This window comes from Myiozetetes cayanensis, unplaced genomic scaffold (genome assembly GCF_022539395.1).
Source record: "Myiozetetes cayanensis isolate MyiCay16 unplaced genomic scaffold, myiCay2020 scf13, whole genome shotgun sequence".
NCBI classification, from domain to species: domain Eukaryota; kingdom Metazoa; phylum Chordata; class Aves; order Passeriformes; family Tyrannidae; genus Myiozetetes; species Myiozetetes cayanensis.
This window is the reverse complement of record NW_026086937.1, coordinates 15,624,943-15,769,121: the sequence shown is the minus strand read 5'-3', so window position 1 is coordinate 15,769,121 and position 144,179 is coordinate 15,624,943. Positions and strand designations below refer to the sequence as shown.

Below are 144,179 nucleotides of genomic sequence, written 5' to 3'. Positions count from 1 at the left end.
AAGAGTTGAAGATGAAATCTATGAAGTAAGTCCTTTAAGATCAGTTAGGCCACAGCTACTGTCCTCCCTGAGAATCTGTGTGACTGTGGATGAGCACTTACTTCACTAGAACAGCAAAAAATCTTAGTACTTTCTGTATTTCTACAGTTGTATTAAAAATATGCAGGACAACAGTCAAATAGAAATGGTGGTGAAAACATTGCTGTAAAATGAGTGGTCTATGAAGTCAGTGACTATTTTCCCTTCACCTTGAACATCAGAGTAATCAGCACTTGGAAATTACATTATTTTACTTCGAGTCATTTTAGGTAAAATAATACAGCTTTTGTGGATACACAGTCTGATACCAATGTAATGTCAGCTACATGATTTCTGCTGGTCTGTCAGGATGATGAGGATGTACAGCACTAAATCTGACAGAATTAATGTCGACCCAAGTGTTGTTCCCAAAACCTGCTTTTAAAAAAATTTGACACAGCAAAAGGATTTGCTTTAAATGATCATGGGATTTCTCATCTGCTTATAAAATAAACTTTGCTCTCTCTATAAATATACATTATACAAGTCAGTATGAAATTGATAGTGTGTTGAGTGTGTGCTTGTGGTAGCAGTTTCAGGAGATTGCTGTACTCCTACTGGTCAAAATGAAGTGACAGAAATTGGTGGAGTATGTTCACCAGTTCAGATGTGTGTTCTGTAGATTTGGTGGAAGGAAGAACTTATCTATATAGGCAGCTATGGATACAGAGGGACATCTGTGCACTGGTGCTTGTAAACATCCCATCTGACAACTTGCACAGTATTAAATCAGTGTTCAACAGGTGTAACTCAGTGATAGCCTCAACCATCACATCAGCACATAACTTAGAACCAGTAGTAGACACAAATGCAGAAATAGATTGTCACATGTCAGCTTCTGATTCATCAAGACATACAGATAAACTAAATGGATGTGAGTACAGTGATGGTTCTACTGACCTCAGAGAGCTTCACTTCTCCAGAGCAGCAGGACTGTTATATGGAATTTTATTATATGCTTAGAGCCTTTTTGACTTAAGACCTAAGAAAGATTGGGGGGGTTTGTATTTGAACAAGAGCTGGGATGTTGAAGATGCTACCAAAGATGAGAATTTTATCTGTAAATAATTTCACTTATTATTCTAATGAATTAGTTTTAATTCAGGGAAAAAAATTCTTAACTATTTCTCAAGAACAGAAAGGAAAAGTATGAATAATTATTTAAAAATGAGGCAGAAGTTTAAGAAATGCAAAGAGTAGCTAAATTAATTATCTCAGTGCTTCTCTTTCCTTTAAAAATAGAAATCTTGCAATCAAAACCAGTGTTTTCACAGTTTTTGATTCTGGCTGAAACTTGAAAGTTTAGTTGCAGTCATTAGTATTATTTGCTACAGTAAAAAATCCTTGGGGTATCAGATACGGTATTAAAAACATCTAATAAGAAAATGTTTTCATTACAATACTGGATCAGTACAGAAATTTGTCAAGGTGACCCTACAAAGGCAATAAAAATATGCCTTTTCAGATTGGGCATCACAAATGTATTTGAGATGTGGCAATGGTGGGCCATAGCCAGAGCTCCTGGTGCAAGATGTGGACATGGTTGCACCAAGAGTGAGAATATCTCACCCATGAGAGATACCTGGTTATTAAGGTACCTCTGATGCACTGTAGGATTGTTGAGATTAGATGTGGTAGATGAAACAAGTGTTTTTCTCTGATTTGCATAAATTTGCCTATTAACGAACAGTGTATCAATAAGAACAGTAAATAAGTGCAGAAGTTTTGACTTTCCCTATCACTCCCCAGTTGCTATCACCAAGGATTCACTTGGATAAAGCATTTATTCTACTGTGGGAAACAGCCCAGCCCATCAAAGCTTTGCCTGCTGTGTGGGGACTGCCTACTGAATCAATAGAGAGTCACTAAATGGTTGAACACTTAATCTATCTGCAAATGGAATTAACAGGACAAACCCAGAAGGATTCAGTCTAAATAATTCTCCTGAACGAAGTGTGAATCCTAAGGTGATAGATATTAGAAAAATACATAGTACAATTTTTTTAAGTGCAAGGAAGAAAAGCTCTTTTCTATGCGTACTCACAAATGTCATGAGAGTCAAGTGCATTAATAAAACTGTACAGGACTAATTTGGAGGAACCTTTGGGCTGTCTTTGCAAACATACACAATTCAACCTTGCACCATTTGCAGCCTACCAAGAAAGACAGAGAAGTAACAGTGTTTTCATCCTCTGTTCAAATCTGACTGGCACCAAGTTACAAGTCCATGGCTAAGTGAGGATGGATAGGGCAGCAGTAGAATGGCTCTTCCCCATCAACTCACTGGGACTGAGGACTTACAACCTGTAATAAAAGGAAATAGTGGGAAAATCTGCCAAGGGAAAACAGATCTGTATGGAAGTTTTAAAGTTCTGTATTTGAGGAAAACCATTAGGGAATCCAGAGCAGGTCCAGAAAGAGACTATAATAGAGAAGTTTGATTTTGTCTACCCTTTTTGGGTTGCCATCTGCTTTATCACTTACAGAATGTTAACATTCTTTAAAAATGGGCAGATGGACCTCATTCAAGTTCTGACAGTAACTCTTTGTTATTGGTACAAATAGCTGCAGAGGTATTTAATTACCATTAGTAGTCATCAGTTTGCTGCGAGCTGGTGACATTCAGAATAGTGAGCAGGCTGCATTCTTTGTGTCCAGTGAGTTCATAGAAAGTTAAACCTACTTTTGACAACAGCCTTAAGCTTAGCTACCATTAACCCCTCTTCAGTTACTGGATGATGTGTTTGAACAGTATGAATGATTAATGAAGGTTAAATAGTCCAGTTTCTATCTTAAAACCTTTTGTTATTGGCAAAGGGCAGGGCAACTGGCAAGGTGAGCAGAAATTCAAGTGTTTGATTTGCACCAAATAGTTCTTGGCAAATTTAAATTATCATGAGATGGTATATTCAGACAGATATTAAGGGTTGGGCCAAAGAAAGTAATTCTTGCAAGTTTGACAAAATTAAATCAATCTTCCTTATGAAATTAAACTTCTCTGCTTATATTTTTTCTCAGCAAAAACTGCACAGTATTGCAGTGTGTAAAAATACCTAGTCTGGCAAAAGAACAAATCTTGGTTTTATTCTTTGTTCCTTTCTTAGTTGATACAAAGAGAAGGAAAAAAAAATTCTTGGTAGTTGTTTATTACCTACTCTATCCTAATTCCTGCTCAAACTTTGGCCATCTGCAGTTTTGCAGAGGTGAAATTCACTTTTGACACCATAATACTTGCTTGTGAATGCATGGTATAAGATTTGCCTGTTCTGCATGAGGAGATGATCTTGGAAGACTCAGAAGTTACAGGGTAGAGGTAGGTTTAGACATTAGGGTTTCTTTTGACCTCAGACTGTCCAGGGTTGCCTTTATACCTGTGAATAAGAAGTCAAAGGCAAAGACCAGGTGAAGGCGAATCCATTCAGCAAGTGCTCTCAGATGCAAACTGTGGTCAGCTGATTTTTTTCTTCCTTCTTCCACATTACCAAAGCAAAGAAAGCTGGCACAGGCCACTGACTTCTTTAGCAAATGCCATTTGCTGACATCTTTGGAGCTTTATTGGCTACTGGAGCTTTTCAGAACAGAAAATGAATGGTGAACAATTCCAGGAGTTAGTAGGAAAGAAGTGTTCATGCACCTTGTTTGGAGTAAGAGGAGCTACAGAGAAAGCCCATTTGCCATGAAATTTAACTTCCTGTATTTTCCCATTTCAGGGAAAATTGTGCATTGACAGATTCAGACTCTGCTTGTTTGTTTTTTTTTTTTAAATCTGCTTTAGACACCATGTGACCATTGACAGTGACCATAACAAAAATATGACTGATCTCAAAGCAAAAGGATCAGTCCTCCTTTATTAGAAGTAACTATTCAGCCTTCAATAAAATGTCAACTGCCTTAAGAGCTTCCACTAATATATATAATGTACAAAACCTAAAGTAGGGTATCTAAAAACCATTAAAAGTATATCTGATATCACTGACTACAGCCCCACTCCAGTCCCACTCCAGTGACATCTGTTATCTGTAGGAAGGACAGAACATATCCATAGGTTATTCACCATTGATTCTTGTCTCATTTTCTGTCCAGTATTAGAGCTCCAAACAACTGACTAAATAAATCACCACTGACACTAAATAAAATCACCACTGACAAGACTGTGCTGGCACTGAAGGAAGATGTTGGTCACTACCCTTGCAGAAACATCACTGAGATGGGTCACAAATGACTGCTGGGTCACACTTATTAAGAACAGGGGAGACACAGACTCTGTCCCTTCATTCCTGTAAACAGGGGAGTATTAAAATCATTTAGATTTTTTTTTTTCGGTAGCTCTGGTGTGTTTGGGAGACAATGTAGTGAAAACCTCTGTGTTGTGCATGTACGTCCTCCAGATACTGTGGGTAATATCTGGACTTGCTTGAGTGATGCTTCTTGCATTGTTTCCTGTTTTCCAAAGTAATCATGTGCCTGTCCCAGGTAGAGCATTAATTATTAGTTAGGAGAGGATTAGACACAGCTGTGCCTGATGTGCCTCCCATACTCTGGCTGTAGCAGTGCCCGCAGGCCCAAGGCAGCCTTTCTGCCTGACACAGGGTCCAACCCTGGGGTATTTGCCTCTGTCAAACAGGGCCTGAATTTGCTTTTGCTGAAGTGAGGGCTGACATACAGTCACTTCACTTGACTTCTGGAGGCCTCTGTGGGCTGCTCTGCTCCATCTTGTAACTCTTGTGTTTCTCTTTTCCTAAGATACACCCTGCATGGGAGCAGACACCATGAGTCAGACCAGCCCTGGGTTAGGCAGGTACCATGCCTAACTAACAGTTTAAGTCAAAGTGTTTAGATGCAAATAGACATCCAAGTTTTCTGATTTGTTTCCTGATTAGTTAAACTATACTCCTGAGCTGTTGTGGTAGAGGGTGTGTCACGGAGTATGTGGAGCTGACCTGCTGGTCACTCCAGAGGAGGAGGTCTGGAGCTGGAATGAGTGAGGTATTTCCTAGCAGGTTCCTTTCTCTGTGGTGCTTCTTTAGGAGGGCATTTCTGAGATGTAGCTTGGCATGATGAAGCTTATAACACTTGCATTTACCTTAGTCATGTCAAGCATGAGAAGATTAAGTGAAAGAATTTGTAAATTAGTATTTTGTAATTTGTTCAGTCAGGTATTGTGCACATTCTATGCACTTTTCTAAGTCACTATTAAGCATCTTGGTATGTTGTCATGAAGAGTGTAAGAAATGTTCTCGTTGCTATGTTTTGGAATACTTTTATTCGTAAGCATAGTTTCCAAGGCAAAACCCTTGCAGCTTGATGGCAGGCTTTATGTACAACTTACCCAAAGGTGGAAGCAGTTATTTGGAAGCACAAGTCTGTCTCTTTCTCTACCTGAACAGCAAACAAGGCTAAGTAGTTCTGGATAATTAATGTGTAAAAATGCTGTGACTGCTTTTCTATAAAATTCTCTTAGCTTTCTTAGATCTCTTAGAGAAGTTACTTGTGTTGTGCAGAGACCCCTTTAATTGTGTCAGGGATACCTAATAAACCACTTAAGTGAATGTTGGAAAATGTATACAGAAATTACTTATGAAATGGAAAAAAAAAAGTATTGTCATCCAAGACTGAAAAATGGGTTTCTAGGGCATTACAGCATTTACCATCCTGCTCTGATTTACCCCTTCAATATCTGTGTAGGAGGTACAGATAGGGAATGGAAGAATAGCTCACTAAGGATGTTTTTGGCAGAGTGCACCATGTAAGGAGATATCTTCACCCCTGGATTTTCACACCTGCCTGGGTAATTTTTCAGAGCTACATGATATGACCTGTATGTCTAGGTTTGACAGCCGTCAAGACTTTCAAAGAGATAATGATGGAAAAAGTCTACCCAATAAATTGTTGACTTACAATCACAAGCCAAATTAATTCAGACGTTGCCATCTATAAGATGGAGAAATGGTTAGAAAATATTCAGAAATAGATATTTAAAGTGCTGTTAACTGTCTATCCTGCCAAATTATGTCTGGCTTTTAGAAATAGAGTAAAACATCCATAGGCTTGGAAAGACTGAAATTTCTCCCACTGTATGAAGTAGGTAATGAACCACCTCAAGATTTATTTACACATACAGTGTATAATATTCTAACAAATGATTAGGAAAGCTGAATCACACTTTAGCAGCCATTTTTTGGTAGAGTAGTAGAATTTTAATTAGCTTCATATTCATTACTCACCCAATACACAGTCTCTAATTGTACCTTCAGTGTATTTTGCTGTCACTGAAGCTCACTTTTATTAACTATAATCATTGAAGGTTTTATGAAGCCTATCTATAGTATGTGAATACCACAGTGCAAATGAATCACTCAGCCTTACTAAGCTGTCATGAGCATTTGCCAGAAGATAAGTAGATTTTGTACTTGCACTGGCATGATATTTATGAGAGGTTGAATCAAAAAGTGATTTATTTGATCACCAAGGAAAAGCCTGGTAATCGAATAGGTAGATTTTGTAAACTTATAGTAATTTACTCAATTTTTAAAGAAGTATTTCTTTAGAAAAACAGCTGTGCAACTTTCTTTAAAAAAATAAAATAAACCCTTTTCTAGTTGTTGATAATTAAAAATCCCCATTTAGTCAGCATAGAATAATAATATCTATGACAATTGTACTTCTCTGACCATGCAGTTACAAAGAAACTGTACATGCAAAAGTAAAATACATGATTTTATTTTGGTTTTCATTAAAATCTTACAAGAATATGTTCATCGCTGGTGTATTTAGAGTAGGAACTTCACCAGAAGTATTGAAGCCAACAGACTCCTAATCCCTTTGGGGTGTAAATTCACCACCATGAGAACTGATTCCTGCTACTGATGGGTTTCTGGTTTGTCTGTAAGTTTGTGTGACCTCCTCTTCCCCTGTACTCTGAACTTCTCTGTTTGGATTGTAAACTGAAAATCATAAAGCCATGTAATTGAAACTACTTACATTTGCTGCAGCATAAAAGAAGTTGTGTTTTTAACATGTGGGCCTGAGGACTTTGGGGTCATACCTGGGCAAATATCAGAGCAGTCCCCACTCCGGTGAGTGCAGCTCCCTGGCGAGCTGCAAACCCTCCCATTTCTGAGAGTATTTCATCCACACTGAGGTACCTGTTCATTGAGGCACCTCTAAATGCACTGTAGGGTGGTTGAAGTTGTAGATGAGGCAGATGAAACAAATGTCTGTGTTTTGCATAAATTTGTCCATCAACATAAGAGTGTGTCAATAAGAACAGTAAATACAATTACCTCTGACAAACAACAACATCATAATCATAGGGCAAGTGTTTGTTCTTCATAAACATTTCTCATCTTTTAATAATGTAGGTAGTTCACACACAAACCAAAAATGATAAGTGAAAAATGAGTTATCTGGGGACTATGTTGAAAGTGCTGACCTTGCCTTTATTCAATCAAATTCCCAGTAATAAGGATGTAAGATTTGCCTAGAGCAGGCCTGAACTGGGATTAAGGATGGCAGCTGTCAGTGATTTTTGCCTGTAAAGTAATGCTGCTAGATGCTCCTGTCATACAGAAATGATAATAAGAAAGTAATTAGTCTTTGCAGTATTAATCTTATTGGGGCAGGAATTCTTTCAGAGATCATGATTTTTCTCTAATTTCTCAATTGGCCATTAAAAAATTGTGAACTGGTACTGTATGTCATTCTCCCAGTCAGAAAACATCAATCAAACAGAAAGATTAAAATAAGTAAGTTCTGCTTAAATGCCTACAAAAGAGAGAAGCAGATGGAAGAGTGATTTGGTGTGAATTTTTTTCTCTGCTGGTATGCCACCTGCAAAAATGAAGTAGAAAGTAATATCAGACAACAAGCTGTTCTCCAGTGCTTCTAAGCAAGTTGCTTTTAAATTAGTAAAAAAAAAAATTAAAAAAAATAATAATAAAAAAATAAAAAATTCAAAGGGAATTGGTTTGGAGCTGAAATTACCAAATTGAGTTTCAGGAGTTTTTCATAGTTACAGACCTGACTAAGAAAAGTATGTGACTGTTTTACTGTTGGCCAAAAACTCCTTCAAATTTTTAAGACTTTGTCGACTTTCAGTTGAGATTTTCACTTACTCAGATGAAATGACATGAATGAAGGAAGAAGTGGTTGCAATTCCAAAACATGTTGAGGCAAATTTTAGCTTAAACCCAAATCTGTCTCTGTATGCTGAGGTCACATCCCAGAAGACACAACTCTAACCAGTGCCAAAGAGCATCAATCCACCAATGAGAACAGAGAATCCACCAGTTCCCTCCTCTTTGACTTCTCTTGGAAGACCCTGACATTCATGATCTTTTCTCTTTTATCACTGCTGTATCCCAACCAATCCCCGCTGAAATTAGCAGCACAAATGTCAATGAACAAGGTTGAGATGGTGCAAGGATGTGGGGACATTTGAATCACAAGCTTGCTATGATGGGATCACAAATGTTACTAATAGTGTTTGGTTGACTCAGATTCGGATGCTTCCACCAGGACTTCCACTTGGTCAGGGTTGCTTTGCTGATCACTGTTGCTCTCACCTCTCTGTGAAGGTGGCTGCTTGATCTTTTGCATAAATGCAACATCAAGATGTATTTCCGGAAAAAAATATACCTCACCTCATAGTAAATGATAGTCAATCATTCTTGCAGTGTTCCCAGATAATTAGCCACTGGGCCTGTCTAATTACTTCCATGAAACATGAGTTGTCTTTCTTAAATTTCTGAAATATGGTATGGGAAGTCTCAAGTAACACAGTGGTTAGCCACTGGCTGGTCAACAGTGATGATTAATAAAGTTTATTAGTGGTAGTTGAATGAGGGATGGTAAAATATGGATATGCTCCTTACTTTCAAATTATTTATTAATTATTTTATATTACCTTTTTTCCACAGTAGTGATTAGCTTGTTTTAATAATATATCAATGTAATCATGTATACATGAAAAAAATACACTGGTTCACCTTGCATGGGAGTAGCAATTCAAACCAGACAAGTGTGTATCAAAAGACACTAAATAGGGCTCAGAGAATTTTACAACTGCACATTCTTGTATTTTATTTCATGACTGAAGCAACTTTTCTTGGTACAATGAGCTTTCCTTTAAGAAAGGGGCCTAAGGTATATATTTTGGTGAGTTTTCTCAATTTATATTATCCAATCCTCAGCTGTACCTGCTTTCTCTTCCTTTTACGCATCTGCCCTTTGCTAGTGCCCTATGGACTCTAGAGAAATTCAGAATTTCTATTCTCTAGGCCATTTCCAATTGCATCAAAAAGTTCACATTTTAAAACCATTTCTGTTCTGATCTGAGAAAGCTGCATTGGGATGATAATCTTTACAAAAGGCAGAAAAGAGTGTGTTATGAGGTCTGTGGAAGAGAAACAGCCCACGCAGCCTACTCCTGGAGACCTCTGTGTGTAAGACCAGATGGAGTGAGCTGTCAGGACCCAAAGCCAGGGTGCCCTGCAGTGCTTGGCTCGCTTGGTTGTCTCCAGCACTCAAGGTGTGGCACAGCTAATCCTCTTTGCCTTTTAATGAAATTGTTCTTCTGATTCCTTTGTTGAGGAAGATTTTCCTGGTGCTTGCCCCTGGGACCTGAGAGTGGAAGGTGACTTCTTTCCTTGACTTTTGCTCTCCCATATCAGCTGTTCAGTCAGTATAGTCTGAGCTTGGGCTTCGTTTTTGCTTTTGGAGACTTCTGTGTCTGAACAGAGCCTCATGGCCCTGTGCTCTACAGGAGCCTGCTCCGCCTTTGACAACGTCTACAGAGGTACAGACCAATGATCATTTTGCTGAAATTATGACATATGGCCAGTTTTGCCATGTTCCTCTGTTGGCTGTTACATTTAAGGGCTGATCTGGAAATGATAAATGTTTCAGCCACAAGTAGGACTGCAGGGCCAAAAATGGTATTGCAAGAGAAGTGAAGAGAAAATGCAGCTCTGTCATCCACTGATAGAGAGCTTGCAAAAGGTTGTGTCCTTTCACAACCTCTCAGTAAACTGCTTTTTACTGCATAGCTCTATGGAAAATTATGGAAAATCAGTGGAAAATTACAAGCAGTTATCCATTACTCTACAAATACGCTTTACATACTTGAACTGCATTAAATATCTGGTTCCAATTCTCTTGCTGTTGCTTAGAGTAATTCTGGTAATTCATTGTCAGCTTCTACTGCAGGATAAATCTTTGCTCGAGGATATTCTCAATTCTTCTGGAAAATCAGGGAGGAATCCTGGCATCAGTGGGATTTTGCAATTTATTTCAGTGGAACAAACATTTTCCTTTTTCTATTATAGCTGGAGAGGTTTGCATGAAAAGAACAAAGAACTCAAGAAGTGGCAGGTTTCTGTGAATGCTCTGCAAACTTTATTTTCTTGTGCCCCTGGAGAATCACTCTCTGGGTAAAGGCAAACACTTGCAAGAAGTGTTCTCTTTTTTTGTGAACAAACTGGCTCACCATCCCTGAAATCAAGGAAATGCATTAGTCACAAGAGTTCGTGTTTGCATGCAATGAATATGTTTAAATCCACTATGGCATTCAGATCCAACTGTGTACTGGGAACAGCCAAAAATACACCTTTCCCAAGGTGGCTCCTGGAGACAAAGAATGAATCAGGGCTGGATTTCTGCACAGGTTATGTAGGTCACTGGCTGCATTGGAGGGAAATTGAAGACAACAGTAAAGACATTTCATATGAAGTAATTATTATTCACAGACAGTAATTACTTCTATTAAAACTGGTAAGAGTTACAAGTCAGATTTTCTTGATATCCTGTGGGGTTAGGAGTTTCACAGGGAAATGCATAATTCTGTGTTTCTTAAAGAAAATAAGACAGCTTTTTGCATTTGGGTACAACACAAGGCTTTAGTATGGACCTGTTCTTTCCAAATCTAAGAGGTTTGAACCTATAGATCTGATCACTCCTGTTTTAAAATCTGTTACAGTCTTAAAAGGTAGAAAATGCAATTTGTGTCTGCATTTGTGTCTGTGTATGCCCAAGGTATGCAAAGGTCTGGCTCCGTGACTGGCATTGCTTAGTTTGAACTTCAAATGCAATGATGTGGTAATGAAATACCAAAAGAACAACTTGCACCAATCTTTGGAGAAGGGAGCATCACCATTTTAGCCATGCAGTTCTGTTCAACTGTATATTAATTTTGGATATATTGGAAGGGACTGGAGAATGATGTCCCCCCAGCAGTTTCTTTACCCCATCATCCCTCACTCAAATCTGAGCTCAGTGATGTAGGTAAGCAGAAATGTGGCATTTGGGTTAATCCCTTGGCACAGGCAGGTCAGGCACTCCCACTAAGTTAAGTACTAATGCACTTAGAGTAAGTGCTTAGTGTCAGGAAATCCCCCGATTCCCAGAGACTTGGATAGGATGTTTAAATGTGCAAACGTATTTATACGTGACTAGAAAATAGGCATTTTTAAAGGAAGCATTTCAGCTTGCTCTTCATGTACTTTTTTTCATTTTTAGAATGTTAAGCACAGCTCTTTGATTTTGCTCTGTGGGGCTGGGTAACCCTGGGATGAGAGAACACAAAATCATCTCTCATTGGGGAAAGGATAGGAGAAAGCCTCATAAATATAACTGTGATGCTCATCTGATAAAACAGAAAGGGTGAACTGGTATTTTTACCTAGGAAATTCAAATACTAGTTATTTGGTGGTGTGAAATCCCTTTATGTAAACTGGGTAGCACTCATTCAGGGTGCAGACTGCAGAAGACACTGTTTGGACTTGAAAGGTGGGAACACCTCTGGATGCTCAGGGGAGAGCTGACACAGAAGTGGGAAAGTGCTAGACAGGCTACTATTGCTGCCACTTCTGGTCTTCAAACTACTGTGTTTCAAGATTTCTCCTTCTGCAATAGCTGTGCTGCTCCCTCCAATCAGCCAACCTCTCCCCTGGGGGGTTCAGGCTTTCCCAACCCTCTGGGCAGATGAACTGCTCACTATTCTCTCTTCTATGCTTGTGCTTCTCTAGACAGCTCCTCTGGCCATTCCCACCTCTCCCCATTCAGGAGTCAGAGGGTTTTATAGGCTCATTACCCTGATTTAGATATGGAAGAAAGACCTTAGGGTTATCCTGAGCATTTTGGAAGGTAAAAATAACAATGCATCTTATGGATTGCTATTGTTGGGGCTTGGTGGCAAGGATGGTGGTTCAGGAATCAGGATCAGTAATGATCTCCTCTCTGCTACAGCATCTTCCATTACTGAGGTCCATTCATTTGTCCACTGTTTTCACTTGCCAGCAGAGGTAATCCTAGAGACCTGCTTTTGTATTAAAATCTCTGATATGTGTGGATGCAATTTATGGAAAAAAAAAAACCAACCAACCAAACAAAAACCAGTGTTTTTTTGTCAATGCAATCAGGAGCTTTACGCTTCTGAAGCACCTCATATCCAGAGAGCCACGTGCTGAAAAAGAAAATGAAAAATGTTTTTGTCTATTATTGAAATGGCATAGATATTACTAACACCCTCAAAATTAAAAAGAATAATTTGAAATGCTTCCTAGCACTGGGCAGGAATTGGGCAAACGCACAGATGCCTCTGGAAATCAAATCCAGGCAGAAGGGAAAATACTCCCTTGTTGTACAGAAAGGAACTGATGTTCATATGTTTGGGAATTTACACAGATCCTCATTCAGTAAGGCACAGTGGCAGTAGCCACCTGCGGATACGGCTGGGGGCACACAAGAGAACGGGTATATCCTCTACATACCAGCTGTCCCTTGCAAGAACCAGTCTCCTCTTCACCCTCCTCTGAATGCTACAAGCTAGCTTTTTAGTTTAATGATCTTAAAAAAAAAAAAAAAAAAGGTTTATTTAAAGGAGAAAAACTTCCTGCAAATAATTAACTGCCAAAAATGACCACTTGGGAGTTTTATATTGATTTATTCCTCTCTCCACCAAACGCTTCTGTTCTGTATCTTCTTCCACTTACTACATTATCACTTGTCTATTTTGCATATTGGGGCTATGAATTTGCCTTTTCAGCTGTCTTAGGCTATTTGCATATCTTGATTGTTGATAAAAATATAACAAATTGTTCTTGGCAATGGGAGGGGAAGGGTTTTAATGATAAATGGGTTTTGAACTGCAAGCATATATTCCACATTTCCTGTGAATGCCACCTACTGAAAAGCTCACTGCAGCCTGACAAAACATTTTTCTGGATTTAGCCTTAAATAAAAATTTAATAGCCATATTAAATAGCAGAGGTTACTTTTCCCTTTTTCTCTTTTCTCTCTCTTTTGGCAGTTTTCCTCACTACTTTCCTTTCTTTAAGAGCTTTCTTTGACAACAGGACAGTGCCCCAGATTTCCCAAATCTTAGAAAGCCTGGAAAAGGTTAATTGGAAAAGTCAGGGTTGCAGTTGGATAGTTAGTGCAGCTGTATTCTCTCTGCTGCTTGTTAACATTTTCTCAGTGCCTCAAGGCCCCACAACTCCGTGTCACTGCTGTCGCCAGTGCCCTGGCTGTGAGTCCACTCCCCAGCCTCGCTGGCTCCTCATTTCTATACGCTTCACTTTGCTGAGCCACTCCGAGCTGGCGTCATCCATCCAGTCACAGCTCTCTAAGTTTGCCATGTGCACTGACCCCGTGCTGACCCTGAACCATGATACAAACTATGGGATTGTAATTAATCTCTAATTACCCACAATACCTCGCTGGGTATTCAGCCTGCTGTTCAGTTGTATTCCTTACCAGTTCAGTCATCAGTGGAGCATTCAAATTCGGTGCAGCTCAGTGTTTAGAAACCAAGGGCTTCACTAATGTTGAATGGCTGGGCTACTTAGAGGGCTGTGTCCACCTTTCTTTGCTCTGTCAGGGCTCTCCATCCAGGCAGGGCAGAGCCAGGCTCCAGCTCCAGCTCAGCCAACTGAGGGTGCAATGCTTGTGTTCATGTGTCACCATCCAAAAGACAACTGAGCAGGTTGTGTGTGACACCTCTTTCACTTCTCTCTTTTGCAGCTGGTGTTATTTCTCCTAGCAGGGGACAGACAGAGGCTGTCATTGGGTCAGCATATCTTGGTAGAAGGCATCACTCTTCTTTTAATTTAGGTTGTATTCCTGCTTCTGCCCAGGTGATGAGATCTAGAAAAGGTAATTCACAGGAAAGATGCTCTGAGGATGCTGATCCTGAGAAGCTGTCCTGCTCTTGAGCTCCCAGCTAAATCCAGCCCTTAAGAGGAGAGATTTGATTTGGCCTTGGCTATAGGAGCTGCTATGGACTGTAAATTCAGGTTCACTCCGGTAATCCCACTGAGAGAGGATCTTCCACTCCTTTTGCGTACAGCAAATGCAAAGCCATCGTGCTGCAGTCCTCAAATGCCAGACAGAGCACTCAAGAATCAAAGCACTGTGTAAGAGAAGAGAAAAAACCTTCCCTCCTTGATTCCCATTACCTCTGCTCGTAAACTGTTTCCCCAGGTGTATCTCTCCTACTATCTTCTCATGTCTCAGCTGGTTTTTCTTTCTCTCCCTTTCCACAGTTGCATTTTTCTAGCTTTCCCCTGTCCTGAAATGCTTCACTGCCTAGTTCCTCACATCTCACCCACCCTCCCATTTTCCCTCCGCCCCAAAATTGCTTCAGAGTTTGAGAGCGCCTTTTTTGGAGATGGGAGGGAATATTTTGATAGGATGTGGTTTGAGTAGAACATTCATATTTGTTTAAAAATTGAGAAGTCCTAGTTTCAATGACATACTCACCAAACCAGACCAAGATCCAGTGCCAGTTGGTGTGGCTCCCAGCAGTCAGCCACCGGCTCTGACATCCTGGGGTGGAGCTGGGACTTTCAGGACTGCTCTCGCTCCCTGTTGTGCAACTGGTGTTTCTCAGTTTATGGACTCCTGACTGAGTGACAGACCTCTCCCTCAGCTTACTGGGCTGTCCTGAGCACCACCAAAGACAGCAGCCAGCTGCTGCATTTCACTGTGAAAATTAGAAAGAAAAAATTGACACAGAAAAAATATTTAAATCAGTTTTTAGTGGAAAATTCCTAATTTCCAATGGAAAACTACTAAATGTTTTGAACTTCTGCTTTGGACTTCTTAGGTTTATTCCTCCCAGTATTTGCACTGGGAAGCTATTTCAAAATCATAGTGCCTTGAGAAGCCTGTTGATTTCTAGCCTAAAGTTGTTACTACTTTACCTCCTTTGTACCTGGTAAATGCAATATATGTTCATTCAAGCACGGAATTTTAATTTCTCACTGTGGGAGAGCATAGCTGGCTTAAAAATCTTGTCATTTTTACTTATTTATGACCTGATACCAGCTCAGCCTGATACCTGATCATTAGTAGCTGTGTTTCTCTATGTGACAGCTCTTCCATGCCCAATATGCAACAGCCACCTCAACTTGATGTAACAATTGCTGTGGTGACTGTTTTGATCTTAAGTTGTCATGATATATGAAATGATCATGTTAATACCTGCCTAACTTGTTTGAATATTGTATATGGTAAACCTGTTCTTTACCAGCAATAACTTGTACCCCTTGCCTTTGCACATGGCAGAAATGTGAGTACCAGAGAAATCTTTGTACCAGACATGCTCCACCTGTCATTTGACTTGGTTTTAACTTGGGGGGCTTATTTCTAAAGTGTTTATTAGAGAATTTGGGCAAAGAAAGGGCTTGTCAGCAGTCCCACAAAGCCTTCAGGCTTGGCTATGTGACACACAGCCCTGGCGTGAGGTGCTGCCATCCAGTCAACTGACCCTTAGGCATGCAATTATGGCAACCAGTCTAATTAATACTCATTTTCCCCAGCAAACTAATATTTCCAATGTCATAAACAAAGTGGGTAATTAAGACATTGCCTCCACCTACCTGGAGCATCCATCAGCTGTTTGTTGTCCTACTCCCAGCAGCCAGCTCTAAGGAACACCCTGGTGCAGCTGCCAGCACGGTTTGCCCTCATAATGTCTTCTCCTCTACTTAGAGACCTCTGTTTCCCACACCAGGTGCTGGCAGCATTCCCACCTCCAAGACATAGCGAATACTAACAAGAATGGCTTGAATTTTTTCACTGAACATCTTTTAGACTTCCTCTTTTTATTCACAACTCTATAAAATCTTATTATTTTTCTTTAGAGGCTGTGTCAGTAAAGTTGTTGGATGAATGAAAAAAAAATATTTCTGCTTGCATTTACTTTGGTAATTCACGAAATTGAAAGACTACACCTGTAGCTGAGTTCTAAGGAACAGTCAAATCCAAGAATTGTCCTTTTTTTAGTGACCTTCAAATACCTTATTTCAATTTTGGAAAATAGATGAAATTTACCCATGACCAACATGGATGTATGTTATATGTAAACCCTGGCTGCATTTAGGGAATGTGTCTCTATTTCCAAGCCAAACCTTAAAAGAATGTGGGTAGCACTATTAAATAATCCATCTATTTATAATGTACAAGTAAGTGTTTCTTTATTTTATAATTTAAAATGACTACTGACTCAGTTTATGATACTGATGCGCTAGAGATTCCAAAAGAAAGAATTAAGAAAAGAAACCAACACCCAGTGTTTTTCAGCACCTGGTAATGCGGGCATCTGATAATATATAGGGACCTGTGATTCATATTTGGCCTGCTTTTGACCCCTGAACTTTGTAGAGTGATGAAATTTGAACAGCAGTATTTGTGTATTTAAACTGTTGGTATAGAAAAGACACACTTAACACTGCCTGTTTTTTTTTTTTTTAATCAGCTTTTTCATTTCTGCCTCTTGCTCATACATTTCTTTTTTTGTTTGGGCAAATTTCTATTATCACACATTAAGGGGTTATTGAGCAGCACCAAGAGTCGTATTCAATTCTTGAATCCTTTAGTAGATGTATGACCCTGGGCTGTAAGTGCAAAGTTATTTCATCTCTGTTAGAAATGGGCACAGAAGTGAGGTAAGTCCCAGCATGGAGGTTGGGTGATGAGGTAATTGCCCGTAGGTGCAAGAGGGCATTTGTGAGTCTGTGGCCCTATTCCAGTGTTATTGAGCAGACAGGAATTATTCCATTGATACAGAATAGACCTTATTGTAAATCTGCTTATTTTATAAAAAAAGTTCCTCATTAATAGATACGGTGGTAGGTGCTGATTATTGCTGAGAAGCAATATATCATGAATTCTTTTGCTCTGTTTAAAAACAAAGCCTTTCTTCTGTTAAAGCTTCTCAGACACTTTTGCCTTTTTTTTGTTTCCATTAAATAACAAGCAAAGGTAGTTCTGTGTCTTACTTTTTTGAGGAGCTTGTGTTCTCAACCCTGAAAAGTAGAGTTGAATTCTGTTCCCTGGGTTTTAAGAAGGGATGTTCTTGTTTTGGCAGCCATTCTCAAATGCTCAGGTATGTGCTTAGCTTTTCTAAAATTAGTTGTCCTGTTGAGCTTGGGCTCCTCGGTCTTCCATGGGGTTTTGGCAGGCAGGGGGAAGTGGAACATTATATTTGTAACTGTGCACTGTACTGCAGTAATATTTGATTTTTCAGTGGAGGGCTTGAAAAAAGAACACTTTTAGAAATGTTTTCCTTTCCTGAAATTGCAAGCAGGGATGAGAAGTGGGAACACGTGGACATACTGGTCTGTTTATTTTGATTACTGTGGTAGTAACTGCTGTGGTGAACCTAAGACCTTCTCATCCATTTTCCTCATAAACCTTGAGTTTGCAAAAGGACCTTGATCACCCAGCAGAATATAAATGGCAAATTCCTACTGATTAAGAAAAAACTAATCTCCATGTTGTAATGAAAGATATATCACATTTCATGCAGCTGGTGGGGAAAAGGTTAAGACAAATCTGGAGGGAAAAGGGAAATACTCCAGCTGGCTGCAGACAGCAGGTATACAAAGCCTTGTCTCTCAGAAGAGAGGTGCTCTATTTAGGGGCTACAGATTTATAGCAAGAGCCTGAACAGCAGGGTTCAGTGCAGCTCCAACCAAAGGAACCTACAAAGGTTATTAGAGGGTGACTCTTAGATGCTCAGGGAGCAGGACTTGTCTATTAAAGATAAAACTGAATGTAGGAAAGGGTGGTTGGAGTAAACCTTTCTGCTGACCTTTATTGCTTGCAAGGCTGCAAGGACCCAGATATTATCCTTTGGACTTTTTCACTGGAGTTTCCAGCTAAATATTGTCTATTCCAACAGATAAACTGAGTTAAAACTCAAGATGCTAAAGGAAGAACAAGCAGAAGTTTACTTTGGGGGCCTAAAGTGTCAGTGAAAAGCCCACTATGACCTAATAAGTCATCCCTAGTGATGCAATAGAGAGACTCACTGACAAATATAGTTCAAAACAAATGGAAAAGGAATGTTTGTTTTGTTTGTTTTTACAATATATTTCTGTTGCAAGCATGAAAATTTTGGGTTGCTCCCTACGATCATTTGAGTGACATCTTATACAGCCATTGAAAGGCTCTTCTGTCATATTTTCCTTTTTTTTTCTTTATTGATTTTTTTCTCTCTAAGACTTTAATTCACTCTTCTTCCGTTGCTACAGTTAAGAGAGAAATTCTGTAGATCACATAGAGATAACATTCCAGCCTAGACTGGGTCACTCACATTCACACAAGAATACAAGCTTCCTGCAGACAGCTAGTCCTTTCCTGCTTTTCAGGCCTTTTTGCTCCATCTTTTCTTTTTTTTTCCTCCCTTAGTATTTGGGTCTTAATCTTTCTTTAGACTTATCCTTCACGCTGTGCTCATCTGAAATGTACCAATAATTGCTGCTACTATATGTGGTTTGATCATTCTGTGCATTCCTTGTTGAAACTATCAGTGAAACAAGACATCTAAAATATGATTCTGTAGTGTTAAGGTAATATTTTGGGTGTCTGAAATCTCTTATAAATTGTTCTGTAGAGAGTCAGTTTTTTCAAGGAAAAAATGACAGCAACAAGCCAACGTTAATGACATATTTCAGTGTAATGCTGTAATTTTAGCCCCTGCCATGAACTATTGCTGTTGTACAGTAAAGTATTTTGCTAGTAAATGGTGAAGTGATTTCCAGTAAGACCCTTTCTCTTTATTCCATCCTTCCATCAGGAAAATACCTATCTTGCTGATTCCAAGGTATTAAAAAGAAAATACTCATCTGAAGCACATTAGACACCATGTGAGTGCTCTACAAAAAGTAAATAGTAAAGATGAGATGTTGTAGTTTCACCTTGGTTTTTTTCAGATGTTTTTGAGAAGGCAGAAGACGAAGGTGCTTCTTGCCTTGAAGTGGATGAAGTGTCCCAAGTGCATGATCTGTTTTTTGGTGTCAGTGTTTTTCCTTGTTCCTGCATGTGTGCACAGTAATGTGCAAATATATTGAACAGCCTCTGCACTAATAAGCCTTTTTCTCTTCCTTTTTCTCTGGTGCCCTGTTTCTTGCCTGCTGGAAGTCTCCTCCTTCAGTGTCCTTTCAGTTCTTTGTTGGTCACTGCAATTAATTTTCTAGCAATTTTCTTCTTAACTGATGGGTGCATTTCTGTGGCTTTTTGTGGCTGATCAAGATCTATTGCAATCAGTCAGCTGCCATTTAAGAACTTGTTACAGGATGAGTAAACTGGGAAAAGATGGTCAGTGGCTATACTGATGGTGGGGTCAGTGCTTGGAAAGCAGAACTGGAGGTCTGGAGCACCAGGACACAGAACCTTCATGGCTGGAAACTTGGATGAATGCAGCCCTAAATATTTTTTTGTTTGACACTTGGACCTAAGAGAAAATGATGCATCCATTAGCAGCTCCTCCTGCTGCCAAAAGCAACAGACTTTCTTTCTGTGCTATCAAGCCACTGTATGGTCACATTTTGCAAAGCCTACAGTCACCTATCACTTAAAAATGTTTTTTTAGAGGCACTGTGGTCTTTCTCTTAAGTGTGTGTGTGTCTGCTTGAAAGTGTCTCATTAAAATATACTGACCTCACCAAGCACCTCAAAGAAAATCCATAGTGGAAATTGTCTTATTTTCTGTTTGCTTTGAATTATTTCAAAGTTTGTCACTAGTTTCACGTGACAATGGGACTTTTGGAGTGGATTTTTTTTCTGTGATGACAAGTCAGAGAGACTAAATGGCTCTTACTACTACTATGTGAAAAATGTGTCAGTGGAGAGTGGACCCAGGTGGTTCTGATCTCATAAATGGGCAAGAACATTTCTGAATCAGGTCCCACTTTCCCAGGGAAAAATCCCTGCAGTCCTAAGTATCCTGCTGAAAGCAGTGAGACTCCTGAATATGTAACGGATCCAGGACCAGATGAGTAATGTCTCTAGAAACAAAAAAGTCCTAAACTAAAGATTTTTTTTTCTTCGTGAGATACTTTATCCAGCATAGTAAAATAGCATGTATATTTATAGCCTAGATTATGCTTTGTTTTGTGGGATGAAAAAACACATTTTAGAGTTGGCCCCTTTCCTGAACAGATGTTACTGGCCTGGGTGAATAACTTATTCAAGCATACGATTGAAGAGAATTGAATGAGAATTTTTGCCAAACTCAATTCTGACTAAAACTGAAATCTTTCACCGCTCTTCTTCCCTCTGTCATACTGGCTCTGCTGTTCAGTTCATCCCAATCTCTGTCTTCCGGCTGTGACTGTTCATGTGTTACATCAAACCCTTTGGTTTTGGACTTGACTTTTTCCCATCTATAAACAATTTTTTAAAAATACATAATTCTTCCTTGGAGAAAGGAATGTCAGGATAACTTCAGGGGCTTCAATGCTTGTCTCTCACTGATTTCTTGCATCCAGTTTTGCTGGTGCAGAGATATTTCTAATTGCCACCACTTCTAGCTCCAGCTGGCATCTTTCCTTGTTGCACATTATCACCAGTATTTAATGTTTTACGGGTCAAATTAGATTCACAGTAACAACTATGTCACCTATTGCTTTCAGAGACTCCCCAGGCTTAATGCAGTAATATTAACAGTCTATGCAAGAGGGGACAGACTGGATCTCCTTCTCCTTTGGTTTTGATGGGTTGTGGTCTAACAGGTCTAAAAAGCAAATAAATTAATTTGTTGTCCAAGGCTGCACTGAATTGGGAGTAAGAAAGATATTTTTTAATTGAAAATATAACAGTTTTTATGGAGGTATCACTAAGTTTGAAATTGTACTGAAGCAGCTTCGTGACAAACATGACCCTGAGTGTGATGCTTTTTCACTCACCTGAGGTATTATAACTACCCTTCAACTACCTCCCTCAGTGCATAAAATGCATAAAATGCATTGAGCTCTACATAGAAAACACAGCTGTGTGATGGCATAGCAATGTCAGCGTCAATGGTGCCTTTCCAACAACTGAGATCATCCACCTGAACTATCAAAACACTCCAAGAAATTGGTATGGGGGCGTTTGACTGATTTCAGTAAATAACAGTTTTGAGAACTGCTGACTCACTGCCCGGTGGTTATGCTTGCCTTCAATAGATTTTTTTTTTTAAATACTATCATTGCTTTTAAAAATGGATGAGAAAGACTTCAGCAGTTCTTGGATTTGCTTATCTGTGCTGTAGCCACAGGTTTCAATGAGTATTTTGCATGGTCGAGTCCTCTTTGTCCAGCTTCTGTATGTCTGCATGCAGTGCAATCGCATCTGCTTCTTGGGGTTAGTGAGGCAGCAAGCGTGGCAGCTCTGTTCATAAAAACACATTAGTAGAAGCATTTGAAAGTACCAGCACTGATCTTTTTATTTTTTTCCTTTCTTTCTTGTTCTGTTGATATATTGGGAAACATACTCTGTAAATCTCATGTTTTAATTCCTCTTTGGAGAACAGTTTAATGCTTAAAGAAGCATTTGCCTGCCTACATTGTTATTAATGCATCCCATTCTTAAAAGACAACATAGGAAGTAAAACCTTCTTGAAATTTAAGGAATTTGAAGGAGTTATATTCTTAAGATATTAAGTCCTTGTGTTAAAGGTATGCAGGCAGATTCTCAGACGCATTCACACAGTCAGTTTGACAAAAGGATCATCTGTATGAGTAGTTCTTTGTTTTCCTTTCTGTGATTTATACAGGTTGTTACAGCACTTCGACTGATACTGGCAACAATAATTGAAAATTCTTCACAAATGCTTTAAATCTCAGGGGCTGGATTCTACTTTACTGACTGTACTCTTATGCCAGAATAGCTGCATGTGGTACAGCACAGTAATCCAGGTTTAAACTGGGAGAGAGTAGGGGAACGGCGGAGTGGAGTTGTGTTTCCATATGTTCTGTTCTGATATTTTAAAAAATTACATCAGCTTTCAGATTCTATGTCAAAAGTCTTGTCTCCTTTGACCATCTGTGGCCCTGATCAGAAGTTCTTGGGAGAGTTCTAGTTCAGTCACTGGGACTATGTATTGTGCAGGTCACCACTGCCTGGTGCACCCTGTTTCAGGCTGTCATTAAATGTGCCTGTGCGCTGCCTTTTTTATTGTGAGCACCACGTGTGTCTAGAGAGGTGCAAGTTTGCAAGGACTCTTTTGTAAGGATGTCCTGAATGAAAGATCAGAGTTTACTCAGTCCACTCTCCCCAGCTCCCCTTAGTCAAATACCTATTGACACATTCTTTTCCTTGGGAGAGGAAAACAGATTTACCCTTTGGAAAACAGCTGTACAAAGCAACGTAGTTCTCCACCAACAGAGGTCATTCATTTGCTTGTTGCTTGCCATGTTCTGGGTGCTCTGCTGGGGACTGGGGTCTGCTCCCATTGACCCTGCAGGGCCTTGACTCCTTTTGCATCAGGTTTTGAGTGGGATTCTTCCCACTGATCCCCAGCACCTGAAAGCTGGCTGTGGAGTCTAAACTACTCAGCGAGGTTGTTTTTTATTGATGAAGAGAAACAGATACCTCTCCAGGGAACTGCATCCCATCCTAAGATACGTGTCTAAATAGCTGTGATGAACTGCCCTTTCTGAGGTTTTCCCTGTACAGCCACAGATTATAAAGGGAGCAGAGTAGCTTAGACCAAAGGGCTGATAAGAGGAAAGATGACTCCCTGCGTAGGCAGTCACAGTGGCAGCAAAGAGCCTCTCAGGATGGCAGATTTTATAGCAGTAGTGAACAGCTTCCAATAGCTAAGTAGGCAATGACAAAACTCTGGCTGTCTTTGGAAGCTGCTATAAGTCCTGGGAATTGTTGCACCTGAGGGGAGGGAGAAAAGAAAAATTTGCCCACACCTTAAAATCAGCTGTAATTCAGTAGATTATCAGGAAGCCTCTATTTCACTTCTGAGTAACTTCTGAACAGAACAGATGATAATGCACTTTAAGTGAACATGAAACACACAAAAATGCGGTTTGAAAATGTTGCATAAGTTCTGACCCCTTGAATTATGGTGTTTTCTGTACAATTAAAGGATTTTGGTAGAAGCCACTGCATAACAGCACTTAAAGTGATGGTAAAGATTATTAAAACACTGTTTCCTGTGGTATTAAAGTCTTTATCCCAATGTATTGTGGAGTAAGTTCAATGGGATTTAATTACTGAGGTGGGTTCCATCACTGTGCTAAGAGAGAAGCTGTTTGGAAGAGGCTGCCTTAGAGCTGGCACAATGTCCCTGTTCTGATGGCTTTGCATTTCCACTGCAATGGCTTCACGTTTCCATCTGAAGCCTCCAAGTCTTTCATGAGGTGTGAGGGTTTATATCCTGAAATGGAAGTTAAGGAACAGAAAGGCCAAGCAGAAGTCACAGAAGAGCAAAGCCCCAGTTTGGTCCAACCTCAACCAATTTCATATCTGTGCTCACTTCATTAGAACCCACTGGGGAATTTAAGGCAAAGCCTTTAGTTTTCCCCCTGGGTCAGTAAGAAAATACTTTCCCAGTAGCATAACTGCTCAAAGGAAATATTTTCAGGCACAAAGTCTCCAGTCATCCAGCAACAGTAAGTCAGATGTGTGTCTTGAGGGAGTCTGACCTTAGCTCCTTCTGGTATCTGTAATACTGGAGTGGCAGAAATCTTACATGGCTTTCACTCATTTTTTTCTGATTTTTTTCTCTACATCATGTACTCACTGGGTTAATAAAGCCAGGTGTTTGTTGTTGTTGTTGTCAACCTTTCTGTGTCACACACAGCTGCAAAAAGTGAGATGCAAGATCATTAGAAAGTGCTTCTCTTTTTTTTAGGAGATAAAATAGCTCTGAGAATTATTTCCTAGGGCTTTGCACTTCAGCAGGTGCCCAGACTTTTGGTCAAAATAATGTTAAATATTTCCCATTAGCATTTTAGCTTAATAATAGCAGACCTGGGCTATGTTTAGGAAGTCGTTTCCTTAGAAGTGCCACTCCTCGAACAAAACAAGTTTGCATTCACAGAATATTTTGGAAGATATTTCTTCATACGCTGTGGCAAAGTATCAACTTCTCCTGTCTGTTGATTCAAAAATTAGAGGTGTGCAGTAGTTGCTCTGGCAACGGAGTCTCGTTTTACCCCTCTGCTCATTTCCAACCTGTTACTAAATTACTAAGCACTGGAAGGATGCATCAAAGAGCACCTAGAGACACTGTTAATGTAATGAAACCGAGCCTTCATCTACTTAAAACATGTTGTGTCAGCTTGGAAATAAGACAGGTGATTTCTTTACCCCCAGAAGTTGGCACCGTGTCAACTACTTAAAGTTTTAAAGTTATGAAAACAAGGCCTGCACACACACACAAAAACCCTTATATGGAATTTACTGATATGTTGTACCTGGAAAAACTAAATTTGTTTGTTAGCAAATTATAAAATATCCTTTTTACTGTATTGGTCACGACATTTGTCAGGTGTTTTTACCAGTTTTAAGTACTTCAGTTTGTATTTTCTGTGTATATATCATATAATAAATGTGTAGGTTTATAGCTACTATTGCAAACATTTAGCAGTGTGAGTAGTCACTTCAGATAGGAAGAAACTGAGGATAGGAATCTGTGTTATTGAAGGCAGTACTGTGCACCTTTAAAATCTTCTCACAGTTTTTTGGGGGAACTTTCTCAAAAAACCAAAATGAGGTTTTTATTGTTCAGGTAGAGAATTTTTCTTTGTGTTTTATAAGAAAATTGGTTTAAGTAATATATAGCAATGTTTATAGCACTACAGGAAAAATCTAAAGTCCTCCGGGGTTCAGTATAAGGGGAGCAAGGAATTTTGGGTTTATCAGACTTGTTAAGTGCTGCATCACTGCACAAAGTGCAGCTGGGGCTGGTGGCAAACCCCAGTGCCCAGAGCCCCTAAGAGTGCTGCGATTTCCAGGAATGACAGGAATTATTGAAAGAAGAATAATCCCAGGAAGTATCTCCTTTGAAGCCTCACACCCTATCCTACAGATGCTCATTGTACAGTTTTGTTTTAGCTAGTATTTCAGTGTCAGGAACTTTAACTCTGCTTTGAAGAAGAGATAAAATTAAGGAAGAAACATATTCTTCTAGAAAAGGATATTTTTTCCAGCATCACACCATGAGATCAGTTTGGCTCCCTTTCTTTCAGGCACGAGAGCATGGGCTGAACCCTTGTGCCCTCATCTCCTAGGATAAAGTGGGGAAGGATAGAAATCATAAGGTTCAGTGCTACTTTTGGTCCCGAATGCTACTGATGAGATGCCGAGCCTCATCTCTGGTGTGACATTTACCCCAGGCACTATGGGCATCAACAAGGCATCATCAGTGCACCTACTCTTACAGCACTGTGAGACCCTTTACTGCTTTTACTTGGTGCAAAGAGGGAAGGTGACAGGAAAGTCTCATCTGGATACCTGTCTGTAATCTAACCCTGGTTTATAAATACTTCTGCTATGTGTTACGTAAGGTCCTGAATTCCTTGTGTGAAGTCGTGTTTGGCTATGATTTGAGAGTTCTATATATAAGAATTACCTTTTGATAGTGTTTTTCCACAGCACCTGTAGACTATTATCAAGTGGTAGGGGACCAACTACCAAGAGATTGTATAATGTCAGCAAAACTTCAGCTCCTTAGTACAGCAGTCTTATACTGTTTTCAGTCTTGAAAACCCAGGACTAAGCCTTTAAAAAGACACCGTAAGATACCTTTGTATAAAAGTAAGGTGCCAGATAGTGCCTATAAATGTAGATGTTTGGTTTTAGCCTTACATTGCAACCTTTTCATATGTAATTCCAGTATATTTGCACCAGCTTCTTTTGACTGTCATTTTTAATGTATAATGTTTTTACCAGGTGGGCTATAGAGCTGTGTTATCACCACAATGAAAAAGTCCACATGGACCATGTTACAAAGTGCAGAACATACCAGATATAATTTCCATACTGGGTTTAGAGATCACTTTAGCATAACTTTGCTCCAGATGCAAGATGTGGGCAACAGAGACATGTTTTGTTATAGGTTTTACTAATGCAGGTTTAAAATAACATGACTGAAGTTCTAAATTGATATGACAGTTGCACCTTTTCTGGATAAAATAACTGGCTGCAATGTTATGCCTGGTTTTAAAACCAATACACATGATCTGAACCAGATTTTTCATCATGGTTTTGAAAATTTCTTTTCCGACAGAGGGAGTGTTTTGGACCATTTCAAAGAAATGTAAACATGAACTTAGAGCAAATAACTTGTGTCCAAGACAAATTTCAGCTGGAGTATTTATTATTTTCTGCCTCTTTTCAAGATTTCAGTGGCTTTTTACTTGTATTCTCCTTAAATTTCCACATTGGTGCAGTGTAGCTGCATGTAGTTATACTGCTAAAGAAGTGTCTCAGCCCAGGGGAAGACAAGGTTGGTGAAAGGCTTTCCCAGTACTTACAGGTCTGCTTTTCCATCTGGGAACAATGCTGCCAGCAGGATAATGCTGCAGGAGCCAGCAGGACTCCTTCCTCTGCTTTTTGACACTGGGTGAAAAAAAAGCCCAATGAGACTGTGTGGAAAATGGCACCAAGGAACTGGTCAAGAGGGCAAGGGCATTACATGGTTTTATTGGAGAGACCAATCTATTCTCTCTGATACCTGAAAATGTTTCTTCTGAACACAGCACTGAAAAAGGAATAGAAACTGGAGTTGTCCTTGGTAATTTGCAGTCAACATGCTAGAAAAGGATCCAAGGAATATCAAAATCTGTCAGAGAGGCATCATTGCTGTTAAGGAAAGCTCATAGTTGTTATATGTGCATAAATATCACATACTACAGGATGCTCTTTAGCTCCTATGATGCACTGTGTAAATTTTCCTGTATGCTTTTTGGCAGAATTTTGTTCCTGTGCAAACATTCTACAAACTGTGTCATGATGCAGCTTGTTTTTCCTACAGCTTCAAAGTCTTGATGTCTTACAGCTTGCAGTGACTCACGCCTTTCTTTGCAGTTTGGTTGCCTCCCCATCAGACAGAATAGTGTGGCCTATAGCTGGTTAAGAAGTTTGCTGAGTGTATTGATGTCCTTATGGTTGAAAGGATCATATGAGCAAACAGTAGGATGAGAAACCACGGATGTGGATAAAAAGGCAATGTTTAGGATAATACTAATTGCTCGTAAGTGGAGGAGATCAACAGAGTAAAGAAAAAGAAAAAAAAAAAAACTGTGACAAATTTTGTTGCCTTGCCCTTAGTTTAACCCTTCTTGTAAAAACAGTATTTGCAAAAGAAGTGAGAACAAATGAATCCAGTATTGCTTTCATTACTTTTAGATGGGCCTTGATATGCTGTGATTCTTTTCTTCCATTGTAACTTCGAGGTAGAGGTCAGCACTTTGACTTTTTTTTTTTTCAATATAAAGATCATCATCTTAATTTGGGAATTTTCCAATGAACAACTTACCTTAGAGAGCATAAAACCAAATAACAACAATGCAGTTGACCTCAGCAGTTGATGAACATTTTATCAAAACCTATCTGTTTCTAAGAATGTTGTCACAGAGTGTATGCAAGAACACTGGGACCTCAGAGCGCTCTGCTTTGCCTGAAACTACTAAGAAAAGAAAATAACATACCTTCTCTGACACACACACACTTCCCTTCAGACCAGCAAAAAGCATCTTATTGGAAATGCAAAACATTTATAAGCACCATATGTATCACAATATTCAGTCACAACTTGATAGATAAATTTAAACTCAAAGGATGCAGTTCTGAGATACTCCAAGTGTTGTTTTATATCCTCATATAGCAGTGTAGCTGTATAAAATAACTAAAGTTATGAGGCCGCTTCATACATATTTCAGGAATTTTATGAGTATCAGTGACTTTGCACATACAAAAATCATGGACTAAAACTTTTCAGAGATGGAAACATTCTTATGTATCATTTCTTCTAAAATCAGAAGTTCTTAATGCTTTAGCTAAAGAGCTCTTCATCAGTTATCAGGATAAGCCATGTGCCTCTTTGTTAAAAATTGCTGAGTCTGCCTATGAGGGACCTGCCCTACAGGGACTTGAGCCATGTAATGCACCAAGAGTAAATGGACCAAACACCTCGGTGTTCACGGCTCTGCACGTCCCAGGAACTGAGAGACAGCAAATGTCAGGGCAGCCACAGCAGAGCCCCTGAACAACACTCATTTAGGCAGCTGAGGGAAACTACTAATTTTGGGCTAAGTACTAAATCAGGACTCTGTCCCCAGTTTGAAAGTCTAGAAGGAGACTCCAAGGAGTGGTGGATTTTTTTCCTAGTGGAATTTGAATCCTTGCCATTGCTGCACCATTTCTTTTGAGATATCTCCAAAGTCTCCTCACAAAAGGTCCCATGGAAAATGCTGTAAGTGGGAGGAGGTAGAGAAGCCAGGGAATGGCCAATTTGTGACTGCAGTCCAAATATGAAGAGCATGAAGGAAAAAGCAGTTTTAGGGACAGTTCAGTTTGTTCTGTTCTTCAACACTGTAATTCTGGTTAGGTAATTACTAGATCTTAGTGCAGTGCTGAGGTTTTCATTGAGAGTGGGTCTCTTGAGCCATTCAATAAATTCAATTGCTCGAATGAAGGAAAGGAAAGAAGTAGAATGGTGACCTTGACTCAACCTAAAATCTGGATGTTTTTCAATTTCAGTAGAAGCTGAATCCTCATCCTTAGATCTAACTGTGTTATGGATTCTTGGTGTGAGCCCAACTCTTTACTGTTATGTGAACAACAAAATATTGAACCACTGTGATGGAAATCCTGTGACAACAGCAGTGCTCGAGCATTTTCAGAATTTAGGGAAACAACTTCACATAAAAAACTTAACCCTGAACCTAAATTTGAGTGTAGGCCTTCTGTGTCTCATAGAGTCTCTTATTAAGCCTAATTCCAATCTAAACAAAATATTCTTTACTCATCCTGTCTTCAGTGAAATCCTTTGCTGATTGCCTCTCCAGCTCCAACAGAAGATGAATCAAGCAATCCTCACCCTGCGGGCACCCAGCAACCCCACCCTCTGACATCAGTGCCTCTACAGCAAGAGAGGAGACTGAAATCCAAGGATTTGAAATAATATTGTTTGTGGTTTTCTTGTTCTTCCTCTTCTACTAATGAAAATACAGAGGAACGTTTATTCTTAGTAAATGAAAAGCAAACAGTGTTATTTAGACATTTCTGTAAAGTGTACAGAGTATGCTAAAGTATATCAAACACTTAAAAAGCACATTGCCTTGTAAAGTGCTGCATATGTAAAGGTCAGAACTCGTCTTCTATCTTTTTTTTCCACATATGAATCATAGGCAACAAACGAGACTTAACATTTGCATTACTATTTTAATCTGCACCATTATTTATGAGGGTTCTCAAAATACTTGTAACCCTCAGAAAATATTCTAGCATGGGCTGGTATTATTACCCACTCATGTTACAAATGAGGCACAAAGGCAGCACGGCTGAAATTTTCCAAAGTAGCTACTGGCTGGGGCAGAGAAAGGGCATCTCACTTTCTGAGTATCCAGCCTGAGTGATAGAGGGCTTTATTATCAGATACGTTCTCACGCACCAGTGAGAGGTACAAATGTTCTGCATCTCTGGAAAATAAACACGCTATTCAGACAGCTCAGTTTCTGTACAGCAAGTAGGCAAAAGCTGCAGAAAAGAGAAATTCTGAGTACACTGAGGGACAGCTGATGTGATAAAGTCAGTGGGAGAGCTTTAATTTTCACACTCAGGATTTCACCAACAGATGAGTGGCCAGTTAGTTAATCAGGCTGCTGGAGCAATTCTGTGCAACTTCTTGCCTTGAAATAACTTTGGCAAAGTCAGACTCATATATATGCTGTGCTCTCTGCCTCTGACTCACTCAGGAACCTTCTTCAAAAGGCATTTTTGTGTCTTTATAATTGAATTGATTCTTAAGTTGTGCCACGGGTGTACACCTTATCAAAGAAGAGCTGGCACTCCATTTGTACATAATGCCCTCTCGGTGGAGGTTTAACATGCAATGTTTGTTGTTTCTAGCAGGTCTTTCTGCAGAGAGAGAGGTCGCTACTCAGGGAGGCACTTTCCTCCTTGGAAACAAGAAAAGAAATCACCGGGAAGGAGGGGAAAATGCATCTGGGTAACAGGAGGGGATCTTGTCAATCTTCAAGGCACTAGAAAATGATCATGAAAGTCTTTTGTTAGAGAAGCCTATAATGGTACTATTGCTTGTCTATTGTGGCCACTAACAGCAAATAGCCTGCAAGGACAGGGGAGACGTGGGATTAGACAAATTGTGAAGAGGGGCTCTGGATGCTTGAAAAGTACATTCCTGCTCATCAAGGTCAGAGAGGTCGAAACAGTGTCATAATTAATCCTCAATAAAAGTATTTCCTTGAACAAATTGACCTTTAACAACATCCATGGCATATATGGAATAATGCTAATGATGTGGATTTCTTCCACATTTGGAAACAGAAATGCAATTGTGACAGAAACAGAAAAGCAAAATGAATTGTGAGCAACTTATGCTGAGTGAGAGACTCTGTTGTACAGTAATTTTTCTACTGCTAGAAACTGCAACTAGAATGAAAAAAAATTTTTTAGAAAGCTTATTTAGTGTCATAATTTTTTACAATTTAAGAATAAGCCCAGTGAGTAAATGCTTTTCAGAGGGCTCATCCTTATCTGCACATATATATTCCTGGAGGTAGCACGGGGCTGAAGCTGTTTGCATCCATTGCAGGGTGGCAAAAAGGGTGAACTGGATCTTTCCTGATGGAAGAAGGACTGAGTACCAGCTTTCCCTGTCTAGCCTAACAATTTCACTTGTCCTTCTCAATTGTGCTTCTGAGTCAGGGTCATTGCACAGTCTGTCCTCTGGCTTCAGTACTTACTGGGCCGATTGCTTAAGTAACTTAATCAGTTTGCTCGTTAATAAGGAAATTGCTCTTTCATAATACAGTTGAAGTGCATGAAAAGCACTTCGAGAAGACAATGATAGACACAGATGTTACTCTGAATGGCAGCTGCTAAATATACGTGCGCTGATAAATGTCTGTGAAGCAACTTCATATGGCAAGACAAGTTAAACGTTTATTTCAAGCTTTAATTAAAAGTTACCTCACTAAATTTTTCAAAAGCATCAAAGTTACCAACTATTTTGAATTATTCTTCCTCTTTGTGCAGTCAGGGGCCTGTTTTCTCTACCATCTTGAAGCATGCACATTATTAGTTCTCAAACTCACAGTACATAAGAAGTGACCACAGATGAGAAAACTGCCCTTGACAGTTGCTGTCTACTCTGCAAAGTAATATTGTTTCCAAACGCCTGAATAAAAGCACATGAACAGCAGGAGTCAACAGAGGTAGGTTTATGATTTTTATTTTTAAAGAGAGACTTTAAAAGTGTCCCTGATACGTTTTTAGAATCTTTTTCAACTGGATTTTTCTTGAACAATACTTACAACATCTTGATCTTTGCGGTCGAATCATTCTCTCAGTTGCATGCTGTGCGGTTCTGAAAATTTGGAACGAGTTTAAAAGTTTGAAGGACTTACTTTAACTGCCAAGCTTAAACATGGAGAGATTCAGGCATTCCCTGGGTCCTCCAAAGCCTATCTCTTTCTGTAGTTTTCCATAATTTTTTGGAGATACATTGTGGTCTCTACAGAATGGAGGGAAAAATCATGAAAAACAAACCTATCAGTTTAATAACTAGCAAAATAATTTACTGAGCATACCCAGCAACTGATAATAGAATAAAAAGACCCTATAATTTCAAACTACTTAAGATCTTAATCTGATTATGGCACTGGGCTTAATTGTATATATATACACATATATACATATATAACCTCTGGTGTTAGTCTTCTGGTTTAACACCTGGGGTATATAAGTTCAGGAAAGTCACTTGAAAGTTCTGTGATCCTACTATAAGATGGATACAGTAATACCTCTTCCCTCTCGCTCCTTCTGTGTGCTTAGAGTGAAGATCTTTGAGGCCAAGATTTTTCTTTTATTTGGGAATGGACAAGAGGTCTCCAGTACGGATAAGTACTTTGAAACAAAATAAGAATGGTCCAAATCTAACAATTTTTAATCCTTTCATAGACAAATAAGCAAAAATAATGGAAAATGCAGCCCAAATGGAGTATTACATGAACTTGGGCTCTTACAGGAAGATTTCTAGGTGATAATTCAATGAGTTAGCTACTGATTGCTTTTCCCGGGCTATCTAAAATAAAGTGAAACAAAAAGCTTTATTTTAGTCTTTTAGGGTAAAATCCAAGTATTCTGAAAAACACTTTGGTCTTGATTTTTTTGTTTTTGGTTTTTGGTTTTTTGTTTTGGTTTTTTGTTAGAGCAGAATATCTAATATCCACATCAACAAATCCTAAACCTTATCCTAAAAAGGCAGCATAATATATTTTGGTCAACATAGGTTATGTTTCAGCTGTAAGCACTCTAATGGATGTTATGGGATGAGAGTCATGAGAAATTCGCAGAGAGGTTGCTGATATTTGGTGTGTGTAAAGATCAGATTTAGCTTTGGGGAATAATCTACAGATACCAAAATATGACTCCTGGAATTAGCAAAGCACTTGGAGCTGGGTAGTCAGGCAGTGGTCCTTCTTCTGGAGGTTTTCAAAAGTCATTGCATATTTGCTCTCTCTACAGTAGTCAATGGTTTAAATAGAGAAACTCTTGAAAGACCACATCTTTTAAAAGTAATTTAAGAATGAAGCTAACAGTGATGGACAGCAATTCACACAGAACTAATGCAGATCATGTGAAATTTAAGTATTTCCAGTGACTGTTATAAGATTTTCAGAGTTCAAAGCAGTATTTAGCTGGCAGGGGACCACCTTTGAAGGTGCCTGCAAGAGATGGATGAAGAAAGAATTGAAGAAGAGAGGGAACATTAAACTGAAGAGGTGGTTTCAGGAGCTTCATATAAGGAAATTAAACATATACTGGTGTCACTTCTAGTCAAAGCTACCAAAAAACTAGGAAACTTAAATAAATGGACTGCTCTTTTCAATTGGGCCTACATACATAAGGGATTAACATCTCAATACAAGTACATGCGTGTAATTCACTGACTTTATTTAAATGTCAGCTGCTGGAATTTCTCATCTCTGAATGTGGGCCTCATCTTAAAAGAGGCTAAGTTTTAATTGATTAAACAGGACATCCAGGAATAAAATTCTGAAAGTAAGCTCTCCCTTTGGAGCAGGTATCCAAATTCATCAGCCTTTTAGAGAAATTAGTAGCCAGGTTCTCATCATTCTTAAAGTTTGTAGCATCACTGGCACAGTGGGAAAACTTGCTTGCCTGAACCCACTCATCCCACAGTTCCTGTTGCAAATGGAGGGCTGTGGGATGGGAGCCCAGCTCCAGGGCTCCAAGCCCAGCTCTGCCCCCAGCCTGCTTTGTCATGTTGGTCACAAGGTGAAAGATGCTCTTTGTAGTGAGGTGCTGTCAGGGCACAAGCCAAGAACTCCATTTGCTGCCTGTGCTCCTCCACCACAGTGCTGCAGACCAGGTGAAACACTGCAAACCTACCCCAATGCCAGCTCTAAAGGTGTCCTAAACCTGACCCTGCAGCTCAAGAGACTCATCCACCTAACCTCACCTATTGGTTCAGATGAAACAGTTTCCTTTCAATCCTTTGGTGTTATTAATTGTTAGTATTCCTTTAGATTTCATGCAACAATAAAAGGGAGGCTTCAGTTCCTGGCTGCAGCAACCCCTCCCAGAAATCAAAGGAATATGACTTGCATTTTGAAAAGGCTGAATAAATATGTCCTGAATACAGAGGGGCATGGATTCCAAACACCCCCAAGTCCTGGAAGAAACAATTGTTCTTTCTTTCATCTGATTCATCCCCGAAGGTTCACCATATGCATCTCACAGAGCCGGTGTGGCTTTTGAAGCCAGGGCTTTGTTTCAGGTGAAGGTGTTGAGAGATGCCACAGAAACAATGAGGCAGAAAGTGTAACCAGAAGATTGGGATTTCCACTTTCAGGAAGAGCTGGTGATTTGGGAGATCTAATTCTGAGTTATTTTTGTATGATCTGATTTTCAGTGTGTTGGATCCACTGCATTTTCGGAAAGTCAGACCCTGTGATGGGGTCTTGGGTCGGTTGCCAGAAATCACTAAACTGCTGCCAGTCATGTGGATAGAAGTCTCATCTAGGGAGGAGACTCTCCCTGGCAGGGTGACACATGGCCTGAGTGGCCAAACTCTTGTCCACTGTGCTGGCACACAGACTATTTTAATTTCCCTCCAGAAAGAGGGAAAACAACTCTTCTTGTTTTCCTAAGCCCTCCTACTGAAGAAGACCTCGCACATGGATGCCTGCACATTTCAGCTCTCTCTGAACAGCCAGGCTTCCAGTTCCCCAGCCAGGCAGAGAACTTCACTGAAGGGGATGGGGCAGTGCTTTTGCTGTCTCTGAAGACAGCTAAGTTGGGAAGTCTGACCTGGTGCTGTAGCCAAGTTTGAATTCTCACAGCATCACATTTAAGGCAGGGAGCTCCCTACCCAGGCATGCCACCTGAACAGCCCCTTTTGTCTCTTGCCTTTGTCAGCCAATCCCCCAGGTACCTGATGCACTTCGGGGTTTCAGACCTGAGAAGCACAGCTCGTCACTCTGCTGTCAGCTTGCAGGTGCAGTACTTCCAGTAAGGCAGGCAGAAGTTCCCGACAATTGCTTTGCCTTTTGTGGTTTATTTTGGTTAAATTAAATAAGTGCAAATTGAGAAACTGGGGAGGAGGGTAGTGTGCCTGCATGGGACAGAGGGATTTTGATCATCTAGAAAGAATTAACGGTCAGCTCTCTGTCATACTTTGTCATGTTGGGAATTTGCAAAAAAATAAGTGTTCCCTTCCTTGCTACAGTCCTGGAGATGAGAGAGGATTTTATTAACCTCATAATTGCCTTTGAGCTATGTGTCGATTGGATTGAGTATTTCTGCCAAAACTTGAAAGAATAATCAAGTTTACTCATTTGGTGGAGATCTTGTTTTTGCTTTGCAGTGCAGGTGTTTCTGTCTTGGTAGGTAACTTAGAGTTAATGAGAACTCTTTGGTAGCTAAAGTTGCCAAAGTTCTCTGGTACAACTATGAAGTTGTATCTGTGAAAGCATTTTTTTACGTGAGCCAATCTTAGAGCAGTAGCACAAAAGCCAACTGCTCTTCTCCAGCTTTTGGACTTCTACTTTTGAAGTACAAATCCCTCAGAGCCTGGAAAGGAACAGGTTAATATTTTGTCCCTGAGCTACCACAGGTGTGTGCCCTCATTCAGGGCTTGCAGGGAGCCCACGTATGCAGGGCTCAATTGGAGCAAATTGCTCCATCAGAAGGGCCTATAAAGGGAAGGAGAATTCAAGTGGTGGATCAGACACCCTGGGCCATGGGGGCTGCTTACTATGACGAGCTTATTTATCTGTGTAATCCCCTTTTTAGCCCAGCTATGGGAAATCTTTTTAATTTTCTCTCTTTCTGCACTCACCCCACCTAACCTGAAAGGACTTTTTCAGCATCCTTCAGTGACTCCCTGACCCTTCACACTTCTCAGACTCATTTTATCTCATCATTTCCGTTCTGTTTTACATGATTTAGTAGGTCCCATTATTTCCATATTGGAAGCTTTTAAGCTAACAGGCCTAGCAGACTTGTAAAGCCTATTAGACACAATTTATTTTTTCCTCTGTGGCCCTTTGCATGTCAAATGCAAGCCTGCCCCATTTCAAGGAAAAACAGTTAAAAACTGACCTACATTACTGTTGGACTATGTCTCATGTAACACAGTACTCAACTTTATGGAAAGATAGAGTTTTGCAGGATGTCATAAATTACTTTGAGAAGGAATAGTGCAAAGAATGTGCAGCCAAAAATATGACAGGCACTTGCTCACCACTCTATGTAGAATGCCTTGTTCCTTAGTTTTGGTGAGATTACAATTAGGGGTAATTAACAGTTTAAGAGACCTATTGTTCTTTTAGGTCTTTTCATTTTTTTACAGCGTAATTATGACTATTATACATTGTTTCATTTTGATTTATAGAAAAGGCAAATTACATCAGTAAGAACTTTATGTTCATAATATTAAGATACATTTCAGCTTAGGAAATTAACTATTTTACAGTAATATCATAAATTATAAGATTTGATGTTTAAAGAATGGGTCTAACTACCAGAAATCTCAATGTAGATAATGACTCTGGATGTTTCTACAGTCTGTTCCACAGACTGCTCTACAGTCACTGCTGTGTTGTCCCCACTAACAGGCAGGAATTCAGGCATATATCACCAAATTTATCCCATTTCCTCTTGGTGTAATGAATCAAATAACTACTGTGACATTTTGGGCCAAAGAAATTCACTGCTCTGCCTGAGGTGAAAGTGGAAGTCTGTGGTAGATCTGAACCTGTTTCCTTACCTGTCTCCATTGGATGTGTATTGTCTGTCCTATCTGCTGAGCAATGGGTCTTAGATGGCTCTTGGTAAAGGGTTTGCAAGGCTTAGTCAGTGTTTGCAAACTATTTCAGTCTCAAATAGAAAGAAAGTACAGTTTCTAAACATTGAGCAACATTGCTATGGACAAATGACTCAGGCATTGTGTTGTCTTTGTACTTCTGGAATAACTCAATGAAAGATCCAGAAGTTAAAGTTCGGGGTTTTTGGCTTTTGAAAGACAGGGGATAACCCCTGAATGGCAGCATAGGTACATATCTTTCCCTTTTCTTTTTGTCTGCCTTAGGATTGTGTACAAGATACAGTCCTGTGCAAATTTCGTGGGCATTTATGTGGTTTAAGGACTTTAGTTCACTGTTGTCTGGGAATTTTTTTTCTTCAGATTTCTTTATGCTACTTCCTTTACTAACTCATTCATAGTAGATGATGTAGCATTTTGTTCTGGCTCTGATTTGATTACAAAAGATGTTACTAACAGAATAGCAGCCAGCATGCACTAAATCCCTCTTTAAGTACTGTATTAAAGCTTTTTCTCCTGTCTGGGCATCTTTACACTCACTTTTCCAGGAAGATTTCTTTTTCCATACCATTATATTTAAATAGCAATATTAAAGGCCTGACATCCTTGATGTCCAAGTTCAAAATTTGCCTTGAACCTAATAGGACTAGAACTACCTCTTTCATCTTTGGGAGTTCCCAGGTAGTTTAATCAGCCCAAGGAGACTTCATTGCTTGCTGGAACCTCTTGAGGGATTTTGCAGTGGAAACAACTAGTAAGCAGCCCAGCAGTGGATTCCCATGAACTCATATGCACAGTCTGGCAAAGCTAAAGCTATTGATCCTGTGGAATGGAAGGGTTTTTTTGCTCAGTAGCAGGAGGTAATGCGTGCAGAATATTCAGCTCAGCAGTTCAGTATCCTTTACTGCAGATGAGGCTCAGGACAGAGACAACAAGGCTGTGCTTATTGTAGCTGTTAATCAGCCCATTTGACTCTGCTGGCACTCAGAGCTGCTGTCAGAACCCCCAGATCCATCTTTTGCAGCTCAGCAGTTTGGTCCGACCTCCTGTATTGAGTCATCATTTCTGGAGGCTTTGCTTTTAGAGCAATTACAAGAGTAATTTTCTAGAGGAAAAGACTGATCAGTTGAGTCACAGAGAGCTCTGCTAGATCCATCATTGCTTCTCAATATGAAAATAGTGGGTAAAAGGAAAAAAAGCAGGAAACAGAAGATATTAAAGTGTGGGATGGAAATTTAAATGTAGGGGAGGAGACTGTAGAAGATGTAAATTCTAACTAGGTTTATAGAAATATAAGTCATCACTCATTTAGATTTTTGAAATGTTTGATTAAACAAGCAAATACATGTACAGGAGTTCAGTAAAAAAAAATCCCTCTTTTTATAGGTTATGAAAATGTGAATTATCTGGTCCAACTACTGAATTCCTGCTGCCTCATATACGTTCTTCATCATATCCACCTCCTCCTCACTTGGCCTGCTATATATCACTGCCTGGCTTAAGAGGTGACTATAGGTATTAAACAGTGTAGAGATTTTTTACTGTTAGTTAACTTTTTAATCTTATAAGACAAACATACTAAGATATGTGGGTTCAAAATGAAAACCAAAGAAATTCATAATAGAACCAAGTATATTTTAAAAAGGATAATTAACCTGTGATACCTGGAGACGTTGGATTCTCTGCCATGGCAACTTCTTAAATCGAGTCTTGGTATCTCTTTCTAGTGATTACAATGTGTGATTATTGGCAATCAGGCTGCCATGGAGAGTACTCTGCCCCACTTCTAGCTGAAACTTTTCTGTTTCCAGTTACAAAATTATATAGTTTATCTCCATCAGTCCCAGGGCTCAGTTCTCTGTGTAAACCTTTGATTCCACGTGCTCTGATCCATTTCTAGAGCAAATACTTGACAGAAACAGCGTGCAAAGGGGTTATAAAAATATTTAATCAGAAGGAAGGAGAGGAGTGTTGCTACTTGACTTTCAAGCAGCAAGACTGGGGGAGGAATCAAACCCTGATCACAAGAACCTGGACTTCTCTAGGTAATGCACCTATCTGCATAGGGAGCATGTTGGCTGTGGAGGAACACATTGCACAGCATAAAAACCTTAGGGCTCAGTCCAAGATGACTGTCAATCAAATTCTAACAAGTGGACAGTTCGATAAAGATGTTTTGATGCAATACATTCACTTTGTGTCATAGATTGGCATTGCCTTACCTCAGGTTCCTTAAAATATGTTGCAGAAAGTCGAATAACACCAGTGGGAAGTGATAATTTATTGATAAAATGTTTGTTTTAAGGATTGTTTGCTGTCAAGTCTTGACTGTGGTTGTCATTGTCCCCACTTCAGTATGTTTTGGGCAGGGAGATCCTGCCACAAGGCTGTCAACTTAAAGCTCATGAGTTTGATGGACAAGGAAACTTTCCATCTCTTTTGCCTCATTAACATGCAGGTTCCAGAACACTGAAACAGTTAATCATCAGGATGTTTTCACCAAAACAGACTGCATGGCTTGAAACTTTTTATCTTGTTCTACTCGTCCTTGTCCTTATCCCCAGTCTTTTCCATCACTCTTCTTATAGCCTGAAAAAGAAATAAATCAACATGTAGATTAAAATTCCAAGTAAAAACCAGTATTTCTTAAGGAAAGATAATAGGTGCAAGACAGAAGTACACCACTCATATTCTGACAAAGAAGCAAGATCCACGCTGCATGTTCACTTGTTTCTCCTCAGTGCTGTTTATAGTGAGTTATTTCCTTTCTATTTTCAATGTGTTCCAGTTGGAAATTCCTCACTCTGAGCGTTTGCTATGATGAGAGTCATATAAATCTGGAAAAAGTAAAAGAAAAAAGATGATGTGCCAGAATGGGTAACTTAATCCCACTGAATGACAGAATAAGGTGCTTGTTTCTGTATCTGAGAGTTTTATGAATGTGTGAATCATTTGTCAATGCTGCCTTTTGTTGCTGTTGTTGTTGTTAAAGTTGAGGTTTTGGAAGTGGGAAGATTTAAGGCTAGTACAACCCTAGCTTTCTGAAAAAATATTGATCCCATGAAGAAATGTACAAATGTGTTAAAATGTAATTTAGTTGTGAATGGGATTTGAAAATGTTGCTCAGTAAGAAATGAAGTTCTTTCTCTAACCCCAGTTTGATTCAAAGGCCAGTCCATGGCAGTGAGGTCTTGGACAGAGTGGCTGAGACTTCTGAGAGTGGGTTAGGATGAGGGAGGAGGCACCAGTTTTCTTTTGTGGCTGTCAAGAAGAATTCTGTTTTTGAGGGTTGTTTTTGGGCACACATCCAATCAGGGTCTGGAGTGGGATGGCTGATGCACTCCTTCCATACAGATTTCTGACACCTGTCAAAAAGTAATGGTTTCCTGTTACTGCTGACACAGGCCAGATTCAAACCAAAGACTGAGAGGTGAAAGGCTCTGTATCCCATTAGCAATCTTCCTCTGAACATTTCTTCTATTGTTAATTTTTAGTGTCCTTGAAAACTTACACTGCAAAACCTCACTGGCACCAGTCAATCATAAAAGAAGACAAGAAGTTTAAGTGCATCTAGTTTTGAGGGCTAGGCAGATTCTTTCAGGCTGATATTTCATCTCCATTCTCAGATATGCTGCCTTTTTTTTTTTTAAACTTGTTTACAGAAATGAATGGTATATCATAGCCTGCAAGTTTTATTTTTTTCTCAAAGTTTTTTAGACATACTAAAGGACACAATCTAAGAAACTAGAATGTAATTACAGATTTTGCATCTCCTGTATGACCTGTCAGAAGTCTGCTATCTCTTATAAAGCCATTTCAGCATATACTTACTGTCAGTTTGAAAGAAGAAACACTTTCATAGGTTCTCTTTGATTGACACATTTAAAATGACATCAGTTCCTAGTTTTAAAACCTATTGTTATTAAGTCTCTGTTGCTATTTATGTTAGAAATATGTGCATGTGTGTCAAAACAATACATCAACTTTGCTGATTGGCTGCACCTCTATTGTGTTGCCAAGGTAACGGAACAATTGCTTTTAATCTTTTCTAAATTGTCTTATTTGTTTGTTTCACATTTCAAGTTTCATATTCAATTTTCCAAAAGCATAATTCGATGCATTCTGGTGCATTCTGAATATGTTATGAAATGTGCATGGACATACACTTTCTATCAAGAGCAAAAAGAGTAAATAATTAAATAGCTTACTTGAGATAAATATCTATTACTGTGTTACTGGGTACAAAATAAGCTCCTCAGTGAGGTATATGTGGTATTTGTTGTTACCTCTGAAGCAGTACATAGTGGTTTCATCTCCCTCACAATTTATCTTTTCAGATGGCAAGATCTTCATGTAAGACCTATGTCTTTTCTTGAGTCAACCAGATAGTGTCAACTGCATTGTTGGCACTATCAAAATATGAGTAATAACCCTTGTTGGGGTACTTTCTAGTATTTTTCCTTTGAAAGGTAACTCTCCACCCATCTAAAAGAATATTCATTATTTGCATTAAAGATTCTAAACCCCCCATGTAGACTGGTCAATATTTTTGCCAGAAGCACTTCCTGGTCATATCTGGAGGTGAATTTTGATTCTCCAGTATGTAACTCAGGAATTACTGAAATTTGTAATTTTTTTCCTCCCGTTTGGTTATGTAGCAAACCCTCAGTCAAACTTAGCATGCCTAGTGGGGTCAGGCTAAATCTGTGAGATCCTCAATAAAGCTTCATCTGTCCAAATGCATCCCAGCTGATGCCATCCCAAATGGTGATGAGTGCATTAAACTCTTGAGTTTTACCTGAGGTTATGAGAGTTAGACACAATCTTGATTCTCTGACAAGTCAGTAAGAATCACCTCTGGGTTTTTTTGAGGGGCATTGTATTTCAGTTATATCTCATTTTTGGGTAAGATCATGTCTGCACTTACATACATTTACAGCAGAATTTTGAACAAACCATATCCAAAAGATAATGATGGTTTTTCATCACCCTCCAAAAGAAGACCTGCAAAGGCACATCCCAGACAATCAGTTCAGGCTTAAGTGGGCCTGGACTAGAGGTGATTTCCCCACACACACTTTTCCAAAAATTATCATGCTATGAAATTTTTAAGTGAAACAGAAATCAACTTTGGAACAAGCTTTTCAGTTTTTTTTTTTCTCCTAAAAACAGGGAGCTCAAATTCAATTCTTCCCCTAAAAACTTGCCTAATATGTTATTAAAAGTTATATATAAGAAGATTGGTGTCCCGAGCTTTGCTGGTGTTTCATCAAAGAAATTACAGTATCCATTACAGAGTAGGAGCAGTCATGTATCCAGGCATTATTCCAGCAAAAGGCTCGATTAGGTCTGTTAACTGATTACATTAAAGAGGTTAGAAGAGCAGTGTATGTCTTATGGTTAAGGATGTACCATTCTGCTTATTAGGGCATATTCCAATAATGTTCATGTTCTTTTTAGTAGGTGGCAAAAAAGATCAGAGAGCTCTTACACCTGTAGGTTGTTTTTAAGTGATGGCAAAAGAAGATCAGAGAGATCTTACACCTGTGCAAGGCTCCACTGTCCTTTGCATGTTACACTGAAATGCCCTGTAACTGTAAGCTCAGTAACTTGATAAATGCTGCAGGCAGAGCCTAAAAGAGCATATGTTACAAGAAATTTTATTACTAAAGTAATTGTTGACATGACTACAATGGAGAGATTTATGTTGGGAAAGATCAACAAGTGCAAATACAGACTCGTCAGGTTCTACCTGAAGAATGAGAACAAACATTATAGTTCAGCAAATAGGAAGAAATGCACTTGGAACTCTCTTGGCTAATTCTTCAGGAATCAGTTTTCACAAGGATCACGGTTTGTGTTCCCAAACCACTCTTTGATGTTATCTTACCATTGTATCAACTGGTTTTCTGTTATATCATTTTGAAATGGTTTCCAAGGGCCTGTATAAATGTAAATAGTTTGGTGTTTTCTGAGTTCAAATTACATCTAAAATACATAAAACATTAGTTTTTATTTTAATGAATAAACTACACTGCAATAGCATTTGCAAAAAAATAGATTTTAAAAGTATCATGTGAAAATAATGAAATTCTCTAATAATTAGTTTTACAAATAGCAGCACCTATCTGAACACTGTGGAAATATCTGAAATTATGGCTGTGGGCTGGAGGATTATTTCATGTTAATAAGGTGGTATGCCCAATGAGCAGTGGTAACTACAAGGAAATACAGGGTAGGTTCATTAAAAGTGTTGTTAAATTTCATAACAAATTCTACATCCAATGACAGTGATGGTCAAAAGAATACATTGAGTTAAATGTAGTATTGAATGGAAGGAAAAGAACACATTCTCGGGGGAATTTTTGGCAGCGACAAAATTCATGGGCCATGTCCTGTTAAGAAAAGGGCAAAAGAGATGTCAGGGTAAAGAACATGCCAAGGTCTTTTGAGTAACCTGAAGGATATTTCACGGCCTGAAAAGCAGTTTTAGATACTTTGACACTCCCATATTTGATGCCAAGAAGCAGGTGCTGTACCCACCTAGGACTGTGAGGTGTTTGTGTGCTAATAATCCTGGCCATAAAACGAAAAGTGGCTCAGGTAGAATAAAACTCTATTCCCACATCAGTGAATGTAACTACCATGGAAAATGATACAAACCTAGAGCCCTTTCATGTTATAATATTAATCTGAACTGGCACAACATGAGTCCACTTTTACAACAAAGATTGGACAGAGAACGGGAAAGGAACACATGTCAGCTACTCTCACAACAAATCTAAATAATCTAATCTGGTGTGTGGTCCTTCTCAGAAGTTAGTCCAACTCTGGTTACAAAAGTACAGGGTTGTTTTTGTTTGGTTTGGTTTGGTTTTTATTGTAACAAGAGGAGACTCAGAATGCTCTCTATCTAAAAAAAGGCTCAGGTTTGTGACAGTTGCAGTTGTTATTAAGGACATTAGTCAGAAGCACACGTAACATTTTTGGATGTCAGTGACTCTTTAACTGAAAATAGTCACAGCTATACTCGAGTGGTGTGATTTTTTTTTCTCATCCTTTAAATGTACTGAGCACCAATCTTTAGCATACTGTGGGTTGGAAGAAGCACTTCTGAACATTCTTTTTGGGTACATGTTCTGTACTTTAAAAAGCAGCCGTTGCCACCCCCTTGCTGTCTGGCTTTCTGCACAGAATGCAATATTCATGAGAGAGACCAGATCAACAGCCTCAGAGAACAACGCCCTCTCCACACAGAGCAGCTGCTGGATGGATCACCAATCCACCCTCCCTGGGGTTGTGCCTAAAACCTGTTCCAGGGATGCCACTTCAGGGAGTGCAGGAGCAATGGAACCTTCACCTCTCTCCCGTTCTGTCTTCTGGCACTATCAGTTTGTGACAACTGTGAAGCTGAGTTTAGAGATACAGCCTCCCCTGCTGGGAACTGGCCTGTGAACCCTCCGAGGCACATCACAAGGGCCACAAACTGTCTGCCATGCAGTGCTGCTTCTCTTTGCTGTGGTTGCATTGCATTTGAACTGCTATCTAGAACTGCTCTTAGCTATTGAAAATTGCAGAGTCACCCTTGTGACTTTCTGCCTTCATGTCTTGCTGAGGAGGTGCTTTGTGACTTGCTGGCTCAGCACCCCTGGGCTGGCTGTGTCACCTCTGTGTGCCCCATGGTTTGCTGTGTGATGACACCAGGACTCACTGCATTGATGCTTCATGACTCATGAAATTGCAGCTTGCTCAGGTGCCACTTGTAGAATCACAACTTTGCAACTCGCCAAGTTGTGGTTTTGTGACCCATCCACCCCTTGGCTGCTCTCAGGGGACTGTGGGAGAGCACTGTCTCACCTCAGCATGATTTTAACTTTATCAAGAAGGCTGGGAGGTATTTTAAGATTGATTCCAAAGAGCAGAGGACAGAAAACGCAAAGCCAAGGGCCTGTCTACTACCAAGTCCAATAGAATGTCTTTTTTTAACCTGGTATTTTTCTGTTTATCACTTGCCCTGCCTCTGGGCAAGTCCTGCCTGTCCTGCTGGGTTTTGTTTCTACTGGTTCTTCTATAGTTTGTTTCTAAGAGTTTTCTGCCAGGCTGTTAAAATCCAAGGTTGCATTGCAAACTGACCTCATAAAATCTCTTCTGCCTGTGGTACCACAGCTATGGTGGGCTGGAGCAGGGCTGGGTTCTACCCACAGCTAGGACTTATCTTGCCATGTTTTCTTATGCTACATAGCAGCTATTTCCTCACCTCTATCCCATGTTATTGCTGAAGAAATCCATCTGTATATATATGTACCTTCAGATAACGTGCCCATCTTTTGCATAAGCTGCAATGCCCTTAGCAGGCAGCAAAAAGATGGGGAGGGTGCTGCTAGAAATATGGTACAAAAACATAAGCTATGGTAGGACACATCTTGTGGCCTCTTCAGAGAAGGATAAATGCCTTTGATTTGTTGTGCAGATGAACCCAGTGTCACTATGGAGCGCAATGTCTTACCTTTCATATGGTACAGATACAATTGTCCTTCACCCCACTCCTCAAGACAACGACCCTCAAAAAACGAGCTGCTCTGAGCAGTCCAGCCTGGCCACGCTGTGTTCTAGCAACACAAGGGTTAAAGATTCCCTTGTGCTAGCATGCTGAAAAGGAAGGTAAAGTAGCAAAGCACCGGGATGGCTTTTGTGGTTTATAATATGTCAATTTGTACAGTAAATAGGGTCTGTGTTTAATGCTCTCCTGCAGTGATGACTATTAATAATAAAAGGCCCTGAAAGGAACTGAACTTTCATGATAAAGTATTTCTGACAGCTCGCTCCTCAGCACAACAACTGTCGTCCCCAGAGACTCATTCAACATTCATTTGAATCATGGAGAAAGAAGACCAGCTTGGAAGATGTTTTTCTGGAGTGCAGAGAGGGACTTTGATCCTAGCTCAGATAACAGCTGCTCTACCTGAGCGGATTTTCGGGTAGATGGATCCTTCAGCCCAGGTAAGCCTCAGGGGAGGTGTCCGGTTGACCTCAAAGCTCAGGCAAGGCACCTGATACCTGAGGGAGGGTCTTTGAATGGGCAGGAGGACCTGGCAGCACATTTTATCATTCTGTCAGTCTCGCGTTTCTGGCGAGAGACAGCGCGCACAGGAAGGGAACTCCTGAAGGGATTCAAGTCGCACCTTGAATTTTTTTTTCCCATTGTAAAATAAAAAGGAGGCAGAAAGCCAAAATACTTTGATTAGATTTTGTCTGTACTATTGTGTTTTCTCACTGCCCTTGGAGAGTACAAAGCACTTTGTTTGAAATCCATGACCCTGATTTCCCGAGCTGGAGCAAAAAGCAAATACCTGATACTTGATAAACTTCTCAGAGGAAAATGAAACAGTTCATATAGTGCCTATAAGAGCTACAGAGATGGGCATTATGGATATCCCTACAGACAATGCTGGTTGCTGCAAAATGTGTCAAATTCTTTGGTACTTATGCAGACAAAAATCCAACTGACAATAACTTTAGCTTTGTCTGGGTAGGATATGATAAAGATTACTGTATGTTCTTTTTATTCTACAATACAGCATCTATGTTGAAATGAATACAAAAAATACTTGGGATTTCTTGACTGCAGAAGTGATGAGGCACTGATTTTTCAAAACTGATTTAATTTTAATAATTCTTTTTCTTTCTCCATGACTGTCTGTATGAAACTGAGGTAAATCTGGAGTAACTCACCTAGAAATTGTCCTAATTAACTTTTTAATGTTTTACTGCAAGGCCCTTTAGGAACAGCCTCCTCAAAAAGTTTTCATTCACTTATGAATATTCCAGTTCATTCTTTTTTCACCAAGGATAATTTATCTCTCTTAACCTGAAGTGGGGAAGGCCTTAACATATCCCTTGATCTGGAATCTCAAATTATGCCCTTGATACCATAACTTTTTAAAGCAATATTTCTTCAAGTGATAAAGACACTTGCTGAAGCTAGTATCTTGTAAGACAGGAGATCATCTTCTATTGATTGTCTTTTAAATGACTTAAGATTTTCAAAACTAATGGGGAAACTGCTAGTTATAGACTTTTTGAGCATAATTAAAAGGTAAAAACAGTGGTGCCATTGTGGAAAAACTAATGAAACAAGTGCCTAAAAACAAGCTGAAACTTTGTCTCAGTCACATCAATACAGACAGGGGCAGTCAAAGTTGCACCTAAAATTACCATTGAGTTTTCTTTCTGAGAGCAGAGATTTTGTGGCATCCAAGACAAGGATCTTGTGCAGCCCCTTTCTGCTGGAGTGTGTCAGCTCTCCATGCTATTATGAACAGAGGCAGGGAGGAATTATTTTAACTGCAATTCACGAGATAAAGATAGTGGAGTATGGAACATGGACGGGAGCTCTGCACAGGGGTGGCTTTTGGTGTTTCTGAAGAAAAACTTTCTTGTGAGGATAAAAAGTCGAGCCCTGCAGCCAATTTTCAGTGTCTTTTCCTGCATAAAGACCAGGGACAAGCCAGCTGCAGTGCACACACATGAAGGCGTCCTATGGCTTCCCGCGGGACTGAGATGTTGCAGAGAGGCATCAAGGCAAAACAACCCTGCTTTGGAAAGTTTTAACTGCTGAAAGAGGCTTTGAGGATGTTTGAGGATGAAGGATTTCTGTGGTGCTTTTGTACATAGTTTACACAGCCAACCTTTCAAATTGCTAACAGAGTCCAGAGCCTAGAAACCTTCACAGTTGCTCCAAAGTTAAGGGTTTTGTCCTGTTAAGTCATTACATTATCTGAGTATAAACCAAAGAGTTTTCAGCTCTGAATAATTTAGGTGAAAGAGTTAGCCCTAGGCCAGGTGTTCTACTTAGGGAGATGGTGAAATAAATTATTCAAAAGGGTAGACAGGTAAAACAGATGGGAAAGGCCGCCAAAACAAGACACCCAGAGGGCAGCTGTTTTACAGGTCCCTGGTGAAGCACCTCACTTACTAGGAGGGCTTCAGTAATGAGTCAAACATTGGTGTTGAAAATGAACTTTGCCTTGTTAATTCATGTGGTGGTCACAGGGAATTCAGGTACTGATGCCTAGAAGCAGTCACCGCAGTGTTTAAGCCTGTGCAACCCATGCTTTAACATTAGAGAGTACATTCTCAAAGGATTTAGGACAGATCCTACATTTTTTGATTTTGAAAATGATCCTCAGTGGGGAGGGGAAAAATACACTCATCAAAATATTGACTCAATTTAAACAATGACATTTTTCAAACACATAAAATCATAGAATATTTTGGGTTGGAAGGAACCTTAAAGCTCATCCATTTCCAACCCCTCTGCCATGGGCAGGGATACCTTCCACTGGATCAGGTTGCTCAGAGACCCATCCAACCTGGCCTTGAACATTTCCAGGGATGAGGCATCCACAGCTTCTCTGGGCAACCTGTTCCATTTGCATTTGGTCTTTCCACACATATTCAGAGTCTGAATTTTGATTTAACTTGTGAAATTTGGCGTACATTTTTCAAGGCAATTTGGGATTCTTACTACTTCTGTTTATGGTCATATATGTCAATTTTTATAGAGCCCGTCATTTCAACTATGATAAATAAAGCCCTTCGATATTAAAAGTACTCAGATAGTCCAGAAACTTATGCCAAAGCAATGAAAAGTTCTAAATTATCTTGCCATTTTTACTGACAAGTGACTATTTTACTGGCTTTTACTGTCAGTCAGTGTTTGATTCTTTTGCTAATGACAATCACTAACTTTACTGATGGTTAGCAATGTAAGAGAAGTGTCGTGAATGTATACGAAAGCTGACACAATTTTTCTTGAGGAAAACTAAATAAACAAATCACTGCAGTGCTGATTTCCATCCCCACAATACAGCACCTACTTCATACAAATAATTTTCCTGGTTATGAGGGAACAAGATGCCTGTGCAAGTGGCAAATTAGATGTGCAATTGTCCAGTGAGATCTATTTGTGAACAGGAGCTTGGTACTTTTCTTTGCCTTGGAGATACTGTCTCACTAGGGATAAGCTTTTACCAAGAAGGGAATCTCTCTGTCTCCTGCTTCCCTGCCCCAGAATTGAGTGGTGAAGGGTACAAGAGAGGATATAAAGCAATGATGAAGAGAAGGAGAGACCTGAGCAAGAGAAAGAGGGAAACAGATGAGAGATTTGACTGAAGGAAAGAACTTTCAAGAATGAATGCTGCTGTGGCAAACACTGAGGGATCCTCCTTTAATTCCATCAGCCTGGATGATGGTACCCTATTAGAAAATGGCACCAAAGTTGCTGTATCTCCACTGTCTTCCTAGAAAATCTGATTCACTGCAGGACCTTAAAAACTTTATTTCTTCCCTATTTGCTGTATCCTTTGTTGAGTTACCCACTGACTGAGCCCTCTGGGGCAGAAACTCCACCTTGGCATTTTTATGTCTATGATGTTTAGCCTAATAAATCCTCACTCTTACTGGGGCTGGATGTAAGTGTAGCACAGATAATGCTGTTACAGACATCACTCTTGCAGAAAGCCACTTGTGCACAGATCTGGTACAGCAACACATTGTTTATGATCCTTGGATTGTAGTGCCACGCAGAAAAGTTCTAATGAAGAAAACACATCCATGTTGTTGTTGCAATATAGGATAACACGGTAATGATTTCTCAGTTAAGGAAATATCTAAATATACTAGAGACCTTTCAAATGCAGAGAAGACTCTTTTCAGGTATAGTTTGTCTGTTTGATAAACTTGTGCATTTATGATGTGATAAATTGTGTGGAAATGAGTAAGACACAGGAGTGTGGCTTCCCTAAAATTCCAGACAGAACTGTTACAAAAGTGGAATCCATTGTTTGATCTCAAATAACAGTAAAGGTAGCACAGAAGGGCTCAAACTTACCAATATAAAAAGTTAATCTTTTTGCTTTTCAACTTTGCTCCAACGTTAAAAGTTCTTCTCAAATAACACTTCATGTAATTATTTCCCACAGTAATGTGTACAATGACCTCCTTTGGCATCCTAAGGAAATTTCTTTTGTTGTTTCGTAGGAGTTTTAAGAAACATATTGTTAGATATTCTTGTGGATCTTCTCTGAGCTAAGATTTTCTGCTTGCACTTATCTGAAATATTATGTAAGACCAAGAATTTCACTTATTTTCTAGTTTGACAAGTGTGTGTGTATGTGAGCTGAGGATGACACTCAGTCTATAAATCTTTTCACTTCCTTTGATCTTCAAGGAGGATTTTGCCATCCTCTTCAAAGAAAACATCCGCTGATGTCCATCTTTTCTGATTCCCTCTTGATGACTGTCCCTCTTTGTGACCATCATTGTGGCTTCCTGACTTTTTTCATTTGGGAGCTAACTCAGATATATTTGAAGTATTTACTGTTCTTTGATGTCTCTGTTTTCTTGTCCCTGTTTTCATCTAACCACCATTTTAATTTGCTTTCTTTTCTGGCTCTTTCTCCTAAAAATGCAGATATTTTTGGTCTCTGCTGTCCTCCAAGAGTGGTCCCTCAGTTTTTTCTATCTCCAGCACTGCAAGATCTCTTTCAAAGACCTCAGATGTGTCCTGTGCTGTCATTAGCAGAGTTCCTCTCTTTCAGTGCCATCTTGGATCCTTTCTCTTCACTCCTTTGCTACCTCATAGTCCAAAAACATCTTCCTGGACAAATCTTTGTCTCTCATATGTTGAGTCTTTTTTTCTTTTTTTTTTTTTTATACCATTTTTCTTTATACTGATCTCTTAATTTGGTATTCTTTTGCTAAGTGATAATTTTCACAAACTTAATTATTATCTCTAATCTGTCTGTTCCTAATCTGTGTATCTGTATATTCGCTATGGCACTTTGTCTTCTGAATGAATGTTGGTTACTCAGCAAGGATATCCTGTAAATACTACTTAGGAACTCTTTTCAAATCATGAAATCACCTTGCAATTCTATTTTGAATTCCCATCCTGACTGCATTAGCAACGTGAGTTATATTACCCAGTGGCTCAAGAAGGGATTTTGATTTCACCTCATTAAAAGGTTTTTCTTTTCTTATCAGGTTTTATAATCAGTAAATGAAAAAGATCACAAGTGTTGTCTCCCCAGTCCCAGGGCAGGGTGAGTCAAAATAGAAAGCCATTCTCTTAGCAATTGCTTGCTATGTCAATGCACATAAAGGAGTTTTCATTTAGCTTGTTGAAAACCAGCATCATCTGCACAGAAGAAACTGATGCATATAACAATTCTGGATTGGCCCAGGCTGTGGGAGGAATAGGATATACCAGGAAACAATCAGATAGTTATCAATAAAATAGAAAAACACTACACTTATTTTCTGCTATTTTGAATGTCTATCTCAAAATACGACAATATTTATTAAGATAAATACAAATAATTAAAGATTATGTTCAAACAAACTAAGCTAATTTGTCTGGGGTATGTGGACAATTCAATGGCTTTGCAGGCAGACATGGCTTTAATAATATCCATCAATGCATGATATTTATTTAATGATTGCAGTCAGCATTGAGTAGGTATTTAAACAGAGGTGTCATTTATCCATTTATTTTGAAAGTTTTAATAACCTAACAGTAAAAATTTTAGTGTTTGGCCCACTCATTAGTAGTACTAAGTAAAATTCTTTGCTGTTGAGGTCAATAGTCAGGATTTCACTCTTCAACTCCCACAAAATCATCCATTGTATGGATGCTGAACATCTGGATCAAGCTCATGGAAGATTTTCACAGATGATGTGATATCACTGTGATGCTGTACACACACCTGAGAAAATAATTTGGTTCTTATTTGGTTCACTTCATTATAAATAGTGTCTTGATTAAGCAGAAAAAAATATTTTTTAAACTAAATTTATTCAAAAGATTCTACTTAAATTCATAAATAATTCTATTAAAATTAATCACAGTCAGAAAATAGCAGTATTCCTAATGTGATTGAGGACAGGTGTATGATGCTTTCGTCTTAGTGCATCATCAAACAGAAGAAAAAATGCTGTGTTCAGTTGAGCTGATTTGAAAATAATAAAGGAACTGAGGAAGGTGCACTTTAAAATTTGAGAAATCTGATCAGTATCTTGGGTGTTTCTCTGGAAAAGCAGATAAGGAATGCTGTTCAGGAATGACCTCACTGCATTACAGGGTGTAGATATCATCCATTTTCATGGATATAAAGTGACCTTTCTAGACAGCTTCATGTAGGTAAAATCCAAACTGCAGTGAAACTACATTTAGTGGTACCATTTTTACAGTAATGTTTGTTGTGAAAATGTGGCTTGTACATAACCTAGGGGCTGGATCAATTAATGTAAGATGTTTTCAAAAGCTTGAAAATATTGTCCTTCAGTTCTGAAAGAGAAACTCTTTGTAATCTGTTGCACAGCTTGATATCTTTTTTAAAACATCTGGAAATTAGGAGTGGATCCCAATTTATGTGCTTATTATATGTGTTCATGGAACAGCAGCGAACTTCATCTTAAAACAGCATTTTATATGTATTTTATATACAGGAGTAATTATTGAAAGTCTGAACTTCCCCGGTTTTTTTATTTTCAGAAATAGAAATACAAGAGAAGTTGAATAGCTTTCCCTGACCTGTTGTGAAATATTTCAGATTTGGTAAGTAGGTAAGAGAATTAAACTAATATAATTGGTATGAAATATGTGTCTTTTACTGTGACTAGAAAAAATTTCACTCTCTGTTGTGTTGCAAAGTAAACTCCAGTGGGCAGGTCGAATGCCATAGGGGTTTGATAGAGTTCCTCTGCAATAAATTATAGAATATAAAATCCTGTCCCACATAAATCAATAGATTAAATTCCTTTAACTTCTATTGTGACGATTTTGGTCTGAAACATATCTTTATGGACTTAACTAGGGACTGAGATCTTTAAAAACATGACCTCAGGTCTGTACCCAGCTCAGGGTGGGAGATGCACCAGGCATGTTACTAAATGAGTTTCAGGAGTGAAATTCTGGCTTTCAGAGGACCCATCCAAGTCATTGCAGAGACAATACTGTGGTGGACAGCATGTCTTGTCCAAGCAGGGCACTCCAGGACTTATTTTCCTGCATTTTCCTGTTACCCTGTCTTGTGGCTCTTGATTTGAAATAATGTGAGGGACACCTATTATTTTCTGTGCAGGACTGTTGAGGTGAGCTTCTTGTGGGCAAGCAGACAGTTCAAAAATGAGGTACTTGTGTGTTTACATCATGTTCATATTAGATATGCCTACAGTATGCACCCCTTCTTTTTTAGCCATGACTCTCCCTCTCCTTTTTGACCCTTCTTATTCAAGGTTGCAACTAATTCTTGAAAGCTTTCAAACTCAAGATTAGCACAAGTCAAGCCAAATACAAAGAAAGTGAGATGGTGACTGAAATGCTGGAGAGAGGTGTTTACACTGTGGAGCAGCAGGGTTGTGTAACAGTGTGTAACTCCTGTGTGGTCTGCTGAGAAGTGCCAATCTATGCAATCTGTTGTGGCAAAAAGCCAGAAAAGAGGCCATAAAAACTGGCATCAAGTGAAGACACAGTATTGCTACCTTTCAGTCTGTAGCCCCTGACACAGCAGAGAGGAAGGAAGAAATCATGTGTGTTTAGTGCCTCTTTCCATACAAAGCCTGACAAACCAAATTCTGACTGGCCTGCTGCAAAATAAATTGTTTGCATCCTGTTGAGCCATAAGGAAGGAACAGATACATCAACATGGGGCTAATTTTTTTTTCCTGTGGAATCTGTGGAAGAACAAAGATAGGGAAATGGAAAGAAAAGATCGCAGAGACCCATTTGGATGGATTTCTGCAATGTTCTCCTAAGACATGGCCATCTCCCTTCCCCAGTGCCCCCCAGCTTTGAAGGGGACATGGTTAGTGTGCAGGAAACCCAGTGGTCCACAGTCCATGCATACATCAGGTGTGCAAAGAGCCAGCTTGGTCTGTGACCTCATGAGATTTGAAATGGGATTGGTGTTGTTTGTTTTCAAAATGTCTTCCAAGTCCCCAAGAGCTTTCCTTAGGGATATTGTCAGAAGGAAGCTTACAAACGTGGCCTTTCTATCACATGAGGGTTCAAAGACCTGAAGGCTCACGATTTTCAAACCACGTGGCATAGGGTGATATCACTCATGAAGCAAGACACAAGTGGATGGAAGGAGGAAACACAAATGATAAGTGAAATATTGTCAGTATTTTGGTTCAATGGAAAAGGACAATGACCCTTTAAATCTACTGAAATAAAAGGCTACTAACATTTTAGCTTTTGTGCATATAAATGTATATGTGGAGCTGTTATTAACACGCACCTTACTATAATGATTCATACAGATGTTAAGCAGGATTATGAGATAAATAGAGGCATAACCATTCTCTTAAATCACGCCATACTGATCAAACAGTTCTGTGCAATATCCCAGCTATTTACTTACAACAAGATAAAACATGATTAGTGCACATTACTGGGGTGGTAAAATGAAAATAATCTCAAAGCAGACATTACCCAAGCAAAAAGTACTAAAGTGAAATAGAGCCAAGTTTACAATTACAACCAATTTACGCTCATCAAAGAAGTTATTAAAAAAATTAATATTAATTTCATCAAATAACTAATGTAAGCCTGTATTTGCTGATTCAACAAAAACACTGCTTAATTTTAAGCATGTAAGTTAATAGCTTTTATCCTGGGGTCTACAGGTGCCTGGAAATTTATGGTCTCCTCCTAGGACGACCAACAGAAATAAGAAAGAAGAATAAGCCTTTTGAATTCAGTATTCTTCTGGCAAACTTAGTAGAACAGCATATAAAAAAGGCATAAAGACTGTTACTATAAGTAATCTGTCTCCTTGTCCATCCAAAAGCTAAGGCTTGCGAGATTATGGAATTAAAACACTGTATGCAAACTGTACATTCATTCAACTTACCATTATTACACATACTAGTTTTACTGTTACAGTAGTTAGTACAATAATTTAAATGTTGGCTGTATAAATATCTTTATTTTACATATTATACAGAACGAAAACAGAAAACACTGTGGAATACAAATAGATTCAACACTGAGTTGGAGATGATGGAAAAGTACTCTGTGGGCTTTCCTCCCAAGTGATATCATGACACAGAAATTAGTGGAAATTTGTGTCTCAATTTAAACCCTTTAAAGTATTATAGGTGGCAACTACTCTCTCTAATGCAGTTCACTGTGCCCTGTGTCCTTACCAACTGCTGTGTCAACAAGCCCTTTGGTTAATATGAAAACTACAAATAGTCTCAACAATTTATGTTGAACTCTTTTATAAAACCCCAATGTGTGTGGCAGCATTGATGTGACAGGTGTCTGTAACTTGCAAAGAGGTATAAAGTGAAGTTCTGCTAAGGTTCCACTGTGTATTTGTACCTGCGTAGAGAGGTAGGGCAGGGTTAGGAAATAAGGAGGATGTGAAACACAAGGAAGGTGATCTAGTTGATTGGGTATTACCAGTAGTTGGAAGAACAGAGTTAAAAATAAATTTGGATAAAATTCTCTGCTGAAATTCTTCTCGTCTGCTGCATAATTTCCTTGTGGCCTTTAGAGAGCCACACAGACCTGGAAAATCTGAAGGTACTCAGGCTCCTACCTTTCCTTTGAAAGCAATCAGGATGTAAGTACCTAAACACCTTGGTGAAAAAGCCTTTAAACTTTGCATTTGCTTCAACTCCTCTTGTGCAAAATTGAGATAAATAGTGTCTCTCTGAGAATGTGATCATTTAGAAGGTGTGAGGTTTTAAGATGATACGGTAAAGAGGCCACAGAAGTACCTAAAGCAGCTGCTTTTCAGCAGGTAGAGCCTTCAAGCCAGCATAAAGCTTTGTCTGTTGCAGTATTTGTATTTCTCTGAAGCAGTTTTGAATTTTATTCTGCTTCTGTAAGAACTCTGTGGAGGCTCTCTTTGCTGTTGTTTGTCACTACAGATTTTACTTATTTTGTTGTGTCATGGAAAACCCCACTACCTTAGTCCAAATGTGGAGTTCAAGATAGTGGGGAAAAAATGGTTTTTAATCATACAAACTATGAATCAGATGAACAGGTTTGGTTTTTGTGTGTGTGTTTGTTTTTTTTTTCAACAGGAGTTTATTATAATTTATTTATAATATATTTATTTATTGTAATTCTTAGAGCACTTTCCCAAATGCAGGGCCAGAAAATTCAATGCTCACATCTCTTTTCATTGTCCCCATTTTTTGGCACAGAGGTTGATCTTGAAATTTTTTTCTCCCAGAAGAAAAAACCCAGATTGTGCAAAATAGATTCAGATCTCTATCAGGTACTTCTGTAAAACTAATGGTAAGTCACTGTGCTCACAGCTGGGCATGTTAGGTTTCCATCTTAATTGTGGATAAATGTTATTGGAATAGAAGATATTTATTAGTGTGATCATTATATCCAGAGGTGAAATATTAATGCAGAACTGGGTCTGTAGTCCTAAATAATAATTTTGCCAAAGGGAGAGGATGACTAGTCCAGAGAAAAAGCGCTGCCAAATATAGCCATAGGAAAAATGCAAGGTAATGGAACATCGACATAAAAGGAAGTGCTTGGCAGCTTTTAGCAACTTGGAACTCTCTCTTCAGTATCCATAGTGCCCACTTCATCAAAGTCTGTAACAGTTATCTTTTGCATTATCTACCTAACTTGAGGAGACCTCTTGGAGGTCTCTTGGAGGTTTCTGCTGTGGAAATGTACAGAACCTTGGCTCCCTCACAGTTGGTGAAGAGGTTTTGTCATGGTACCTGGCAGATGGCCTGGCTTGATCTTAACTTTAAATACCCTTTGAAGTTGAGAGTGCACTTATCCTGCGTTGACTGGTCCATTCTGATGCAGCAAATATAAATCCTCTCCCCTGAATTCATGGGGAACAAGGGTCCAGCAGGCAGCAACACAATCGTGCTCTTGACTTTAGGGGTTGATGCTCACACGATGAACACATCCCCAAATGTCACCCCTGTCTGTGTTGTTGCCTTCCTCAGCTCCTGGCTGTTGGTTATTTAAGTTTACAGCTGATGTCCCTGATAGGGCAGGAATTGTACCCCAACCCAAGTCTCCCATATTGTACAAGCTGGGTAATCTTTACCACGTTCATCCTTGCAGTGAACAAAGCAGGTATATTCAGTGTCCCCCTGGCAGGACAGGAGGGCATCATTTTTCAGACAGTAACACAGTGTATAGTAATTCCAGGGTGACAGTGCTGATTATCCACAGAGCCTGTTTTGGTCCCCTGCCCACAGCCATGCCATTGGGCAATCACGAAACTCAGAGTCATCTTGACTAGTTTCTATTTTGTATATATATACTATTGGGGTTTTTTCCATACTGCTTCAGGCAAACTCCTGTCCAACCAAATTACGTATTGGTCACACAGATGCAGATTATGAAATGTCTACATGCTCATTATAGAGGTGTTAATATTGAGGTTGGTCTAGAAAACCTCAGATCTGGACCACTCAGCTTGACTGTATCTTCAGTTCTTTTAAAAGGATGTTTGACTGTTAATCCCTACTGAGTCAGTGAAGTGTCTGCACCCAGAACTGTGGATCTTTTGCTTCAATGGTAAATTAGGTTTTCAGGGAAGTATTTTGTCAGGGCAGGAGAGAGAGCTGACAAACAAATTTCAGTAAAAGCAGCAAGGGACTGTGTTATGGTACTGTTCTAAAAGTCACATGGCATCACCTGAATGCAGAACATCCTTTTATTCTAAGACTTTGAAGTTCAGGCCAACCACTGTTAGGACTAGTCAGTGATGGCATGGCAAAGTAAGCTTTACCCACACATACAATCCATGGATCTTGTGGACACAATTCTGCAATGCAGAGCAAACTTCTGAGAACTACTCAGCAGCTTCAGTCCTGTTAAAGCCCCTGGGAAGGGAGGATATTCGACATGTTGGTAACATGGACCCTAAAGTCCATTTCATTTGTGTACCCAGCAGGCTCAGAGGTTGGATTTTTAAACTCTCAGAACTCAGTCAATTAAACTCAGTTTCCTTCACAGCAAGACAAAGTGCTAATTCCTCAGTTAAGATTATTTCCACACTAGAATGGAAAGGATCCCTTCCATGTTGGCTGCAGAGTACTTGTTAAAACTAAGGTTAAAACTAAGGTTAACACTCCATAGTGTTTGAAATCTTAATGTTTGAATTTTAACAATAATAATAATATTGCTTTTGAATGGGAACTCAGCATAGCAATTATCAGACAAAATGAATGTTTAAAAAAAATTATTGCTCTCTGAACTTAAGGTTTTAAAATGCAGGGTGCTTTATAATCTGATTGAGAAGAGATCCTCATATTCTAGTAAAATAAAGTAACTGGAGACAAAGTGAAATAAATAGCAGCAGTAGCAATACTCCTTGTGATTAAATATTCCACATTTCAAGGATGCCTATTTACAAAACACTTAAATAGCTCGTCAGTTTGGCCAATTTCCCTTGGTTGTGAGGAAAGGAATGCCTTCAGCCAAGTGGACATCCTCACTGTGCATCTGCTTTAGGGAGACAGTTTATCTCCAAGGTTTTGCAATTAGACTGCTTCCCATCTGTGTAAATAAATCAGTCATGTACAGTACAGATTTTGGTTAAAGAGAGTCACTTGGAGGCTCAGATTCCCTTTAGGTCAAAGGGCGAAACACTCCACAGAAGAGGTCAACTAAGTGGGGAGACCAGGATTATGGGAGAAACTTCCCAACTGATTAGCAGGCAAATTGCTCTGAGGGTTGTCAATCACATTTTGCTTCCTTTGATATAAAAGCATGTTTATTTTTGGTCTCTTGTTAGTACTAGTACAGCAGGGCAGAGCTCTCAGCTGTCATGGGGTCAGGTGGAAATTGGGAGATATCAGCACTTTCCATGATTAGTCCCTAGACTGGGACAGGATGATGGCCATCCTGAAAAACAACCCAGAAGATAAGATGATACCTTACTCTCCAGGAAAACTCTTCTGTAAGTTTCTCAGTATTTACTAAAGTGTGTCTGATGTGCTCAGCTGCACACACAGACACACATACGTAATTATGACTTGTCTAGATTTGAGCCTATCCTTATCCAAAATAAATGTCTGTGGCATTACACCTGGTTTCTAGAAATGTTGAATGAAGCTCTCTGTACAGGTTCATAAAATGCTCTTTAATACATATATTGTATAAATCCCATGTAATTATCTGTATTGATGTAATGTCTCTCTTTCCCTTTTATGATAAAGTAATACCAAAAACCCCTTCTAACTCCTTACATCTTTTTTTGTTTTATTTTATAAATCTAAGGAAAAAAAATGGTTCATAGCAGTCTTTGCAAACAAGCTGCATCTGTTTAATATTAAAGTGCAAAAAATAATAACAGAACCATTACTTTGGAACATCCAAATAACCTGAGGAAAAATAGCATCCATCTGGCCATTGGTATAACTGGTTTTTACATCAGCTGGATGTTTCTGGGATTGCAAGATTCAACACTTATCTTTAAGTAGAGTGAGTTTCTAAAGATGTAGCATTCAGAAACTTGTGAGTAATCTGTCCTCTTAGAAGTACAATATTGTGTTACCAGATCTGCAGAGCAAATGCACAATAAAGTTAATCCTTTGGTTCTGGAAAAGCTGTAGGTATTGCAATGGCAGATGTGCTGAAACAGAAGTGTTTACGTTTGTTAGGGCTGGGGAAGCAGCAACTCCGCCAGCTCATGAGTATTTGAATTTCCTGCAAACATTTACCTAAGGGCTATCGTGGGGAAGGAAAAGAGCTCAGGAGGAGTCTCTGCACCCTGTTGGCAGACTTGAAACCTCTTGTGTTGAATTGGTTGGCACGTGCCTGCATTTTCTCATTGAACTTATTCTCTGTAAATGTAGTCATTACGGCACTAAAGTGCTTTTGGTATGTGGGGTACAGTATTACCAAGACCAATACTTTGGTATATTTAATATATTTTCCACTTCTTCCTTCTTACAACGCCATATGGAAAGGAAGAAAAGTGTTAAATTAAGGATTTTTGTAACTGTGGAGGTGTGACATGACTGGTTTGACCAGAGCTTTGAGATGGAGCTGCCTTCTAGACCTTTTCCTATACTGAGCTCCCCAGAGAAGTCTGTCAGGCTTTAAACTCACAAAGCCAGGTTGTGTAGAGCACAAACAAGAAGCGTAATCTTTTGAGGAGAGGAAACACAAAGTTGCTAGGTAAGAACTAAAATCAAAATGAGTCATGTGCAGCAGTATCCCTGCCTACGAAATCCTGGCAGGCAGGTCCTTGCTTCCATACCTGGTAAGAGTTGACTTGGGGACTTTTGGTTGCAGTTAGTTCTGTCCAGGCTGCAGAAAATCCTTTCTGTCCCCTCTAATGCCTTGCTGACTGCTGCCTGCCCTTTCCCACCATCTCCATGGGAGCTGCCACTTCCAGCTCTGTGATATATCTCTCTTTCCAAAATGAAGGCACAGTTTCCCCCTTAGAAAGAGGGAGTTTTTGACTGGCCACTCTTTAGGGTCTAATTGTGTTAGCTGAGTTGTAACAAAGATGGTGGTGCAGGAGGTCACAGCAGCACTTATAAGTGTTTGTGCTGGGGAGTTCAAAACATTACGTTACTGTCCCTTCCCTTGGAAGCTTTTAGTTGAATTCTGGAAGTCAATCAAAACACAAATTGAAGTGAACTCCCAAAAGTGTGAAATATTTTAACCTCACCAGTAAAGTAGCCATAACAGACCTGGGAACAGACCACAGCTCCACAGGTTTCCTTTCTATTTTACTATCCCTACAAACAGCCAGATGCTCAGTTTGCTCTTCGAATGACCTGAACTTACCTCCATGGTCTTCTCACTAAAAATATCCTAGTTCTTAATCCAATATATTGATAGTTCTGTTCTTCCAGAGAAAAAAATCATTATAAGGAATGTCAGCAAAGCAGAAGGAGTCCCAGAGGGCCAGTATAAAAAATAAAGACCAGAAGCACCTGAACAGTATTCACTGTTGGACAGGGAATGACAGCTCGAACAAAAGAATGAACAGTGTTTCTGATATAACAGTGTTATTTTTTCTGTTGTTACAGCTGAACATCAGCATAGGACTTTGTCAAGAGCCAGAATACCACTGAACTAACTCCTGTATAAACACAGATTAAGAGGCCAGCCATTGCCCTGGACCATTTACAAAGTATGTATGGCACAAGGTAGGAGGAGGTACAAAGAAACAGTTGAACCCTATTGATCACAGTAATAAGCAAAAATCATAGAAACATAACTTACAAATTGTGGTCCAATTTTGTGCAGGCATTGTGAAAGAAGAGTTTACATCAGCATTTGGAATAAGGATAATGAGGTTATTTGATGTTACCAGAGAGCTGCTCCCAGAGATGGTGGCTGGAACAGAACACAAACAGAACTGAAAATCAATGAAGTAGGTGGGGGTAAGGGGTCACTGCATGGGTGGATTGCAAGGGGGAGCTCATATCTAGGGGCTTAACATGATGCTGTAGGTGGGTAAAATGAGTTTGTGAGTAAAGGCAAAATCCTGTGTCAGATGATAAAAAAAGGAAATACAGCTGATGGACCTCTAAAGGGTGATGTGGTCAGACAATTGGCTAAGAAAATGTTTCTTGCAGCAACATGATGGATGGATGGATGGATGGATGGAGGATGGATGGATGGATGGATGGATGGATGGATGGAATAGAATGTTGTCTGTGATTTATCTGTGAAGGGGTACATTTTCAGGTCAGGTGTAGAGACTTGAGAAAAGAATCACAGCAGAACTTGCAGAGTCTCTAGAGCAGAAAAAAAGTACATGAAGAAAGTCCTTCATAGACAGTCACCGAAGTTGTGGAAGATAAGCCATCAGGTTGCTCATGCTCAAGTAGTAGATATCTGACAAACCTGATAGAAAAATTATTAGGTGTTGTTGTTAACAAGAGCCTGTAAGACATTTTGCAAGAGCAACTTTGGTTAAACTTTAAAAAAGTCAGATTCCAAAGGGCCTGGAATAAAAGTAAAACAGAAGACTAACATAACTCCAGGCATATTTTGTGTTTACTATTTGCACAGGAATGGAAGGGATCTGCTAGATTACCAAGTCCATTCCTCTGCTGCTGTAAGCAACGGTATCTCACAGTCTATACATTTACTAAGCTTCACCAAGAAAAAAACTATTCTTTTTTTCTACCTAGTTTTAGTGGAAAGGTGTTTCAGAACTTCAGCCTTCTGAAAATCAGAAACTTTAATTTACGGGTTGAATTTATTCATTGCTCATTAGTAATCATTTGTTCTTGTGTCATCATTGTCCATTTGCTTAAGTATCTTTTCTCTCGCTTTAGTGCCTAACCTGAATGTATTTATAGAGAGCAATTATATCCGCTCTCAGCATGAATGAGCTTAGAGATGAAAGGGAGAAGGAAGCAAACATGTTGCTTCAGCCTGGACCAGCTGGAATCTCTTTGTTCCGACTCATGTAAAATGTTTTGCAGCAGCTGAATCTGGAAGCAGCATTTGTGCAGCTCATAGCAATGTGATACAGATCTTGCCACCTCACAGCCAGATGAGATGGAAGTGGACATAGCAAGCCACAGTTGATATCTAAATATCCATGGGTACTATGGACCTCGGAACACTAAAACTACAGTCCAGCTTAGCTGGTGGATAACGATCTGCTTTTGGCTGTTATGAACACCCATGGTAAGCCACTGTAAACATTTCCCAACATTATCACTTTATTTTTCTACTGTTAGGAGATAGGTGTCTGTCACATTATCACTACCTGTGTGGCTTACTTTGAAGAGGGGACTCTACATGGTGTTGTCTGCTGTGGACTCGGGAGTCAGTAATTCCTTCTGTTCTTTCCTGGCTGTATCCCAGACCTCCTCACACTCAACATAGGAAGAGCAGGGATTGCCCATCACATTTCTTAGACTTTGTGTACAAACTTCTAACTGAAAAATAGATTGAATAATTCAGTCATAACATTCTCCCCCCAGCATGTATTCAGATAAGTGTTTAGCAAGAGGAATCCTTCAGAGAAAGAAAATTGCAATAAACTATTCTTTTGCTTGGTGGCATCTCATTGCCAGCACCAGCAAGCACAGCTGAACAACTATACAACTATACAACTATATGAAGTGTTGGATACTTTAAATATGTGATTGTACCTCATTCCTTTGGATGTAAATATTAATTACCTGAGAGCAGTTTGTTGTGAGTCAGTTTTTTTAACTCATTTTATATACAGGAAGGGCTTTTAGAGCTGAAACTGTTTATTCCTCTTATATATGTGTTTGGACTTGCCATCACTCATGTTGCAAAGTATTATTTTTTTCCAGTCAAAATATTTTTAGGATTCCACAGACTGCAAAAGCAATGGAAAGTTAATTCTTTAATTCTGCAGAACATGCATCATGTAAATTAAAATAAGGAAATAGAATAAGATGCTGGTCATGGTACCTGCAATAGATTAGTTATTCTGTGGAATGATGCATCTCGTCTTTTCTTCTGTAAAGTCTATTTTTTTTCTTGGCTTAAAGCTAAATCCAACCCTCACCTTGTGACTGACCTTTGTGTATCCTCATGTAAAGGCAGAATTTGTACAAATTTGAGCTCTTCTCACAGTTCAGTACAAACCATGCTGTCTTTCCTGAGGGGCATAGAAACACAAGAGTAGTGCAGGTCAGGGTTGTGGTGCACTGACAGAGCTGTACATGGAAGCTTGTACAACACCTGATTTAACTGTAAGATTCTCACAGCATTTTCAGAGAGGAAGAAAAACAGTGTGGTTGTCCGTGGTGTCTCTCAAAGGAGCTCTGCATTAAGTTTCTGGATCCAGGTTGGAGTTCATCTGGTCCTTTGCCCTGCACTTGCCTGATCAGGGAGGGAAGGCCCCATGGCATGTTGCAGTAAATACTCAAAAATCAATTTTGGCAGCCTACTCAGTGAAAAGGAATGAAAAAGCAGAGGTGGCAGGAGGGGGTTTTTAAGGCTTTCAGGAAGGATAGTGGTTTTCACCTATAATTCAAAATACAGCAGCAAAACAGAGAGAGAACTAAAACAACAAGGACAGTGTGTGGAAAAAGCCTGTTGGATGCTTGTCTTGGCACAACAGCTTCTTCATCAAGAAAACAGCTTAAACCCAATAAATTGTGCAGTAGTACTCCAGTTTGGTGGCAGCGCCCTCATCTGTCTTCACAAAATATTTGACACTGGTCCAGGTGTAAATTAAAAAAAAAAAAAAATTAATAGCAAACTGAAATGAGAAAAATGTTGCCAATATGGTTGTACTGACGGGGTGATGCTGAGTGACCTGTGCCTGCTCCACTCACACAAACCCACAGTGGAAGGTGACCTCTTCTGCATGAAGGTGTCCAGGGCAGGTGTGGTGACCAGGCACAGAAGGATGTATTCCTATGCTTTGGAAGCACATACCACAGTAAAGCTGTCTGCATCTCCCAGAGGGAGAAAGAATTTGACCATATAAAGGCATTTCCCTGAGTCATATTTGACCCACAGACCACCAGCTGGATCAAACAGTGAAATTAATATCGCCATAGGAAATTTTTTAATTTGGAGACATTTTACAATGAAAAAATAAAATGTTTATCTTCAGGTTATGTCAGAGTGTTTGGAGAAGGACAAAGTCGAAAAAATACTGCAAATTTGTGGTATCAAAACTGAGTACCTTTTTACAAAGAAAGGTTTTTTACCACAACAACTAGATACATTTAAAAATTCCTTCTCAAACTGGAACCAACTCAAACAGCACCAATTTCACTTCCTATTAAAACCTTTCTTTTCAACAAACAAACCCCCTCTGCTATGAGACAACTCACTAGGCTGATTCTTTTGTTAAAAAAGTAGGAAATGCCCAATATACCCAAGAAAAGACCTAATCTCTAAAGAGCTCCAAATCCATAAAGGAAGAAGGTAAAAACACACAAGGCACTTCTAACGTCACTGATGGACAGTAGAACATCCCCAACCCTACAGTGATGATCAACAGAGTCAAACTTTCCAACTGGTGTGAAACTTCATCTCCTTGAGACCTGCTTAGTTTGGGTAGTGCTGGCACCCAGAAGTCATGGTCCAGATCAGGGGCTACTGTTCTAGACACTGTATAAAGATATCACAAAAAGACATGTGGCAGCAATGTCACATGGTTGTGGGATTTCTTTTTTGTTTTAATTGGAAAAAAACCCCTGCAGTTATCCGATGCTCTAGGCCTATGTACAAAGCACGTTTAAAAATACAATAGGCATTCAAATGGGAACATTATTAATTAAAAGCCTCCACGTACTGTACAAATGAAACGTTCTTCTCTCTACCTACTCAAGTCATTCATTCAGAAAAATCCTGGGAAAATAGTTAGGCTTCACAATGTGCCCCATAGGTCAATGTATTCAGACTTCAACAGACCAAGTGGGAGGAGTGAGTTCCAGAACAGCAAATTCTTCATTGCAAATTGCCTCTCAAAGGGAGCACACTCAGAAGTGTGCACAGCACACTCACAGAAAAAATGGCTCTAGCTCTTTACCCAGCTCAAATTTTACATGAGTCCTTTAATATGTGCATATCCAACCAAGGAAGAGATGCTGACCTATGCTCTTGTCTGGAGCACAGCAGTGGGAAGGGCTTTGAAGCCCTGTAGGGTTTTGGACCCACAGTTTGCCCTAATTTTTTTCTACTGCATATATCCTTATGGTAACAATTTATACTATATATTTATACTTATACCACAACAAATCCTTTTCTCTATGCCCACCTACACCACATCCCCTTTATTTAATAACAGGGTAGTAGTCCTTGAGAGTCAGACTGTCCCTGGGCATCTCACTGACAGGATGTTACAGAACATATCTATAAGAGCTGGTCTCACAACTATTTACTTTTACTAAAGTCCCATATCAAAAGTCCTTTATTAGTTGAGGGGTGGGTCAGAGCCAAACTTCCCTCATGCTTTAAAGTTTGGTGTTGTATTTCAGATCCATCCCCTAAATCAGACTGGCTTTCAGTGTTCCGATCAGAACAATCCCTATCTTATTTGCTTGCTGGCTGCAAAACAGTAGGAAGATTGTCAATACCCTGCTCAGGCTCTAATTAAAAATCCCAACTCAAATTTAATATTTCAAACATTATTTAAAATATATTAAGATAGTTAGTCTATTGCTGTTGCTCATTACTCTGTTGAAACATAATATTAGTAACAGCATGTACAGAGGACCTGGAGCATGAATTAATAATGAGGTGCTTGTGCTGGAAAACATGCGAGAGCCTGGTTCCCCGAGCTGGCAGGCGTCCGGCAGAGACTGCTTTGCTCTTCTCTACACAGGGATCAAATCATCTGCTCAACAAAATCATTGGGAAGGAAAGTATTTCTGATTAGTTTTCCTCCTCTGATGATTATTTTCCTACAAAAAATAAAAAAACCACCCCAAAGATGACAGGCCATCAGAAATGAAGGGGGCCACACTGGAGGGAGAACTCTTTAAACCAGTGATACTTTACTACCATCAAACAGCAGCAGTGCTGGTACCTGAGCATCATCCTCCACAGGGTGAGGGCCCCCCGTGCCCTCAGCCTGCCCTCACCTCGTTCATGAAGTCTCTTCTTGAGGCTTTTGAGGTGAGGCTTAATCAACTCTTTCCCTCTTTCTCATTGTCCTAATAGAAAACAAATCTGAACGAGAATCTAGAGAAGGAGCATGTGGCTTGTTAGTGCTCTTGGCCCACAGCAAAGGTATTGGAGTTGTTTGCAGGTTTTCTGTAGATTTGAGCAAGGACTTAGCAAGTCAGTGAGCTCTTCAGGTGATTCCAGAGAGGTGTGCAACCTAGAAAATATCTGCATCATTTGTCATATGCAAAACATATACACTTAGATGTAATGAGTATGTGTCCACAACATAAGCATATAAAAAAAGTATTATAGACCTGTAAGATGTATTTTAGCCAGATCAGTGATGTAGCATAGAGATTAGGTGTATTTATTCATACATTCATGCCATTCCTATGCATGCTTTACAGGAAACTGGCTTTCACCTGTCCTCCCAGTGCCCCATGCTGGCCTCCTCTGCCTGTGCATGCTTTTCTTCTGAGGGTGACCCCAGCAACCTTTGTGTCTCCTTGGTGCAGGAAGAAATACCTGCAACATTTGCAGAAAGCAAACAATAGTTGCTAAAGGTGTTTGTGCCCTGAATTTTAACTGTGCCCCAGCCTTACACACCATTTTCCTTTTAGATGAACTTACTGTTACCCGCAGTGCAGCATTCAGTTCTGCACCTACTGCCTTGTTCTCACCTTGTAAATTAAAAGGTGTGAAGGAGAAGGAAATTTTCCAGAGTGAATGAGAGAAATCATTACATAATTTTGTGTAATTTTTGATGCAGGAAACAATTTTCTCAGTGCACCTGTTGGGGGGAGAAACAAGGCTTCTTCAACCATCAATCTGTGGGACCTCAGAGCTCAGCCTGAAAGCAAAGGTGAAACGAAATACGAAAATTGCAGTGCAGCAGAAGAGGAGTCAGCTGTCTGAGGGCCTCTGCTGAAATCCCATCTTTCGGGTAGGGTTTCTTGTGCATTTTCGTGTTTTGGTCACCTGACAGTAGCTCTCTGGCCTAATTGGTTTCCTAGTTAACAGACTAAGTAATGATGTAACCAGAGTGTGTGGGAACCAGACCTGTGTGACAGATACAAATTTTCCCAGCCATACTAATTTTGCCTGCTTACCTGGTTCTGCTGCTGGTTATCTGGAAACTTGAACTACTTAAAGGATATAATGAGCCCAGAAAAGGTTGAGACACAGCTTAGTCATTTAACACAAAATTATCCCCTACTGTGAAACACACTAACTTGTGAAGTCCAATTATTTTTGTTACTAACCAACACTGTATTTTAAGAGATATGTCTACAGCTTTTATTTAGCTTTTCTGTGGTTGGCTGGAGTGAGAATTAGTTGTCTGTAGCCTAAAGAAGCAGATCCACTCTGTTCAATTACAAACCTGTCTCAATAACCACTTTCTGCTCTTGACTGTTCGCTGTCCCCAAGCGCTCTCACACAGTGTTGCTCATTTGTGCTGGTGACTTTTGTAGCTGAATGTTGTTGTTATCACCTGTATGACAATACAAGGGATTCAGAAAGGCTCCAGCTAAGGTCAGGGTCCTGTTCAACTGGGCACTATATAAGCCTATAATTGAGAAACAGTCCTCTAAATGCAAAGTGGTTGCATCCCAAATACCTCCGACAGAGGAGGTTTGTTGGATAGGAAAGCTTTGCAGCCTCTGAGACAGCAATTTTTAAAACAATCAGCCTGTGAAACAGCCTCATGGAAAATAATTAAAATGACTGGGAAAAGGGAGCACCTGGCATGGAGGAGGCCTGACCAGCTCGACGTGGTGGGCAATGAATGAATACTTCTTTCTACTGAAGCATAAAATCTCAGTGAGTAGACATAGTTCATACCGAGCAAAGGAGCAGCTTGAGCTGGGGATATGCCTGGCACTTGTCATTTCTGTGCTTCTCAGGCTATTCCCACTTGCCCTTGCAGAAGGGCCCATGTCTCTCTGCACAACAGTTAAATATATTCTAACAAGTTGGGGCACCCAGGCTGCTGCTGGATGGGCTACAGAGCCTGGGGCAAACCTTGCCATGCCCCTGGTGGTTATTGTTCTGCAGCAAAACGCAGCTAGTATGGTTGTGTCTGAAATTCTTCAACAAAGAGGAAGAAAGTTTTATGTTTGTTTGCGTGCATCTGGCTGTTCTTTCACTTTGCACTCATAGACACGTTTGATAAATGGAAGAAACCGAGAGCAGAAGCAAGACACTGGATGTGAAACGGGCTTATGTTTTTCTTGAAAATTGGACTCTTAAATGTGATGACAGAAATCATGAAAGTGGAAGGGCTTTGCATACACTCAATGTGGGTAATACAGTCAGTAAAAGTAATGTTAAAAAAAAGGACATCCTACAGCATTTTAGTACCTTTCCATCTGAAGTTTATATGATGCCTAACGCGTATGCAATGGATCTGAGGCCTGACATCTATTTAAACTCTTTGGGAGCAATATCAAACATTAATGGGGATTAGTGTTAGAACTGGTGTAAACATAGCAAACAATCTGCTGTAAGTGTATGCTCACATTTCCATATGTTATGTAGGTAAGCAGAGCCACCGCAGAGGAAAGAAACCCTGAGACGTAGTTCTCAGCTAACTACTTCTAGGATGAGTAAAGGCAGACACTAGTAGGGCACAGCTACCTCATGATATCAGTATCTACATACTCATAAAATACTCTGTCCAGAGCTGCGATTTAGTTTTGTCAAAGGTAAGAAACATTTAAAGAGATGCAATTCCATTGTGCAAAGCCACTAAAAAACAGATTAAAATGATTTAGTACTTCCAGGTGCACTGTAATTCTTGGCAGAAATAGCTAATTCCAGGTGTGTAACTTCAAAAAAAACCAACCTAACAAAAATCCAACCCTGTTGTCAAACCTGGATAAAACCATCAAGTTAGAAAAACAGAAGCTAAACTAGGAACAAAGTCCAAAGTAGAACTGCAGAAAGACAGCCTCTCCATTGAAGAAATTATTGCATATAAGTGAATCTCCCTATTACTTAAGTAAACATAGCTTGATTCTGGGCAATATTTCAGAAGAGATAAAGCTTTGGCATGCATGAGCACATAGAAAGATGACATATTCACGGTGGGAGGTATGAGGTGGGGTTTCCAGTAGTGCCAAAATTTATCTCACACATACATTCTTAGGGCCAGAACCAAAGCTGATGAAGCAAAGAGCAAATCTTTCCACTGTCTTCAGCTGGCTTTGTATTCAGTGTTCACTCACGCTAGGAGAAAGGAGGGAAAAATACATTTGTTTCCTTATTTGCAGCCAAATCGTTTACACATTTTTCCTTCTCCTTTAAAGCCTGGGGAACTGTTGTCATTGACTTCCTCAGGGGCAGGTCCTTAATCAACAGATCAAAATATAAGCTGTACCACAAAATGGAAAATACTATTATACCAGCTAAAGTTATTTGCTTCAGCAACACATGTGGTATGGGATATTATTATTCTGTAATAGAATACACATTGATTCATTTGACACTTTTTTTTTTAAAGAGCTTTTATTTATATGATGTGTTTATGGACAAATATGCACTGAATGCTTTTTAAGTCCTATTATGGTTTGGTTTTATTTCCACATGTTCAGATGAAATGGTCATTACTAGAACTAGAAACCTACAACCCTAATGGAAGCTCTTATAGTTGGTGCCAGTTTTATATCCTGCAGGGGTAGTTGCCACTATATCAATATCCTGCAGGTCAAGTTAATTTATTTTTTTAAAAAACACAACGCATTTTGCAGGCTCTATGCAATTCAATATAGTGTCACACTTTGTATGTGCCAGTTTTGCATCTGAATTAAAAGCCAGGGAATTGCATCAGATCAGACCTCCAGGTAAGTAGGTTTTGCAGAAATCCATGGCCACACAGAAAGAATATGGACAAGGCAACCTTGTCTCCCCAAGGTACATGTGAAAACTCTTTAGGAATATGGTACTAGCTCTGACAGAGAGAGAGATTTGTTGGGAAAGTCTGTTTTTTCCCAACAGCTGGACCCTCTGCTGCTGTGATCAGTGGCTGGGTGTGTGGCACTGAATTTGTCTGCTTTTGCTTTTGTGAACCAATGATTTTTCCTTTGCTGTAACCTCGATTTGTTAAAAAGGGGGTTGAGAAACCCAATCCTTTCTCAGTCCCACAATCACTCCCTGACTTTCAGGACTGCTGTCATCTGTGGGTGCCTAGACAGTGTCCTGCCTGTGCTAAAACACGGGCACTTCCGTGAGACGAGAATGACACGGGTGAATACAGAAACCTTCGTGCTTTGCCTTGGGACTGCTGGGCTGGGTGGCCCCTTCTTAGGGCAGAGGAGCGACAAGGTGTGACTGTGCATAGGGCCAAGCAATTAACAGCCCAGCTGTGATTGCAGAGGGCTTTCCACGGCCTCTCCCTTTTCCCACACGCACAACTCCGTGCTTGGAGGGGAGGGGAAGGGGCTTTTCATTTCCCTTCTCCTCTGGCTGCTGTGATTGCACTAAGTCGGTGCAGAGATCCTTATCTCAAAGCAGAAAGGAAAGTGAAAGCTCCAGTTTTGTCACTGTTTGAGTGCTGTGTAATATCTAGGGATATTCTGTAATATCAGAAGGCACTGATTTTACTTCCATGGCATTACTGTCAATTAGAGGTGTTGGTTCTGTCCAGACTGCAGCATTAGGGCAGAAAGGGTCCCAAGTGGAGCAAAGGTGTATCAAACCTAGCATGAAGTAATACTGCTTTGGGTTTGTGATGCTGTGATAAATCTGTTTTTCACTTAAAAACACGGAGGAGATGGTTTAATTTTTACCTATCATTTCAGACTCCAGACTATTAAGACTGCATAAATATTAAAGGCTTGTTATTTACATTAGAACCATTATCTTTATAGATATCAGCGCTTGTTAAATGATTCATAATGCATAATTCATTCAACCAATTCTGCCCTTTCCTCTGTTTATTATTCACCTGCAAACAGACTTTGATTTTTACAAATTTGTTCATTATTCATATCATTCCAGGCTCTCTTCACAAACATATTTTAGTGGTCTCCTTTGCTTGAAAGCTATTGTCTCCTACCATATTTTTATCAATTAGCTTCTGTTGTTGCTTGCAGAGTGTAATTGAACATTTAATAACAGACCTGAAACTCCCCCTGACTTTAATGAAAATTTACATAAGAATCTGCAGATTCATTCTAATGCTTCTGATGCTGCCATGCAGCCACTGACAGGTTCAAATAGCAAGCTCGGCCCTTTATTCCCACTTGTTGGAAACACAATAATCATGGCAAGGCAGATTTCCCTGCTCCACAGCACAGCGTGGCTCAATGAGAGAGCACTGGAATGGGATTTCAGAGATTTGGTTCAGGTTTTCAGCTGCCATTTCCATGCAGAGTTGCTTCTCCTTGTGCCTCAGTTTTCTCTTCTGCAGATTGCTATCAGTGTTGCCTGAGGAAGACCTTGCTCTGTAGAGACCAAAAGGAGTAAAAAACACTCCTGGTATCTAACTTAAGTCACAGATATTAAGATGCCACCCCTGAGCGGCATGAAAAGAGTCCTGAGAAGTTTCTCCACGAATTTCTACTCTTGGGGCTGCTGTTCTGAAACACCTCCAAGGTGATGCCTCACTCCCTGTTGGAGGAGTCTGGATAAACTCACTGTCTCATAGCTTGACTGAAGTGCCTGAAGAAACACTGCCAGGCTTCTATAAAGAGAAAATAGTTCAGCAAATAAAGTATAATATCTTTGCCTCCAATCCAAATACTTTGATCGGTAAGATAAGAATAGTTAAGAAATAACAAAAAGTTCTTTCTGTTTTCAATTCAGTTTGTCGCTATTCATCGTTAGTTTATTTTGGATGCACTTCTGAGAAGTTGCTACCTGCACAATGGGGAAAAAGAATCCAAAACAATACAGTAAAAAATTAGTATGGTTGTAAGTAAGTAATTTGCTACCTGAGTCTACAAATAAATGATTGTAACAGATCACAATAATTAAAGTTAGTTAAAATGTCTGGGAAAAAAAAATCCTGTAAATTTTTAGGAAAAGACACAAACGTATATGCTTCAACTTTTACATTTTTGTCATTTCAGAGTGACAATTCAAAACAAAAGAGTAAAAATTAATTTTAAAAGAGTAAAAAAATTTAAAATCAAATTTTTTCCTAAGTTTAGTTTGAAATACAGTTTTCAGTTTAGTTAGCAAAAAAGACTTTTAAAATTTTCCTAATTTTTGCTTTTTCCATTATACACTCCTCTCAATATCTTTTACTTGTTTTATTCCCACTAGAGGAAAAAGGAAATTATTTTTACAACTACTGAAAGCTTGGAAATGGAAAAAACTAAGAACATAAAATTGGACTCAGAATCTTCTCCTTTCTTCTAGATTTTCAGCTAGAAAAATATGACAAATGGCCCTGAATGAAATTGTCCCTTTAATTTCTAATATCTCTCCTCTTAAAAATTTAAAACATGGTTATTTTTTCTCTTACATTATTCATGCTCTCCGTTTTCTTCTCTTTTTTTTCTTTCATGATAATCTTAGTAATTTTCTTGCATCTTAGCAATTTCCTTGCACCTTGGATTGGTGTGTTCTGGAGATAAAGGGTAACTTAGACTTATTTCTGGAGATCAGAACTCAAGCTCCACCCAAACAGTGGAGGAGCAGCAGCACTTCTGTGCATTGCAGTGTCTGATGTCACAGTTCTGATCCAATTTTAGATCTGCCACGATCTCCAGTCTACCACACTCAGCAGAAAACCTATTCTTTTCTTCATACCTTTCTCAAATTCAGCTGATAGTGATTTATGAAGAGAATCCAAGTCCACAGATTACAACAATCTCTTATAGTCTCTTAATGAGTAATGGAAGCATCAAATGCGAGAAACTACAATACTGCTTGTTTCTACTAGTCCTCATTTATTTTTTGCCTTCTTCTCTCCCTTACACCACGAGTTTTCCAACACCTGATGCTTGGGGACTCCATCTGTAATTTTGTTTCCCAGTCACCTTTTGTCCCTTCTTCACGCAATGCATTCACACAAGCCCTGTCAGCACAGTGGAGCCCTGGCCAAAATGGCTCAGCTTCCTTCCCAGGGTGTCAGAGAGCCAGGAAGAAAGGTTTGTTTAAGGTCTTGGCTCCCTCTCCTGGCTGGCTTTGCAGCAACTTTAAATGAGATTTTAGCCCTTCAAACATTAGTGTGTTCTTACTGCCAATGCACACAAGTGAGAAAAGCACTCTAGTGTTGAGTCTCTGGTTTAAAAAATACAAAAAATTATAAAGTTAGAAGCTAATCTCACTAAAAATATATAAAGTAAAATCATCATGTTTTTTATATAGACTATTTTTAAAAGTTTTCTTCCTGCCAAGATTCCTTCAATGCTACATATATATGAGAAAGGGTCTTTTTAAAAAATTGTTTGTTTTTCTGGACTACCTGTATTTTCCTTCTGACCTGCTGGCTCTAGACTTCTACTTAGTAAATGTCCCAATAAAAGCTGTGTGTTATCCTTAAACAGTGGTAGCATTCCCCCTACCTGCTAATTGCTTTATTTGTCCTTACTGCTTCCGTTCCCTCATCAACAAAGGCTTTAGCATAAAGGGCAATGAGGTAGAACATGACAAGGAGAGTGGGAGCCAGAAGAGTGAATACTTCTGTAATTACACAGTAGCCTGGAGTAGCTCTTCTCAAATCAATTATGTAGCCTGGATTGCCCAAAACTCTGAGGACAGAGCCCTTGTTCTAATTTGCCTATGGAGCTATGTGCTCCAGTAATGGGCAAAATTCTTTCCCTGTCACCAGTTGGCTTTTATCGGAATCCACATAATTCCTTCCTTATTTTTATTTAATTACTTCATTAATTGTACGTCGTATTTAGCAGAGCTACAAAACAATCATTGCAAATTGCTTCACAAACATTAGCAAATGAAGTTTCACCTTGTCTTGCTGAAAAGGTAATGCCACATCCATTTTTCAGTGGGGGAAACTGAGGCAAAGGATTGTAACTGAAAGGGATTAGAAAAAGCAACTGAAAAATCATCCATAAAATCCTGATAAACTATAGTTGTAAAGTAAATTGCCAGATAAACCAGGAATTTAACCCAGCAATCAAACATTTATCCCAAACTCTACGCTTGCTGTGCACTCCTCAGGTTTATCCTTCTTGAGAGTTTATAAGGGGCATAAACCTAGATGGTATAAAGGCAAAGTATTGCCAGTGCCAAGAAGATTTCAATAGTTTTGGAGATTTATTTTTGTTGTTGCTCTAGAGCTTGCTAAATAGAATACTTCATGTAACAGGGACCATACAGGACTAAGGAGAATGAGCATCTTTACTGTCAATTGATTTCACAACTCCATGCAGGTCTCTTATCTTCCAAGGCTTCCTCCTCTTGCTGTTACAGAAGCCAGTGTCAGAACCTCCCTGGGATTAGTGACTGGGATTTGGCTCATGTGATGGTCACTGCCCTCGTGTGTTTCTCATTTCTTTCTTCCCTGTGGGACACAGAACAGAACCTGTCTCCAAATGTCTGTGAAAGTTTGGAACCAGGCAAAAATTTGCTTTTGATCCCTATGGTCTTCATAAATGGATTACCAATATGCAATGAGCAGTCACAGTACTGGGTGATTTATTTAAGCAATGGCTTCAGCAACACTCTAATGAAGGGGAGAAAGTATTTTTGATGATACATTTAAAAGGCATTACAGCCACTGCCTGAAAGGAGAAGCTTACAACAGGCAGAAGGGAGCCTAGAGAAGCTGTTCAGGTAACGGGTGTGTATGCAATAACAGAGGGAAAGGCATGGAGTGAAATTTTGTGCAAAATTTTGATGAACTAGAACACTGAAAAAATATTCCATATTTCACAGTTTGAAGCTTCCTAGATATTTCTGATGAACTGCAAGTAAACTTAGATTGAAAACAGTTCCAGACTCTTAGTTAGGAAAGAGATCAGCTCAATACCCATTCATGAAAAGTTTGTGATCATAATGTGTATTTGTCAGTGGAAAAGGTTTATCTGGAAAAAAAGAATGTGTCTGGCTCTAGTTGTAACCTTATCTGCATAACCTGTAATAGAATAACTATAGCTATAGAAAGACTTTTGTTCTTTTTGGCATAGTTGATCAATTAGATGCGTAGGATGGAGTTACAAAAGCTCTTACAGTTTTCAGGAGCTGCTTTGCTCTTCATGGCTGTATGAACAGCACAGTGCTAGAAATGATGTTGCAAGGACTGAATGATATTTTGAAACGGAGTTGTTCTTCTTTATGTGATGTAGCCAAAGCCCTCAGTTGCCACTGGTTTCCCACAGGAAAGATGCCACAGAAATACACATGAAGGGCCAGTCATTGCTTCAGTCTCTCTTGATGGGGGAAAATAAAGGCGATGCTGTTATGTCTGTTCTCTACACAGGGAGCTGAGGCACAGAGGAGGAGGTTAATTCTTATTCGGGGGGGTTCGGTTTTGGGTTGGGGTTTTTTTTCAATCAGCTTTTTAAATTAAGTTTTATTTTTGATGCTTCACCATCACTATGGCCCTCATCGGCCAATAAATCACCCAAAAATCTCTCAGGAGGTCACTGGGAGAGCTGGGAACTGAACCATTTGTAATGCCAATCAATGCACCCCCTGGATAGGGAATAGATGTAAACCTTCATTCAAAATCCATGTCTGGTTCAAAACCACCTTTTAAAAAACGGCTGAGCTACTGTAGGGTTACAGTTTCAGGTGAAGCAAGCCAGAGCCAGAGCAGATCCTTACTGAATAACCTGCTGTGTGCCAGGTGAAAGCAGCACAGTTTCAAGGCTGTGTACCCTTAGAAAGTCCAATGATCCCATGGAGAGTGACTAATCGACTGGGAATGAACCAGTGCATCTTGCAAGACTTTTCTCTAGTCAAGTTGGGTGCTATTAAAATAATCTAAAGAGGCAAAAATGAAAAATTTAGTAATTTATTTGTGCACTGAAGTCCAGTAGCTGAAGCGCAGCCTTGTCGGTGGAGCATCACCTCCTGTGCCCGAGCTCTCAGTCATGTCAAAAGGCAGCACCTTTCCTGTCATTCATTAAATTTTACTAGAAAAATCCAAATGCATTATCATCCTGATAATAATTTGCCATGTTAGCCATGTTAGTCACTGCTGTAATGCCCAGACGGTCAAGAGAGCAGGGAATAATTGTCATTTGTGAGGAGACAGTATTACACAGTTAGATGGAAATCACCCCTTTAAGGATTTATAGGAAAACAATTGGTGCAGTATGGTGTCCAGCTACCTCCCCAACTACTGCTAATGCATTTGTGAGGGCATTAACACATTAAAGTTTGAGCTAGGCTCCCCCTTATCTTAGAACAGCCACCAAATGGCATTCTTTCAGTATTAACTTTCTGTCACTTCCAGCTCAAGATGTGACCTAGAGTAAAAGGCTTTCTATCGTCCCCATCAGCTCCCTTAACTAGTCCCTTTCATTGCATGTTAATTTTGTGCCTTCATTTCACAGTGCACAACAGGAAAAAAATTATAGCTTCTAGTAAGATTCTCCCAATTAAAAGAATTTTTAAAAACTCTTTTCAAAGTTAAAGATAATAAAGCCAATTTAAAATTTCCACAAACTTCAGATATTAAGGAGCACACAGGCTTACCACACAGGCTGTGGGCAGGTGCACTACAGAGTATTTTCTCACTCATACATCACTACATTTGCTAAGTTAACAGAGCAAAAATAGAACAGTTGTCTATTTCTTTAAACATTCGCCTCTTTTTTGTCGCCATATGCCGCAAGCACACTGGTGTGACATCCACCTATCCTTAAAAATCCCCTCCCGTGAAAAACAAGATCAGTTTCTAAAACTCATGAACTACTGTCATCGCCCGCAGCCCATGCTGACAGGCAGGGGCTGTGTCATGATGATCAGAGGCTCAGGCAGGAGCTGGCAGCCCAGGCAGCTCCTGCCTGTGCAGGGAACACAGTGGACAGGACCAGCTCCCCTTCCTACTTTCCCAAATCCACAAGCAGAAAGCAGAGGACACCTCCACCTCATGCTGCTGGAGGAAAGGTGTTACAAAGTGCAGCCAAGTAAAGTGCCAGAGTGGCGTATTTTACCTGATATTTATGTTGAAGGTGACTTTCTACGTGTCTAACGTTAAGAGTAATAAATATAACTAAAGTATTGATGAGAAATAATATATAAATACATTTCTGTGTGGCCAGTTCCACCTTTGGAGATGTGAATTTGGCTTTTTAGCCGATATACATGGCTCTGTTGCTTTGCTGGTACAAGCATCTCTCCAGCTCCATGTTCTTCCAAGTATCTTTGCTCCAGGAGGCAGCAGGTAGGGTTTGACAGGGAGTGACTCTGCAGCCAACAGAGATTTCCCACAGTGAATAACTGGATCTGAGGGGGAAGAGAAGGGGCTGCAAGCAGCCCAACAGACTGGGAAACAGCATCTTTATCACTGGGAAAGCAGAGAAAGCTGAAAGAGCTAAGCCTCCCTTCGTCCAAATCTTTAACCTTTGAGGGTTGGGGTTTTTTGGGTGGAATTTTTTTTTTTTTTTTTTTTTTAGGGGGAAAAGGCTGAGGCTTGGAGGAGGGGGGGGTGGAGAGCAAAAATGCTGACCTTAATTAATGGAAGGCCCACTAGAGCCGAAGGAAAAGGTTTGGCTCTCAAGGCTTGGGCCTCCCCCTGAGCCTCTCCTGGGTGTAATGAGAGAGCTCAGCTTCATTACTGGCAGCTGAGGGGAAGGGTCACTGGGGCTGGATTTGCAGGGCCCTCATTGAGGGATCACTCCATGCTGAGAGAAGCTGGCCATGCTCTTGGACACCTGGTCATTAACATTGCTAATTAGCGGCCATTAATCAGGGCCCTGGGTTTTTTGTTGTGTGTCACCGGCTCAGAGGAACCAAGTGAATAAGAAGATTGTTTCATTACCTCCACAAGAGGTGGAATGAAAGCAGTTCCCATCAGCTCAAGATGAGCTGAATTAAGGGAAAGGTTAGACAACAATTTAAGATGAGCTGCCAAGGGGGAGCTGGGGGACTTGAGCTGTCCTCTGAGAGGAAAACTAGTCACCTATAATTAATGAAATCTTCCACAACCTCACTCTAATCACCGTGTGAGCTTCTCACCAAAAAAACCCTATCTTTCGCATCGGAAGAACCCTAATTTGTCTGTTTATGAAGTCCTAATCTTGGCAAGCTTTAATTCCGTGGGATTTTAGCACCATATATATACATATATATATACATACACATATATATATAAATGCAAGTGTGTATACAAGTACACACTCACGTGTCTCTGTGTCTCTGTGTTTGTTTCATATATTTACCTGAGTCAGCAAGGATGCTTTTCACATAGCCAACTCCCCTGGCAGGGAGAAAGGGGGGAACAGCAAAAATGTGTAGTAAAAAGTATCTAGACTGTATTTAAAATATTTATTTAAATGTTTGCATTTTATATGCTATGGCTCTGAAAACATTGAAGAAATGTGTTGTGTTTAAGAGGCAGAATAATTAACAGCAAGTTCTGTTTCAGTAGGTTAAAAATGACATGGGAAAAATGATAGTTATTGACGTACATAGGAAAAAGTAAAGAATTTAATTAGCAACCAGATTGTTAAAATGCAGTGTTCTCCTCCCATGCTCCATTGTCTAACTTTTGTGGAACAGGTGCCTAATTTTCCTAATGGGATACATTTTAATTGACAAAGTAGTTTGATTGCTTCACACCAATTTTCAGTTTTTTGCTTACTTCTAATATAATAAACTCTTTTATTTCTACAAACTCAGATGCCCTCTAGAAAGTAATTAGAAGCAGGTTTTATCTGCCTGTCTTTTTTTATAAACCACTTTTTGATTTCTAAAACCAACTAACCAAAAGCTTGATTTGTTCTGCTGATGTGTGAGAGCCAGTAACTTTTAGTCATATGCACTAAGCATTTCAATCAAGTTGTTTGCATATCCATTCATTTCGGAAACACTCTCAAAATGGATTACAAACATTTAATTGTAAGAGGAATAAAATAATTAAGGAAGGACGAGTGGAAGTTAAAAATATGCCTAAGAATTCACAGCAGTTATTGGATCGTTCACATCACGGGGCATAAATTCCTTCTTGCAGTTTTAAAGGACTTTATTCAACCAGGCACATTGCCTTTCCCAACAACAGAAAGTAAAACTGTGTTTCTTATGTATGTGATTCTCTTTGTAGAGCTGTGAGGTTGGTTAAAATGTCCATAAAACTAATCTTTGGAGCATTGCAGCTGGTCTGGAATTCTATAATATGATTTCTGGGACTTCATGGGAAAGTTGAAGGCTCAAGGGGAAATTACACAATGAACAGCTGAGAAAAAGTTGCATTCTGGCACAGAATCATGCAAATGGGGCACATTCTTCAGTTTTCTCATGACGGATTGTCTCTGAAACTACTGAGCCAAGTTGCTGAAATGCTAATGAAGGAGAAGCATCAATGAGCGGTGTCATCCTGGGGGCTTCTGAAGGGGACTGAGTAGGAGATGGAGGGAGGGGGCGAGGGGGAAGGAAGGAAGGAAGAAAAAGAGAATGAAAAGAAATGAAGCAGGAGTTTCAAATATTGGGGCTGGCCCACTCTTAAAATTAAATGTGGGCGTTGTGGGGAAATAGAACCGTGATGAACTCTGTTGAACAAGTACCTCTTGGCTTATAAAAATGAATACAAGAACTTAAAAGGTACAGAGTTTGTCTCTGACTGGGGGGAAGTGAATGCAGGCACTGCTAACATTGAGAGCCACCCCTGTGTTTGATACAGGGGAGAGAAGGATGCAAGCCCCCAGACTCACTAGAGTTAAGCCTGGGGAAGCACACAAATGTTTGGCATGGGACACCAGTGCAGGCACCGTGGGCAACAGACAGGAGGAGCTGGAAGGTGCAGCAGGAAAACCATGACATAGTTGCCAGAAGAGAAATATGGTGGGATGACTCACACAACTGGAGTGCTGCAATGAATGGCTATAAACTCTCCAGAAGGGACAGGCGAGGAAGGACAGGCCTTGGGTAGCCCTGTTTGTTAGGGAGGGGTTCAACTGTCCAGAGCTTAATGATGGTGACAATAGGGTTGAGTGCTTATGGCCAAGAATCAGCCAGCAGTGTGCCAGGTGGCCAAGAAGGCCAATGGCACCCTGGCTTATACCAGCAACAGCGTGGCCAGCAGGACCAGGGAAGGGATCATCCTGGACTCAGCAATGGTGAGGCCACGCCTGGAGTGCTCTGTCCAGTTCTGGGCCCCCCAGTTCAAGAAGGCCATGGAGGTGCTGGAGCCTGTCCAGAGAAGGGCAACAGAGCTGGGGCAGGGTCTGGAGCACAAGTCCTGTGAGGAGTGGCTGAGGGAGCTGGGAGTGTTTAGCCTGGAGAAAAGGAGGCTCAGGGGGGACTTTATTGCTCTTTACAACTACCTGAAAGGAGGCTGTAGCCAGGTGGGGTTTGGTCCCTTCTCCCAAGGAACAAATGATGGGACGAGAGGAAATGGCTAAAGTTGCACCAGGGGATGTTTAGATTAGATATTAGGAAACATTTCTTTACTAAAAGGGTTGTCAAGCACTGAAACAGGCTGCCAAGGTAAGTGGTCAATTCACTGTTCCTGAAGGTATTTAAAAGACATGTAGAGGAGGTGCTTAGGGATATGATTTAGAGGTAGACTTGGCAGTGCTGGGTTAACAATTGAACTCTATGATTTTACAGATCTTTTCCCACCTAAACAATTCTGTGATTCTAAGGAATGGGATACTCTTGCAAAAATGTGAGGGAATGATGCTTTAAAATGGGTCTTTTACATGTCTCTAAAAATTATTACTACTTGCAAATTCTTAAAAAGCCTTTTTTTTATGGCATTTTTTTAATGCACATATTTGTGCACTTGGTAAAGAAAATCAGTTATTTTTCCCATAGATAGGTGAGCTTTATAACCAGATACCCCAAAGCTCAGACACCAATGCTCCTTAAATATTTGGCTTACAAGTTCTAGACCCTGAAGCACATTTATATTAAAAATACCCAGCAGGTTACATTTTGCAGACTTTAAAAATTGTTCTATTCTCTCTCAGACCCCGATATAAACGGCCCAAGACCTCAGCAAGTTGGTACTGTGCTATTTTGAACATCTGGCTGGCGGTTGCTTCCAGCCAGCATTCCTAGAGGCACTGCCGGCTGCTGAGCACTTTAAAATATGGCCCTCAGCACTCCAGATGCTACATGCGTTATTCAAGCTTGTGGAAGGGCTGTGAAAAGCTGGCAGCCACAGAGGAACAAAATCCAGTCATCTGCCCTTTGTCCTCATTGCTAGTGAGAATAGAAAATTGGTAGGTGTTGTAAGTGTTGTGTAGAGGGGAGGAAACCAAACTCCCAGTGTTTGGGTCAGTGTGAGGCAGGGCTGTGCAATGGATGTGTTACTGAACCAGCAGTCTAAAGCCTTGGTGTTGACTCTACTTATAATCTCTGGCAAATCCCTTCACCCAGTTTTGTTCCCTTTCCCACTTTTTGGCCCCACTCTCTGTGCCTGTTTAAATTTGTTGAGATGAAGATAACTATCTCTTCCTAGTTTTGTCTGGTGGTTTGGTTTTTTTCCAGTGCTGCTCTAATACAAGCAGAGATAAAACCAGTATAGCACAATTGCACCGAATCTGCAGTCTGCCACGTGAAATCCTTCAGACCAGTTTGGGAATGGCTGTGCTATATTGGGCCCACAGCAGTTAGGTGTGTTACTGTTGAATGTAATTGTGCTTTAATAGACTGTTTTAATGGTGGGGTTTACTGCTTTCAAGCCTCAGCAATGCTTACAGCCTTAGTTTCACAAACAACCTTTAAATTTGGTACAAGTATTTGCACGTGCAAATTACTGGGCAGAGTCTCCCTGACCACTGCTCTTTTTTAAGTTTATGTTACATCTTGTAGCAACATTATGGAATCTAAGAGCTGTCGGCACAGAGCAGGACTTGTGCAAGCACCAGTTTTCCCTGGTGCTGTAGTGATGCAGGAGACAGCAGAGAGGTGCAGGCAGATGTGGGAACACCAGAGCTCTCCTGACAGCAGCAGGTTGAGGCTGGGGGCAGCACACCAGTGAGTAAGTTATTTCCCATCCTTTTGAGGTGTTTAGTGGGAGAATTTTTGCAGATGCTATCCTCCCAAGTGAGAGGCATAGCCCAAAGATATTTTTGTTTGAAGTCATCACAAGGACCAGAGTTGACCTGGAGCTGGGTTGGCCATTTGATACTTGATGAGATATTGATATGGGGAGAAGGGACCAGTTATGGAGGAGGCACTTAAATCGCGACTGGCATGTGAGTTAACTTCTTTAGGTGCCTGACCTTGAGTCCCTCAGGGTAGAGTTAAAGGAGGGGAGAAGAGAGCAAGTCCTTCCTCATAAAGTCCACATAGACACCCAACCCACAGTGCTGCTAACCTACAGGGAAAGGGCTGATGGCAACATAGAGGTGTACACGCTGGAATATACAGCTTTTCTTGTTCCCAAATGATATTTCAGTGGCTGTAATTAATGTGATTATGGGTGCTGCTCCTGCCTTCCAGGACTCATGCCACCTTGTCTGAGCCCAAACTCTCAACATGAAGCCCTGTCCTTCTATGCAGTGGTGTCCCAAAATGAGACAGGGCATCCCCACCCAAGGGCTTCTACAGCTTTCCCACCACTGCAGACATCTCTCAGTAGTTAGTACATCCCACCCTGCTCCCAGCCTGAGCACACTGCCTCTCACAGACCCTTGGCACCAAGTTGGGACTGTGCCAAAACTAGACATTTACTCCTCCTTCATTGCTGGCCTTTCTGAAATACCTTCCATACCCCTGCAGGTGGGGAGGCATTTCTCACCTTCTGAAAGTCCTGCTTGTGCTGCTGCTTCATGTCATTGCTCTCCCAAGCCAGGGTTTCTAAGGCAAGCCAACTTCCAGATTTGCTGTGGAACGATTGTTCTCGCAGCCCGTCTGCACTATTAAAAAAGATGGTAAGTGCTGAGATCAAAATATAAGCTCTTTTCTGTAGGGTGGCTGTATAGTTCTGCAACTGTTGGAAAGTATGTGTGCATTGGGAGGAGGAGGAGCAAGAAAAGTTGGTTGGATTTTATTGCTTTATTTAAATAAAAAAGAGATTCTTCTATGAGAGCTGGAGGTTCTTCAGTGTGTAAGAAGATTTTATGTCATTCTACCCAAGCAGCACTGAAACAGTAAACAAATGAATTGCAGCAAAGCAACCAGAATGCAGCATAGGTGGTCATGGCACAAAGCAGGCCAATATAAAACAAACAAACAAACAAACAGACAACAGAACAAAACAAAACAACAACAAAAAAAAAAGGATGAAAAAAGGAGCTTGAAAGCACAGTTATGGCCACAGCCCAGGACCAAAGAGAAATCTCATATACTGGCACTCATGGTTTTGATTTTTTCTAATAATAATTTAAAAAAATTAATTAACATTTTTTATCTCTCAAACTGAACTTTTCCAAAGTCTGGGGATGTAAAGCAGAATTTTTTGCTCAAAGGGTCATCTCCAATGCTATATTGTATGCAGCGGTGTGATTACAGTGAACACGAATTAGGAGATCCTAAAACACGCTGACAGCCCCTAACATGCCTTATTGTGCTCCAGTGCTCCAGCTCGTATGGTACACTTAGGGGACCACACACAGTTCATAACAGTCATAATGGAAAATTGTACAGGCTGGTCTAGCTAGGCATAATTGGATGGGCAAGAAATGGAGTTTTCCAGCTTTCAGAGTTGTTTACTTGACCTGTTTTAATTTTAGTTGAGACGGAATAATGTTTCTCAAGGAAATATTCAGGCGTTGTCACTTTTTAGCCTAATAAATCTCATCTTCAGGAGGGTCTCTAAGATGTTAACATTTCTAATGGGAAAGAATGCAAACTCTTTTTACATTATAGATTAAATTCACAGTAGTTGTGCAGCTAGCAGCATTTACACTGAACCAATTGAACTGCTTGAAAGTTTTATAGGAACCAACAAAGGGATTTTTCACCATATCACTTGACCTGCTCTCTCCCACTCTGCCAGTTTGCAATTTACTTCTTCTGACATATCCTTAATGCAAGTCCTGGTGTGCCAGTGTCACCTTGAATTATGTTTATTTTGAAACCTTGTGGACATCCCTGTTGGCCCCCCCAGAGAAAAGCACTTTAGGACAGACTGCTGAGAATCAGTAATGGACTGTGTTTACTTTACTCCAAGTCCAGCAGCTCTTTGGGCTGTGTTTTGGCTGGATTATTGTCCATGGTGATACTGGGGGCTGACAACACTCTAACTCTGCAGTTGGCCTGCATATTTCAGCTGAAAGTTTTTGCCATACCAATTTTGGAGGGACTGAAAAAGCCACAAAAAGTGTGAAACTCAACATGCTGACGTATGAGCTGTGGCCCGTGAGAAACAGGTGTCCCCAGAGAGCACCAATGCTTTGGGTGTTCCTCATGGCCAGAATGAGCACGGCGCAGATTAAATCAGCCTTAGAATGTTCTCATTTACACCTTGCTCAGAATCCACTTATTCAGTCCCCAAAATAGGGTATTCTAGTTCTGTGTCAGTCTGTCTTGAGGTTTCTTAAAGTCACTGTAGCCAAGCATCATTTTCCTAGCAGCACTCTTGCAGTGAGGTGATTGGAACTTTTGAGTCTTTCAGCCATTTATTTTTTTAAAATTGTCAGTTTAGCAGTAGTTTAGCAAGACTTGGAAATGCAGCATAACAGAAAGTTCTCAGTAACTTACAGTTTTGCAAAAAATCACAGCTGTATTAAGTCACGAAAATAAGCCATTTTAGGGCAAACTGAAAACATTGCTAGTAATTGAATCATACCAGAATCTCCTCCTCCCTCCGCTCCCCTCTGCCTGAACCATATTTGTCTGTTTGGACCCTGGTGTGTTACCAGGACACTCTGGAAGAAACTCGTCTGGTCTTCCACACTAACGTGAGTTTCTCTGACTCAGTGGAAAATTTGCCTTGACTTCATGGCAGATGGATCAAGCTTTCTTCAACTAAATAAAGGATCCCATTTCCCAGGCTTTTTCACAGTGTCTCAACACTGCAAAATCTGTTCAGGTTATTAAAAATAATTATGTCATCAAACTGATTTTTATTCCTTTATATTTTGGCTTGAAAAATAAAGCTGAGGAAAAAAAGCATAAACTCATTAAGCCCTAATCTAAAACAAAAGTTTAGAGCCAAATGTTCATGTTCTGTCTTTTCACTCTGTAAACAACAGTGTCCTATTAGACAGAGATAACACATAAGGGGTACAGATGACAAACAACACATTCATAGGATCTGTATTCACTCTGAACAGAAGGGAAAAAGAAGTGTGTATTTACCAGTAATTAACATGTTAACTAGTGTTTGGTGAAATCCATAATATGATTAAAAAAATAAGAATTTCTGGATTACAGGGAAGAGCAATTACCTAAATAAAAGCAACTGAAAAGTTGTCCAGAGGTATATAATAATAATAATAAAAAAGATCCCCCTCCCCAGTGGGAAATGATTACACAGTAATCCATGCCACTTAGTCAAATATCAGGAAAGGATCCCATAGACCCATAATTAGCAATGTAACAAGCAGAGCCTTGAGAAAACAAGCTGGTCCTCAAGACAATAATCTTCATTGCTAGCACCCATCCAACAGCCTGCGTCTCAAGGAGTGAAAGAGGCGGGTGAGATAATAAAAGGACCTACAGAGCCAGCAGGAAAGTTCCCCATGTGCTACTTTGAGTGGCCATGAAGGGGGTAAAAAGAAGGTAGGAGGGGGCAAAGCAGTCATGTCCTACCCTCCCAAAAAAGAATGAAAAAGAACGGAAAAGAATCCAAGTTGCTTCAGCAGAAGCTGCCTAGCGACACACAACTAATTACTACGACTGGTCCCCTGTTTGCAGATCTTGTTATCAGTAAAAATAATAATAAAATGAGCCCTAGCAGTCTGGATATCTGCAATTACAGTGTGAATTGCATGAGAGGATTATATGAAGTGCTCTTGGCGTGGAGGGTGGGGGACCAAGGCGCTTCAACTTGAGAGCAGTAAGCAGCTGCTTTGGGGCTTTGCACCTGCTGCTCACCAGGCTGTTTTCACCTCTAGACGTAAACAGGCTTCTCTCTCCTCCTCTGTCTCCTTTCTTTTCACACAGAGCACAAACGTAAAAACAGAGAAGGATTTTTATTTTAAAAAAAAAAAAAAAAGAGAGAGAGAGAAAAAAAATAAAGATGGAGAGAAAATGAAATTGTTTTCCTAAAGAAGTTTCACTGAAGCAACATGAGGGGCGTCTTAGGGCAGCCAAGGGGAATCTGAAGATGGAGTGTGGGGCCAAAGAAACAGGCAAGCGGCTCCATTTTAATGCAGAGGCAGCAGACAGAGTGCGATCTGAGATTGGCAAAGTTTCAATGTAAATCCAGGGGGGCAAGGGGGATGGGGCTGGGATGAGAAGAAAGGACTCTTTTACTGTTTCATGCTTCTAAGTCCTGCCGATCAGCATAAGCTCAGCTCGACATTCTGGGAATAGCAATGAGGCACACACAACAATCAAAACACCCTAAATCTGTTTGATGATTCAGACACTTCGTGCATCTGCACCGACAAAATGGGACTTCAATTAAATAACTTGCAGATTTCCACAGAGGGGGGAAAAAGTCGGGGGAACATGAGGATTTTTAATTAGTAACTCTGAATACAAGCCGTTTTTTTAATTAGGTGTTTGCACTACCACTTTATTCTTAAAGGGAGATTTGTAAGCGCGTGGGATTGTTGTGAAAGAAGATCCCGGACAGTTTGTTCCTAACATTTTGTTGCAACCTGCATTTGCTCCTAAACAGCTTTTCTTTAGCAAATGAAACTTAGCTACAAATCCGAGCAAGTTGTTCAAATTAAGGCTGAGATTTTTTTGGGAAGGTTTAAATGCATACACACACATCTGTAAATACATACATGCGGATTTGTAGTGCCCAGGGTAGGTTTCAAGGCCCTGCAACAGTTTTCTTGTGTTTCTGCATTTCAGATTATTCTCTGTGACTAACATATATATATATAATATAAATATATATAACAGTACTGTAGGCACTATATACATAACTGTATCATACATAGGGTTTAAACAGAGATAGCAGAAGTTTGTGACAAAGTTGAATGAGATTCCCATGTGACTTTATGGCACTGCAACCACCACTTTTAGAGCAAACCACTAATGATTGCAAGCTTCAGAGTCTGAAAAACGATGGGTGAAATCCGGGACCCTTTGAAGTCATTCAGTGCTTTTTATTCACTACTGGGGTCAGGATTCATGCTCAAAATCTCTCAAGTGTGCTCTGGCATGGCACAGTGAGGTACATGTCTCTCACACACTCAAACATGTACTGTGAACCTGCAAAATGTCATGTGAAAAGGCATCCTCCCTGTGGTAAGCCGTGATTTTTGGAGCCTTAGAAGACAGATCTGGCCTTTTTAGTAAATTAACTCCCTAGGAACATTTAGATAGGGACACTTCTGCATTAATTTTAAAAATCTGGCCAAAGAGGAAGCTGAGGCATTAAGATATTTCTACACCTTTGTGTCTTGGTTCTTGGACAATTTTTTCGTTTGACAAAACATTTTACAATGATGTGGAAGAGATTCAAAGTTGGATTTCTCAATACCCACCCACACCTCCCCCCGCCTTTTCCTAACAGGAGTACAGCAAGATCATATAAAAGGGACCATGATCATTTATCCAAATGCAAACAAACCTAAGTATGAGGATTTACCACAGCCTGACTTTCTTTTTTAAAAATTTATTTCATGTGTTAATACAAAGACTATTTAGCAAAAGTAGAATGCCAGGATTTGCATATGAATAGGTACCTAAAGATCAACGAGATCAACTCATTAGGGCCTGAACATCTAAACATACGAAAGTCAAAGAGGCCAGAGCTCAAGAGCTTGGCTGCTGAGATTCCCAGTGACTAATCCAAGTAAAGCTGATAGTTTTAAACTTACTCCTATTTTTCCTGCCTTAACGAAAAAAATCCTCAACCCGAAATCAAAGCTCAGTCCAAGGAAAATAGCCTTGTGATTGTGTCTGGGACACAATTTCTTCCTTTGCCACAACCTTTCTCCATGGCACTGGGCGAGTCATTTAGGAGGGGATTCACCTGACCTAGCTGTAGCAGTCTCAAAGGGAGGGATTTTAACTACCTCATCACCCGGGCTCCCTTCGCAGTAAACGTAAAAAAAGGCACTTTCCAAAGGGCAGCTCATTCTTGCCGCACTATCCCCTCCTAAGACAGTGTCTAAATCTCTGGCTGCAGGTGCTTATCTCGTCCTCTTGCCTATGCCAAGAGTGTCTCAGAGTAGTTCAGACTGAAATGAGTGTGGAGTCTGATGTGCCTCAGTTCATCATCTGTAAAATGGGATTAAGTGATTAATGCTACCTCTGTATCTCATGGGTGAGTTAGGAAGTGGAATATATTATAAACCACGAGATGTTCAGATATTAAAATAGTGAGAGAGATATGAGTGCCATAAAAAGATAAGGTCCTGATCCAGTATCTGTGGCAACCAAGGGAATCTCTGCTCTGGCCTTTTGTGGGTATTAGATCAATCAATCCCCAGTGACATTATCCATTCACTGCAGAGTAAGTGAAGGTATGGCCAGAATTTTTCCACCGGCAGAGAAGGGAGAGGGTATGGGAAAGCCCTGACCTTACTCTATGCTTGAATAGTAGGAAGAGGGAAAGCACAAACAGGCTTTCAAAGCTGCCTACAGGATTTGGACACATCAGCTTATTAATGTTAGCGGAAATTGGGCATCCACATCTCTGGAAATTTCAGCCTCTGCATTTACAACACAAAAAGAGCCCAACCACAGAGGAGATATTTCCCTAATCTTGGCACCACTGCAGATTTTTGTTTGCGCTTCCTTGGATTAGACCTTTAGCAAATGACACTGCTCGGATGTTGCGGGAAGGACACATTTACTCCTCGTCCACCCCAAGGTGTAGCAGCCAGTGTCAGGGCAGCATATTCTCATGGCTAGATCCTGAGCCTGTCATTAAATCTGTCTTTTGACCTTGGGCAAGTCACTTAACCTCAGTTTCCTCTGACTGTAAAATGTAGATAAAATATTCCCTGCCTCACGGCAGTGTTGGGAAGATTAACAGTTAGACATTGTTCTGAGAGCCTTGAATAAGAGCTGTGAGTGCATGCAGAGCACTGTTTCTATTGGATACTGCTTTCTCTTTCCACATACAGAAGGGCTGACTTTTAAACTGGCAAGAAGCCCAGGCCCGTGACTAGTGGTGTGCCCCATTTGAATGCACAATAACTACAGTTGCATGCACAAATTGGGTATCCGTGCATGGAAACTGGACACACAGTTATTTACAGAACAGAAGAGTTTCTCTCTCGCCCTCGCTTGGAAAACTCAAGGACTCCATTTATTAAGCAGAAAAAGCAATGCCACCACCCCTGCAATATCAAACAGTTTCTAGGCAGCATTTTAAACAGGTTAGTAAGGCACAATATCATTCCCTCCAGAGACTGTAAGGTGGGCACTTTAAGTTGACCTGAGTTAAAATTTCACACTCATTTTACAACTCTTGCAGACCGTCTTGGTTTAAATGTGCCAGAGGAGTCGTTTTGGGGAATTTGAGAAGGGAAAAGATCTGCAGGTACTTTGTTTGACGTGTGTAAATCAGGACTGAAATAAATGGCATAAGTGCAGTTTACCCTGAGATAAATTGGACTTGGCTGAGGATCCGGCATTCTTTCTATACGAGCCCATAAACAAACCACAGTCAGGACAGCGCACACATTGCGTGAAGCAGCGGGAGGGCTGCTTGGCCAGGGGTTGGGCTCTGTTACCCTCACTAAAGAGCCCTGGGAGGGCTGGGGGGACAGGGACAGCACCTGGCCAGTGCTGCACTGGTGGGGATATGCTGGTGAGCTGTGGGGATCCCAGCAGCAGCAAGCTGTGCTGGGAGGAAGGGAGGCTGCTTACTCCCTCTGTGCATAGTCTGATGTCCAGGCATTTTCCAGGATCATAACTCCAAGAGGAAAAAATCCCCAATGAATAATGTGGTGGCGAGAGGAGAAGGAAGGGAGAATGAGGGCAGAGAGCCACTGGCTAGGACAGCATTATTTTTCTCACTCACAGAACTCCTTTTGCTACAAAAGCTAAACCTTCAAGCAGGGATATCTCACATTTCTGTGTTTTCTGCTTTCTCCCTGGCTGTCATTGAAGGTATCTAGAAGAGATGGCAGCAAGCTTTTCCATCTGCTTTCCCGTCCCAAGAGCATCCTGATTACAGGCACCTTCCCATGCCCCACGGTCTGTGCCGTGGCCCTGTTAGCAGCAGGAGTCAATGTTCCTCTCACACCTCAGCACACTGAAAGGAGACAATATTCTGGGATGGCATTGGGCCTTGTTGCCTTATTTATGGTGAAGAAACCGGCTGCATAGGTCTCTCTTCAGGGTGGGTGAGCAGCATCAGCTTAGGATGTCCCCATCACTACAGCTTATCTGCTTTAAGCAGTAATACACTAATTTACTACTGTGGTAGGAATGATTGAAATCTTTAGACATAATGGAAGAAGTTTAATAGGGTCTACTGAGAAACCCAGGTGTTTAGATCAGCTTAAAAATAATAACCTTCTCCCCTGCTGAGCACTTTCTTTTCACAATAAGCTCAGCTTTTATTCTTAACCATAAAGACTACCTCAGACAGGAAATTATTCACGTGATTGGTCTTTACAAGTAGCGGAGGGTTTAAATTCGGGGCTGGAGAGGTCATTAGTGGACAGCCATGTGATTAACCTTTGCTTGCCCGTTTCTTTTCACACTTTGTTAACAGCTCCCATTATTGCCCTTCTGTGTCTCAAGGAAGTAGTTTATTGACAGTATTAAAAATACATAGCTACAAATTCCAAAGAGCCCATCCTCCTGTAAAACCTCCAGTAATTTCTAGCCAGATGATACACATTGGGCAGAGCCCCTCAATTTCTGACCAAAGCAGGTCCAGAAATAAATTCACCCGTTAACACTGGATCTGAGTCAACATTTTTGTTTTGCCCATTGCAGGACATATTCTCGGGCCTGTCTCAGAAAGTTTTATACCACAGAGAAAACCAAGGTTTAATTAAACAGCAGCGTTAGTGCTTGTCTTAACACACCACATATTAATAGGAGTCACACCAGATGCTCAGTATCTTTGAGCAGAGATGGGCATCCAAAGGACTTTGAAACCTTGATCAAAATGATGCAGTCTGTACTTTCAGTGCAGTGTTTCAATTTGGGGATAGTTCATCTGCTACTTACTTGTTTTCAACCCAAAAGAGCAGCCTTGAGTTTCTGCTCTGGACTGTGCTGGCTGTGCCCCGGGGAGCGCTCGGTGCTGTGGGCAGGGGCAGCTCTGGAGAGCAGCACTCCTGACTCTGCTCGTCCTGGGTGTGACACGGCCCCTCCCTCTAACACAGATCCACAGGGTCTCCAGCACGGTAGGATCTCTTCCCACAGCCAGAGAAACAAGCCATGGGAAAAAAACCTAGCATCGAGGCAAAAGCAAAAATCATGAAAGCGGAATAGAATGTCTGTGAATTAACTCCAAGAGGCAGCAGTTTGCACTGGTCTGGACTTTGTGAGTGTCCCGCATAAAATTTATAGTGAAGATTGCAACAAAAAAGTGCTGCAGCAGAGGCTGGGGGCAGGGGAGAAGGGTGACACTTTTACTTATTTATTTTGCATTGTTGTTGCAGGGTAAGTTCAAGAGGGAGGTGAAAGGGGGGAGGTGTTCAATGGGGGCCTTTCCAAAGCAAAAGGGTCTTTTGGACAGAAAGAGAGTGTCAAGGCATTTTGACAGAAAGTGGCTGAATGTGTCTTTTCTAGTTAACTTCTGTGAACTGCTGGGCATTTCCGCACACAAAGGGGCACTTTCTTGGCAGCTGAGCAGGGAGGGCAGAAGTCAGAGAGGGCAAAAGAGGAAGAAAAAGGAGAACATCAGTTTATGAATGCAAAACTTACAGTAGAATTTTTTTTTTTTTAAGTAGAACATGCACACTGAAGAAAGCCCCCAGGCAGCCATAACTTCCTCAGCTGGCGTTTATTTGGCAGAAAACCCAAGCCTCAGAGAATTTACCAGCACTCCAGGAAGCATCCACCCACAACATCAGTCAGCCTGAGCTCAAGCCAGCAGGGTGCTGAGCCCCTTCAGTTCCTCTCAGAGTTGCTCTGTGTTGTGGTGCTGAGCACCTTGCAGGGATGAGGCCGGGGCTCAGGATGGCTACAGTCCAGTTTGGACCTGCAGATCCAGGGGCTGTTCTTGCACAAGGTGAAGGCATGGAGATGGAAATTTAAAGATGTGTATGTGCTCCTAGAGGTAGCTCAGGTACCAGTGGCCAGGTGTGCACATCATTTCTGGTATTCAGGCTGACTCAGATATCTCTGCACTATATTACAGGTCAGATATATCCTAAGAATTCAGTACCTCTTTTCTCCATCCATTATTCTATTTAGACCTTGGGGTTTTAAATTAAATGGGAAAATTAAAGTACTTGACAGAAGGGAAAACAAAAGACATCTTTAAGGATTAGGAAAGCTTCCCTAAAGATAAACAACAAGTAAAGCCCCTTTTTTTTTTTAATCTTTAGTTTTACCTACATCTGACTATTTCTTAATCTATAACCCAAGCCAGGCTAAGCCTTCCATTATGATGGTTATACATCAGAAGTGAGACAAGATTTGGAATTCACTAGGAAAGAATTAAATGAAAAGCTATTCCACAGGAAAGGTGAGATCAATCACGGATGGTTCATGCGGGTCTCTAGAAATACCTGAGATGGAGCAGTGAGGAATTAAAAAGTTGTGCAAAAGCAGCAACGACAGGAATATTTGAAACAGGAACCTCAGCAGCAGCTTCTGATTGCAGGTACATAATTATATTTATTCAGAGGGGAAAAGCCCCAAGGCAAAGGCAGCTTGCAGTTTAGCTGGATCCGCAGACCCTTCTGGCATTGGCCATTTACATCTAAACTGCTCAAAAGTAGCTTTGTGAGGAGAGTCACAACCGTATTTTGTGTTTTGACTTTCTCCTCAGACGGAAGAACTACAGTTTAACCACACTTAATTAACCTTCAGTACTATTTAAGGGCAAAGGGGAATGGAGGCACAAAAGGAAGATAAGGACTCCTTAGAATGATTTTACTTTTGAACTCTATATTAGGAAGATGTGTCTGTTCATCTGCATAAAAGTATTTTAGGAACAACATAGCAGGGGTGTTAATGATTTTTCAACAGTGAAGTGCCTCTAAACAACACATTTTACTAATTTACCTGTACCTGGTTACAACCCTCTAATTAAAGCTGTGTCAGAGCTTCTATGTATTCTCAGCTTTCTGGAGTTTATCACTTGACTTTAAAAATTACCTGCTGGCTAAAATTTGTCATACAAGGACTTACATAGGAGAATGTTTTAAATAATAATAATAAAACCTCACTCTGACAGCTTTATAAGTTATTACAGTGTTTCAAAAAATGAAACCTGTCAGTTCAGGTTTTCTTAGGACCCCCTGGAAACGGTGCTGTCTTTTAAACAGCAGTCCATGACATTTGGGGATTGTTGCTAAGTGTTGGGAGTAAAGCCAAGTACCTCAGCTGAGGCATGTTTCCAAAAGAAGTTATTGCAGGTGTGTTTTATTAACTCACCTCCCTTTGTATTTCTTCTGCATTTTAGGTCAGAACCTTCAAGGGCTGGGTGTCCCTGGTCTTCTTATATTTTATTCTGACTGCAGTACAAAGGCAGGGTCACCTTTGGACTAGCCCTTGTTGTATCTTTCTTTTGTTTAGGGTTTTTTTTGTTGGTGGTGGTTTTTGTTTGGGGAGTTTTGTTTTGTTTGTTGGGGTTTTTTTACAGCATTAAAACCTGAAACTTGGCTGAACTTGAGATTATTGAGAGCTCTCAGCTAGAGTTGTTCTGCTGTGCACAGCTCCTTCTTCGTCTACAGCGGAGGTGTCAAGGTAGGAATATAGGCTGTACTTCCTTCCCCGGTGTTGTACCAAAACCACGGGTTAGAGTCATGCCAAATTTTGATCTGACTGACAACACATGCAGCACCTTATTTTTGCCTGTCCTGTTTCTCCTGTGCTGGGGACCATTCACCCTCTGGCTATCAGTTAGCAGCAGTAGTAAAGTAAGGATTCCCTCTCTGTACAGTGCTCTGGTCAAAGCTGTTATGTGTGGTGAATACAGGACCTGGTGTATCTTGCCGTGGGACTATCTTCTGTGGTAACTCCCACCTGTGCTCGCTCCTTGGACAAACCCAGGGAGCTCGCTGGGAACTGAGTGTGTTTTAGAGAAGCCTTGAGCTCCACATCCTCTCCCTGGACCTGTTGTTGCTCCCTTGGTAAGGAGATGTTCCACCTGCTGATGGCGACGGAGGTTGGTTGCTCACCGTCCTGACACTTACCTTAACTACAACACCCTGGTGGCAGCAACACCTTTAATTCTGACCCCTGAGGCTGCTCAGTGTCTCTGGCAGGCTTGGTGTTTGCTTGCATGTTTTTTCTGTACTTTCACAGAAATCAGCAGGGGGTTTCAGTGACTGACAATATTCACTTTCTGAGCCTGGTTTAGCTTTGCTGTATAGCCAGGATATGCTGTATAGCCAGCAGGTGTGAAAGGCTGTTCCTTTTCCTCATGTTGGCTAATGTGACTTCAAACACCCTAGTCTGAGCAGGGGTTTGCAAATGCATTAAGATTTTACTGAAGGGAAAGGTCTTTTTAGACTGACTTTCAGGGCACTCCTTGGTGTTTAAACACAGTGAGACCTCGTTTAGTGCCTTAGCAGTAGGCTCACAGCTGTACAAACGTCACCAGAGACACCACAAAACCAGTTGCTTTTCTGCCACAACTTTGTAACTAAGCTTTTCCATTGTAAGGTTGGTTTTGTTGGGGTTTTTTATTGATTTTAAGTTCTGGTTTCTGTTGCATTTGATACACCTGTTATGATTTGGAAGAGTGACTCAGGCTGGGAGTGTCCAGGTTGGGATCTGAGCTTTGCCACAAGCTGGTGTGAGAGAGGAATTCTCTTCAGCCACCTGTGTCTCCCTTAATCTTGCTGCAAAAGTGGACTGACAGTACTTTCCCCTTCCCTATTTAACTGAAAGCTTTTAAAAGGATAATCTTCTTACTGTTTTGATGGAATGCCTGGTTTGATTGGGGTTTTTGACTGATAGTTTTTGCTATAATGCCAACATTAAGTAATGAGAAATTAGTAAAACAATATTCTTTCCCACCCTGTATATGGTACACCATATCACAGTGCCAAGATGTTTTTTTTATGAGAAGAGCTAAACAAGCCCCTACATTTCTGTATGGGGAATGGCCACAAAGAAGGGAGGAAAGACAAGATGAATTATTCTGGCAGTCTTTTATACTGCAATTCCAAGCTGAATGGCTTGTATGAACTTGCTAGCCAAGGGGAGAAGAGGTGCCAGGGAAGTTTTAACACCACAATGTTAACACAATTTTAGTCCTTTCTTTTTCTCTCTATGCATTTCTGTCCTGGAAGTCATATTTACAAGTCTATTCTGTGTCATCACTGTCTGATGTTTATATGAGATCTTCGTGTGTTTCTACCTAATGTTGAATTTTAATTGCATTTTTTAATATCTTTCCTATAACTGGAATGTCAAAATATCAAATCAACCTGAGTAGGGTCTCCGTGTTTAATCCTGGGAAGGACATGCCTTGGGTTGAATGGGACATCTCTCCAAGCACTCCCTACACCAACTGGCACTGCCAGAGGCTTGGCTGCCTTTTCCATAGTGCTTTCTCAGAGTGTTTGGTACTCAGACTGCCAGCACAAAAGCTGATTCAGACCAGCTTGATGCTCAGGTATACTGAGAACTAAACCACAGGCAGATACCATCAAAACACATTTCACTTGTGACCTTTCACAGCCAATGAATTGGAGGGATTTTCCTTTGCTATGGATCAAATTTAAAACTACTTCCCAGGAGTGAAAGGTCATCGTGTGGAGTCATGATATCCAGTTAAATACAGCTAAATAGAACTCGTTAGCATCACAATGAATGGAGTTATATATTACCTGGTCTGGAGGATGACTGGGGTGGGTGGGGTGGCAAAGGAATAGATCCCTCATCACCCTTAATAAAGCAGCATAATAAGAGAGAAAAAGCACAAAGAGCAGAATTTGACTAAATCTGCCCTTTAAATCTGTTTCTCCTGGCCAGCAATGCGAATGGTCAGAAAAACACGGGAAATGTCACATAAAGGATGTATTCTCCTCTTGCCATGTTTGCATTCACAGGAGCTACAGTTCCATCCAAGTGAGCATATTCTATATACCAGCTCCCGGCGGGGCTTTGATCTCCAGATACAGCCTGCTCTGAGGAAAAAGGAAATCCAGTGATCTCGTGTCTGAAATTAGATTCCCCCAGGGGGGCAAGCTGCACCTCTAGACACTATCTGATTGGCAGAAGGACTTCATATATAAGTGGATCCATGACATCTTTTATCCTGCCAAGCCATCCCCCTTATGGGGAATATTTCTCACTCTCCAGCCCTTTCCTAATGATTGTTATTGCAGCTTTTCTGTTTCTGGTCATACTTCATTTTTCTTCAGTCTGAGTGTGAAGCTGCATGGCTCTTTCCTCAGCATTGGCAGCAGGTCAGGGGATGTGAAATGGGCGCAGGAGGCTTTGGGATCTTTGAAGAGGCTGTCTCAAATGGGGAGGATCCCCACACAAAACTTAGTGGCCTATGAAGTGAATAGCTCATAGTCAATCATTTACCTTGGTGATCTGGCTTTTTTTTTATCTCCCTCCCCTATTTGGCATGCTTGGGTCTTTGTATTCTGCTTTTCTATTTTCTAGGGGAGGGAAGGGTGGATGAGATCAAAGAGAAGGATCAGCTCCTTTGTTTATATTAAATAAAGCACTGTTTGAATTCTCTTAACCTTTTTTTACAAGTGGCTCCTTCGCTTATATATATTGCTTTGACTTTTCTGTATTTATTAAAGCTTAAGCTTCAGAATAGCCAAGCAAGTTAGTGTCATTAGTCAAATAGAGCTGGGCATCTACAGAGGTTCTTTTGCTGTTCAGCTCAGAAGAGATCATAAGGATCTCTGCTCAAGTGTCCAGTAAAACTGAATGCTGGGGCTGCTGCACTCAAAAAACCTAATCCAGCTAGCACATTCCTGAGGGCAGGCATCTCTTCTTGATGTGCAGCCTTCAAGCCATGGATGAGCTGTCATTTTGCCCTCCTCGATGGAGTTCTTCTCTGGCTGATTAAAGCAGAACCCAAGGTGCAGAAACTGTTAAAGAAATAAATCATTTTACATGTCTTGGAGCTACAGTGCCCTGTTCCCAATATTCCCCCACTCCTGCTGCCTCTCGGCACCAGGTTCATCAACCTGCTGCAATGCAGGAAGCAAGGCAGACATTGCTCTGAACAAAACCAGTTTTTTCCAAGTCATCTGAGTGTGTCAGTAAGTTAGTGAGTTTTGCTCCTTGCTGAAACTACTGGAGGCGCCATGGGTGTGATCCAGCACATGGCAATGCCTCTGGTGGCTGTTCAGGCAGTGTGGCTGCATTGGAAGCACCACAGCAGAACCACGCCACAAAGCTGAGAGAAACTTGGGAACTTCACTCCCCTCCAAGGGATGCTTTTTAATTTCTTGCCCCAAGTATGATACATCAGTCATGCCTGAAAGCAGTAAGTTCTGGCAGCTGAAAGCGAGCATGTAGCACAAATGGAAAGGAGCAGTACAGAAAGAGGATGGATAATTCACATTTATTCATGTTAAACCAGATATTAGCCATGATGGGTATAAATTATTTTGTTAATGTACCAAAACTCAGTCCTAGCAGTGTCCCTGTCAGAGCACTTCCAGTGATTGACTGAAGGGATCTTGATGAAGAAGAAGTCTGGAATATTTACTTTTCTCTCTCTCTCTCTCTCTTTTTTTTTTTTTTTTTTTGAATAAAACCTCAGTTTTAATGACTTCCAATAAACCTGCCATCCATGTACTGGAAATACCTCAAAATTTCCACCCCTGCCTAAGGCAAGCTCCACTGGAGTTAGGCAGTGCTGATTTACACCAGCTGAGGTGCCTGATTTTGTTTTATTTTATTTTTATAGGGTTTTTTTGTCCTTGGTTATAAAACTTTTACTAGCTGGAAGAGATCACATTCCATTCGGGAGCTCGCTTTATGCTCTTCAGATAGGAAATCATCACCTTGCTGCAGACAAGTTTCAGCATTTCGGTGCTGAGAAAAGGGGGGGCAGGGAAGGGGAACAGATTTATACTTCCTAAATGAAGCACTTCACATGGCTGGGGAAATGCCTCCAGCAGGAGCAGGCAGAGGGAGCCTGTTCTGTAAGGAACATCTGGAAATGGAGACACACATATTGCTTTTCTTCATCTTCCCAGAGCTGCAAGGAAACTGTGGCCTGAAAGACCACTCTTGCTCTGACTCTGAGCTCTCCCCATCCTTTACAGCCTCCTCCTTTCCCACAGGCTTAACCTGATGGCCATGGGCATTTCCCAGGCTAAGGCTGCCTGAACACGTAACACGATACAGTGATCTGTCATCTTCTGCAGAGTAATCGGCCACTTCTCTCTACCCCTACTTTTTAATGAGGAAATGATCTTTTCCCCCTGCTTTTAATGCAATATCTCTTTTTAAATTTATGGAAAGGCTGTGTACCTCTGAGCTGCTGCTGAGTGATTCTATCAGTTGGGTTTATCTTTTAGAATTATTCTGCACTTTTGTGGTTTCTAAGGCAACCACACTTTTGAATGAACTGCAGAGTAAATGAAGGTATCCAAAATATGTGACTGAGCAACCTACATGATGTGCCTCTCACATACTATGTAGTATGCATGTAGCAGTTCAACTCCAAACATTTCAGGCTAAATGGTATCTTGATCCTGATTTATATCAGTCACAAATCTGATTATTTCTGATATGGGGCACAGTGCTTGGTATGGCCTGGCAGGTGAGGACTGTGGGAGAAAAAAGCTGCTCCCTAAAGACTTCAGCAGGATCAGGCAGTTTCCACTTGAAAAGAAGTAATAGGAAAAATATTAAGAATTTTATCATGAGCATTGCTAGACATGTGATTGAGAGGACAAGAGTGTTTATTTCTCTCTTCTAAATATTTTAACTCATCAGGAATCAAGCTACTGGATTTCTGAACTTTTCAGTCTCCTTTTCTCCAAGGGTTTCCTCTCTCTGCAGAAACAGGGCTCTCTGTGTGTTTTAAGGATAAGTGATTTTCTAGTGCAGATCAGTTCAGAACTGCAGAAATTGACCTTATTTACCCTGGAGAGAGTAGCACCACTAACAGATTGTAAGTACTGCAGCAGCAAGAGGATTTCCCCTGTATCTGGAAACATGTGAACACGAAATAGCAACCTGCAGGCTTGGAGGGGGATGGCTCTTGGTGTCATGGTGTGGCTCAAGTCACCTCACTTGTACCCAGGCTTTTCTTTTGCAGAATTTACTTAATGTTTGGAAGGCTGGATGGTTTGGGGGACTTTCACAATTACTGCTCTGAAAGGCCTGTCCATTGCACACTCCAATATACAGCTGGAGGAATTGATTGACAGCTTCCAGGATGATTGATAGGAAAGGGATTTAGTGAAATATGACTTTCATTATTGTTTCATTTTCTTCCTACAGTCTCTCACTGGCTTTGGGTTATGTGTGCAGGTATTTTGACATTTCCATATTAGTGCAAACCTGAACCATGTGTGCCTTCTTTCAGACCAAATAGTTAAAGGAAACTTTTTATAATGCCAGATCTACACTACAACTATGCAGCATAGTATGTACTTTCAACTATTGTGCACACCTTTTTGGCAAGGAAAACTTCTGATGCAGGCTTTCATCTTGCTTTAGTTTTTATGTGGATCAGCCCTGGCATTCTTAGATTCCTGCCCCTCCCCCAAAAAAGATATTTGTTTAATAGATTTTGCATCGCTCTTGCATTTTCATTTTTAGCACATGCAGATGTGCTTGCTCTGATGGAACCTTTCATTTTGCTAAATGGGGAGAAGGATTTTTGCACACACCAACTGTGCTGCAATTAGGATTATTACAAGAAATAGATCCAAGGAAGGTTCCTGTGTAGGCTTGGTCCAAGGTTCTTTGACAAAAGACAGAGTGGAAAAAAATTGAAGATATTTCCTTTGTAATATTCTCTTTTCCTTAGGTGTAATCTCTTGTTGGGCCTTTACTTCCCCAAGCCCTCCAGCTCCTCTTCCCAGGAAAGCAAATATACGTAAGTGTAGGGATCCCAAGAGCCTTCTGTTAATGCCATAATAACAGAACGGGACTCTTCAGCAATGCACTTGAAATGTGCAATCAGCAGCTTTCCTCAGAGCAGTCAGACATTACTCTGCCTTTGTTTCTGACTCCAGCTAAGCATAAACTGAGGCTATGCCCAACAAAACTTTGGCATTTCAGCTTTCTTCTGAAATCTGCCTTTGCCACTGAGTTAAAACAGAGAAAAGCAATTCGGTTTCCAAACCCAAGCGTTCATTTTCTTTAATCTGAAGTGAACAGCAATTTATGAACATATCCTGTGACATCCTTGCCATGTTTCCACAGAAAGCTGGGTAACCCTTGCTGAATGAGCCAGCCTGCAAAACTGCAGCAATTTCCCAAGGCATTGGCATGGCACACAGAGACCAGGCAGAATGCAGCTCGGCACCTCCAACTGGCATATTTTTTAGGTATCCAAAATGCCACAGTCTCTGGAATGGAAGTGCAGAGACTGGTCTGCTGGATTCTGTCAGGCAGCTGAGAGTGAGAGTGGGCTTGGACCTCATGTCTGGACTAGCAAAACCTGTATGCTGGGGAGCTGGGGGGAACTTGCCATTAGGGGATTTGCTCCGAGCCATTGGTGCTGCACCTCATGCAGGCTATGAAAACAATCCCTAATGAGGGGGCAGGAAGGAATCTCTTTAACTCCTAGAACTCGAGGGAAAACATTTTTATGTGGGAGGGTTATTTTAAAAGCCTCTGACCTGTTTTTCTAAGGGAGCAGTCACCAGCTTCCTAAAATGTTTGGACAGCCTAAGGACTGAAAGGTCTGAAGAGCTTCTCTCTGTCGAGAGAGACAGAGACGGCGTTTCTTTATGCAAGTTTAACAGTGGGTGGTAAACATGGAAAAATGTCTCTTCCCTCACACTGCAACATGATGCATCATGTATAGCTTGTCAGGAAACAATGTCTGGTTTATGTTTGCTGCCAGGTACTACTGCAGGAAGGAACACCTGACATGGGATATCTTTTTTTCCAGGCAATTAGTGGGTGGGGTTATCCACACCAGTGCAAGTATTTGGGGATTAGCTGCACATCATTCAGCAAAACTGGGAGCATCGTTTAGCAGAAATTCAAAATAGTGACTGCTATGTGCAGTACAGGCTTCTTGTGACTTTCTTTAAGGTAGTCGTGTGAACTACCCCAAACATCCCCTGAACCACTCTGGCTTCTCTAGAAATGAAAGTAGATCCTCACATAAACAGTTAGAAAATCAAGTTAACTCAGCATCTCCTTGAAACGGGGTATTTTCTAAATTTAAAGCTTAGGATTTCTATTCATTGAGATAGCTGAGAGGGGAAGGAATCTGATAGGAGCATGGTCTTCACAGGCTGTTTTCATATTGGACATCAATGGAATATCCCCCCACACCACCCATATATACAAGTCTAGGACTGTTACAAAGAGATCTGCACCACTAAAATAATTTCCCAGACACAATTCTCTTCAGCTTACATACGTTACTGTATTTACCTATAGTTATATATATATAAAACTGAGGACTGACCAGATGACTGAATGAAATATAAAATTAGTAATAATAATAAAAATCATTAATTCCTCACAGCTGATAGCACTCTCTTACCTGGCCTCCTTAGCAATCAATAGAAGGTCAGATAATAAGAGTTTGGGTATGGCAGTGTAGTGCCCTCTCTCACTTTTCACAGTGTTTCTCTGTAGTGAAATAAAATAATTCTGCTGTTACACAGAGCCCAGGTAAAACTGACAGCATGTGCCAGAGTGTATTTTATCAGGTGTAATTATTCTCTGGAGGTGCTGGTAGCACTGTCTTCTCTGGAAACCCAGAAGACTCTGCTATGCTTTTGTGGGAACAGTTATTGCTAAATTGAATTCTGGGAGCAGAAATTGCCTGCTTCCTCTGAGAACCTCTTCCTTCAGCATTTGTAATGACCAAGTCTCCTCCCAAGTTCCTCCTCAAACACCTGAATGTACCAAGCTCCTCAGATCTTAGATCCCCATAGGTCTAGTTCTCCAGCTCCTGTACCATTTGTGTGACTCTCTGAACTCTTTCCACTGTTTCCAGATACACAACTGGACCACCAAACTCGACACAGTTTTGCTGTGGTGATCTCAGTGCAGCTCCTGCTGAGGCAGGATCGTTTCCCCACGTCTAACTCGATACCTCCCTTTTCACACGCTAAGAAGACACACTTGCCCTTTGAGCTGCAGCTTTGCATTGAGAGCTCATGTTGAAGCTGTTATCTCCACTGACTTTTTCAGTCTCACTCAGGGTCACTTTTTTCCAAGACAGAATCTTCCATCTTATAGCTGTAATCTGCCCCCCGGGTTCCCAGATGTATCACCTTGCATTTGGCTGTATTAAATGCAGCCACACTGAATCACAATCATTTGACCAGGAGATTCGGCTCACTCTGTAATAGTAACCAATCTTGGTGGTGTCTGCTGAAACTTTATCAGCAAGAATTATATATCATCACCCAGGTTGGTGGTAAAAAATCTTTAAATCACTATTTAAAAAAAAAAAAAAATCTCAGTCCAGACCGTAGGGGAATACTTTCACTTCTTTTTCCATGTCTCTTGCTAAAGATGCCCTGCTAATTGGTATTTCTCCCTTAAATATTGCACATATCACAAAGATTTTTTTTCAAGATGTAGGAAACATATACTATGTGATTCCTTTTAACAGAAGTTTTAACTCAAAATTTCACTTACAGTCCAAAAGTTCAAGAATAACTATATTAACAAACTGTCTTCATGAGCCTGCCCCATAATCTTTCTACCCTCCCCTCTAACCCCCCAGAATATCTCCCAGACAGGTTTTCTAATTCTTTACCTGTGTCAAAAAATAGACTAATGCATACACTGGTATGAATTATGTCCTTGGCACTAATTATCTGTTGTTAAAATCCTGAACAAAGCGTTGCACTATTTTTCTGGATTCACTCCTGAACTAACCTTTGTACAGCCTGGCTTTCTAAAGAAATTTTATTTAGTCAGACCTGGACATCACTCATTTCTTTCCAGCAATAGTTGAAGCTATGAGCCAATTTGAACTAAATTTCCTGGCGAGACTAATGTTCCAGAGATGCTTCTTAGCAGTGAGCTTTGGAAACAAGTTCCAACAAAAAGAGTGGAAGAAGAAGGCTCAACATAATGTCCATTGCTCAGCAAAGCCTACTGAATCCCAGGGACCTCATCTAAGAGAAGACCTTGGGAAGGCTGGCTCTGTGTCATGGCACTAATGGAATAATATCTCAGCGTGTTGCTTGTCTCTTTGTCTCCACTGTTTTCTAATGCTGGACTAAGTTTAATGTAGCACTTCTCAGCTATTTCCATACACAGTGACCGTAGTGTGTTCCATACACATTGAAGTGTTCTACACTCTTGGTGCAAAAATGTCTATTTTTGGTAGCCACTGTGCCTCATCCTTGTTCTAGTCCAACACCAGCATCCTATTAAGAAAGTGGTATCTTCCTCCTGTTCTCCACAGAACAGATGTAACTGCAGACAATTCCTGCCTTTTTTACATACCTATTCAGCACTTCTCTGTCTCTGGCTAGTAGTGATCATATGTGTGACCTATAGTTTGTGTGTTCTTAATAAGCTTTTCTTAAAATGCTTATATTCAGGTTTTTTCATCAGAGATATTTCAGGAATTCTGTTGGCTTCACTGAGCAGTTGATCACATATTTAAGCTTACAGCTTTGATTTTACCTTATCTTGTTTCTATCTGCTGTACACACACTTTGTATCACTCATGATACATCTACTTGCAGTATGTACAGCTGCAATACTGACATTAATGAGGGCTCCAAGGTAACATCTCTATCATAATAAACCATTAATATGGCACTAAAATGCTGCTGTTTGTGGTTCTGCCTCAGTATGAAGCAGCTGGCAGCTATGTCAGTTCTAACTCTGAACATATTAATATACAAGAAAATGAGAATTTATTAATATGGAGCAATGCATAGAGACTAAACAAGGCAAACAGGCCCAGAGTTGCAGTTTACCTGGGCAACAGCTTGCACAGAGCAACAGCTCACATGCACCTGATGAAACAAGGGTGAGTTTTTCATTGTGATTTGGATGAAGATTGAAGATAGGGATTTTGTCTGGAATGTACAGTTCTCTCCACCATGGGCACCCTACTCATCAAAAAATTCTGCTTTGTGATGATCTTTATGAATAGAATTCTACTCCACAGTAGTCTAAAGAATATCACAGGAAAACATTACCTGTATTTTGCAAGAAGAGATTAAAGACAAACAATAGTAGCCAAGATGCCAAGCCCAGCCCTTATTGTAATTGCTGGACATCTCTGGCCTCTCCAAAATGAGCTTCTCTGAGTGTAGCATCCTGCTGCAGACACATGCATGCCTGAAGGCCACATTTTCTGTAGTGATAACATGAACTGCATTATTAAAATGCTGGCTTGTGATCTTAAGTTGGTATCAGGCAGAAAGCACAGAAAGTGCAGGTGTATGTGTGATATTTGTCCTGTGTTGTTGTTTCCTCCACAACCTGGAGGGTAAGTCATTCAGACGCAAATTTCCAGCCCATGACAGCAGTGTGTGTCCCATAGAAATGCTGATTTCTGAGAGAGGCCCATCTTCCCATCTCAGCCTAACAACCACTGTCCACCTGGTGACAGTTTGGAAGAAAAAATGAAGGTAAAAAATCAGAGCAAGAGGAACAGAGAGGGGTAAAGCTGAAGATGATTCGGGAGGGGAAAGCAACCCCTCCATAGATTGCATTTGCCCTCTCTAGCCTTGTGAATGGTGACTAAGTCAAGGTTACACAGAGATGTTAAAAAGATGAGACACAACACAAGAGGAAGTGGTGACAGGATGAAAGGTTTGCTGAGATCAAATGAGAGAAATGAATACTCGAAGGGTCAGTCCTCCCTCTTATGCTTGCAAGTTCAGGCATTGGCTGTGCAAGGAGCCACAGTTGACAAAGCAGAATGACAGACAGAGGGCTGAAGGGGCTGATTCTTCCCACTCTTGCACCAGGCTTGTGTGTGTGACACCCCCAGTGACTGCAGTGCATAAAGCTGGGAGCAAAGGAGCAGCGAGTCCTCTGAGTGAACTGTGCAGCAGCACTTAACCCCCACTGGGCGGGTCACAAACCTGTGATTACATCCTTGTTCCCCAAGGCCTGGGAACACTTTGGAAAGATTTTAAGAGCTCAGCATTTAACCATTTATTTAGCTGCAAAGAAAAGAAAGGACAGGCTCTATCTTTGCAAACATTTCCCTATAAAATGGGAACGCTGATCAGTGAGTTGTTGTTCACTGAAAGTCCCACGGAATTCCAAATGTTTTTCACTAGCTGCTGAAAGCTAGGAAAAGCAGCCAAGTGGTAACAGCCAAAAACATCCCAGGAAATACTTGGAAGCTGTGTAAAACTCCCACAGTGATAAGGGATGTAACCAATCCTGCAATAAGACCATATCCAAAGCTGCATAGTGACTATGTACAACCACTGTGGGATGAAATCCATATCATCCAGTAAATTCTTCTTCTTTCTGCAAACCCTTGTCTAAGGTGATTAAGGAGAACATCTAATGCCTCTAAAAGTTCTATTGACAACCTGAAATGGGAAGATTTTGAGGTTAAATGTCATCCTGAATTTAATGTAACTATTCTGTCCAGCTCTGCACTCCACGTCCATAGTAGCCACAGAGCTGGTCCATTAGCAGTATTCCAACTATTACAGCAGTAAGAGAAGACCAATGTGTAAACATAAGTAATATTATCCCTAACTAAATTCAGTATTAGAATTTTTTTTTCCTGGTCCAATAATATCTATACCATTTCTGCCCATTAAATATGGAAAAATTAATTCATTATTTGCTTACACTGTGCAACAGAGTACAGAAACTTCAGAGGTGGTACTAATGAAAACCATAAGCACCAGTCAGCACAGCAGTGTAACTGCACTGTGAGCCTCCCCAGGAGGCTGGGTCCAAGCACACAACCTTACACTGCACTGACATGGTCATATTGTTTCTGGGCTCTGAACTGGTGTCTCTGCTCACTGAGAGGAAATGGCTGCAAAGGTGCTCTGAGCACACTGGAGGATGTCTAAGAAAGCTCAGGTTTGCACTGTGTGGGCAGAGCCTTTGTAGCAGCTTCTGTAGGGTCATGACAGTTATAGACCTCAGCCTCATGAAAAGTCCTTGTGTTCTATGGGAAGGGAAGAGGAGGAATCTTAGAAGAAAAATATGGTCTTTCACCAAATACTTTTTTTTTTTTCTGAAATGTGCTGCTGGAAATTATTCAGTTTAATAAAATAGATAGTGTGTATATTAAGCCAGGCTGTTCACTGTGACTTCAAACAACTCTAGCAAAGATGACCTGCTGCAGAGGTGGGGGATTTTTTCATCAAAATTATTTTAGTTTGAAATTAATTGCTAATAAGAATAGATTTTGAGATTAAATATTGATCCTATTATCTACTGTGCAGAAAGTGTATAAATGCAACCTGTAACATAGAATGATATACTGCAAAAGAAGAAATTCTTTTAATTTGTTTTCACACAGTTTTCCATTGAAACCACACCCCTGTATTCCAAAAACTCTGAGAACACCTCCAAAGCAACACTTAATGTGTGTGTATGTGCATTAATGAATTTCTGTTCTCAGTGAAAGAGGACTGCACGTCTCAGCACTCTGAATAAGAACAGAGCATTCAATCCCTCTCCATAGCAAATTCAGCCTTCAACAAGTTAGTTCTTCCAGGGATGGCAGTGATGCAAAACTGCTTTGCAAATGTTTTTCTGGGTTTTGTTGCTAGGTGATGACTTGGAAAACTTTGCTATTCCTGCTGAGAGGTTTAAAAAAAAACAGGCCTCACATTAAAGAGTACAAAAAATAGGCCATCTTGCTCCCTAACTCCCATTTCCTAACTCCTGGAGTCGGCACCCTGTGTGCCTTCTACACTCTCACATGCCCTCTCTTCCCCCTGCCTTGGATCTGCTTGCCAGAAGTTGGAGGCCCAAAAAACCACTTCTGTTACAGTGTAAGAAACTGAGAGGTCATTAATCTTTCTATCGCTAACCAAAATAAGCAATTCTGCAAATGTGCATTGTTTTATACTGACTTTTCTTTTCTAGTCAAATTTTACTGGTTTTTAATTTTATTAATAGAAACAGATTAATTACTGTTGACGTGGTTGCAATCTCTTTCACATACCAAAAAAACAGAGAGGTTTGGAGGTGACCCCACAACAGTTTGCTTAGTCACGGACCTGGTCTGGATGCAAAATCCTTTGACAGGCAGCACGTTGGTGATTGATGAGGAGAAGATTGAGAGGTGACACTGTGAAATCAGGGTGGGGGCTCAAAGCCTTATTCCTTTGGATATTGCCGAAGTAGGCCTGTTGGTGGGGAGAAATAAGGTGTATTTGTTCAACCCATTCTTGATTTTTGTGTCTATTGGGACATTTTTGACATCGTCTTGTCCAAGTTTCCAGAGATGTAGCCTTGAATTAGTATATGGCTAAGCACAGTATGCTCAGAAACAATTAGCCACTTCTGTTCTCCTTGAAAGGTATTTCTAAAATGTAAAGTCTTATACTATATACTGAATATAGAAACAAGTATTTTTTATATATTGGGTCTGAACCAACATATCAATAAGGGTTAAAAATTAACAAAGTCAGAGGAGCAAGCACCCATTTTCAGCAACCAGAAAATAATGATCACTGACCTTTATAGCCTCAATTTGCAATCTAGTTCATTTGGAGTTTAATCCTCTTTCATCAGGTTGGCCAAGTAAGAAGACCCTAAACCCCATCTCCAGCTAAGTTCTTGGCGTTTGACGACACTCCGTCTCTTAAAGTGATAGCATTTCTGGAGTGTAACTGGCACTGTACAGCTCTATTGAAAGACATAAAGCCAAGAATTTCAGGCCCTAATCCTGTAAATCCTTGCATTTTCTTTTAAAATCTATTCACGTGAAAAGCTCCTGTGGCTTCAGGGACACCATTGGTATTCATGACTTCAGGCGCGTGAGAGTTTTTGTATGATCTGGGTCTAAAACCAGGAGAACCAACAAGCCCAGTGTTTGACTTAAGTTTCTGCCACCCAGCTCTGGAAAGCTTTTGGTAGTTGTGGGTTTGGCTCTGCCACAGGGCTGGGTTTCCCTCCCTGTGCAGCCCCCACAGCAGACGCACAAGCGCTCACAGCTTTAACACTTCATTAGTTACTGGTGCGATGACAGAAGTTATATTGTCTCACGTCAGTAAGCAGTAAGTTAGATGAGGGGTGGGAGAAAGAGACTTGCTTCTAAGGCTCAGGACAGGCAGTCCTCTCACAGGAGCAAGTGGAGCAGACATTGTCTGAAGAGATTGTTGGATTTCTGGCTGCTTTTTTATTTTAATATAACAGACTTAAGTAATTGATAATGTAGTCACTTACAGGTGAATTAGCTTCTTTCCAGCCTTCATTATACAGAGTGGATGGCAACTCTACTCTCAAAGACCGAAATGCATTTATTATCTAATTATGTATTCATCACCATGAGGAAAACTACTCATTGCAGCATTGCTGTTCTGTGCAGAAGAAGAGAGGGAGCTGGATACCGTGTAAAGAAGGGACTTTTTGTGGTTGGTGGTGTTTAATACCTACTCACTAGTGAGCTTTATGTATGGTTTATAGATCTTTTCAGCTGTGGCTAAAGTTCTTCAAAGTCACTAGTTAAACCTAACTGTTTATTGTCAGAACAGCTTACAGTGAGTTTGCTCCACCTTGTGAGTCTTCTGGTCCTTGGCTCTGCTGATGTCAAGGCAACTGCTCACCAACATTTGAACTTTTACTTTGTTCTTGTCCTCTGACTGCAAGGAAAATGTTGTGGAATAGTCAATGTTTTTGTGATAGCACTGGATTATGTTTAAAACTTGCTCTGGCCTACTTGGTACATACATGTTTGGGCTTGTTTGGTTGGTTTCTTTAATATATGTCTGTTAATGGTCAGGTATCATTTGGGCAGGATAATCCCAATCTTTGAGGTGCAAAAATTATCTAGTGGCTAAAAATAAAGGCAAACCCAACAAACACCTTCTTACTCAGCACCATTTAATCTCCAGTACAAGAGTTTAGGGGAATCAACCACTATGGAAGATAACAACCTACAACTCAGCAAGTGAAACTGTGTTGAGTGTGCAAGGAGAGGGGACTCTAGTCTGCTTTCAGGTATTTTAAAACAATGGTGGAAAATTTGTTAGTTTTTTTGTTAGTTTAGTCAAATGAAAACAATTTGCAGTGGTGCAATACCTAGTGGGGGTAGTTTACTTACATTCACTTACACACCAGCACTATGAAAGATACCACGTTAAGGACTGCTAGAGGTCAGGGAGGACTTCCACCAGTGTCTGCGAGCATCCTTCTCCCAGTCTGGTGGAGGGTTTCTGCCAGGGTGAGGTGGCACAGTGGGAGCTGAAGTGCTCAGCTCTGTGGTTTCTACTTCTCTATTTCCCTGTGGGACCAAAGTGTTACAAAGGTATGATCTCCATGTCCATCTGAGTGTCCTCTGATAAAGCCTTTTAAACTTATTTGCTGATTTCATCTAAACTTGATAAAAGCATGAAGGTATCAAAGGTCAGTAAGTTCCAACAGGTTTCAAAAGGTTTTCAATTAGTCTTGAGCTAGAGGCCTAAACTGTAGAAAATCAATATAGGAGAGGAAAAAAAGCCCATAGAAATGGCCAATTATGTCAAATACTTCTACCGGAACTTCATCCTCAGACACTAAAGGCAATGATGAGAGGTAAATGTGTAGGAAACCAGGCTTCATTAGCTTTGTTAACTTGCAGAACTGCTTCCTGCATTTTGAGTGGTTAAACAGCCATAGGAGAAGTTTCTCCTATGGCAGGATCTGGGAATGTGTGGGGATGGTGGATACTGGCTCCAGCAGAGCTGTTACCAGACCAGACACATTCAGAAGTCTATGCAATGAGGTGTTCAAACCCAAATGACCTAATTGCCCTCAAATGGAGACAGTTATGGACCATGGGGCAATTGTCCAAATGCTTGGAAATTTGGACCCTTGGAGCAAAAAAAAAAGTCTGGATAGCTGAGATAGCAGATGACTTAATGATTGGTCTGCATTTCATTATGACTGGTAACTTTGTATTAAATGCCAGGAATAGTCTGTGGAAACTCCCTTTAGAGATGTGTCTTGAATCAAACAAATGATTTGCAGGCAATTAATTGCCGTGAATAAATTGTCCAGGGCAGCCAGTGTAATAAGGGCTACATGCTGCAGGACTTTTCCAGGAAGGAAAAAAAAAAAAAAAAAAAAGACTGAAACCAGTTTAAAGATTGAGCACTTTGCTGGTGATTTTAGCTGTGTGAGCTCAGGATGATCTGCAGCAGAAGCAGGACCTGCCCATTTTCCAAATTTGCATTTCTGACAAGCAGCCAGTAGCAGAGAGGAGCCCCTCAGTGGCATAAGTGAACCTAAGAATCAAGGAAACACCACTACGGGTGGAGGAGGAGGTGACTTGCCAGCGTTTCCATCAAATGGTTCATCTGCAGAGCTGTACCCAAAGATCGGGTGCGGCAAAATCACCTCGAGAAGCCTGCAGCTTGGCCCAGCAGGGATTCACCCATGCTCTGAGCCAGCCAGATCCAGACCACTTCATTAGTGTGGCAGAAACTATGAAGCCATGGTGGGGAGCAGGGGGAACCAGATCAAGCCGTGACCGCGTGGACAAGCAGCTGCTGGCTCTGCTCTGGGCAGCGCGGAGCAGGGGCACAGCGGGACCTGAAACCAAAACAGAGAAATCAGCCTGTAGTAAAATGCTTCTCAGTGCTACTGGAGAAGATAATAGTACCAATATTATACAGTGCCTTGAAAGTGTGATACCTGACTGCAGAAAAACTCCGTCTCCATTACAGGAACTGGGTCGCTGCTGAGGAGGTGCCGCTGGGAGCGGTCCCTCAGCAGTGTCAATGTCACTCACAGGGAGCGTTGTTGCTGACACTTGTATTTGCTGTCAGGATGCACTCTGGGCCTATTTTCATTTAATAAATAGTTTCCTCTTTCAAAAATTGAGGTTTCCATCACACCAAAGGTAATCACAGGCGGAAATCAAATTTTTCAAGTCATTTTTTCAAATAGTTTCAGCAGAGGAAAGAATTGGAGTGAAATCACTGATGCCTTTTTGGTGTGAGCTCTGTCACTGAGCTGGTAATAGAAGGAAGCGACCATTGACAAGATATTTCAAGACTTATCCTTCATACTTTGTTTTTTTTCCTACAATTACTCAAACAGAATTTTAATTTCAATTCAGACAGCAGGAGCCAAACCAATCATAATCCTCTATATAAAGCTCAAGTGACTTTTCTTTTTTTGTTTTCCATTTTGTCAAGAAAGGAGGCATACACTGGTTTTGTTTTGTCCTTTTATAAGCAGGTTTTGGTTTAGCAGCCAGGAGAAAACCTGTCTCCATCCCATGGCTCTCCAGATGTGGACATGCAGAGGGGGCTGGAGCAAGTGTGGTGCTCCCATTCCATGGTGCTGGGCAGGCCTGAGCATGTACATGCCAGTGGTGCAACCCTGTGCAGACTGATTCCTTGGGAGGCTAATTGGAAACCTGCCCTAGCCAAGTGAGCAAAGAACTAGTTGCTCAGGGGAAGAGATGAGGGGGTTCCTGTTGCCCTGGGGTGTTAAGACACCCAAGCATGGATTTGTTGCTGAAGTACTGGGTGTGCTGTCACCAAAATGGTCTCCAGACCTGCTTAGGGATTCCCAAAGGGAAGATCCTGATATCTTCGTAACATGGTTGGAAATGGTTTGGTCAGTGACGAAAAGCTTAAGTTTAAAGGTGATCTGTGTTTAGGTGGTGTTTAGGATGCTGGTGGTAGCTATCAACAGGTAGAAAAAGGCAGTGTTCAAAGCAAAAAGACAATGATTTGTTGCTGTGGACATAGTTAAAGGGATTCCTGCCACATGACTGAGGGGAGATGGAAAAGGGGAAAAAAATCTGGAGAGGTAAAATTGCTTTGCTTCTTCATGTGACTGGTGAGGATGAGACAGGGATCATGGCACTGCCTTAGGCTCCACCAAGTGACAGTGAAAGCAGGGGTGGAATCTTTGAGAGGGGTTGATCTACCCACAGATCCAAGTTCATTTTCTCACGATACTGTGGGTCCAAACAGTTCCCATCCACCAGCTCATCCCGGCTGCTCCCCCTGTCCCCTTCCCGACTCATGACACAGTTGTCTGTGGGTCTGCGTTGTGAGCTGGCTGAGGCATCTGATCTTCCCAGAAAATAGCCTGGCACAAATGGAAATTAATTTTTTTTCAGCTGCATCAGCTCTGCGATCCACTTGGCAGAGTTGTGGCAACACATCCAAGGGGGGCTGGAGGACATAACAAGCAGCAGGGCGTGGGAATATCTTAGTTTGATATCGCCTTTGAAGGCAGGAGCCTGCCCATAAATGTCACTGAATCTGAAAGAAAGTGAGCACCATTTTTGTTACAGGGGCACTGTGAGAAACTGTGTAAACTTCTTTCAGAAATCGGGTTAAAACAATCCAACTCAAACATGCCAGTACCAAAAATGTAGTATCTGCAAGGCCCACAGGAAAGGGGTGTGGTGGGTGTCTTTTGGTGGTGTCTGGGATGCTGTAGGCAGCACTTAAGTTTTCAAATAGGCTTCAAAAAATAAGAAATTTGTCTATTTTTCTCCAGTGTTCTGACTCATTAGGGATCAGATTTTCTATCTAAACAAGAACTCTTTTTAAAACGTAATGAAAATGACTACAGAAGTTAGGGCTTTAAGCAAAATGGAATATATTGAGACTGACACTAGAAGTGTGGGAGTTGATAACTCCAACACTTTTACTTGTAACTACTGTCAGGATTTTGAAATTCATTTGAGTGGAGAGGTTTCATGAGGCAGCTAGTTTAGAAACATTTGAAAATGGGTAGTTGTGCCTCATCCCTAATTGCAAAAGGAGAGAGAAGTATGCTTAAAACAACAGTCTCCTCTTTTCTTCAGATCTCAGTGAGAAAAAGGAGGCTTTAGAGACGATTTTGTTGCAGGATTTCCACTCCCAGCACTTAAAGATTATAATCCCCTGCCTTTTTTTTTTTTATTATTATTTTACTATGAGAGAAAGGCAAGTTCACTGTAAGTTGAAAAACAAATAACCAGGCTAGGAATTTCTATGTGCAAAGCAGATGGACACACACAGCCCTTTTTGGGATACTTGGGTATGTCTCCTTAGCCACCACAGCTTGTTTTGCACTTCAGATGGCTCCACGCAGGCCATTGTTGCCGTGCACCTGTCTGTAATTTTGGAGGTTCATCTACCTGCAGCAAACTATATTTAAAAACCTCAGTGCTGATTAGACAGGGGAAAAAAAAGTTCAGGGGAAGGGATTTCCTAGTTCACAAATAAGAATGTGCACTGGAGCACTCACTAAGTAAACAGAAAACATGGGCAGCTGAGAGAAATCAATTTAGCTGAACAAACAATGTTCCATGTAATGAACTACTAATTATCCTTTTATGCCATGTCAGTCTGAGTGATTACAGAGCTGTGCAGTTTAATTTGACGTTTGAGCATTGCCTTGCTCCATTAGCCTCATATAAAGCTACGACACGTTGAGAGGAATTGAAAAAAAAATGGTGGTGGGTTGGGGGGGAAGGGGGCTGCGTTTATCCAGAACTAAGTAAGCACCTGTAGCAGTCATGAGGAAAAGAGCTTCTTCATTTTTTTCTTCTTATAGCTTTTTTAATTCTTGGTTGTGGTGAAAGGGGCAGCACTTGGGAAATAAAGTGAAAATGAGTATGTCTGATGCTTATAGAAAACTCCTTCAGAGTGTTGATAATGTCCCAGGTCTTTAGACCCTGCTTTAAACGATCATTGAGGGCTTGAATAAATAAATTGCATAGATCAGACACACATACAGATCAAGGGGAAAGTGGATGGTAAACAATACAGCGTGGGAGCAAATATATTCTCCTGGATACTTTCTTTTTACTGGTGATTTGCACACCGTAGGTAAACCGAATCCCTAGGTGCTTGGGAAATCTCATGGTTAATCTTGGACTGAAGGACATGTATTATAAATACTGCTTTATTATCATACTGTTTGTCCAACTACCTGTACTGATAACAGGATTAGAGGGAATTAACATATGGAGAAAGATAAAGACAGGCGGTTTGTTAGGATATATATTATGGCTATTAACTCTAGAAGTACCAGTGAAGTACCTGTAGTCTGATATAGAGCTACATATTTTGGACTAGATTTTTCTTTCATCAAAGGTAAGTCAAGCCCAACATCACTGAAGTTCTAGGAGCAATTTCCATGGGAAAGGTGCAGATGCAAGGGGGACCATGCCCTGCATCTAGGTAATACAGCAACATGTGAAACAGTGTCCAATGATAATATTTATGGGGTTGCATTAATTTAAGCACAAATTGAAAAGCAAATGTTTAAGAACCATTTGGTGTAACTACCTGACATCTCTGCTATGCACACCACTGAAATATGTGCCGTGATACCCCCCAGGCTCACTCTTCTCTCCCTGTGACAAAGATGAGAACTCCCAGGTTAGGATAATATTTGAAGAAATGCCTTTTCAAAATTTTAAGTAAGTTTTGCTAAAATTTTATTTTAAACCTCAAGGAGAATGAATAACAACTTGAATGGAAAAAGAAAGAACAAATAGGTAAGTAAAAAGCCTCCCCAACACTGAAAAACTCAAGGATCCAGTTGACTATTTTGGCTCAGATGCAACTCATACGAGGCCAGATCCTTGGCAGGGGCAAGCTGATTTCAATGAAGAATCCCTCTTTTGTCCACTAAGGATGGGCCCTGAACGTGCGCACAGGGGACGCGGTGGCCCCTCTCTCACACTCGCTGTTGACACACAGCCTGCTCCTTTTGGCCATCCCCCAGGATGTCCTCAGGGTCTCCATTCTGCCCCACTTTTTTTTTTTGTCTTTTAGTCTGGTTGGCAAATATCATTTCCACAACCTTAAAGACTGGGGGCTTTTTATCTGCCACAGAAGTGCTGTGGAAGGGGACAGGTTCCTGCCCTGTGGAAGACCGGAGCCCCAACGCTGTTCAGCGCGGGGGCGCAGCGAGAGCCTGCTGGTGGTTTGGACACCTGTTTGCTGCACGTGCCATGGCCCTCAGCCTGCTTGCTTGGCCATTTTACACAGGACTCAACCACCTACCAGGTGACACTAGTTTCTTGTTTGGTTGGGGTTTTTGTGGGTTTTTTTGTTTGTTTTTTGTTTTGGTGATTATCCCACTGGGCTGGATTGAAGCTGAGTCGAATTTTGGCTCTGCTGCAAGGCATGACCGAGCTGCAGGCTCTTACCCCAGGGCTGAACTGGCCCCTCTGTTCCTTCCTAATGCACGTTAGACACATTGGGGCCTTTCTCCGCTGTGCATTTGTAACTCCCATTGACGCTAATGGGTGTGACATGTGTCTGTCCCGCGGAGAATAGACCCCATTGACTACAGCAGTTCCCCGGCCTCGAGCGGTGCTCGTCACTTGATTAAGCCAAACTAATGAGGCACGACCAGGGCCAATGGGAATGTGTGGGACTCAGGCATTGCAAAAGCTTATGGAAACCTGCAGCTTTGCTGGGGGCTGGGTTTTGTTATGCCAGGCAAAGACACAGGATGCCATGGGATAGAGTGTACAGGAACAGGTGCTGTCACAGACAGGAACAGTGCAGAGAGGGTTCACGCTGCTGATGACAGCACCCAAAATTGCCCTCTTCGAGTGGTAATTAGATGTGAGAGTGTCTTGTGTGCTCAGCATGGTTTAAAACTGGTTTGGTCTTGTCCGTGTCTCTCTACACTTCAGGATCTGAATTTGTACCTGTGGCTCTTTTTCTGAGGCATGTGCACAGGAGCATTTTTGGCTCTTTAGCAGACAGCCCAGCAGTTCAGGCAGGCAGTGTCATTTTCGCCAACACTGAACTTCATCAGCTTGGGGAATTGGAAAGGTGGGGGGAGATACTGTAGTAAGTGTTTCCTGCAGGTTGCCCACCCTGCAAGAAGACCTCTTGGAGGCATAGGTGCTCCATGGTGTTCTCCCTCCCGTGCACTGCTGGCCACCGCCTCCAAAGTGTGGATCACCAGCTGTACTTGGGAGAGGCCAGAGGAGTGTGCAGGGCTGGAGCGTCTTTTGCTTTGGCTGAGCCCAAATCATCTAAACTGGGCCAGATGCAAGAATGCACACTCCAGGCACATACTTGTGAGTTCAGCCTCAATCCAAGTGTGACTATGCTTGCAGAGAAACAGGTTGGGAGAAAATCAGGAGAGGGACACCTAAAGAACTGAGAGCACGGACATGGCCCCCCATGAACAGGCACATACCCCATATGGACACAAAATGCTGCTTGCTGAAGGGAGGACAGGAACCCTGGCCTTCCTGCAAAACACAGCATCATCCCAAACCACTGTGGCAATGTGAGGGCACAACCTGGTAGGCCAGGGCCAGACTACAAAGGCAGGTAGGTCAGATGTATGTCTTGAGATAAAACATTAAGCATTAAGAAAAAACTCAGTTCTATTTCAAGACTTGCTGTTTTGGAGAGCCTGGGTGAGAAGTTGCCTGTACTTTCCCCTGTACTTTACCTGCTGGTACATTCCAGGTCAGAGGAGGTTTGTATTTTTGTCATATTGCAATACTTGCCTTTATGTAAGTGCTGCTAAGAATAAAATTAGCAGTGGGAGAAAAACATCAGTTTGATGTCTAAATTTAGAAAACTTGATGAATAAATCTATTAGCTTCGTTGTGGGGAGAGAAAAGAATAGCAACCCTTTGTTTAAAGAAAAGATAAAATAAATATAAAATCAGAGCCAATTGCCCCCTTGGTTTTCGGAGGTGGGTTCTTAAACGTTCTCTTGTTCCCTTCAGAGTATTAATATTAATTGACTCGATTTATGGCTTAAGAAGATATGGTCAGCTGATCTGAGAGGCTTTGACATGGTTATCAAATGCTTTCAGTATTTATGAAGGTAGAGAGCAAAGGGGGAAGGAGGGTTTGCCCACCTGAGTAGGTGTCCTCCCAGGAAGCAAACTCCAGCTGTTTGGCACCACTGCTGTCCTGGCTGCACGGTCACAGCAGGCAGCCCCCTGTCCAGGACACTAATTAACCAGCAAGGAGGCTGTGACAGGAAGCAGCTCGGGGCTCTCTGAGGTTTGGCAGGGAGAATCCAAGCGTAAAACTGCCCCAAGAGCAACAAGGTTCTTCCTGTCCCTGCGTCCTGGGCTGTGTGGGATTGTGTGCCCCAGTCAAGCCCCATGGTGATCACAGTACACATTACGTGTCTTTTGGCTTTGTCCAGAGCTCTAGACGATGCTGCAATCTGCACCTTGCAAGGCAGGTACCTCTTTCTGCCTGCCCCAAACTTTAGCACAAGGTAGCAATGTCCCCATCACAGACCATAGCATTTTATGGCAAGAACTGCCTTCCTTTGCCCAGTATCTCTGGCAGCTGTATCACTTTTCTTGGCATATCCAGAACAGGTCACTTTTACCTTTATGGGTAAATTAAAGATTACTAATTAAGAAATTGAGGTTGGAAACAAGAGGTTAGAAATTAAAAAATTTATTAGTCAGATACTAGACTAATACTGTCCTTGTCTATCTTAAGGGGTGGATAGTTTCCTAATCATTATTCCTAATCCTAATTCACCCCTCTATGTTTCTGGAGTGAGAAGCTGGCATACAAATGTGAATGTTCTGTTTAGTTCTTCTTCCCAAGTGGCAGCCTTGGGTGCTTAACAACCATTTCATTCTCTTATTTTGTACTGAATTGGCTGAACGTGGAGGAGAGGCAGTGCACAAACTAAGCAAATAATGTTTATGTTCTTCCTGTAACTACTCCTTGGACACCTACAGGTCATTAATTTCTTTGTTTCTAGTCAACCTGCCAGCTTGCAGCTCTCCTGCCCAGTGTGATCCGCTCCCTTCGTGCAGGCTGCTGACCCATTCCCACTGAACCATGCTACAGGATGTGTGCAGGAGGCATCAGGACTCTTTGGACATTACTAGCTTTTTGCTGAAACTAGAAGGGATATAAGTGATACAGTCATAATACGGGTAACCAGGAGCTCTGTCTGTTTTCCCACCCTACCCTCCATATACTGACAGTGTTAACTGAAAGAGTAATACCATTAGTTTGGTGGGGACATGGGGCCATGCTAGCAGGTGGATGTCACTGCTGAAAGGGGACTAAGAGCTATGCTGTGACTATAGATCCATCACACAAAAGCCCAAAGCTGTTACTGCAACCTCCAAGAAGCAGCCTCTGGTGATGGAAAGAAAACCAGCATCCTGACACTGCTGTTCCTGTAGGTTGTGAATTTAAAAGAAGGCAGGCTGAGGAAGGGAGCATGGAAATCCCTGCTGATCAGGAGCGAGACTATTTTTCTCCTTTGAGAACATTTGCTCAGCTTTTTAATTTCCAGTGTTTCCAGTTGCCATATCAACCTGAGAAATTTGCCTGGCAATTGATAGATTATTTTTCAATGGAAGATTATAAAATTTAATTGCATCAGTTCAGTATTTGTTTGCTGAGATTTCATTTTATCTCATTTTACTTTATTTCCAGTATTTGATTCCCAAAGGAGGATCCCCACCCTCCCTTTGCCCAGGCACATCTCAGGTTCAGCAGTCCATGTGCAGAAGTGAGGCGCCAGGTCAAAATGCTGCTGACATCAGTAGCTGGAATAAAGCCTGCAGGACACATCACACAGGCTGGGAAAGGCCACAAGCATCAACAGGAACACTCTGGCTGGAGATAAGTGGTGGTTTCAGTTTTTATGTTGCTCTGAAGAGCAGGCACAGTGGAGGGAAGGGAGGTTGCTCCTGGCTTTGCTGTTGAACAGTGTGTTGGTTTTCTTGTAACCTGCATCTGCGTCCAGCACCATCGAGGTGGGCAAGAGCAGACTGGTGAAGGAGTCTGCACTCACTCCCAGTGGTAGTCCAGAAACTTCCATGTCCTCCCATCTGTCCATCCATTTCCTCTTTCCAGCCCACCCCTGGGCTTTCATGGGTCACTGGTATAAATGGGGACTAATCTGCCCCAGTGCAGATGAATCTGCAGGGACTTTTCTGTGGTGAATATATTGTTTGGTTTGTTGTGGGTTTGTGGTGGGTTTTTTTTTTCTTTAAATGGAATAAGAATGGAAAACAAGAAAGTCAAAAAGCCCTGAATCTTTACCTTTTTTTAAGTGGAGACACCACCACAGCAGGACATAATGGCTTGCTGTGGTGGTGGTGCTTTGCCTGAGAGCCTGGAGATTTATGTAATGAGAAACACAATTCCTGCAAAGAACATTGTTAAATCTTTTCAAAATTTCAGCTATAAGCCATTTTATTGCTAATAATATGGCTAGATTCTTCTTTTGAAGAATCTGGGAATGTTTGACAAGTGGGGAAAATGGAGAGGACTTGAGGCACCATAATCTGTATTTTCCATTTACCTTGCTTGAAGCTTGAACAACACATGTGCCACAAATGATTTGTTTATTCCTAAGCGCCCCCAAGGAGCCCAGTCTCCATTCTCAGGCATATAATGGCTATTCAAATGAAAGCTTTAATAGGTTGTTGCAGATCTGATACCAATGCAGCAAGAGAAAGAGATATGCAAATATTCGAAATTAAACAAACTAGCTCCTGCCCTTTGCCTTTGGAGGTGCAGTTTCAAATCTGGATGGTGTCACCAATGCAATGAATTTGCTGGACTCAGCTCTCTGGAGAACTAGTTCCTTTTTCACCTTTTTTTTTTCCCCCCACTTTGCCTCACAAAGCTTTCACATTGTTTGAAATATTTTCTGTCTGTAGCACTCACGAGGAAGGAGAGCCCCAACCGGGGCTGAAATACATGACGTGTTCAAATTTGAGACTAAGGAACATTGCTGGGAGAAGCTCCTGCTGGGCTGGTTCATTCCACATCTTCTTAAATCAAGGCCCTTAACCTCAATGCCTTCTCCTGGGCATTTCCCCATGCTGTAGAAACAATTTTGGAAGAGTGACACAGACAAAAGTCCAATTAGGGGTTTCTGTCCACACTGCAAGAAAAATCAGAGGCTTCACTGGTTCTTAACACAGCCCCTGCTCCTCTTTTGCTCCATGTAATGTGTGTGTGAGCCAGGCCCAAAAATCACTTCAAAAATGTAAAAATAACATGTCATCCACCTAACCACTGAAACCGTGCCAGCAGCTACCGAGTGCGTTGAACAGCAGGCAAAAATAATAATTTTACATCAAAAACACCATAAAAGTTTTCAGTGTCTTCCAGGCTCTTGTAAAACTGCTATTATCTTGTCCAACCCCCAAGGCTTTTTGTACAATTATCAATTCTGCTGTGTGGATTTCAGAAAAGGCAGTGCCTGGAACACGGGTGAATCGCACGGACGGCAGCGGAAGCGCCGGCTCTGCAGGACATTCACACACACCTCGGCTCTGCTGCCAGCTCCTGGCTCAGGGGCAGAATCCCTGGAGCATCCCTGCATCTCTGTTGCCCTCCCATCTTCTATGCCTGATCACAAGGGCTTTGGAGCAAAGCTTGTTCCATCAGTACTGCTGGTGGACCAAACTTTACCAACCATGACGAGGGGCACTCAGCCTAAAATATCTCCAGATACCTGCAAACATATAGAAACCCCCTGAGTTCCAGTGTGAGCAATGAGAAATGAAGAACCAATGCTTTGGCTGGGGCATGTGGACAATCTCCTGGCTGTAATAGGTACCAGAGTGTGCTGAAAGCACTGTGGGAAAGTGGGTTTTCATCCCAGAGACTTGATGCTCTGCCCCGCTGGAGTTTAGCCAAGGCTGGGCACCTTGGGGTTTCAAGGGGGAGGATCTGATGAGGGCACATGAAGAAGAGGGCTTCAGAAAATAAACCCCTAACTTTAGTTTAGCTACTCCCAACTTTAATTTAGCTACTTGTTTCCTTCAGAACCAAAGAGGGAAATACCCAATAGCCCAAATGATAAGGAAAAGAAGATTTTCCTATACAGGTGTGAACAGTATCATACAGAAATGCTCCCCAAAACCGTATTTTGTGAGAGTACTTGGAGCTGTGGCCAAATCCCATATTTGAATGTGGCTAGACAGCTGGAATTTAAGATGATCTCTGGCCATGTTTAAACACGAACTAGGCCATAAGCTTCTTATGGGCTGTGGTTACCAAAAAAAAAAAAGGCTGACTCACAGTGGGAGAGCACGAAGTTGGAATGTTCCCATGCAATCCTCCCTGCTCTTTGGAGGTGTCTGGCTTGTTCCTAGAGATCCTGGACACCCATTGCTCTCGTATACCTCCCTGGACACTTGCAGGTAGTCAGTGTTTCTGAAAGACCAACTTAAAGGCTGCAGATGAGAGGTGTTTCTTTTGGCCTGTCAGCAGCCCAAAACAGAAGAAAGAAGACAGAATTCTCCACAGTTTTTCCAAAATGCATGCCCAATTCAAACAGATTCATCTGGCTTCCTTGCAAGTGTGATTCCCAGATCACAGTTAAGTCTAGCACAGACTTCACCAATCACATCATTTCTACATTGAGCTAAGCATTGTGCAGAAGCAGATTTGTATTTTTCTAATTAAAAAATATTAATTAAAAGCTGATACCTCTTGTAGGAAGCTCTTGATTTTGACCTACATCATTTTTCAGTTTTAAACATTTTTACTTGATCAGCATTTCATAATGAAATATATTCTTTTTCAGAGAGAAACACTTGATTCCACAGGAAAAAATACTTAAAGGATAAAATAATATTTAAGCATGAAATAAATCAGCATCTAACCAGTTTTTGTTTCTTTCAGACACCCCAATCTTCAGAAATTGAGATTACCAATTCTGGTCCTATTTAAGACTGGGAAGAAAATGCAAATTTCTGAAATGTTTGCAAGGTTGGAAAACAGCTTTCCACTAAGCTCTCCTCAGATGAGATTGCAGAAATTCTTCTGTTTTCTTCTTCCTCCCTGGCTCTGTTACCAAGCAATTCTGTCCACACTGTTCTCCAAGACAAAATCTGAGCCAGACTGAGATTTGTGTTGATGGTGAGTGCCTGCCTTTCAGTTTTTTCTTTCTTCAAATAAAACAATTGCCTACGGCTTTGAAATGGGGCTGATAAAAAGCAACTTTTAAAATGCATTTTAGTAAATAGTTTGAAACTAGAACATAAAGTCTCACAACTGTAGGTTTTTACTTAATTATACTTCACTGACAACCCATTTTCCTTCTCCTCTGCAACCAGCCTCCTTTTTCTTTAAGAGCAAAACATATTGTATGCTACTTTTGTAAGATTTGTGGGTTTTCACACAAATCGAACAAGATCTGTAGGTAAACAGTGTCACCTAGTGGATAACTGGTATCGATTTTCCCAAACTGAGGAAGAAGTTTGGCCGTGTGGGTTTTCAATTTTGTCCTAGGAAAAAAAAAATTATTTCAAATTGGAAAGAGTCCTGTGCTGAGAAATGGGACCGTTGCCAAGTTGCTGCAAATCCAAAGACGCATAAAGCAGTGGCCAGCACTGAGAGGGATATTTGTCATGTGCACGGGCACAGATCCAGTCCCATCAGCAGATACAAAAGGGAAGAACTGATTCTCCAGCTCAGTGCCTGAATAGCAAAAGGTTAAAGCAGCACATCCTGCAATATTTATTTCCTGGATGTGTGGAGGTGTACCGGGCTCCACATCATCTCCTGCACCATCAGCTGCCTTTCTCTTGTTTTCTAGCAAGAGCACTTCAGTAGGTGCCTTTGCTGTGTGATCAGATGAGGCTTCTGAGCAGTAAAAGCAAAGTCCTTGGGGTGAGAGATTTGGCAGAGAGCATCTGAATGCAGGAGAAAGAGAATAAGCTCCATGGAAAAATCTCTCATCCTGAGGGGGTGGAATGATGACTCCTGGGGATGTGATGGAAGGTATCTATGAGAAAAGATGCCCAGAGAAAGCAAGGGATAAGAGAGGCTTGAAGAGCTTTCTGAGTTAGAATTAACAGGTTAGAAAATCAGGACATGATAGCCTCAACCAAGGGTAAAATTCTCCAGAATGAAGAATATGCTCCTGAAAACTAAAATGGAGTTGGATATCCTGAAGACCACTTACAGCACTTAGGTTCTGCTTTCTAAGTAACTTTTTCTCAGAATCCCTTGGAGTCAAGATGAATTTGAACCAAAGCACAGGAGGAAGGAATAAATATAAACAGAACTGAGACAAATATGGAGAAATGTTCTTCAGGCTTCTAGAAACTCCTGGGGAAAAAGAAATAAAAAATAGAATTCAAGCAAGAAGTGTGAGAACTCAGGCAATTTAGTTGCAGGTATTCAGCTGGGTTTATGCAGGTTGGGTGGGAAGTGAAGCTTTTATGTTGTCCTCGTCTTCCTCCTCCTGTAACATCAGCTCTGCAGTTTGCAACAACTGCATTTGTTTTTTCTGAGAATCCCACTGATATCCCTACTCCTTTCCTCGTATCAAAAAGGAACATGAAGGAGAGCAAAAGAATGGTTCCAGAGGTGACTCTACCCTGTCCAAGAGGCAGCAGGTGAAAAAAAGTGAAACTGTCTGTCCAAAATCTCAATAGTTGGCCTGCAGGATATAATCAGCTTCTTCTTAAGACAGAGACCAGTCATGAAGAAGAGCAGGATTCCTGTATTACTGGACTGTGAGAATATTTCCAGAGAGAACATTTAGAGCCAGGTGTTATGTTGACATGGATTTGGTCAAAGCAATAAGTTAGAACATTTTGAAGACTGTGTGAATGCATTAGAATTGTAGTCAAAATGATAAATATCTAATTTTCACAGGTCAGGAAACCTGAGCTGTAGCACTTAATTACCTTCCAAATAAAAGGAAAATAGTGATTGATTGTTATGGCAGATTGTTCTGCTAAGTTCGTGTTTGGCCTCTGTTTCCTTCACTTTTGTCATGTATCAAATGGATGGTTTGTCATTCTTCTCCAAAAGGGGGAAAGTGATTATTGTGCAAAGCCCAGAGGAGCTCTGTATACAGGCAAGCTAAAATATGCTGCAAGTCGGGACACTTTCTCACCTGAGCATACACTCTGTTTCCAAAACAAACACTGGCATAACTGTATTTGCTCAGTCTCGTGCAGTTTTCCTTCAAAGTATTTCATCCTTCGTTTTTGTACTAGTCTTCTTGGACCAGTTCCCACTGATTGAAGCCATGGAAGGCACCACCTTCTATTGGTCCTTACTGGGGGCATTGGCAGGCACAGACTTTGTTGCATCATTTTGATTGTTCTGTGCCTCAGTTTACTCCTCCAGTAAGGTAAGTTCTACTCTGACTTTCCACAGTGCTTTTATTCTTGGGACCTCAGAGCAATTTTCTTTGCTATCCTCTCTTAGACAGTCAAACCATTACTAAATCAGACACTTGCCATTTTTCCCTTCTCAAAGATAAAATGGTAATAATTCCTTTGCTCATTAAAGTGTAAATGGAGAGGAATCCTGTTGAGTTCAGTGATACTATGAGACGTAAAAGCACTGTATGAGGTCAGAATCTTCCCATGTGAGTTACAAGTGCAAAAAACAGTGAGTAAAAAGCTTGAATGGATCAAGGATCCCACTCCTGGGAACAACAGAAGGAAGAAATAGAAGTAGCACCTGGAAAATGCTGCTCTCATCAAGAGAGGCCTCCTCCCCTGCAAATATCTGCTAACTCTAATATTAAACAAATAGAAATTTATCTATTATGTGGAATCATCTTTTGCTTTTTTTCACAGAGGCACTTTTAGAACAGCCTGGACTTTATTTTTCATAATAAATTTTAGACGTAACTCTTGTTCCACCAGGAAATTTTAATTTCTTCAGCCAAGAACATCTCGTCTGGTGTCTGAGGAGGGCTGACATTCTCTGTAACAGAGTGCAAAGACAGCCCAAACATCTTAGCATTGCCAGGCTGGATCCAGCCCTGCTTTCAGCAAACCCCTTGGATGCTCTTGCTTGGCCTCCCATATCCATGTGCTCCAATGGCACCACTCCCAGCCCAGGGTGGGCTGCCAGGTCCCCTGGGGATGCAGGTACTGCCTAAAGAGGGTTTTTGCCAGGCAGCCTGCCTAAAACTGAGAGTGCTGCTGCCTGGATATGACATTCCCTTCCCTCTGTGACAGCAGCACACAGCAGAGCTCCCAAGCCCCATTTGGACCCATTTACACACACATAAGCCAAAAGGCAGGAGAAGACAACTGTGAGGGCAAACCTTGAGCCAAAAGGCAAATTGCATCGCTCAAGTAGATGAGGAACCTCTGGCAGCCAGGAAAGGACATGAAAATATAATCACATTAACATCCATCCTTCAGGCTGTCTGGGTAAATGAAGATCCAGGGCAAGCAGCAAGCTGAGGAAATGGGCTGGTTGTGGAACACTCTCTGTGTGTGTGTGAGGCCATATTTTACCCATTCAAATGATCAGCACATGAGAAAAGCCAAACATGAGGCTTCCAAGCTGTCTGCATCCTGTCCTTCAAGGTGGCCTCATCCTCTGAGTAGCTCACATTCCTGAGTACTGGGGAAATTTGAGGAGCTAATCATTTCCTCTGACTCAAAAGCAAAACAGCAAAGCAAAAACAAAACAAAAAATACTCAGCATCTTTCTGAAGCTCTGCGTTTAAATCGGCTTTTCAGTGTGTACAGCATTTGTTTATCCCATAAGCGGTTTCTCAGGGTGACTCAGCTTAAGGCATCAAGTGGTGCGAGGCTTGAGGACTCCAACCAATTTGAAGAGAAAGCCTGAAGAAACTGAAAGACTCCATGTTTCCTCACCTTCCCTCCCAGCTGCCCATTCAGATTTTCCAGGAGTGCTATGAAATAAGCTTTTTAACTCCATTACTAGTCCATATCCACTCCTGGGGGAGTTTGTGCCTTACCATGAGAAAACACTTGGGAGATTTGGGAGATGTCTTTCAGACAGGGATCATTCAGAGGCATCTCCAAAATATTAGCAGATCTAGGGACATTTGCATGTCAACCAACCATGTGAAAACCCACCACTGCTTCTGACTTTACTGCTTTAAGGCTGACTGGCTGTAGATCCTAACTTTCCCTCTTGTTCCTTGGGGTGGAAAGCAGGGTAAGACATTAACGAGGCAGCCAGGAGCGGCGGCACCACTTCTGTATGTGCACGACTTCAGTCTCCAGTAGTTTCATTCCAGCACCTTTCCCTACAGTAAATGCAGTGAATATTCTAGTTCCTGTTTTAAAGGGAGCATTGAATGGGATGTTTTAAGCTGAGAATATTTTCCCAGCTCCTGGAAAGGGTTAGACACACAGCCCTGAGGTGGGCCAAGTGTGCGATTGCCATCAAACTAACCAGCCGTGCTCAGCTTGTCTTGGATTTCTTTATATGAGACAAGGGATGATTCATAAAAGGAAATGCTGAGGCCACACAGGTTGTTAAGTCTCTAGTCTAACCAGGTGTAATGACTGAGGTTCTGCAGTTAAGGCAAAAAATAACAGATCATGGGTCAAATCCATCCCTGATGCAACTTCAGCATCGTCAGTAAGAGTTATCCACGTGTGAATCTGGCCCCATGTTCCTCACTCACACAATAAAGCAAGATCCCTCCTGCAGCAGAATCAATTGGGAAAAGGAGAAGGGAAAAAATGCTTCTTTCTTGCCCACATTAAAAATAATCACTTTTTTTCTTGCACAATGGGGCAGAGAAAACCAGTCCTAGAAACCCGAGTACAATTTCCTCAGCATGTCATAGGGAGGAGAGGAGGGGGGAGAATTGGCATAACCAAGAGGTTTTTTTCATCTCTGTTCAGTTCTACATGATGCAGGGAAGAGGGGGAAACAAATCTAGATATCTACATCTGTCTACATCCACCTATATCTATATAGATATCTAGTTGTGCTTTCCCCTCTTCCCTGTATCTATATCTGCAATCTGTGTAAATATAGGTATCTGCAGATAGCCATATATGTATATAGTTAGATATATTTGTGCTTCCTAGGTTGATTAAATCAGCAGTGTGAGATCTGCAGGTATTTAGGAGGAATTTTGCACAAACACAGAGTGATTTAGAGAAAAAAGGGCTATTCCTTCTGTTGATTAGACCTGTTGTTTAAAAAATAGTAAAATATACCTGTTTTGATCACCTGCTAGAGTTTTCACTGCTGCAACATGTCTTCTGTCTCAGATTTGCCTTCCCATTTGCCTGGTCAGTTGTGTACGTGAGCTCTAAGGGAATGCAGAAAAGCCACCTGAGGGAGAAAATTGCTAATCACTAAAAATTACTAATCCTTCTTTCACACTAAACAAACCCCGCTGAGAGGTTTTTACTTACACAAAGGTGGATTTTTTTTTTTTTTTTTTTTTTTTCCCTCTCTCCTCCAGCTAATGATACAGATGTGCAAAATGCAGGATATCACATCCTACTAAGCATTAGCTGCAGAATTTCCAGGTGATAAGATCTGACTCCAAAATAAGCACTTTGCAACCAAAACGGCAGGAAAAGCAATTCACACAGTCATAGAATAATCTTTCCAAGGTTATTTGTATTCCAGAAGCAATAAGGTCGCCTCTGAGACTGTGGCCCTGGTGCAGCTGCCCACTAAAAAAAAGCATACAAACTAAGCAGATGAGGCAGAAAGTTGAAAGAAAAATATACAGTTTGATCTGGAATTCTTACAGCCAGGAAACTCAGAGGATGTGCTTTTCTCAGGGCCACATGAGACCTCTCTAGGCTATACCCACTTCTGCATCCCAGGGTCCCAGCCAGAGGAGTCTGCTCCCTCCCAACTCCCCTCTCCCAGCACCACTCCCTTGCTCTTAGAAGGCCTTTGCTGACACATCCAGGGAATGCAGAACTGTTTTTCTACCCATTGTACTTCCACAAATCCATTCACACGTAAAACTGGTCGTTTGTCTTTGCCAAGGATGCTCCTCCATACATTTCACCGGCTGAAGTTCCTCTGCATTCCATGACAGAGTAGCAGCAGCAGGTGGGTGGCAGTGAGGGGCTCCAGGTGCTGGTGTACAGCACCTTCTGCAGGAGGGCATCCCGCTCCTGCAGCTCCCCTGGCCTCCCTCATGCCGTGTGTCCCACTGCAGGAGCTTTATAGAAATTATGACAGCTGACAGCACTCTTTCCTGGGGAGTTTCCAGAAAAAGAGGCATTCCCAGGCTGACAACTGGGTAACTGTCTGAAACTGAGGGGCAAGGAATTCACCATAAAGAAATAAATCAGTGGCAGCCCTGCTGTGTTTAATTATGACATAATTTTTTTTTTTTTTTATAAAAATCAGGCTGTATACCTCTGCTGACTCTATTCCACTTTGGGCCTCAGAGCACAGCTGAGAACCATCTGCTGGCATCTTTAGAAAATACTCCAAGGTTTGGATTTCCCGGCCCATACAGGGCAGCCAGGCTTTCCTCGGGCTCAACTGCAGTGGCACAGCCCCACAGGTGTCATCTCCCAGCACTGCAGCATTCCTGCTTCCCACTTAAATAGGAAGAAAATTAAGGTGACAAAATTACCTTCTTTTCAGTCCGTCATCAACAGCTTTATTGCGACATGGCTATGGATACTCTGAAGAGGAACTGCTTAATTTATGTTGACACATTGGGGTTTGAATCTCTGGGCCAAATTTAGACCTTTTTTTCAAAAGATTTTTATTTCTGTCCTGTTTCCCAATGTTTTTTTCCCTGTATCTGTGAGCACAGCAGACATCATCTAAACCGAATCAAATAGAAGCACGATGTGGTTTTAATCACTGCTCTAAAATAGTCTGAAACTCACCTTTTTGTGTCAGCTGTGCTTATTCACGTTGCAAAACACGAGAGCCCCTCCAGAGCATTTTTACTACACTCATAAAGAAATAAGGGAAAACCAGGAACAGTTCCTAGAGAAGGGATGCCATGAGGCCTGAGCAGTGTCTGGCTACAAGTGCACTCCTACTCTCTTCCCTGGACAGAACAAAATAGGACAGTGCACTTGAAATACACCTATTTTATAACAAGACCAGTGGCTGTTTTGCTGTGGTGATGAGCAGTGCTATTAAAATTCTGTCACTGAGCTTTAGGATTAACACCTTGTGGGGAGCACCTGCCAGGAGCTGGCACTGCTTGACTCTGTCCTGGGAGCGCTGCCCACACCAGGACTGCGGGAGCAGCCACTGCCACTGTATGTTCTTGCAAATTGCTTTGGTTGATGGTTTCTAAACCACCAAGTATTTTGCCATGAAATCTTTTGCCTTGAAATATTTTGCCTCTAGAGAAGACACACTGGAATTTTCTGAAGCAGAACATGGCATTACATAAATTTGATGTTTTGACACACTGATATTTTTAAGCTTGCATAATTCAGTGAATTCCACCCAAGTTTTTCATTTCAATACCTCAGAGACATCATTTGTCGGTCAGTTTAAGGCTTCCTCAGAAAGATTTATTTTTTTCCATTGTTCCATTCCCCAGGGGTCCAGATAGTATCCAAGGGAGCCTGCATGGAGTGTCCTTTGCATGAGAGGCTGGTGATGGCAACGGGTTTTGTCAAAAGTGAATATAAGGACAGTGCTGTAAAGTTGCTGTTTTATGGCCAAAACATGCCCCTGCAATTACCAACCAGCAATAGCTACTGGCATCTGTGGGAGAACACAGTGTTGCAATGAGGTGGGTTAGTACTAATTACAAGATGTTTATTCAGTCTAAGTAAAATACACTGTATTTTTCTCATTAGCACCCAAAATGGCACATGCAATTGGAGCAACATAGTAATACAAACAGGGGATTACAGCTAAGCAGGGTGCTGAACTGTCTGCAGTTAATTTATAGTTAACCAAGGTGCTCATTTACCCTGGTAAGACCATACATCCACCCAGCAGCTCTGCCAGAGAAGGATCTCATCCCCTTTCAGAGAAACATCTTTTCCTACAGCAAGCACATCAATGCCAATAAGGTCAGATAACATAGGAGAAGACTCAGATTCTTTATTGGCATTGATGTGCTTGCTGGAGGAAAAGATACTTCTCCAGATAAGGTTAAAATGGCCTTTCTCAACTCTGCTTTTCTCCAGCTATAATCCAATAACTAAATCACAGTAAAAATACAGTCTATTTTCTCATGTCTTGTATTTGCTGAATCTTTCCTGTGTCCATAATCAGGGCTGATCCTCAAGTAGTTTATAAGAGATTTATTATGAGATCATAGGGTGGTTTCATAAAACTCACGCCCAAGTGAATGGACATTTTTATGACTGATGAAGCTTTGAATGATTAGGAAACAGTCTCAATCCAACATGGTTATTATAATCCAAGACTAAAATGTTTCCTCAGCAATTTGTGCTGATTGAAGTTCATGTGTACATTCATTGCTAACCCCTTGCTGCACATTTCACCAAGCTACCTGCAAATCAGGTGGAGAGCACTGTCTGCTGGTTGAGCCTTTTAATTGCTCTATTGAAAATGACTGAGGAAGGAGCAGACCAATAGAAAAAAAGGGTGCTGGGCTTGTTAACCCACAGGTGAGGTCACTCATTCTGTATATCAGAATGGTGGTGAGGCTATAAAAGGAGGAAAATGAGGATGTAGGAGTAATTTGACACAAAAAGAGAACTCTGGCATTTAAACTCTTAAAAAGGTAAGAATTTTGAATGGCATGCTTTAATTCAGTTGAGTTGGTAGTTAAAAACACCACAACAAAACAAACAGTTGCTATTTGAAATCTAATATGTTCTTCTTTTTTTTGACAATGGTTTTACTTTTGATCTAATGCACATTTCTGGAGTAAACCACTTTTTCTAGCGGATTTGTGTAGCTTTGTTCTGTTCTTTATCATGTGGGCACAAATGCTGTTTCTGTGGGATAACCTGGGCTGTCTGCTAGAGGCCCACGGAGCTGCTCTCTTGCTCCCTCTCCTCACTGGGGCAGAGAAAGAAAATGAGATGTAAAAAAAGCTTATGCATAAAGACAGGGAGATTGCCCACCAATGGGCATCACTAGCAAAGCAGAAAGAATTAGCTATTGGGGAAAATTAATTTAACATATTTTCATTTCAAAAATAGAGAAGGAAAGTGAGAAAGAAAAACACCTTCCCCACCTCACCTATGGTGCCCAGGCTCAACCTCATTCCCTCATTCCAACTCCACTACCCACCCCACACATCTGGCATGGGGGGTGTTGTGGTCAATTCATAACACTTTGTCATTGCCACTCCTCCCCTGAACTCTTCCACTGCTCCAACATGGGGTCCCTCCTGTGGAATACAGTCCTTCAGAATGTCCTTCCAATGTGGCAGCAATTCTTCAAGAACTGCTCCAGCATGAACTCCAGCTTCTTTCAGGTCACAAGCCCCTGCTGTAGTGTGGGTGTCTGTTCTGATGTTGTCCTTCTTGGGCTGCAGGGGAACAACAACTTCAGCGTGGCCTCCCCCATGCAAGGAAATCTCTGTTCTGACTTCTGGAGCACCTCCTCCCCCTCCTTCATCATGGACTGTGGTGTCTGCAGGGCTGTTTCTTTTGCACTTTTTCCTCACTCCTCTCCATCATAGCTGTTGGGCAGTGTTTACCACCCCTTCTTAAATGTGTTTTCACAGAGGTGCCACCAGCATTGCTGATGGGCTCAGCTTTGGCCAGTTTTGGAGCTGACTCTCTGATATGGAGGTAGCTTCTGGCCTCTTCTCTCAGGTGCCACCCCTTCAGCCCAGTCACCTACTACCAAACTCTGCCACATAAACCCAGTGCAACTGTCTTAATTCATATGTTATGGTTTTGTGAAGGGGTTAGGGAATAGGAAATCCTGAAACCATGTATTTGTCTGTTCTGTGTTTATGACTGAGCACGTTTAGTTTCTTGGCTAAACGTATGTTCTTGTGTGCTGCCTGTAAGCTCTTTTTATCTGCTGTTTTTTCTTATTAGGTGTTCATTCTAACAGGTATTGCTATAAAGTGAAATCCCATCATAGTGTTCTGGGCTTTTTGTGTCGCTGGTCACTTTGCCCTAACCCTAGATGTATGCACTGAATAACCACATTGTTCATTTATAATGTCCTTGGCTTTTCTATAGCCTTGTCCCTGTGATATCACTTGTGGACACAGTGGGCTGGATTGAAGACAGTGAAGTTAAAAGTGGTGATGTATGCAGCTATGTAACTGTGAGAAGAAATGTATTGATTCCACATACTTCCTTTTCTAACCTGCTGTAAGGTGTTTCATCATGTAGGACATCATGGAGATCTTATGTTTGTTACTTAACATACATTGAAAGGTCTGACTTCTCTTCCTTGCTGGCTTCCTGAATGGGAAAAGCTGTTGTTAACATGTCTTGCGTGTCAGAGATCAGGCTGCTCATGATAGCTTATGAAGCTTTGAACGGATATAGTAATAGAGAGGAATGGCAAACTGTTATATTAATGTAGCTGAAGCACAAAAAGTGAAACTATTGACCTTGCCAGCTCTGCATTTGGGGCAAATGTTACTGCAGTGAACAGAGTCACTTTAACTGGTGTTAAACAGAAGTTGTTTTGAATTTTGGTTTGTGTGTTTTGCTCTGGTATGGATAAATGTGAATGCCTCAGAAGGGTTGGGCAAATTGCTAAAGATGATAGTTGCACTTTGCGAACATCAAGATTATTTTTGTGTGTGTGTGAAAACTTCACTTTTAGACAAAGAGGCCAATAATGAAATATAAGCAAAAATTATTTCCTCACTTTCCTTAAGTTACTGAAAAAGTCTGTTACTCAACTTCCTTCTCTGAAATAATGCTCTTTTAAATCAACAACCAAACAAAGACCCTTTACTATTGCTCTTGCCTGGCATGCAATTGGTATTCCCCAAATGGAACCAGCAGGTAACCAGTAGGTCATTCAGCACAGCACAGCTCTTGACCTCCCTCAGACAAAAGATCCTGTGACTTACAGTGGCCGGTTCCTGGAGTATATAAAAGAAACTGCAAAAATGTATGGCAAGAGATATTAATAAGATTGTGTTGAGGGGTATGTATGAGCTACAGGGAGAAGCGAAGTGCTTAGCTGCTTTCCATTCTTTTCACCCAAATTCAGTATCAAAATCAGTCTTGCAGGGTAGCGTAGGGGAAGACACAGCTTATCAATGGGCTGCTTCCAGGCTCAGTGATGTTATGTGCCTGCCCAAGGAGGCACATCCTATTTTGTGGAAGCAACTCCTGCCCCATAGTTGGTTTAGATGGCCTTTCTACTGTGGGCAGCATTACATCTGCTTAAGCAGCTGCTGCTCAGCAGGGGATGAAGCAGCTGCGGGCAGAGACACCAAGGCCCCACGCTTGGCCGGCCAGATGTGGGTTCGTGTGGCTTGCACTGCTTGGGGAAGCCCAGAAAAGCTGTCTGTGCTTCTTCCACGAGGAAAAGCCTGTGCACTTGAGCCCTGTGCTGTTTCCCAGTCCCAAGCCAAGTCTCTTGGAGCAGTCTCCACTCGCCCTGCTGGCACACGGCCTCCTCAGGGTGCCGCGGCGCAGGGAGCGCTCTGGGGAAGCCCGTGCCATGGCCATTAGTGCTGTGCCAGCAGCAGCCTCTGTGGATAACGAGAAGCCCTTCTGCCTCACTGCTATTAAACTGCTGCCTTTTCACGAGAGGAATCCTGAATTCTTCCTCAAACCTAAACAAAAAAGTCGGCCTTTTATTCGTTTCATCATTATCTAGGGCTGCCACATTCAAATGATTCTCCAGCAGTCCCTTCATTTCCGAGTGCACACGTCGAGAAGGGATTGGAAGCCTTTTGATTAAGAATAAGAGGTGATGACACTACAACCAGTGCAGGGTTGTCATCATTACCATGTACCTGCACTTCCACAGAGCTCTCGCTCTGGGTTGCCTCTGATATAAAGCTGCTGTACTCTGTGCCCTAATTGAATGGAACTATTTTATAAACACGCATTCCCTGAATCCCAGAAAAGATCCTTTTAGAGGGGAAGATATGGGGAGGGTGGTGGGGAGGTGAGGAGCTAGATGGGCTCAGTTCCTGGCAGACCAATTTTGCCTGTGAGAGAGATTTCTTTGTTCCCTGCAAAACTGCTTGTCGTCTACGAGCAGATATCGTGGGGTTTTATTCCCCTACAAGTCAAATGAATGATCTGACCACCCACTTTTAATCCTGTGATTTTCTGCTTTTGGCCTGGATTACAAGTCACCTATGGCCACCTTTGGAGTGTAGCAGGCTGTAAGTTTACACAAGGCACCTAAGGGAAAACATCCATTCCTCCCTGGCCCTGTTTGTTAGCTGTTCATGTCTGATAATTTAACTGTCTGACTTGGTCACAGTAACGACCTTTTGGAAGCATCATAGGGAAGAAACCTGCTGTCTACCCACCAGGATGCTCTCATCTGTCTCAGGAGATTGTATTCATGTGCACATCCTAAACCCACACCACTGACTGTGGGAGCAACGCTCTGTGGATGACTCGCTAAGCAGAGTCCCTCTTTTCAAGTGCTCTGTGCTCACACTCTGGAATCTCCACTGGTGATTTACTGTTTTCCAGGTTAACTTTTAAGTGCTGATTTTGACCCATATTTCTGTCCTGGCTATTTCTCTGTTCCCATGCCACACAAGTGCTGCTGTAGCAAGTAAAGTGCCGTTCCTGAGCCTCGAATGATGCAGGATCTATGCTGGGCCAGTGCCTTCTTGGAAACTGGTCCCCCAGTTGAAGTTCAATAGTTAAACTAATCCTCTGCTATCTGTATGTTTAAAGGTTATAGGCTTTTATTGTTAAACAAGCTTTCCCTGCAGCCTACATTTTAGTGAGAATACGCTAAAACTGCTGTATGAAATTATATTAACAGAAAACAAAATTACAGCCAATTCCTGGTACTATTTCAATAGCTGTGTATGAAATTTACTGCATAAGGGATGTTGAGTTAAAAGTGGTCAGAGGAGTTACTTTTATCTTGGCTTACATATAGCATTACATTTACACCTGAACACAGGGTGAATTATCATCCAGAGGAGTTGAGAAGGAATCTCTTTTCTCCAGGAATGGCAATTATATTTGATTAGGTACATGGGAGCTTTTTCCTCTCCTGGCCAAGGAGCTGAGGGCAGTGCTTTGAAGACACCCAGCCTCATGATCAAGGTGTAAAGCATAATGACAAATGTGAAGTTCCTGCAGGGTCAGAGTCTGCTACAATAGTTCAGGGGAGAGGGCATCGGACTGGGACTTAAGAGGCTTGACTTGACTGCCCTGTTCTTCCACTGGGCTGCAGGACAAATCACTTCCTTTCTGTGCCACAGTTTCCTTATCTGTGAAATGGTGGTAATGAGCCTTTCTTCTTCGTTTCTCTTTGTAATCGCTCCAAGAGCTGCAGGTAAAACATGCTATACAAGCACTTGGTATTACTGTGTTTGATTTGTGGGATTTTTCTGTGATATCCTAACGCAAGGAGTTGTTTCGGATTTGCACACATGAGCTCAAGGACTGTGGTGTTTGTCATCCTGCTGTTAACAGCTCTTCCCTGAAATCATTTGGATGTAAAGGCAGTACTCTGGGTTTGTTTTTGTTAGGATATCTGCAGCCTACAATCTTAGTGCAACAGGATTTGTTAGTCAAGCATAGCCCTCAAACAAAAGCACCCAGAGGATGTGCCTTTTCAGATGCTTTCCTTAGCACAAGGAACCCCCTGGTTCTTTTACCTCTGGTCTCTGCTGGTCCCCTGTTGAGAGGCCTCCATGCCTGTGGTCTTCAACAGTTTGCCAACACGAGGAGGAGGAGGGGGAGGAAAAAAATCCCCTTGACATGTGTAGTAACCTAAGCCTCATTCCAAATGTGTTTGCTTAAGCATTGCTAAGGTTTCCCTCCTTCCCATCCCCATTGCTTCTCCCCTCAACCTGCCTTTGTTTTAAGATGGGAGGAGGCTGCTGGAGAGGTGGGGGGTTTCTGTGGCGCTGCCTGCTGTGATCTGGGCACTCTGACAACGTGTAGAGCCCTGGCCACCGTCTCCTCTTGCTAATGAAATACACTGGGATGCAGAGTCCTAATTGTGAGGTGATACCCCACTGAGTGTCAGAGCAGGCAGGGTGTGCGTGATGCTCTTTAGTGTGGGTCATTGGAAGTGATAGATGCAGAAGGATGGTAGATTAGTTCCTGCTGAAACCTGAGAAGCTGCTTGTGTTGGTGAATGTCACCCAGTGCTCAGCAAATGCATTCAGACAAAATCGCTGAAATCTTGGGTTTCAGGCCTAAGTGACCACTACAGGCACTCGTAGTTCCTGCCTGTGGAATAAACATTTGCTGAACACATCTTGGCATAACAACACACTTTGTGCAGCAAGCGATCGCTCACCACCCTCTGCCTCTCGCTGTTGTGACAATCCAAACGTTATGCAGACCACGACTGTGTCAATAACTCCTAGGACTGTTTTACTCATAGGTTGCTTGACCTCACTTCCTCTGACCAGAAGTCAGGGTGCAATATTTCCTGGTTGAATGAGTTTACTGTGCTGGTTTTCCCCTGTCTGTTCCCTGGAACTAAAGAGTTGGGCACTAATAGGAGATGCAGGATGTGCAGCCTTTTCACTAGTGTAATACTCAGATAGTGTTTGGTGCTATCAGTGACCTGAAATATAAAATAATTTATCCAAGGCCATTTGTTTCCTCTCCACCTCCACCTCTAATTCATCTGCTGAACACCATTAGCATTTTGGGGTAGAAGCTGTACAGCATTGACAGCTGGGATAAAGTTATCCCACAGTTCTGTGGCATAAAACATCTCGCTCTAATACAATTACTTTTTCAGTGGTAAATAGATTCTCAGGAGGTCCAATGGGGGTACCTTTTCCTGACAGAAAACTTCACTTGCAAAGTGAGAACTAGAGCCAAGTCTCTTGACTCCTAACCCAGAATGTCATCTACAAGGGGATCTTGTAGGTGGGGTTGGAGCTCCAGGATGCTACTACGCTTTTATGCAAGGGGACTGCTCAGAGTAAGGGGTGAAAATGAAACTGTAACTGTAAACCACTCATAACAAAGTGTGGACAATGGAAAATGATGTGGCTTCAAGATTATGAAGATTAGGGAGAAGGGCTTCTCTTGCATTTCATCAGGCCTTTCTGCGGTATTTAACTCTGGAATCAAATTTCTTCTCCTGTTTCCAAAATTCATAGAGCCAACCATGAAATTAGCGGACGTGTCAACTGGAAATAAGGAAGCATTTGACTTTGACACTAAAATTAATTAAACTGTTATTACATTGATCTCTGCAGCATCTGTTCCACTTGTATGCAGAAATGCTAGTGTGCTCTATGGGGCCATTTCATACTGGTGGAATTGGATGCTGTGATCAGCCATATGCTGATAAAATTATTCTTTTGTCAGCACGTCTGCCTGGAATTGCTTCAGGAGCTGGAAACATTCAAAGCAACAATACTCAGTGCTGAGTGCTTAAGATTGCTGATGTGAAAGGGACTTTTGGTCTAGTTCCATATAACACGTGCACTTCATACCTCACATGCAGACTGGCAAGCCTGTTCCTGTGCAAGCAGCTGAAAATGGGCTTTTAGAGCACTTGAGTTTTGAGACCAAACGTTGTTGAATGAATGGGCTATCACTTGTTTGCAAAGCTCCATCCAACTCTAGTCCAGTTAAATCTGGTTCTTTTGCCACTTTGGGGGAGATTGGGCCAGACCCCAGAGCAGTTGGTGTAGAAGGAAGTTGATGTAAAAACCCTGAGTGTGTCAGTTGGAAGGTATTAGTAATTAGGTCACGAAGGACCACTGAACAAATAAACCTGTGTTTTGTTTGGGCAGTTTATACAGAGATCATTCCCAGGCACCAGAACCCATCAGAATATAAGATTGATGAGACAAACAGAGCTGCATTCCCAATTTGCCTTCCTCTATGCTTTGCATCCAGAACTTGCAATAAGTCCCTCTTTCACTGTGCACAAAGACTATGAGATTTGTCAGATGCTGGGAGGAGAACTGGAAAGAAGAAAAATGAACCAGCCATTGCAGTGGTTTGTAAAGTACTGATAGAGGAACTAACTCAGTCCTGAGGTCATCTGCATTCCTCCCAGTGTGGTCAGCATTGCATGTGGAGCCCTGTAAGGATTTAAAAAAAAAAAAAAAGGGGGGGGTGCCCAAATCAATCCATGGTCAAGACACCCTGATGATGAGCAGAGCCTCATCTGATTGTCTGGGTATCATCCATATCAGTAATTAGTCCCTGAATATGCACCTGAAATACAGCTGTTACAAGGTTTTTTAGGGAACAGTGGCCATTTAAAAATGGGTATTTTGCTGGAGAATTTTCTTTCCTAGTTTCTGTTTACAGTTGAAAGCAATTCTCTTCAAGCCTTTAAAAGGATGTAATTATTTGCTTTTACAATTAAAGCCACAAAAGCAGCAAGCTATTGTTGCATGCTCCTTGAAAACATGCTATCACTTTTGATGACTGTGATATTATTAATCAGTTAATTATCATCGATGGTTTAAAATAAAAATGCCCAAGTAAACACAAGTGCCTTCTCTTTAAGAAATTCATCTGAACTCTTCTGGGTTTGCATGTGTGTTGTTGAGCACTTGTTGGGGCTGTGCTGTGCCCCTGTGCATAACCTGCAGCTCAAAGTGTGCGAGCCCCCGAAAGGTTGGTGCTTTGTAACAGCTCCATCAGATGTCACCACAAGGTATTTGTCTGTCAGCAGCGACTAGCCAAGTGATTAGCTGACACAGCTCCTCACTGTATGGGTCACTGGCAAAACAGAGAGGTTGAAAAATTCAGGACATTTGTTCCAATCCCTTCTGCGTGTCTCACCTGCTTCGTCCAGCTTTAGCTCAGTTGTCTTGTGTGGGCAGAATAACACATATTGGCACTTAAAGCAAGCCATTTAAAAGTAGCCAGTCAGCCCATGGCGGGGAAAATACTGAAATTTTTTTGGAGGGGAATTTTTTGGGCCTTCCTAGGGCTTTTCGCTGCGTCTGGTAGAATGCTGAGGACTGTGTGAGCCCACACTTGCTCATACTACGTGATAACTACATTATTTCCTGACTCTGGCCTCAATATTGTGTTCTGTTTTCCCAGTGGTAGGAAAATCCCTATCAGCCCAGGAAGCTGATTTTAAAAGGCAGGTATAGATAGCTTTTTTGTCTCCAGAAGTGCAGGTACCTGAATCCACACTGAAATGAGAAACTTGTTTTCATCAAATTGCATTTCAGAATTGTCCCTCCCACCTCCTTTACTCAAGCAGGATCTGTGTGAACTACAACAAAGGGATATTTTGGTGGCTTAAAAAAAAAAATAGCAGTAATGTTGAAGTCCTGTAGACAAGAAGTGCAAATGTGTTATGATTGCAAGCTATAACAAGCCATATGAACTAATGCCCAAAAACAGTAGTAAAAAATGCCAAAGATCTGTAGTGGAAATGATGGATTGAGAAATGAACAGTCCTTTCTTTTTACAGTACAAGGAAAAAGCTGATCTGCTTTGCTTAATTAAATTTTCATTTGGCACATCGAAGAATTGGAAGTTGCTTTCCATTTAACATTAGATTTCTTTGAGAATTACCCCAGTGATATGCTACATCCAGTTTCTTAAGGGCCTGTTTTCTTGCACTGCCTCCCCTCCACTCAGTGCATGCAATTCTCCTTGAAGTGGTAATGAAAGCTAAGGGATGGGCCCAAGGTGATCCTGCTGGCCAAAAGAGTTGCATAGATGGAGGGAGGTAAAGAGCAGTTTTCATGAAATATAAAAGAGGTAAGTGTGATTGAAAGTCAGGGGATATATTTAGATAGAACAGGATCATGTCCTGTGTCTTGTTTCCATGGTGTCAAAGTCTTAGCTAAATCCTCATATCATAAAAATAAAACTAGACAGAAATGTACTGTTTTAATGTGACAGAGGAGCAGTAGGATTTGAAGATCTTGTCAACAGACAAAACAGACAAGTATTATTCTTTTGTAGGAATGAGCACACAAAAGATACTACTCAGTTGACCAGAAATACAAATGTTGAGAGAAACAAGCGAAAGAATGCTTTGTGCCATGTGTGTAAAGGACTTTCTGTCACTTATACGGGACTTGAAGGCCCATGTTCTCCTCACATTAAGGGTTTAACTTCAGGCTGAGAGAGCAAAGTTATTCAGATCCTGAAAGCAAAATGTTCTGCTGTGTTGGTTGTCTGAAAAAGACATACAGCATCCCACTGAGAAGCATGGCAGAGGAGAATACATCTACCACTCCTCTGTGCAGACCCCCAATCCTCAATTTACTCTCCTTTTTCATAAATCTTAGCAAAGCTCAGTGGCTGAATATCAAGGTACCCTTCTTTTCCCCCTCACCGACCTCCCCCCTAAAAAAAATGTGAAAACCATGAAATGCATGAATACTTTCTTCTTTTTTTAAACCTGAAGAAGAGGAGAAAATTGATGAGAGGACACATTGCTATTTACTTCCATAAGTGTGTGGGCATGGTTGAAAGGAAAGATGGCCTTATTTTGATGAAACTCATGTGTGCTCCACTGCAATATTTTAGCAGTCCTGTCTTCAAGAATACTGAGACTCCTTGAAGTTACACAAGTCTACGGGTGCCAGCAACTCTGCAATAACAAGCCCTGGCTTTACACTTGGGCTAATCACTGCTGAAGTCAGAGGGAGCGGGATTATTTCCTGACAGAAAGTGCTTGAGCTGCAGCAGAATGAATTCTGTGTGCAAAACCATTTGCCTGAGTTTTACTGTTTTCCATCCTGAATCCTGAAGTTGAGACAGAGCAGAAATTAAGCAATTTGCCAGAGGCTGAAGAGAGGCACAGACTACAAGGGGAAGGAGGTGGGGCTGGTGACTCCCAAGACACATTCATCAATTGGCAGATTGTGCTGTCCTACCAGCATGCATTGCAAGGAAAATAAACTACCTAAATGAGATGATTTTGAAAGGACTTTTTTTAGCATCTCCCTCAGCTGGGTTGGGTTTTTTTTGGTAGAGGAAAATATGGGAAGTTGGCCAAAATTATGTGTTCCTGTAATGGCCAAATGTTATTCAAGCACCATTACTAATGGGAGCAGGATTTGGCCTTCTCTTTGCCCTGTGCCCTTCTCTCTGCTCTGTACTACCTAATGGTGGATCAGGTGTTACCCATCACTGCTCAGAAAACAGGAGATGTATATTCATATAAGAAACTCTAAAACTCATTGAATTCACTCTTAATTAAGAAGAGGAAGAGGAAAGAGCCCTGTGCCTACACTCCTGCTGAATTCTTGCAAGAAAAAGTCCAGCCTCAAGTATATTTAAATTTTTACTGCCAAGTTAAACCCTTGCACAAAAAAAAAAAAAAATCTTACAATTGAAATGCTGACAGGTCCTTAACTATAGTAGCAGTAGCAGTCTCTGCTATAATAAAGATGTTGCATGTTATCAATAATCCTCTTTTTGCCTGAATCCCTGTCTTTCTAAAGAGAAAGGGCTTACTGACTGGGCAAATCTATTTATAAATTTTGTCTTGGCACAAGAGGAATGTATTGACAATGCAGTGGAGATCTGGGGAGGCAGCTGGCCTGACTGCACGCAAGCAGCAAGCTGAGTGTCAAAGCAGGGCACTTAAATTTTCCTCTCATTCCTCTAAAAGAGGGAGTGGGAGGAATTAGGAAAGGAAAAAAAAAAAAAAGCTTTCCTTTGAACGAGGCAGGGTCAGAGGAGTTACAAAAGATTGAGCAAACTGTCACCCTGGGCTCAGTGAAGAGCTCTGAAGGGCTTTCACATGCTACTCACCAGTGGACGGAGTCATCTGAACTGGGAACCAGGGTGTGTGTGTATTTACACCAGGCAGGGCCACGTGTGCCACGGCAGCCCTGGCTGATAAGGATAGCTCTTACTGGGGCCTGATGATACTTTGCTTTGAATAAAATGATGGAGGGCTAAAGCTGCAAGAGAAAGAGATAAGATCTCAAGGAGAACACTTTTTTTTTTCCCTTCTCTCTGTCATTTTAGGAGGGTGTTTTTCTTTGGGTATGCTGTGGTGGATTTTACATCTGTTCACTTCTCAGCAAAGTCTTGCAGAGAAAGATGATGGATTTATTTAATCAATAGCATAAACTGCAAAAAAAAAAAGTTGAAGTCCTGTCATTTACCTTCTTTTCACATAAGTGATATTCTACTAAAATCGGACTTTTTCCTTTCAAATGGTAGAAATAGAGATGGAAGTTCTCCTTAATGTTCCTGTGCACCTGCAGCCAAGCAATACCAAACAATTGTCCTATTTCCCCCAAAAAACTAGGCCCATTCCAGTGTGATAGAGAATAAAGCCACCTAGATATTTACTAAGTGACTGTGTTCTTGTGAGAATCAAGGCTTTGTGAATTTATTCTTCCTCCTTTCTGCAGTTGTGAATGGTTTTGAAAATCCCACTCTGAATGTATATGGCTGTCCTCTATTACATGGATGTCAAATATTCCTCTTATACCCAAAGGCTAAAGTTTACTCAAAGCAGAACAGCAAGGATCACATTGCTCTCATCAAAATAGCTTACAACATGCAACCAATAAGTAGGTCACTTATCTGAATGGGATACTGTATAAGTAGCATGTTTGCCACAAGAGACTTATAAGCGAGTCCCCTATGGTGCACATATAATAGTCTGTCGGTCTGATTCAATTCCCACAGATGTTTAAACTAGACCTTGGTTTAAATGGAGATGGATCAAGGGGTATGCATCACGTATGAACTATGGATATGTCTTTTTCCACCAGGGCTTACTGAAGTCACCGGCGATGTCACAAAAGGCCAAAATTGATTGTATAGTTTCTTTTTCAATCTTCACAAACTACTTGAATGATCCAGACATATTCCTGCAGAAAATACAGGGGAGGAGAATAATGCATGTGGCAGCCTTAGCTTGGGACATCGATGAACTGTTCAAATCTTGAAGGTGACCTGACTCTGACCCTTTTAGCGACTAAAGCATTTCTTTTACATTTCTGTCTTCATTCTCAGCTGGCTTTGGAAGAATGGCTCAAAGATATGGGGAAATGGTAAAGACAAAATTCCCAACTAAAGCAAAGGAATCCTGAAAATCTTACTATAGAAGCTGTAATTTGGGCAATTGTCTCCTGACTGCTTTTGCTAATGGAGCACATTAGCTCTGTCTTGGAAAAGGAGTCACAATTCCAGGCCTTGAGCTGCTGAGCTTCTCTTCCAGCACTGTGTGTTTTGGCAGTACTACAGAAAATCTCCTTCCCTCTTCAGAGAAATTCCATCTAGGGAAGAGCATGTGTTTAATTTTGACATGGCTTATGTGAAAGATAACCTTTGACTGCAAGGACCCAGGAAAGCACTCGCTGCAGGAGTCATCCAGCTGAACTCCCAGTGATGAGTTTACTTTCCTCTGACTTTTGAAGACCGTGACTATAATTAAGAGGTGCCTCTGATGGATTCCACCAACACCTTTTCTCCAAAAGGACAGAAGTCAG

At 41.1% G+C, this 144,179-nt stretch overlaps 1 long non-coding RNA gene across 2 annotated transcripts; it reads left to right on the top strand.

The window, feature by feature from the left end:
- The first annotated feature begins 52,452 nt into the window (after positions 1 to 52,452).
- On the top strand, positions 52,453 to 143,905 carry LOC126636410 (uncharacterized). Of its 2 annotated transcripts, none has more exons than XR_007627961.1 (8): positions 52,453 to 52,520; positions 60,956 to 61,059; positions 61,176 to 61,302; positions 62,366 to 62,573; positions 67,264 to 67,437; positions 119,411 to 121,549; positions 122,624 to 122,860; positions 143,460 to 143,905. It is a non-coding gene; the product is annotated as an uncharacterized LOC126636410 (long non-coding RNA). The 2 variants fall into 2 exon arrangements; XR_007627960.1 differs by lacking the exon at positions 143,460 to 143,905 and adding an exon at positions 130,239 to 130,428.
- Positions 143,906 to 144,179: the final 274 nt, after the last annotated feature.